The sequence below is a fragment of the Neovison vison genome, chromosome 3, assembly GCF_020171115.1.
Source record: "Neovison vison isolate M4711 chromosome 3, ASM_NN_V1, whole genome shotgun sequence".
NCBI classification, from domain to species: Eukaryota; Metazoa; Chordata; class Mammalia; order Carnivora; family Mustelidae; genus Neogale; species Neogale vison.
In genome coordinates, this window is record NC_058093.1 from 234,381,475 (window position 1) to 234,499,988 (window position 118,514).

The window sequence follows — 118,514 nt, forward strand, 5'->3', positions numbered from 1 at the left end:
GGGAGGAGGTCACCCCTTTCTGGTGGAGCCAATGCAATCTGCGGGGGTGGCTGGTTCTCGCCAGCCTACTGACGAGGTCACTCCCTCCTCACGGGTCCCACACCCCCCGGGAAAGCCTCTCGTACCCGAGGGGAACGTCGCCTCCGCCGGGCCCCCGCCCCGAGACTCAGCGCCGCCTCCTTCCGGGCCCTCCCACACGAGTAGCGGCGTCGCGGGCCGCCGGCCGCCTGGGCGGAGCTCCCGGGCGCGCGTAGCAGGCGGCGGGCCGGGCCGCCGGGCGCAGAGCGCGGGGCCGGCCGGCACGGCGGCAGCGGGCCATGGCGGGCTGGTGCGTGGGGCTGGCCTCTTTCCTGTTCGAGTACGACACGCCGCGCATCGTGCTCATCCGCAGCCGTAAAGTGGGGCTCATGAACAGGGCCGTGCAGCTGCTCATCTTGGCCTACGTCATCGGGTGAGCGCGGCCGCGGGCGCGGTCCCCGAGGGGTTCGGGGGTCCGGACTAGTCGCGACGGCCAGGAACTCCCCTTCTGGGTCCCGGCCGTGCACATGCTGCTCTTGGCCTAGGTCACCGGGCGAGCCCCGCAGGCGGCCTCCAGGCGCTGTCCGGGGGGCGGCCACCAGAGGCGGATGACTACGCCTCCCCGGATCTTGGTCCCGGGAGGGCCGGGCGGGCCGGGCGGTGGGCCGAGCTCCCGCAAAGCGGACTGCTTTGAGACTGTGCATTTTCAGAGCAAAGCCTGCCTAGACCTTCATCCTCACCCTTCTTGCTTCTTGTTCCCTGAGTTGCTCCACGCTGTCCTTTGGCTTTACCCTTAACGTTTCAGTCTTTGCTCTTCACTTCCCATTCTGATGATCTACACACAGAAACCAAGGCTTGGACTTTCCGTTTGGGTCCTTTTGGGCCAGTGGCTTCCGGCCCTTTCCTTTAAGTATCGCGTGGTAACCCAAGATGATGAAGAGGTCACACTCTAAAAAACACATAAAGTTAGTTCACTTCGTTTTGTGGCGTTCTTAGGGTTTTTTGTTTAGGTACCTTCCTTCCCTTCATCGTTCCCTATGCTGCCCTCTTATATTTTCATATATCCTGCCACCTTCTGTCCCCTCACCAAATTCTTAATTTTAATTGAGTGCACCCGTTACAATTTAATGAAACTCGAGAGGAGGTAGAAATTAACTGGGCCCACTTTCAAGATCCACCTGGGGTGTTAATGGTGTCTAGAGCTGCTGAGCTGACAGATGTTACTTGCTCTGGCATTCCTTTTCTTAAAAGGCTTAATGCTGTGGTCCCCAGCTGCGCATTAGAAACTTGGGGAATCTTTTAAAAGTACTGATTGCTGACTCCCATCCCCAGACCTTCTCATTTAATTGGCTATGGAGTATGACTGACTCCCCAAGCGATTCTGATGGGGAGCAGTTTGAGAACCAATGTCCTAGTGTTTCCTAAACCTTCCTGATCACAAAAGACTCACCTGAGGAACTGTATGAAGTAACAGGTCCTCCACCCTGGGGCAGGGCTTGGAATGTTAACACTGTCCACGGAATTCACATCATCAGGCCGGTATGGCTTCTAACACCATCAGCCCAGCAGTGGTTGAGTTCAAGAGGATTCAGTGAAATGGCTTCCCACACCTATGCGCTGTACACCAGAACCACCTTGCCTACTCCCAGGTTTGGATTTAGTGAGTCTCGTTAAGTACCACCACCAACAACTTCTTGCCCCCCAGTGATTGTGATGCCCCCTTAAATTTTGAGACCTGCAACTAACTAACTGGTTAACTAAACTCGCATTGCTGGGTCAGATTGGAAGTATTTAGAATGAAAGGCTCCCAGCTATTTCCTCTTGGCTTTTGATACTAGGGGGAGGATTAGTTTAACTCTATCTCAGGGTATCTTTAAAGTTCTAGACTACAGGAAGTGTCTGGCTGCACTGTATGATACAGTAGCCCCTAGTCATCTGCAGCTGTTGAGGTCTTGAAATGTACCTACTCCAAATCAAGATGCTCTATCACCGTAACATACACACCAGATTTCAAAAACATAGTGTAAGACAACCAAAAAATTAAAATATTGCATTAATACATCTTACATCGACAACATGTTAAAATGTTTTGGATATACTGGATAACATAAAATCTATCACTAAAATTAATTTTATCTATTTTTCTTTTTAACATGGCCACTAGAAAGTACACTATGTATGTGGCTTGTGTTCTGTTTCTGCTGGGTAGCACAGCTTTCTAGGGGTCCTGGAGTGTTTGCTACTTTGATCATGAGGATCTATAAAGCAGTAAATGCTTTGCATTTATCCATCTTCCTGTGATCAAAACCGACTCAGGATCAGAACCTGAGGGATTCTTTCTTTCTTTCTTTCTTTCTTTAACTCATCTCAAATCTTCCTAATCCAATTCATCTTAGACTAAACATGCATTTCTCCATTATCTAATTCTGTTATCTGTCATATGAGTAAATAGGTAATAACATAATGATTCCCGTAAAACCATGTGTCTCTGCTGTAGCAACTCACTGCACACTATGGTAAAATAATAGAAACCTTCCTGCCCTAAGTTTCTGTGTGCCTGAATAGACTTAAGTGAAATCTTATATTGAGGCTAAACTCCTGGAACCCCTGAAGAAAAGGCCTTAAAGGCTGTCTCTAGGATGGACAATATAGAGACTGCTCAGACCAGACTAACTTATAAGTAACCAAAACCAGTGATTTTTTTGAAATCTCAGCAGCTAGGGCTTATAAGGAGAGGAGAAGGATGCTTGTTTCTTTTTTCTAGAAATAATAGCAACAGTAATAGTTGCTGATAGGTGTTTAATAACAGCTGGCAGGAAGGAGTTCTGATTTATAGCATTGGCCAATTTCCATGTTGTAAATACTCCAGTCATGGCCAATTTCAGTCTACAATGGCAACATAAACATTGTTCTAAACATCTGATATGCAAAACTCATTTAACCTCACAACTACCCTGTGAAATCCTATTATCATTTCCATCTTATTGATGGGAAAAACTGAGGCATAGAGAAATTAAACAGCTTGGCCAAAGTTATGCCTGATTAATGGTGCAGTTGAGAAATGAACCGTAATCGCTGGCTTCCGTTTGTGTTCCAGTGTCCTAACCACTATGCGCTAATGCCTTTAGATTTTTTAATTATTCAGACTGGTTGTAATGCCTCCCAATTCTTCCCAGAGAAGAGAAGCATACATGTGACCTGAATTCTTGGAGAAAAAGTAAAAAACAAGTTTAAAATCACTTGAGCAGGGAGATTTTCTTTTTCTAGAGGGAGTATAACATACAAGGCAAGAAAAGAGGCTTCAGAGGTAAAAGACATGAGTTTATATGCTGACTTTGTCATTCACTAGCTGTGTGACCTTGGGTGAGTGACTTAACTCTGTGTCTGTTTCCTCCTCTGTAAAACTAGAGAATAATAACGATATCTACCTTATAAAGTAGTCAGGATTAAGTTAGTTAATGCATATATAGAGCTTGGATCAGTACTTGGCACCTGAAAACACTCAAATGGTAACTATTACCATAATTTTTATCATCTCTGGGTAATTCTGCAGGTCATAGTGTGTTGAAAGTGCTCAGATGTCTAATAAAGACAGCATGAGTACTTTCTTTGTGCTGGTCACTGTGCCAAGTGCTTTACCTGTGTCATCTCATTTATCTCCAACAAACCACCCTATGGTTTGAGTTTTACACCCATTTTGCAGAAGTAGAAATGGAGTCTCCCAAGTTCAAGCAGTTTTGCAAAGTCATGTGATAAGTGAATGTTATACTGTCAGCCTTTGGCTATCAGAGGCTCCCTAGCATCAGTTCAAATTTCCAGAATTCTAATGGCAATTTAAGGGGCCTGTTCTATTTTGTAGGTGGGTGTTTGTGTGGGAAAAAGGCTACCAGGAAACAGATTCTGTGGTCAGCTCAGTTACTACCAAAGCCAAAGGCGTGACTGTAACCAACACTTCTACACTTGGATTCCGGGTCTGGGATGTGGCAGATTATGTGATTCCAGCTCAGGTATGACTCTCACCGTGGCTTCTGTCTAATAACACCAAAACTTCTGATTAGCTCCGTTCCCTTTATAGACTTTGCACTCTTGATTAATAATTGGCAGAGTTCTAATATCACCAGGGCCCAGACTAATTGTCTTAGTCCGAGAAAGCAGTGCAGAAGAATCTCATTCTGCCTTAAGGTCTAATAAGCAATATTCACCCAGCCTTGTTTTTTTTGCTTTAAATCATGGCTGGCTTAGACGCAGACATCTCAGTCTGTCTCAAGCCCCAAAGATGGAAAAGCAAATATTTTAAATCCTGGGAAGAATTCAGGTGGAAATATTGCCTTTTCACATTCGTATGTGCTTTATTGTTGTTAGCCCACAAGATAAATCAGACAGTGTAGAAAGTTAGTTAGTAATTGGGAGACCAAAGCCAAACCAGAAGGGAACAGACATACCCACATAGGATTTCATCAGAAACAAAGGAGAAGGGAAGAAAGCATTTGATACAGCATCATAGTATCCAGTCTGTTAACCCACAAAGCTTCAAGTAATATTGACTCTCTTTAGCTATAGTAATGATTGTGGTCCACAGCAGACCCTGCCATTTCCCTCCAGATGGCCCCCGGGCTAGGGTGACTGGGGTGGCCAGATCTCTCTTGGTTCAGAGCTTGGCTGGAGAAAACAAGGACTTCAGAAACTCTTTCTTCAACTGTGTCTTGCCCCTGCCTTCTCAAGAGAAGGGTTTTGCGGGCTTCCCAGAGGGAAGACTGAGCGAATGAGCAATGAAGGTCAAATGGAAGAGGGGATTTGTAGTTTGCTGGAGGTGGGTGGTCCTATTGGCACGCACCTGTGTCAACAGGGAGATCACTGCTTCCTATGAAGCCATGGCCTTGGCCTGCCGAGCTCTGGGGTCATCACCCTCAGTCTGTTCACTGGGACCAAGGCAGAGTGTGGGCCCACAGCTTCTGCCCCTCAGGGGGAAAGGAACGGGCAGCAGCCCCGCCTCCCAGCTCAGCTCTGGCCCAGTGCTCCTTGAGCGCCCCAGAGCTCCCTTCATGAGCTTTCACAACAGCCTCCTGCTTCTCCGGAGATGGAACATCTGTTTGCCCCCCTTCTACTTGGCTCATCTCCCGACTGAAGTTTCCCTAAGCTTAAAATAGAGAAGAAATAGGAAAAAACAGTAAAGCCTACTGAATCGTTCACATCTATCTCGGGAGTCACAGGAACAGCCTTCTGTAACACCAGGTGAAGAGCGTGTGTCTGCGGAAACACCAAGGACCCTGACGGGGCTGCCAGGAGAGAGACTCAGGCATCGTGCCACATCCTCAAGCTTCCTTTTGGGGTCATTTCCTTGTCTTCCAGCATGGCTTGTTCTAGGCCTCTCTTTGGAAAATGCCAGCCATTTCCAGAGCTTCTACCTCATCAAACCTGGGAAGATGTCTACAGACGCTTTGATCCTTGAGTTACCCTGATCCCCCAGATGGCTCACGGGGCTAACTCCACTCTTCCCGGAGTCTGAGATGCTGAGAGAAAGCTTCTGGCATTTCATTTTAGAATGTCATGGCTCAGTGAGGGGGAGGTCCACCTAGAATTTTGGGGCGTCTTTGTCTTGTACTCCTGGAGTTGGAAGGTCCTTAGCGACCAACTCTTTAGTCTCATCCCCAGTGAACTTGCGCTCCAGAAACTTTAAATCAACCATTTGGCACCTTCCTGGGAGGAGAAAACAGAACCTTCTCAAAGAGAGAAGTGCCAGTTACTGACCCTGACTGGGTCTTCTCTAGAATGTTTTATTAACTTAATTTCAGTTAGGAAAGAAAACCAGCCAAATTTGCGACTTTGGTGGTCTTGTATTTTTTTTTTTTTAAGATTTTATTTATTTATTTGACAGAGAGAGAGATCACAAGTAGGCAGAGAGGCAGGCAGAGAGAGAGAGAGGAGGAAGCAGGCCCCCCGCTGAGCAGAGAGCCCGACGCGGGACTCGGTCCCAGGACCCTGAGATCATGACCCGAGCCGAAGGCAGCGGCTCAACCCACTGAGCCACCCAGGCGCCCGGTGGTCTTGTATTTTTATCCCTCGGAGGTGACCTGCTTGGCGGAGGCTGTTTTGCGTACCTGTTGGCTCTTTTCCCTCAACAAACCAATTTTGATTAAGGAACCACCTCAGGTGATCGACATCTCCATTTCCACGGAGGTGAAATTCATATGTCATAATATTAACTATTTCAGATTGGAAAATCCCGCGGCACTTAGTACATTCACGATGCAACTATCCCCTCCTTCCAGTTCCAGGGTCACCACTCGTCTACTTTGTGTCTCTATGGAAACCTCATAACAATCAAATCATGCAATGTGTCCGCCTTACCGTGTCCAGCTTCTTTGACTTAGCGTCGTAGCTTCAACGTTCCTCCACGTTACAACGTGTGTCAGGGCTCCATTCCTATTTATGGCTGGGTCATGTTCCATTATAGGTACACGCACAGGTATAGATAAACACAGACTGTTTACCCATTCATCTGTCACCAGACATTTGGGTTGGTTCCACCTTTGGGTCACTATGAATAATGCCACCGTGAACATATGTGAGCAGTAGGCCGCACCCCCACGGGTTCAGTTGCCTATAGACAACTGCAGGCCAGAAATACTTGCTCCTCTCCTGACCTGTCCTCAGGTCAGTAGTGGCCCACGCTGCCTCCTCGCCTCCCTTCCCCTCACCACGCAGCCATTTTCTCATCACACGAAGAAGGATGAGTACAGCACAATAGGTCTTTTGAGAGAGAGGGGCTCTATTTCATGTAACTGTTATAGCAGATTACTCTAATTGTTCTATTCTAGCATCAGTCATTGTTGTTAACCTCTTACTGTGTCTAATGTATAATTTAACTTTATCACCGGGTATGTGCGTCTCAGGAAAGAGGGAGCGTATGTAGGGTCGGGTTCTATCCGCAGTTTCAGGCATCCTCTGGAGATCAGGGGGAACTGGGTACAAGTATTTATTTGAATCCTGTCTTTAGTTGGATTATAAGCTCTCAGAGAACAAGAGATCAAAAATCATTTTTTAAATTGTTCTCGACATGGCATGTGGGAGAAGTGAGAAGTGCTGTTCTATGAAATGAATGACTGGCATTCTTCGTGGCTCGGCTGGTTTCCTCTGAAGGTAACGGAATGATGCTGTCTCCCCTCTACAGGAGGAAAACTCCCTCTTCGTCATGACCAACATGATCATCACCAAGAACCAGAGCCAGGGCTTCTGTCCTGAGGTAGGCAGCTTCTCAGGGATGAGCCTCAGGCCTCAGGCCCCTGTCCTCACACCTGACTGACCACAAGGAATTTGTTGTCCTGCTTTCTTCTTTTTCCAGCTTCCGGATAAGACCACTATTTGTAATTCAGATGCCAACTGTGTTGCTGGCTCTTCGGGCACCCACAGCAGCGGTATGAGCACGTAGCTGTGACCCCACAGCAGACACTTAGCCTGGGACAGGCAGCCCCTGACCAGATGGCCTCCCCTGTGGGGCTTCTCTCAGGACAGAGAAATCTCCCACATTCCCCAATTCCTCCACAAGACCCTAAGGAAGCCTGGTGTTCAGATTAGGGACCCAGGATCTTCTCGACCTTCACCTGTCACCTATGCCCCAGAAGCCATCATCCCAGATCTTGCCCTGTGCTGTGGCTTGGCACTGCCCTTACCCTGCTCCTAGACTCAGGCAACAATTTTCCTCTCATTTCTGGAAACTGTATAAACCCCAGAGTTGGAATAGCTCAGGATTGATTGCACAGAACGCTGGGGTGGTGCTCCCACTCTGTACCTTGCGAAGTAGGAAACAGGAGACCCCTGCGGACCTGGGTCCCCCTTGCCCCTGCAGGAATCGCAACAGGAAGATGTGTGCCGTTCAATGAGACTATGAAGACATGCGAGGTGGCAGCCTGGTGCCCAGTGGAGAATGACACACACGTGCCCGAGTGAGTCCTACCCGAGGGAAGATGGCTGGGGAGTTAAGCTTTGTGTGTTGTGCTCTTGGTGTCTGTGCGGAGTCAGGCTTCCCCAGGGCGGGGACCACAGACAACCGCTAGAGTTGTCTAGCGTAGCGTGGTGGGCCACGGTGTTTGTCACTTGTCATAGGAGTGCAGATGATTGATTCCTATGTCTGGACTCTGTTGGTTTCGAGTAACTCCAGGAAACAGTTCTCAGTGCCTTACCCATGACACACACATAGCAGGGCCAGTTTATGGTTTAACGAACTAGGAAGATCCCAGCACGACTAGACCTGAGGCTCAAAGGACAGATTGAGTCTCCAGATTTTGACTCTGCTTCGCCTCGTATTGGCTTCCTTCGCAGGACTCATGGTGTAGTCCCCAGAGCTGCCTTTGGACTGACATTCCCCCAAGCCTCCCAGTCCAGCTGTCCATTGAGGTTCTAGATCTGTCCATCATCACGTCTTCAAACACATCCCACAGCCCGTCACTGTGGCTGGAATGTGGATTTTTTTTTCCTTTTTTTTTTTTAAGATTTTATTTATTTATTTGACAGACAGAGATCACAAGTAGGCAGAGAGGCAGGCAGAGAGAGAGGAGGAAGCAGGCTCCCTGCTGAGCAAAGAGCCCGATGTGGGGCTCGATCCCAGAACCTTGGGATCATGACCTGAGCCGAAGGCAGAGGCCTTAACCCACTGAGCCACCCAGGCGCCCCAAGGAATGTGGATTTTGCTAATCATCTCAGGCCAAGTCACCTGCCCCTCCCTGGAGCTAAGGCGGACTCAGTCCCACCCAACGAACACCCCCTGAGAGTAGTGAGATGGGGCTTCCAAAGGAAATTGGGGGTTCTGTTACCAGAAAAGAAGGAAGCAGAGGCTGGGCCAGAAAATAATTCATGTCCACTGAAGTGTGTTCTATTAAGTAGAGGAGGTTCAGGGGTGCCCTAAAATAAAACATTCTGCCCAGTAGTAATTGGCTCTGCTTTGACTGGGGTAGGGGGTTAGAGGTTGCGCTCCCAGAACCGCTTGCAACTTCAGCATTCCTTACCCAGAGTTCAGACTGAGGCCTGGATGAGGCCAGGGGCGTAGGGAGCCCCATGAACCCTCTCCTGGCTGTGCTGCAAGAGAAGAAATGGATGAGAGCCTCTGGTTGCAAGACTGCTGAGGGCAGCAGCTCAGACTGGGGAAGGAAACACAAAAAGAAAAGGAATCTAGGATTTTTGAGGTGGAAAGGATCTTTCCTTTTAAGGAGGATATTTTAGATCCTCCTTTTAGAAAGGATCTTTTCATTTTAGAGAGCTGTGCTCCCTAACATCAGTGCCACTGGCCATGGATGGCTTTTGAGCACTCAGAATGTGTCTGGATCCAAGAAAAATGCTCTGTGTGAAATGTACTCCAGAGTCCAAAGACATTATGGGGAATGGATATATAGATATAGATATATAAATAAATCTTTATTAAAAAATGAAGTGTTACATGCTACAATATGGATGAACCTGGAAAATGGAGTACTAAGTGAAAGAAGCCAGACACAAAAGGCCACATACTGTATGATTCCATTTATCAGAAAGATCCAGAGTAGACGAATCTAGAGAAAGTCGATGAGTGGTTCCCAAAGGCAGGGGGGAAGGGAGAATAGATAGCCGCTGTTAAATGGGTACAGAGTTTCCTTTGGGGGTGATGGAAATGTTCTAGAACCAGATGGTGGAGATGGTTGCACATCCTGAATGTGTTTAATGCCAACGAATTAAACACTTTAAGATGGTTAATCTTACATTATGTGAATTTCACCTTTTTTTTTTTTTTTTTTTTTAAACAGTGAATCAGCCTTAGAAGTATTGCATATGAGGGGCACCTGCCTGGCTCAGGGGTAGAGTGGGCAGCTCTTGATCTCGGGGTTATGAGTTTGAACCCCCACATTGGGTGTGGAGATTACTTAAAAATAAAAATCTTTAAAAAAAAAAAAAAAGTTTTGGGCGCCTGGGTGGCTCAGTGGGTTAGGCCGCTGCCTTCGGCTCAGGTCATGATCTCAGGGTCCTGGGATCGAGTCCCACATCGGGCTCTCTGCTCGGCAGGGAGCCTGCTTCCCTCTCTCTCTCTCTCTCTGCCTTCCTCTCCATCTACTTGTGATCTCTCTCTCTGTCAAATAAACAAATAAAATCTTTAAAAAAAAAAAGTTTTGCACATGAGGTAGACAGATGTGGGGGAAAGTTATAGTATAGGGAATGATAGTGGTTGGAAAAACTAGCAGTAGTTAACATCCCTCTGGATACAGGAATGAGGGGATTTGAAGCCCTGGGAAAAGTGCCTTGGTCAGGGCCTTTCTTGGCATCAGCACTGACAAGTTGGGCTCTCTTTGCTGTGTGGCCTTGCTTCTGTCTCAGGGTTGAGAAGACTGTTGGTTCTGTTTATAACTCCAAGATTCCACCTGGATCAGGGGTGCCCCCCCCAAGACACACACAGAGGGGTCTGCGTACAGCACCAGATTCTCCTATAGAAGCCAACCAGAGAAGTGGGGTCCCCTTGGAGACAGAAGCAGCTTGTACTGTCAGCCCGGAGCTGACGTGGCCCTTCAGAGTCAAGGCCGTGCACCAACAGACATGTGATTTTTATGTACTTTGGAGATGAGGTCAGGATCCACCCTGTGGTTGAATTTATCGTTGCTTTGACTTGAAAAACCCGATCTGTGGAGCATTGCCGAGAACACCTAAGGAAGGTGAGCTCTGAAACTCCCTCCAGCTGCAGGCCGAATAATTTCCCTGGGAGGCCACTGGGCACCACCCCTGCTTAGCTCTTCCTCCGGCTCTTCAACTCCCACTGCCTTCAGGAAGAGGCACGAGGGGAAGAAATGGAAAGGCTTGGTTTAGTCTCCCCTGCTGACCTGGTGGTTATGCAGAAGAGAGTAGAAAATGCTCAAGATGTTTCACTTTTTTCCTTGAGAAGATGACATTGTAAGACACACGTGCATGTGCTTTTTAAAAATATTATCCAAGGAAGTGAGTATACCTATATGTGTGTTTTATTAACAATACACTATAATTTTTTTTTTCAGACCAGCTTTTTTAAAGGCTGCGGAAAACTTCACCCTTTTGGTTAAGAACAACATCTGGTACCCGAAATTTAATTTCAGCAAGTAAGTGGTGGCCGGCCGCGTGAGTACCCCCAATGTTTTAGAGTGACTTCTGGCTTTTCTTTGAGGTTTTCCTCACTTCATTTCTGCTTCTTCCTGACTTTAGGAGGAATATTCTTCCCAACATCACCACTACCTACCTCAAATCGTGTATTTACGACGCTGTAACAGATCCCTTCTGCCCCATATTCCGTCTTGGCAAAATAGTGGAGAGCGCAGGGCACAGCTTCCAGGACATGGCCATCGAGGTAGGCACAGGCCCCTGGCTTCTCTGACGCAGTCTTCAACCCACGTCATTCTAGAACAGGCCCCAAGGAAAGCTTGCTCGCTCTCTCTGCTCACAACCCACAGGGAGGCATCATGGGTATCCAGATCAAGTGGAACTGTAACCTGGACAGAACCTCCTCCCTCTGCTTGCCCAGGTACTCCTTCCGTCGCCTGGACACCCGGGATGTGGACCACAATGTGTCCCCTGGCTACAATTTCAGGTAGGCATGAGCTTGGGCCCCAGTTCTCCTGTGTAGGGGCAGGAGTGACGGCAGCTGGATCACTCCCCAGTGGGCCGTCCCTGCCCTTCGAAGACCAGCACTCGCTCAGCCGCCCAAGGGCAGGTGGGAAGGCTAGGTGCCAGGGAGAGTGTTCAAGCAGAGCCTCGTACCTGTGCTTTCCTGGCCCCCGAAAGCCTCCTGTGCCCCTTACTTCAGAAATCATGTTGAGACAATTGGCACAACAGCCGAGAGAGCCTGGCTGCTGGAGCTTCCTGGAGCCAGCCTCAACTAGGACCTCTGCTCACTGATTTTGAGGAGTGGGTGAGCTTGTGATCCTCTGGTCCAAAGACCCAGGAATTAGTTTCTCAAAGACCAGGTCTGCCCCTGGAATCTCCAGGGTATGGAAGATACAGGTCTAAGCCTCAGGAAAGGCCTTCACTGGTATTTCCCTGCTGAAAGTACCATATACGTGTCCTGGAGCTGCCTTAACAGACTTACACAAAGTGGGTGGCTTAAAACAACAGGAAGTTACTCTCTCACAGATCTGGAGGTCAGAGGCCCAAAATCAAGGTGGTTTTTTTTTTTTTTTGCCTCTTCAGATTCTGGTGTTGCCCTGTGATTCTTGGTGTTTCTTGGCTCATAGACCCATCACTCCCATCTCCACCACCCTTGTCACATGGCCTTCTTCTCTCTGGGCACATCTCTGTGGGTCCCCTCCTCATAGGACACCAGTCATATGGAATCAGAGTCCATGCTAATCCAGTACAAACTCAACTTAACTCCTTCTACCTGCAAAGACCCTGTTTCCCTACTTGCATTTCACGTTTACAAGTTCCTGATGAGTACAAACCCTGGGTGACAGTGTTCAACCCAGAAGAGCCCATCATTTGATGGAAGGACCAAGGGGCCAGGGTCAGGTCTACCACTTCCTTGAAGCAGCAAAAACGTTAGCCATGAACATTTTTGTGGGTGCTCTACGATCTCTTCCATGCATTTTGCCACTCTTAAACAAAGCAGCCCTGCCAGGGGCCACCCAAGGAGGTCTGAGGGGCTTTTGTATTGCGCGTGTCTCCCTCTAGTGGTAACATGTAACAATCAAAGACACCTGTGATCTTAGAACCGCCTGGAACTGCAGTCAGCTATCACTTTGGCTCACTGATACTAGGGGAGCTATTTGAATTTTTGCCCCGAAGAGAAAAATTAGATTTGTGTTGCTCTATCTCTACTGTTACACAGTTCTAGAAACCACTGTGGAAAACCTCAAGCTTGGGTCAGAACCTCAGGCAGAGAGAAGCTGACGAGAGACCTCACCAGAATGATCACCAGATGCCCCCACCCCCCGACCTCCACTAGCATCAGGCCCCACCCGAATCCCAACCAGGACGTGGATGCCCTGAGCCGGAGCGATCATAGACCATGAGTTCAGGCTTCTCTGAACCAATGTCCTGTATAACACCAGGCAGCAAACGGCCTCATGGCTCAACAGTGCCCCCCGCCCCCCACCACCATTCCATTCCCCCTGGTCAGGTTTTGCTTTTTTTAATGGCTTTATTGAGAATAGTTCCCATACGTAGTTCATCCCCTTAAAGTGTGGGACTGAATCGTGTTTAGTCATGAAGTTTTAAGACTATCGCCACAATTTTAGAACATTTTCATCACCTCAGTGAGAAACCCTGTATCCTTCGGCCATCACCTCTGTCCTCCCTCCTACCTGTCCCTGCCACCACTGTCTACTTCCTGTCTCTCTGGACTTGCCTATAAGTGGAATCACAGTGTCGCCTTCTGTGACCGGCTTCTTTCACTCAGTATTGTGTTTTGTTGTTTTGAGGTTCATCCGTGTTATAGTATGTATCATTACTTTCTCTTTATGGCCAAATAGTATTCTGTTGTGTGGATATGCCACACAATATGGATAAAATTCATTTATCCATCAGTGGGTCAGTGGTTCTTTAAAAAAGATGTCCAGTGAAGATTTTGTGAGGCTTGTGAAGTTTCATGGCCGGCCCCATGCCCCCCACCCACAGGGCAGTCCTGGGGTTTGGGGCTCACAGGCCACATTCTGTCAGTGGCCAGATCTCCTTGGCTCAGCTGTGATATGGGGGCTACTCAGAGTCAGAGGTTCCAGCTCGTAGGAGGCGACAGTGATGCTAAAGAGTTCTTCTGGTGCCCCGTGGACCCTGGCACACCCCTGCCAACAGCCCAGCCCTCACTCGTGACCTACAATGGCCGGGAGAGGCCTCAAGATGCTCAGGCGTCATCCGTTAAGAGTGCCTTGGGAAGTTCTGCTCTGACATTCCCCATCCAGGACCTAGAGGGTGAATCCAGCCACTTGTCTGTCCCTACCCCGTGCCCATCTGCTTCTCACCTGTCCTCCTCCTCTAGGTTTGCCAAGTACTACAGTGACCCGACTGGGGCCGAACACCGCACACTCATCAAGGCCTATGGCATCCGCTTTGACATCATAGTGTTTGGAAAGGTAGCCTGGCCGCCCCCTCCTCTTGGGGCGCTGGCTGAGACCCAGGCTTCTGGGTTGGCCAGAAAGGGGGCCCTCTCCCCACCTTTTATCTGCTCATGCCCTCTATCACGACTGTTTCTTTTTCTCCTGTCTTTTGCAGGCTGGGAAATTTGACATCATCCCCACCATGATCAACATTGGCTCCGGTTTGGCGCTCCTAGGGGTGGTGAGTGACTTAGACTGCTCCTTCACCCCCCAGGGCTGGGGGCCTCCGCAGCAGTAGTTAGCACAGCAAGGCGAGACCCTCCATTGCATCTTGGGGCTTCCCCTTGACCCTAAACTCGTTTCTAGAATAGACCATCTAGGCTTGTTGCCCTTGCCCCCAGCCCTACCTCACCTTCCCTTCTCCAAGACCACAGCCCTTGGGGCCTTGCCTTTCCTTGGAAAATTCCGGGCTTTGCTGGGAAGGGACAAGCACAGAATAACCGGCTGAAGCATCCTGCCCGGCTCATTCTCTCACTCTCTGCCACACTCAGGCAACGGTGCTCTGTGACGTCATTGTCCTCTACTGCATGAAGAAGAGAAACTACTACCGGGAGAAGAAATACAAGTATGTGGAGGATTATGAGCAGGTAGGTCCCCTCCTAAAGGTCCCAGCACCTTGCCTCTCTCCCGCCAGTGGTGAGCACCCAGAGTACTGGGCGAGGCCCTAGCACAGCGGTGCTACCGGGCATGTGGTCAACCCAGGTGGCCACACAGTGCTCCTTCTTCTAGACTTCTAGACCATCACTCTTTAAAATCTAGTTTTGGGGCACCCGCGTGGCTCAGGTCATGATCTCAGGGTGCTGGGATGGAGCCCCACATTGGGCTCTCAGCTGGGGGGGGTCCTGCTTCTCCCTCTCCACCTCTCCCCCCGTTTGTGCATGCTCTCACTCACACGCACTCTCTAATAAATAAAATCCTTAAAAAAAAAAATCTAGCCTCATCTTAATTAGTGATGTCTCAGGTTAGTCGTGATAATGAATATTATGACAAAACCCCACACTACTTAAACTTGCCTCGCATAGCAAGAGAGGTCGGCACCATGCTTTGAGACCCCCTGCTCAAGGACTAATCTGAGTATGTTCAGTTGTGAAGGGGTGCCCGAAAGGCCTCTCACCCGCCCCGAATTCTCCAGACTCACCTGCGTGCAGCACGTGCTGGGGGTACATTTATCCATAAGCGTATCCGTCAACAATAAGCGTTATCATTCTTTGCAGGGTCTTGGCAGTGAGATGGACCAGTGATGCTCCTCCACACTAGGGCTCCCCATGGCCCTCATCAGAGCACAGCCAAGAGAGAGAAAAGGCTGCCGTGTCACCTCAGAGAAAGTTCAGATTCTGAATCCATCTCCACTGCACGAGAACGACATGGTCACCCAGCTGTTTTGTGTTTAGGATGTGCAGAGCAAAGCACCCTGCAACCTGGGGGTGTTGGGGTGACCTCTGGCCCAAGGGCAGTGGTGCTCCTGCCACTGGAGCCTCGTCCGGCTCCCAGCTGAGCCCCAGCGGCTCTGGTCAAGCACTTTATGAGGGAAGGACGGACTGCTGGGTGTGGCTGCTGGATGCGGGCTGTGCCTGGGCTGTGGTTCCTCTTCCGGTCCGTGCTGTCACAAGACAGTGTGTGTTCTTTGAGAAAAGGCACGCTGCGGTGGTCAAGGACCAAACATTAAAACACTTTTCTCAATCTTTGTGTGGTTTCATAGCACGAACTAGAACTTTCCTCCCTTCCCTTTTACCTCAACAAGCAAACCCATCTGTTGTCCCAGCTCACTGTGCTCAGGAAAAAACTTCCCGAAGCAGTCTGCGTTTGGCGCTTAGGCGTACTCCCCGCTTCGACATTCTCTTGAAGGCCTGAGATTTTTGATCTTGGTCAGGTTGGGTTCCTACAGAACTTGCAAGATCTAGTCCTGTACTGACTACTCATCTTACCCGTACGTGTGTTTGGGGTTTTTTGTTTTGTTTTGTTTTGTTGGTTTTTTGTTTGTTTTACCTAAAATTGTGGTACTACACTATGGAGGACACAATTTTAAAAGGCAACAAGTACATGGCTATCCTTCTCCCCCTCCCCTTTTGCTTTCCAGAAGTCTCCAGCCACAAGCAGCACCACCTACACCTACTTTGTTTGAAATGTTAATGAAGTTATTTAGAGCTGCGCCTTCACACAGATTTAATTCTGCAATAAGTCTTCAGGATCTCCTTAAAGCAAGCTGCTTGCCCGCCCCCCCCCATCACGAATTCATTTCCAAGTACTGAAGGGAACGTTTATTTTAGAAGTGCCTGCTTCTGCTGGATGAAACCTGGGCTTTTCTTGCTTTGGGGGCCGGGAAATGTTTACTGAACCCCTTTGAAAAAGCTCTGGTTCGTGTTACCTTTTTTGGGGGGCGGGGAAAGCTTGCTTGAACACATGGATCAAGCGGAGCTGGAATTTTTTAGGGCCGGCCTTCATTTTGCAGCCAAAGACGCGACAGTTGCTGGAATGGGGAGACCTCTTTTGGCCTCCCTTTTTCTCAGATGGAATGCTAAGGCCAGCTCCGGTGAATGATGGGGAAGGGACTGCTCACTTTACTCACCGCATTCACCTGTGGCCCCCCCCCCTTGCTGGCCCTCCCTGGTGCTGCTGCTTATGTAGGGGTCCTTCACCTTTGCACCTATGGAGCAGCTTCCGGGCGTCTCTGGAACTCCTAAAATTCTGCAAAGGGACACACCTGTGTGCATTTTTTAGCTTTCATTAGATTCTCAGTGGGGTCTTTGAATAGGAACACCTGCTCTTGGAGTCTTAAAGGCCAGTATCCCAATGTTCTATTCCTGCAACGACAGAATAAGGAGCTTTCAAACTTCATCTGCTGTCCCTTCATAACAGAAAACCAAGGTCCAAGGCCAGGAGAGCAAAGCCGTAGGCTAGATTCACATCTGGAGTGCAGAGAACCCCCAGCCCCTACCCTGGAGGAAGCATCCGTTCTAAAAGTCTCCAAACGCCATGAAAACCGGTAGTCCAGAGCTCTGTAGAACCACAGTCCAAGCTCTGTAGAACCCCGCGTTTGCTGAAAGTTGGAGCCCTCAGGACAACTGAACCTGAGTTTAGGGAGGACGATCCATAAAATGGGACAAATACATACCCTGTAGAGCAATGTGTCCTACAACACACCTGCTGCGGAGCGGCTCACCTAGTTGGTCTCCCAACAGAACCTAGCAATTACCTGCCTGCCAAAGCAGTGCTTTTCAGACTTCCGTGGACATGAGTCACCTGGGGATCTTGTTGAAATGGGGCCCGGGAATTTGCATTTCCAACCCCCTCCCAGTCCAGAGACCACGCTTTCAGTAGCAGGATACTAGGACATAGCGACACTGACATGAATAATGTAATGCTGACATCATTAGCCCTGACTTGGGCCACTGATCTCACAGTCAGCCTAAGGAAGAAAAACACACATAAGGACGGATGTCCTACAGACATCTGTAAATAATGACCAACAAAAATACCTCCAAAAGGCCCAGGCTTTGCACCATTTTGCTGTCTGTTTATTTCAAGTTTACAGAGAAGCTTAAACATCTGTGGAAAAACACCAAAGGCTTATTTTTCTCTTAAATTCATGTACTTTTAAGTGATAAATACACAGTATTTAACTTTGTACACCTGATAAAAGGAAAATGCATAGTAGAAAGGATCAGGAATAAAACAGAAGCATCGGGCATTAAATCAGACACAGAATAGAAAAGTCAGCAGTCCCACGAAACTCAGCCCATAAAGCTGCAAAGAGAATGGGAACCGACGACCTTGAAACCCTCTCTAGCACCTTGGAAGCAAGTGGAGGTCATGGTTCCTCCCCCACAGCAATGCAAAGCTCCCCTTTGGAAGATGAGTGAGAGCAACAGTTTGAGCCCATGCATCTAAATGCTCAGGTATTTGCCTCCTCGGTCCAGAATTGCTTTGAGGATGGGAGCCCTAACTCAGGAAAGGGCAGACCCCTAGGGAGACAGCCTCTCCAGCCCCCAGAGCCAACAAGGGGCTAGCTACCGCTTTCTGGAAGCCCCCGGTAAGCCTGTGAAAGAGACGGGGGAAGTGGAACAGGGCAGAGGAAGATGGGGCAAGACCTTGTGCAGGCCCCAAGTTGCTTACACTGAATTGGTCCCACAGATGAGCCAACAATGGAAGAAACTGATAGGGAATCCTTTTTGCTAACCAGGAGAAGCTGCCCATGATGGCTTCTCCCCTTTCCAGACAGAGCCAGCTTCCAAAAAACCAAAGTTTGTGCTCCAAGAGAATGGTAATCCTACCGCTGTGTGGTACAGCGCTCTGCTTATACTTTCTGGGGGGAGCAATTTCTTTGCACAGCTTTCTTTGGTGTTTCTTTGGAAAGGAGAAAAAAAAAAGTTATGAGCCCACCCACCTAAAGAGCTGGCATTCTGCATGCAGAATCTTATGTGGGGAGTTCTGCGGTGGAAGAAATGGTCTTGCCCGATGCAGCTGTGTAAACAGGAGTTCTGCAGAGAGCTCACTGCCCGCCCGCCCCGGGCGAGCCGCTCAACCAGGCCAGAGTCCACACAGACAGGCTGCAACTAAGGACAGGTTGACTTGAACTACTGCAAGGTGCTGACTGCAAACCAACCGGACCGCATCTGCTCCCAGAAGGGGTGGTGCCCGCAACACAAACACGTGCAGGAACGCAAAAGGAAGGACCAGGTTACAAAAAGCAAGCAAGCAGGACAGACAACCCTTCCTCCGACGGTCGTCTCTGCTCTTGGAAACCAGCATTCCCTAATTCTGTACTGTCTGTACGACAGCAAGAAAAGTCTGGCTAAATGACAGTCAAGAGCTTACGAAAGTCTGTGGAAGCCAAGAACACCCAGGTTCCGCAAGTGCGCTGGGCAGCGGGGGCACGAGGCCTCGCTCCTCTGTCTCTCTGTTAAGAAGTCGTCCTACTAGCAATGATCAGACAGAGACTACAGGAAAGCATGTCCTCTGAGTCCAGTTACCGACACCATTTCCCCCAAGCCAGAGACCAACAAAACACAGGGAATCTCCCAGGCCAAAGGCCTTCCTGTTTTCCTCCCCCTTGAACTTCCCACTCAGCCATGTGTGGCTCTGGAAGAAGTCACACTTGAACTGCAGTGAGAATTCCCAGTATGAGTCGGAAACCAAAAAGGTGAGCCTTTTCTGTCCGGGCTTTTGGCTTACAAAACAGAACTCCCTGTGCCAAGCCCTGGTTCTCTTGGACCCTGAGGACTGCTCTGCGTTTCCAGTCTTCTCTACAGGGTGCCCCAGAGTTCTTGTGTGGATCCTCACAGAGCTTTGCCAGTAAGGACGATCATTTGTGTTTCCGTTGAAGCAGAGTATTTCCTCATTGGCCCTCCAGAAACTAAGTGTTTCACTGACAGCAACAATCAGCTAGTAATTGAGAAAACAAAACTTCAGCGGTCTCTAGGATACACAGGTTACGAACAGGCCAAGCTGCATGTTAATATACAGGCACAGATTTCATTGGCTCTAACTCTCATCACAAGCCTGAAGCCGTGGAAAGAATCCTGGAAGCTCTAAATGATCTCTGAACTGCTCTAGAGTTCAGTCTAGTTAGAGAATTGAAAATATTTTGTTTACTCATAAGCCATGTAATGTACATGGAAGTGTAGGATTTCACCCTGAAGGTTTTGTCCTTTAACGAGAGACTGACCAGAGCTCAGTTAATATTTCAGAAACCCGCTGTGAGTGGCTATCAGCCCTTTAGGTGAACCCCCCCCCGCCCCCCAGCTACCATGGAACGCCCTTCGAGGGGTGGAAAATCCCCTTTTGCGAAGCAACCAAGCTTCAAGCCCTTTCCCTTTTCCAGACTACAACTCTACCCATAAAAAAAATCTAAAGTCCTTCTTACAAATAAGGTGCATCGAAGCTCCCAGCAGCTCCTAAGGCCAGCCCGGCCCTGACCCTGTGAGCCCCCAGTCCTGGAAGGGGCCACGGGCTTGGAGTCTGGGGCTTTCGGGGTTTGCAGGAGGAGTCACACCCCCTCTTCCTCTCCCTCTCAAACACAGCAACTAACTCTGTGGTCTCAGCCCACACCACCAGAGTTCCCTGCCAGTTTTTTTATGATTTTCAAACCCCACACACATTCACTTGGTATTATCTGACATGGTTCTGAGTTCACAATGAAGGATTTTTGGCATAAAAACGTTTTAAAAAGCAATTGTCCCAAAATGCATGTGGCTTTGGGTCTGCAACTCCTCACACCTGCCCGTTCAGCCAGCCAGCGGCCAAGGTCGATGTCATGGAGTCAAGTCTTTTTTTTTTTTGTCCCCTTTAAAACAACAAAGGAAGAAAAACAAAACAAAACAAAAACACCAGAGATGACGGTCAAGGCTCTACACACGTGCTGGGTTTCCGTAGGACATGCTGCTATGGAAACGCAGGGTGCAGCCTGCATGCGAGGTCGCGAGTCCGGGCAGCTACTCCATCGCCTGGTCGGGCCGCAGAGGATGCATGCGAGCGCAGGGGCCGGGGGCCGGGGCCCCCCAACTCTCGGCGCGGGGACCGCCTTTCACAAGAGCACTTCCTCCTCCCCCACGGGGGGCGGGTCGGGGCCCCGGAGGCTGTCTTCGCTGCCTTGCTTCCTGCTCACCGAACAGAAAACCCACGTTAAGGCAAGGCTGCCCCAGCCTGAACCTGCGTCTCCCACCTTCCCACACCACCTGCAACGTCACTGACTTGGCTTTTCCTTTTAGAGTCTCTCCCCTTTTCTTGCCTATATGAGGGTTTCAGAGGAGACTTTGTATCCCCCTCTGTAAATGGCAAAGCAGCAGCATTTGCCAAAAATAGAAAGGAACTATAAAAATAGATGAGAACCTATCTGTGTAACACCCCAAATCATCCCACGTGTGTAGGGCGCAGCCAGCGAGGGGGTCTGTTCCTGGAGGTTTTTAGGTATCTTGATGTGTCTCCCCACCAGCCCCCACCCCAAGCTTCCTTCTTCAGGCTAAGGTTGAAGGCTCTTCAGTCACCTGTAGGTGAACTTCCTGGGGGGGGCACCTGGGTTTGGCCTGGCACAGAGCCAGCCTTTTGGAAACTGGTTAAGAGGACATCTGCCTGCACACAGGCTCATGAGACACCTTGGATGGAGAGAAGGGCCCTCCTCTTGGTGATGTGAGGGGGTCAGAGCAGAAGAGACCGAGGGGGTAGGAGGAGAGGTGTCGCCATGTCCCTGAGAGGTCACATCCTGAAATGCCCCCAGCCAGACGTGCCTGGGAGTACAGACACAGGCTGAACTAAGGAGCTGAAAAGGAAAATTCTTGAGAAGCCCAAATCACTTGGACCGCCACCAACAGGAGCCCCTTCTAAGGGAAGCCAGACTCCTGTCTGCTGTGTGTCCCTGGCCAGAAGGGAAACTCTGTCCTGGCACAACGGAAGAGAGAGGGTGACGTCTGTACACTCCAGGAAGAAACCCCTCTCTGTTTCAAGAGCAGGCTCACTGGCATTTAGGTTTCTGCCGAAGAAGAGGGGGTCCAATCTCCCAGGAGAGCTGTAACTAGATGTCCAATCCTGTCCTCAATTTCTGCCCTAGAAGTGCCTGCTTGGACCAGTGGGTGTAGTTGCAGGCGGCCAGCCGGCAGGCCTCGAACCCAAGGCCTCCAACAACTGAGTAAGCCCTGGGAACTCCAGGTGCTGGGTCACTCAGACAAGCCGAGCACCCCACCAGCAGCCTGAGGGCAACAGAAGTAATCCGCAGGCCTTGCTGGGAATCCGGATAAGGGAATAAAGGAGTCGTCAAGCCATCTGGGCTAATCTCTGGCACCTTGCGATTTTGAGCTCATTGAAGATAAAAAACATAAGACCAACTAGCACACAGGCAGAAGGCAAACCCTACAACCTGAGACTGAGAAGAAAAAGTCTAGCCCATTAGGCTCCATCACCCTGGGAGGCTCAAAGAGTAGCAGGCAGCAGATAAGTGGGGATCCACCTGGCAGGAATGATGGCTAACTGCCACTTTCCCTGATCCTAAACTGTCCCCCACAGGCCCCTGATCCTGCACTGCAGCTGGCCAGTAATCTTTATCTCATGCATCAACTCCCACCACACAGAATGGCCGCTTGTATGTGAACGCTTGTAGCGACAGGCATTTATGACAGCCAAAGTGGAGACAATGTCCATCACCTAACGATCGGAGGAGTACAAGGTGGTCTACCCGCACAACGAAATATCATCTGGCCAGAAACAGGAAGGAGGCGCCGAATGCCTGCTACACCACGGATGAACCCTGGAGCACGATGCCGAGTGCGAGACGCCAGACACAAAAGCTCACACTCTGTACAGTTCCACTGACATGAAGTGTCTAGAACAGGGCATCTGTACAGACATGGAGAGCAGCTTAGTGGCTCCTGGGAATGGGGAGTTGATGGTGACGGCTGGGAGACAGGATTTCTTCTAGGGCTAATAAAAATGTTCTAAAACTGGGGCGCCTGGGTGGCTCGGTGGGTTAGAGCCTCTGCCTTCGGCTCGGGTCGTGGTCCTGGGGTCCTGGGATCGAGCCCCGCGTCGGGCTCTCTGCTCCATGGGGAGTCTGCTTCCTCCTCTCTCTCTCTGCCTGCCTCTCTGCCTACTTGTGATTTCTCTCTCTGTGTCAAATAAATAAAATCTTAAAAGAAAATTTTAAAAAAAGTTCTAAAACTGACTGTGGTCTTAGTTGTACAAGTCAAAACCACTGAATTGTGCCCTTCCGATGGGTGAAACTTGCATATTATGTAAGTTACATGTCATATGTAAGTTATATGTCAATAAAACTGCTCTTAGAACATAGAAATGGTTTCCCAATTATAAAATTTTAAATGTCAAAAAAATTAATAAAAAATACTATAGAAATGACTGTCTGAAGTTCCCAGTTGAGGATGAGGTAGTGAGTAGAGCTCAACAGAAGGAATCCTAGAATTTCCATCTTGCCACAGGCACTAGGGGGAAGAGAGGCAGCAGGGGTGCTAAATGTTTATCATTAGTCCACAGGGACAAAAACTCCCATCTGTCCTGGGAGATGCTGGTAATGCTGACAAGGCTTCGTATTGAGAAGACAAATGGCCCAAGGGAAAAGATTCAGATGCACCCTGGGGACACAGGACTCTTACACTAATTTGCAGCAGGCGGGAAGGGAAGTTATTTTCTAGGTCTTCACCCATCAGAGAAGAAAGGGGTGGATACTGGAGAGTCCCAGAACACTGCATGCCTGATCTACACTCTGACCACGTGGCCCCAGGGCAGGAGCAGCCACGGGACCCCGTGACATAGCTTCAACGCCACTGATGTGCCCGGAGCATATGTGGGTACCAGACTGAGTCATGAGACCTGGGTGAATTCACAGGCATTCCGGGTGGAGCGCCATGCACCCGCAGCCCCAGCCCACATGCATGACCCGCCATTGGGTCCAAGCCCCTGGATGACCCTTGTTTTTGTCCTAGGTCCAGAGGCCCCAGGGGAGCCTGGGCACAGCAGCCCAAGCTGGAAGGACCCTCCGCCTGGGTGGGGAGGCCCCGTGCTCTGCAGCTGCCCCCGCCCCCAGGCTCCGGCAGAGGCTACAGCGCAGGCAGGCAAGCATTACCTTGGGCTCAGACAAGGGCTCACACTCCCTGGTTGGTTTTTTGCTGGAATGGCCGGAGGGGAGGGAAAAGGAAGTGAGAAGGGACACTTGGGATCTATGAGATGCCTTTCCCCCACCCCAGAGACACACAGACCCCCAACACCAGCTTCCCAGAGCTGTTGCCAGGGGGACTTTGAGCAGGGTGCCCCTGCTGTGACACCCAGGGTCACGTGGGCGAGAAAGCCCTTGCTCATCCATCGCCGGGCTGATAATCCCACCATGGGACATGCATGCTTCTGGGCCACAAAAATTCTGACTCTCAAGAGGTCTCTCAGTTAAAGTGCAAGTCTCCCGGAGAAAGGCTGCCGCATGGGTTAGGCATCCACAAAAGGTGGGCTGAGCCCAGGTGGGGCGGGGTGGTGGTGGTGGTGGCGGTGGTAAAACCAAAGGCAGCTGCTCTGATTTCCCCGTGTGAGCCTGGGAGACCTGGTCTAAGTCGTTCCAGACGCTTCAGCTCCAGGGATGGGCCCTGGGCAGGGCTGCCCTGTGTTAGCCTTTAGCTCCCCATCCCAGAGGAAGGCAGGGGGCCACTCACGTGAGCAGGTTTCCAGGCGCCGACAAAGAGCGCTCCTCCCGCCGGCTGCCCTCAAACGGGTTCCCGAAGGAGCGTTTCCGTATCATGGTCTTCACCAGGATCTGAAGGACAGAAGAGGAAGCTGGGCCACGGGGGAGACTCCAGGCAACCACCTCCCCTGCGCCACTCTACGAGAGCGATCTCCCTCTTCCTTTCTCTACCAGCCTCCCTGCCGCTCCCACGGCGACAGGCCTTTGAGAGCATCCCTCCCACTGAGGACACAACAAAGCCATCACCACATCTGACTAGTCCATGTCCAAAACCGTTCATTCTGACATTCTGCTGTCTTAATCTTGTCTCAGTCTACTGAAGCCCCGGGCGGGTGCGGGGAGAGGAGGTGGCTCTTTGCTCCAGGAGAGGCCAACACTGTTCCTCCAGTAACTTGGAAATGTTGCACACAAGCCATCACCACACCTGCCTCGTCGCCCATCAACCCTGTCTCATCTTCAAACCTGGGCCTTTATTTTCAGTGAAAACTATCTGACCACTCCAACAAGAAAGCAACTGGTCTTTTCCAGGCCAAATTCAGGGGCTGCCACTTCTCTTGAAGCTGAAATAAGTGTCCCACAGTAGAACACTCACCATTTTAAAGTGTACACTTCAGTGATTTCTAATATATTCACATCACCACCATCTAACTTCAGAACATTTCCATCACCCCAAAAAGACACCCAGTATACGCACACCCCATTTCCCCTCCCCCCAGGCCCTGGCAACCACCGATCTGTGTTCTTTCTGTGGATTCGTCTATTCTGCGCATTTCATGTAAACGGAAGCACACGGTGTCCGGCCTTTTGTGTCTGGCTTCCCGCACTGAGCCCCATGTTCTCAAGGCTCCGACGGCTGCAGCAGGTGTCGGTGCCTCCTTCCTCTTTGGGGCCAAATGATGTCCCTTTGTACGGATACACCTCCACTGGGGGACATGTGGGCCGTTTCCACTTTTTGGCTCTTGTGGATAATGCTGCTCTGGATGTTCGTGCACATGTTTTTGTGTGTGGACCTTTTTCCCACACAGTTTTCATTTCTCTTGGGTCTGTACCCGAGTGGAATTCCTGGATCATGGGATAACCATGTTTAACATTCTGAGGAACGGCCAGACGGCTACAGTGGTCACACCACACGAGGCTGCCTACTTCTCAGGGGGCTGCATTTGAGTAGAGGATAGGAGACACCTGACGGGGTGTAAGGAGCTGAGGAAACACCCCAGGACGCTGAAGGCGGCCAGCCCACAGGCTGCTGTGGTGTGAAGGAGAAGGGCCTGAGAAGTCCCAAAGGTCCATCCAAGTATGAAAGGCACTGGGGGCAGGCTGGTCCATTGTCAGTAGTGGGAACTTGCTCGTGGGCCCCCTCACCCATTCTAACATAGATGGGGTCCCCAGCTTGGTTGGCAGATACCTGCCTGATCCCTTGGGGAAAGGTACATTCCCTCATCCTGTCCCATGGTCCCTACTCAGCTTCCCTCCTCTGCCTCCCAATCAGGTCCTCTCCAAAGCCCAGACCTGATTCCCTGCCTCTCAGACAAAACCTTTCACCCACAGGACTCTGGAACTCATCCTGCCGCTGGCCAGAGGGCCAAGGACGATTCTGGAACAAGGGAGTGAATGAGATGTTTTTGGTGATGCTTTTGGCTGCTGCATCCTCTGAAGGAATAAGGAAAAGACCTCAGCCTAGGAGGAGCCGGCCCCCACCCCCTCCAGCAGAACATGGTGCCTCTTCAAGCTATTTTCCACGTTGACAGAGCTTCTGAATTGTTTTATGTGTCTGCTACTAAGAAGAAATCTAAGTATTTAGAAAAACATGGACAGCGGTGCCTCGGTGGCTCAGTCGGTTAAGTGTACCTTCAGCTCAGGTCATGATCTTGGGGTCCTGGGATCAAGCCCAGAGGTGAGTCTGCTTCTCCCTCTGCTCCCTCCCCCCGCTTGTGTGCACTCTCTCTCTCTAATACATACATAAAATCTTTAAAAAAAAAACAAAAACAAAAACAGTGATGTTCCAAAAGGTGGAAACACCCATTCTCTCAAAAACGGATAAACGAAATGTGGCCTAGCCATACAATGGTATGTTATTCAGCCAGGAAAAGGAACAGCACACTCCAACACAGATGAACCTCAGAAACACCGCGCTGAGTAAAAGAGATCAGACACAGGAGACCACATACTGCGTGATTCCACTGACATGAAATGCCCAGGAGTGGCAAATCCAGAGAAAGAAAACCAACCGGGGGTTGCCAGGGGCTGGGGCGAAGGAGAACAGAGTGACTGTTAATGGGTACAGGGTTTCTTGGGGTGGGGGGGATGAAAATGTTTCAGAAGCACAGAGGTGATGGTTGCCCAATATTGTAAATGTAATAAATGCCACTGTATTGCTCGCTTTAAAACGGTTTGTTTTACGACACACAAGTTCTATGTCATTAAAAAAGAAAAAAAGAAAACCACTGACTTAGACCCCCCCACGCAAAGTACTCCCCGTCCCTCCCTGGCCAAGGCTTGTGGTCTGTGGTTCCAGGAGCATACCATTTCCTCCTCCATGCCTCTGAAGGTGTCGCTCCCCACCCCACTCCCTGTCCCCAGACAAGACCACCTGTCCTGCCCCTCCCTGTGGCCTTGTCAGCTATCCCAGCCCTCAGGACCCAGCAGAAGAGGCTCTTTCTCTGCCCACCTCTGCACAAGCCTGTCACCGTGTGACAGCAAAGGAGGGTGATTTTTTTCCCCCTCCATCTTTCTTACAAGGCCAGGAGCCTCACAAGGGCTTGGGCTGTACCTTGAGCATCTCTGTGACCTTGTGCCTAGCACACACTGGGTGTGTGGACCTGGACCTCCCCACTTTAGCCCCTCAGATGGCTGCAACAGCCCCCATTTCCTCCCTGGTGCCCACATTCCATTTTCCACATGGGGTCTTTCCAAGGCCAACTGTGATGGGGCTACTCCCCCGATTTAAACCCTGCAGGTGCTCCCCACCCCTCTTGGGACCAAGATCTAAATCTCTGCTGTGGCCTCAGTTCTTGGGTGGTCTGGCCCCACCTCCTGCCCAGATTCATGTCACCATCCCTCCACCTTCCTTGCCCTGCCTCCGTGGCCCTGGCTTTCTTGAAGCTTCTTGTGGGCCAAGCTTCCTTCCAGCAGAGGATCACCGCATTTGCTCTCCCCCTGCCAGAAACACCCTTTACGCAATATCACCTCAGCCAGTAACACCCGGCCATCCCCTCAGTATCTAGTCACTCCTTCCAGGAGGACTTCTCCAACCCCTCACCTTGGCCACATCCCCCTCTTAGGGCTCCGTGGCCCCCCTTAGGGATACACCTTGCAGCCCCTGTGTTTTGTTGGTTGTTTGCCCAGCATCCGCCTCTCCAAGACGGCAGGCACACCATGTTGGTTTTGCTCATCCCTGGAACCCCTGCTCCCAGACCTCTAGGATCAGAGACCACCTAAGAACACCCCGAGCCTAGAACAGAATAACCTGTGGTGGGTACCTGGGTCGGACACCAGCTGCCTCCCCCACTGTGGGTGCAGGACATGGATGAGAAAGACTGAGTGAGTGTGGGTGAGTTTTAACGTGAAGGTCATGCAGAGGCCCCAGGTGGGGCGCGAGGAGGGAGATGTGAATGGATGCCCCACCACGGGGGCTCAGGTTTTGGAAGAAGGAGAGAGAAAAGTGTGTGGGGAAGCAGGAAGGAGAAGTGCGAAGCTGGGAGAGAAGGAGCCAACACTTGGGCTCCTACAGGGGCAGTCACCTGAGGCCAGACACTGTGTCTTTGTGGAAAGTCTCACCAGCTCCTCCCAGAGCCTAGGGCCCTGCCTGCCTGCTGGAGCCAGCGGTAGCCAAACACACCCCAGGGCTTTCAAGGTGGCCTTAGAGGGACGGCCAACTGGACTCTGCCGCCTGGACCCCAGGACCTCGAGAACCCTAGTCTCCTTCCTGGAGCCAGATGCCCTCCTGGGTAGGGGACTGGCAAGTGAGGGATTCCCGAGTCTCCAAGGTTAAGCTTGAGGACTCCACGTTCTGGTCCTTTTTCCTAGGTCAGGACCCAAACACAAGGCCATAAAAGCACATGAATTGGGAGCCCCTGCCCCTAGCCCTGGGAGCTGCCCACAGGGCAGATGTGAGGCAGGCTAAGCCATCCACTCAGGAGACCGAAGATCCAGCCAGGTGGGAATTCCATCTTAGAGACCTTGGCTCCAGCTCCCACCCCTGGCACCTGCCCTGGTCCTTCTCCTCGCCCTGTCATACTATGAAAGCAGGAATTCCAGAAAGAGCAGAAGGAGTTACCCCTCCCTATGTCACAAAGAATCTGCCTGTAGACAGAACTAAAACTACAAGATACAGGGGCCTCCTGGCCTGCTGTGTGACTAAGGCCCAGAGCCTGGAGGCTTTGAGTCAGGGACAGACCCAGCCATCCCCTGACTCTCAGGCCCAGCGTCTGCTTCTTGGCTGCCCGCCTGTGTCCCGGCCCGTCCTTGCCGGCCCACCTCACGCTGTCCCTGTTCTCGGTCAGTGGTTTGGCCCGCCTTACCACGGTTGCCAGGCTGGGAATGTGTTTGACCGAATTCTCGACCTCCTCTTCGGTCACTTCGACCAGCGTGCAGTTCTCGTCCTCCGATGGCAACGGCTCCGCCCCATGCCTCGTGACCCAGGGGTGCAGCTTCAACGAATGACAGGAGGGGTGAGGGGCAGGCAACTGGCTCCCAGAGGCCAGAGGGCGACGCCAAGGCCCTGCCAGTGAGCGGAGCCAGGGAGGGAATGCGCAAGGGCAGAGGTGGCGGCCTGTGGTCAGGCATGCAAGAGAGCTGGCAAGCCAGGCAGAGGGTGGGGGTGAGCGAGATGCAAGGAAACGTGGAAGAGACGGAAACAGAGAATGGGAGGGAGCCACCAGGCCGGAATGTGCACCAGACCGCACTCTCCATCTGGCCTAGGTCTTAGCAGAAGTGACCAGAATTTGACATCTGCCTTGTATGGTTGCCCAAGGAGCACCCATCACCCCTCAGCAACTTTCCCTGATGCCCCTGAAAGGCTCTGCTGAGAGCAAGCAGACCATCCCCATTTCACAGAAGGGGAAAGAGAGGCTTAGGGAGGCACAGTGAGACCAGTTAGAAGGACACAGTCAGGAGAGGACCCGGGCGGGGATCTTCCCCACCCCACCATCACCCCTGGGGTCCAAGTCCTTATCTGTAGCCATTTGGCCTCCTCCTCCTCAAATCCTAGTTAACTAGATGCCTAGGAGCTCCTGAAGCAAACCTTTGGATTTCTGCAAGAGTCAGATGTGTGCATGTGGCACTGGTCAGGGTGTAGGGGATGCACAGGGCTCTCTCCTAACAGTGCTTTCTGCAAAAGGATGGAATTCAGCAGGCCAGGGACACGGTGTCAACCTGCTCACTAATTTCCTCCCATCCCCACTGAGATTTCTCAAAGGGATGGGCAGGGCCAAGGAAAGGATCTAGGACCTTGGCAGCCAGGGTGTGGAGCACACAGGGACCCCAGTCTGGTCTGGTCCAGGGAGGGTGAATGCCATCAGCCCAAGCCAGTTGGAGCGAGCACCAGCTGCCCCACTGGCAGCAGATCCCATTGCCACAATCACAGTTAACACAAGTCCAAATGCCCCTCCCCAACTCCCACCACCACCAGCCCTCAGCAGCCCAGAGGCCCAGGGCATGGGAGGATTAACAGTACCAAGAAGGGCGCAGTGCTGTGGACAGAGAGGCGTGGGGCCTGGCCGAGGCAGGGTTGAGCCAAACAATTCCAAGCAGAGGACACAGGCCTGGCCCCTGGTGCACACCCCATGGGAGAGTGGTGGCCCTCAGGTACCTTGATTTCTGGCACCACGATCCTTGATTCCGGGTTCTTGTCCAACATGCGGGTGATTAGGTCCTTCAAGTCCTCAGCTATATCAGGCCTTGGGGGGGGGGGGAGACACATTAAGGGTGGGACACACACAAAGGACCACCAAGGTTTGGAGAGGAAGGTGAGTTGGGACAGAAAAGCAATACTCACTGATCTGGAAACTCCAAGGCCTGACTCTTGATCTTACTGTGTAAACACATGATCCGCTCGTCCATGAACGGGCACTACAAAGAGAGGTCAGGACAGAGTGGCCACTGATGGCTGCCACATCAGTACTGCATAGGCTGGTATCACTCCACGTGGGTTACAGCAGAGGAATAAATGCCCAGGAGCCCACTCTAGTGAGGGAGCAGTTCCCATGCCATAAGGCTAGAAGAACCAGGGATGTCCTTCTAGAAGGGCTAGAGCCCCTCCCAACCACACTGTGGCTTTCCTTAGCAGCTGTGCTTTACTTTACCTACTTACACAAAAAGCAAAGACTCCTCCACCCAGAGGTAGCCCCACCTGCTGGGTGAACAGTAATAATACTAAGAACAATACCTAAGATGTAGGGGCGACAGCAGTGATTCGTGGGGCCTTAACCTGGGCCAGGCCCTGGACTGAGGTTTCTCAGGACCAATCTTCACTGGCTGTTCCCTCTACCTGTAATGTTCTTCCCACCAACAACTGCATGGCTCGTTTTCTCCCATCACTCAGGTATCTGATCAAAGCTCACCTTCTCAGGGAGGCCTTCCTGAGAAGCCCCTTTCTAAAGCAGAACACCCCCACCTGCTGCCATGTGATTTCTCCTCAGAGCACCGATCTGGATGTTATGTTACATTTGTATTAGTTTACTGTTTAGCTCCTTGCTTCCTGCCGTTTCTCCAGTGCCCAGGAATACCCCGGTGCAAAGCAGGGGTTTGATAAATACTTGTTGAATTAATGAATGCTTGAATTATATCTGCTGATCCTCTCAGAGCCTTAAGAAATCATAAATATTCTTCTCATTTTACAGAAAAGATAAAAACAGAGGCTCAGAGAAGTCACATGTCCTGGGAAGCATAAAGCTGGGATTTTGACTCTGAAGCCCATTCACATGCCACTTCCCAGGTGACAAATCAGTGCTTCTCGGTGGTGGAACAGACCTGGGAGGAACTCAGGTACGGTGCCAGAAGAGGAACTTTTATGTGGGGTGCTCAGAATGTGGGATAAAGTCACAGAATGTGACCTGGTCCTCTCCCGTCCAAGGAAAATTCTTTGATTAAAAGCAGTAACTTGGGGGGCATCTGGGTGTCTCAGTGGGTTAAAAAGCCTTTGCCTTCGGCTCAGGTCATGATCCTGGGGTCCTGGGATCGAGCCCCGCATCGGGTTCTCTGCTCAGCAGGGAACCTGCTTCCCTTCCTCTCTCTCTGCCTGCCTCTCTGCCTATTTGTGATCTCTGACTGTCAAATAAATAAATGAAATCTTACAAAAAAAAAAAAAAGAGCAGTAACTTGAATTAAGAGTTAGGATTACACAGGTGTACCCATCTGACAGAACTCATTAACCAGTACACTTCAGATCTGTATATTTCATTATATGTCAATTTTACCCCAAAAAGGAGAAAAAAAAAAAAAAAGAACAACAAACAAATACTGAACTCTAGCTAATGACTACATTCTGAAGCAGCGTCTGGAAGGAAGTGTAGAGATGTTAGCAACTTACTCTGGAATGTGTAAAAAAAAATAAAGACAGGTTGAAGATGGACAGACTTGTGATAAAACCAATACAGTGAAATGCTTATGGCAGAAACAGCTGGTGGCTGTGTGGGTGTTTCCTGCAGTCATTTCAACTTTGCTATAAGATTGAAAATTTCATCAAATATTGGTGGGGAGGACATTATAAACCATGAGACCGGTTTCTTAAGCTTTCCTCCATAAAAGCACAAGTTCATGAAAATGAAAAATCTGTGCTTCTACTGTTCACATAACTTAATGTGAACTTCAGAATTAAAAACCAAAGTTCCTAAACATAATAAGAGACGACAACAAAAGAACAACGACAAAGAGATGAGACCGCATTCCCTCAGTCAATAACGCCAAATGGATTTTCACGCCTATTCCAGTTCTGTCCCCCCAACAGCTGCTTCTGGGAACACACTCTGCTGAGAGGAACATCAAAGCAGCCCTGGGCTCAGGAAGAAAGGGCGCCAGCGGCTACTGACTTGTGACGTCTGTCTGGGGAGTCGGAGTGGGGAGAGAGGTAGCGCATCTGTCATCCTTGCACCAAACCCGTCAACTATATACAACCTCTGGAGCTTCTGTCAATCCTTCGTGTTAACAGATCATTTCCCACAGACAGGACTATTCTATACAGGTATGCACAGTTGGACAAGCATCTTTTTTTCACATTCAGGTCTAACTGTGGTAAACTCAATGACTAAGTACTGTCCCCCCGTAAGGGTAACTATTAACCCACCGGGGCTGTCCAGCGACACTCAGCAGACAGCACACCCCACCCCGTTACCTGGCCGAACACAAAGCAGTACAGCGTCACGCCCATGGCCCAAACATCCAAAGCCTGCAAGAGAAAGAGCTTCGTGTAAGGGGCCAAGAAGCAGCGAGAGTTGTCTACGGCTCCCGCGCAGCCAAAAACGAAATCAAATCCTTCAGCTTTTTTCTGAAAAACCACCCAGTTCTGATTCCGGATCCTGCTCCTGGCCTCTGGGTGAGCACATGACCCAAGCCCGGCCAATAAGAGCTTCATTCCCACCAGCCATAGTGATTGGCTTAAAGATAGACGCATGTCCCAGGCCTGACCAATGAGAGCACCACTCCCCGCCGCCCGCCACAATGGTTGGCTCAAGGACAGGCACATGACCCGGGCTGAGCCAATCACAGCCAATCCCGAGATTTTTCCTAAGGCTCCTCAGAAAGAATGCTCTTTCTACTGAGGTAGGTAAGCTGATAGGGAGGAGTCTGGAACTGGGGGTACCCATCCACCTGGACAGGAAACCAATTCAAGAAAACAGCTGAAAGATGGAGAGAGAGATTCTTGTGGGAATCCCATTATCTAGCCAAACCGGAAGCCACTCTTCATCTACAAGATCCAGTGGATTCGTTGTCTAGGCCAGTTTGGGTGGGATTTTTGCCATTTAAAGGGAAAGGACCCGATCACAAGCAGAACTCATCATCTCAGGTCCACACCTACCTTCCCAGAGAAGATCTTCCGGGTCTCCGAGAGTGACTCCGGCGCCATGAAGGCGGGTGTGCCCACGGTGTTCGAAAGGAGCGCATCGCTGCCCTTGAACTCGTTGCTCACACCAAAGTCGGCAATCTTGATGTGGCCATCTTCTCCCACGAGCAGGTTGGAAGGTTTGATGTCCCGGTGGATGATCTTCTGGTAGTGTACTGGGTGTGGGGTGGACACCAGATGGGAGAGAGGGGGCAGGAGAACCATGTGAGAAGCTCTGCGCAGCCCCCAGAGCCCAGAAACACAGACATTGACCTGGCCCCCAAGCCCTTCCCAGCCTTATCCTCCCAAACCTACATACCCTCAGCTTTGAGAAATAAGGGGGGGGGTTGTTTAAAGAAGTTACCCCATCTTCAAAAATAAGGAGTGAAACATCAACTGACAATAACAGTTAGTAACCACCTGCTCTACTCTAAGTCATGGGGGATGACGGTCCCTGGAGCGTTTTTGTTGAGACTGGCTGGCTTCCAGCTAGAAGCCTCATGACTTGTGACAAACATATTTTCGTTTACTAATGCCAACACTCAACCTGTTCACCACACCAGGACTGGAGCGGGTCCAGTGGAAGTGTGGACCACAAGGTAGGACTGGGGACTTCGTAACTCCTTCCTGCCTGGATGTCAACCTATGGGAGAGGACATGGTCTCTCTTCCTATGATCTGGAAGGCCCAACTGCATTTCTTTGCTGGTGGTGGTGACAACGATGATACCAGTAACAGGGGCACCAGCTCCATTTGTTGAGTGCCCCACCTGGGGCCTAGCCATGTGTTAAGTGGTTCCCATTTTCCCCATTTAAATCTCCCAATGATGGGCAAGGGGAAGAGACAAAATGTTTTACAACCAGAAGCAGAAAGGACACCTGTCAGAATTACAGATATGTACTGGCTGATTTCCACCCTGGTGAGAGACGCTTTATTCCCATTTTACAGATGAGAAAACTAAGGTAACAGGAGATTAACAGGATCCCCATCCCAGGGTTGCTGGGTATAAGAGACAATGCACAGCCCCTAACAGCGCCTGGTATACAAAGAAAGTCCTGGGGCAAACAATCATTATCAATATGACTCTTAATTTTTGTGGCAGAAAGAAGTGTTTCTGTTCATCGGGAGCATAGCTTTCTACAGCTGTCCAAGACTGCATTTCAGACAATTCTGTTTCCCACCCACCTGCTGCTTGCACTCCAGGAGGGAAATTCCACTTTCCCACTTGCCATCCGCTAGCTGGAATGCTAACCACCCCCGGGTGAGAATCCTCCCACAGGCCCCCGCTTACGGTACTCTATGCCTTTGATCAGGTCCTGGAAGTAGAAACGGGCCTGGTCTTCGGAGAGTGGTTTGAGGGTGGGCACTTCCATCACAGGCCTGGAGGGTCAAAAAGCAAAAGCAGACATACTGGCCTTCACCCTCTCTCACCAGCAGAACCAAGCACCGCCTCCCTTGAGAAGCTCTGCAGCTTGAGAAGTTTCAGGCATCATACCTGCCAGGAAAATGGGATACTCACCCTTGGTTGACCAGTTCAAACACTGCAGGGAAGAGAAGGGGGTCAACTGTTACATTGGGAAATTGGAAATCCATCTTCCTCCTCCTCCCCAATCGCCCATAGAACACCAAGAAGCACAGAAACTAGTACTGGGGCTGGAGAAAGGAACAATCCACTGAGCCAAAGCTGGTCAAGGTCCTGCAACGTCCTCCCCGGTCTGGCTGTATTTTTAGTCCTCAAAACAGCCAAGGACCCCCTGGCCACGGAAAACAAAGCAGGAAGACAGGAGACAGGTGGGGATGGCTCATGGGATCCTTTCTTCTCTCCACTCATACCTTGGAGGTTCCAGGGTTACAACTGATCCTAAACTATGTTCTCTTAGTCACACCCAGGTTCCAGCCACCTGATGCCATAGAACAGGTCTATGGGGACACGACCCAACATCTGTTTACTTAGGCACAAAGAGGGAGCCCCAGAGGTCTTCAGGACCCTAGCAAAGTTTTGATTCAAGAAACAAGAACATGTTTCAACAATCCCTCCCATATCCTCTACATTGCCAGGCTGTGTCAGGCCACAGACGGAGAATGCTTATAGATTCTTCCAACTCCTCAATGCTCTGCGGTCAGCTGGGCCTCAGACTGTTTCCTGTGACTCCCAATCCAAAACAAGACTTGAAGGGGGGTGGGGAGGGGGTGGAGATTTCTTCAGCACCTCAAAGGCCAACTCATCCCACGATTCCTAAACAGGGCCTTTTCTTGACACATTCATGCACGACATGCAAATGCCTCCCACCCTGCCAGCTCCTTCCCAGTGCTGTATGTGCGGGGAACCCCTGCTCCGAACCACCAAGTATTAGATAAGCTATGTCCAGGGAACTGCACAGGCTTTTGTTGTTGGTTTGGTTTTGTTCTTCCCATTTTAAAAAACTAAGGTGAGGGGCGTCTCGGTGGCTCAGTGGGTTAAAGCCTCTGCTTCGGCTCAGGTCATGATCCCAGGGTCCTGGGATCAAGCCCCATGTCGGGCTCTCTGCTCAGTGGGGAGACTACTCCCCCCCACCCCCGCCTGCCTCTCTGCCTACTTGTGATCTCTGTCAAATAAATAAATAAAAATCTTTTAAAAAAAAAAAAAAAGGCAATGGCACTGAAGGGAAGGTTTCCATGGACAGGATCGCTGGTCCTTTCAGCTCTGGCCTATCCCACCTTGGTTATGGAAGACTTAACTTTCCAGAGGTGCTTCATGAATTTCTGTGCTTCCTCTGGAGCACGGTCACTTGGCTGGCATTGGAGGAAGCTAGCCTACTGAAATAGGTCTGTTTTCAGGCGCTCTCTCACGTAATTTTTTTTAAAATTAACCGATCTAGGAGCGCCTGGGTGGCTCAGTCAGTTAAGCATCTGCCTTCGGCTCAGGTTATGATCCTAGGGTCCTGGGATGGAGGCCACATCGGGCTCCATGCTCAGCAGGGCGTCTGTTTCTCCCTCTTCCTCTGCCACTCACCCTGCTCATGCTCGCTCGCTCTCAAAAAATAAATCTTTTAAAAAAATAGATAAATTTAACATATGTGATGTTATTTGCTGTGTAGCTTCTAAATTGTTTCCATAGCAAGATTTTATAAGTTCTAAAATTTACAAACTAACTGGGAAAAAAAAAAAGAGTTTCTAAAATTTTTTTTTTTTGAGTTTCTAAAATTTGAACATAGAATGTACATTAGATCTCTTAGGGAACTGGTGTTAACTTTCTCAGATGTAATCATGGTATTGTGATCACACAGGAGAACGTCCCTATGTGCGACACACACTGAAGTACTCAGGGGCTGAAGTATCAAGATGTCTGTCTGCTACTTTACATTTTGGATAGTTCATCAAAAGTAATATAGAAATGGATCGGTGGGTGGCTAGGCAAATAAAGCAAATCCGACAAACATTATTAACTGTAGAATCTGGGTGGTAGATATACAGGGACTCATTGTACTATTCTTCCAACTTTTCTACAGAGGCTTAACATCTGTCAGAATAAAAACCTGAGGGGCGGGGCACCTGGGTGGCTCAGTGGGTTCAAGCCTCTGCCTTCGGCTCAGGTCATGATCTCAGGGTCCTGGGAGCAAGCCCCACATCGGGCTTCTGCTCAGCAGGGAGCCTGCTTCCTCCCTCTCTCTCTGCCTGCCTCTCTGCCTACTTGTGATCTCTGTCTGTCAAATAAATAAATAAAATCTTCAAAAAAAAAAAAGTCATCACTTTAAAAAAACAAAACAAAACAAAAACCTGAGGGGCGCTTGGGTGGCTCAGTGGGTTAAAGCCTCTGCTTTCAGCTCAGGTCATGATTCCAGGGTCCTGGGATCGAGCCCTGCATCAGGCTTTCTGCTCAGCAGGGAGTCTGCCTCCCCCCACCCCCGCCTGCCTCTCTGCCTACTTGTGATCTCTCTCTGTCTAATAAATAAATAAAATCTTTAGAAAAAAAAAGAAAAAAGAATAAAAACCCGAGGCAGGGAAGAGGAATGGGGAATGAAAAATAACATGTTCTAAGCTACAACACGTCCTTGGAACTGAACCATAGCAACTACCTGAGGAGAAAGTGAGCTCTGAACTGTTTTCAAACCAGACCCTACATAATCACTCCTTGTACAACAAAGGATCATCCCCGCGCACATCCAGCAGACTTCTGGATTCCAGGCTGGCTTGTGCCCACTCCCCTCACCTCCTTGATACCCCTCCCACTGTTCATCTGTACCTACTCAAAATGTATAGACTCATTTGAACACCCATCCATGTCATATTGCAAGGACACGTGACCTATCATGCATTCCTGGGCCCAGTCTGCTATCTAGTTTTGAATCCTAATTCAAAATCCTAATGTCCTGTTTGGAAGTCCTGCCCTTCCTTCCTTCATCAGTATCTACGCTCTGAGCTGACAGAAGGCTATCCCATGTCCTCACCAATTTTTAAAAAATCAAGTCTCTGAGGGAACACCTACGCCCTTTCATTTCTTTGTGCAGTGCCCTCCAAGGCTGCATGTGCCCCACCATGGCCTCAGGCTCTTCATCCTCATCCCCATCCCCTCTCCCTGGTTTCCTCTGTCAAGGCCACATTTTCCTCAAACACTAAGCTCTCACCAGCTTCAGGGCCTTTACACCTGCACCTTTGCCAGGAATGCTCTTCCCCACATGTAATAGGACGGTGTCTTTGACATTCAGGTGCCAAATCATCACCTCATATGTGAAGTGGCCCTCAATCCCTCTCTCTAAGGTTCCTATTTAACCTTCTTCAGAGGATCAATCTGAGGTTAATTAGTTTATTCCTGGACTAGAATTATCAGCTTCACAAGAGTAGGAGCCTCATCATTCTCATCCACCACTGCATCCTTAGTGCCTAGAACATAGCCAGCATTAGCATGCGCTCTGTAAGTATTTGCAAGTGAATGAATAGGACCTCCAGAGAAAGTCCCAGCAAGCACTCCCTTCCCCCTTCTGCTTCAAACCAGAGCTGCAGCCTCTGGTGGGGCTCACTGTGGGGCCCAGCTCTGGCGGGAGATGCCAGGAACAGGGAATGCTGGCAAGGACCCCTGGGCTTTTGCAGGTTCAGCTGCCTGAGCCAGGACACCGGACGGTAAAGGCTCTCTTACCCATGTACAGATGGTCCTCATTGGGGTCATCCAGGACCTATTGGCACAGCCACACGGAACAGTCCGGAGATGAGGAGCAGGGGAGAGGAAGAGAGAGAAATGATATGAGCAGGGAGGAAGCATCCACATGACTGCACTTGCCAACAGGAGGGCGGTTCTTTCCACTGGTTTTCCTGGTCAAGATGAAGGGCACAGGAAAAAACCCAGTGTGCACGATCCAAATGACCATCTGGAAAATAGGCACCTTCTAACCCAATCCTCAAGGTCCAAGACATCTAGAAAAGAGGTTATAAAAGGGAAGGGCAAATTCCTCCCCTGGGAAATGCGGGTGCCCTGCTGGCTCAGTCCGTCGAGCAAGCAACTCTTGATCTCAGGGTCATGAGTTTGAGCCCACACGGAGAGGAGAAATTACTCAAAAACAAAACAAAACAGGGTGTGGAGAGTTTCGTTCTTGGTGGTCGGTTGTTGCCGTTGGTGGGTATTAACTGAGCCAAGATGCTGCAGAATCTGCTGGCTCTTCGTCAGATTGCGCAGAGGACCATAAGTACTGCTTCACGCAGGCAGTTTGAAAATAAAGTTCCAGAGAAACAAAAGCTGTTTCAGGAGGATAATGGAATTCCAGTGCATCTGAAGGGTGGAGTAGCTGATGCGCTCCTGTATAGAGCTACTATGGTGCTTACAGTTGGTGGAACAGCATATGCCATATATCAGCTAGCTATGGCTTCATTTCCCAAGAAGCAGGATTAACTCCAGTTTATCATCTCAGCAGGCAGTTGGGTCAGTTTTGTTCAGCTCTCTATGGACCATTAACTGATAAATAAGTTATTTGGGGATCAATATTTATTGACTTATACTAACTGCCACCAATAAAGCAGTCTTTACCATGAAAAAAAAAAAAAAAAAAACAAATAAAAAATAACTTTAAAAAAAAAAATCCCTCCCCTGGGAAATGTCTCAGCTTCAGTAAGAATCCCCAAAAAACAGCGGACTGATCCTCAGGGTAAAAATTCAAGTCCTGTCTGGGCTCTTCCAACTCCTCCGTGAAGTGCCCCCCAACCTCCTGACCCCTTAAGAAAGGACGTTCCCCTGCCTGGAACCACCATGGCATGTCCTCGTTCTCCTCTCACAGCCACCCTGCTTTCAGCTTGTCACTTAGGTCTATCTTGTCCCTCTCTACAAACGGCTGTATCCACCGGGGTTGCCTCCGTGGTGCCCTGTACAAGACAAGGCCCATAGTCCGTGCTCAGGAAATGCCTGAATGTCCACGTCCATCTGAGGAATGTCTGAGGTCTGTCCAAGAGGCAGGCTGGCAACCAGTCTTGTTGGGTGGACAGGTCAGAAGCCACAGGGCAGTGGGGGCCAGGGAGATCCCACCAGGACCCAGAGCCACTTGCTAACCAAGTGTCCTTGAGTTTCCTCCAAGATGGCTGACTTCAGCATCAGCGACCTGAGACTGAAACTCAGTGTCACAGGTGGAGGCAGCCAGCAGCCACCATCCTTCTCCTTCTCTCCTGCCTCTTCCCACATCATCTTCACCTTCCCCAGTCAACCAAGATCCACAGGATGAGAGCTCTAAGAACGAGATGCACCCTAGGCAGAGGCCCAGGGCAGCCCACCTAGAGCCCCTAAGCCTTACCCTGTCGAGAGAGTCAGACGCAGGGCATGGCATACCTAGAGCCCACACTGGACAAGACCCAGGAGAGCATGGCTGCTAACCCTCACACCCACCAAAGGGCAGGCGAGTACCTTCAGATGACACCGGCCCTTTGCACATGCTGTTCCATCCTCTGTGATGTTCTTCCCTGTCCTTTCCCTATTATCTCCATCCAGGAAACAACCAGGGTCATCTCAAACATCCCTTCCCATGAGAAGCCTTCCTCAGCTGCTTGGGCTGGTAGGCTGCTTGCAAGCCATGCTCCAGCACTACCTCCAACACCCATCCAATTACATACTTGATCACACGCCATTTACAAATCCTGTCATCTAGGCCAGAGGTGCTCCAAATGTAATCTGGGAACTTCTAGGGATCCCCAAGATGCTTTTAGGGAGTTTATGAGGTCAAAACGATTTTCACACTAAAACTAAGGTAAGTAGCACCTGAGTGGCTCAATTGGTTAAGCATCTGCCTTTGGCTCAGGTCATGATCTCAGGGTCCTGGGATCGAGCACTGCATCAGGCTTCCTGCTCAGTGGGAAGCCTGCTTCCCCCTCTCTCTCTGCCCATGCTCTCTCTTCTCTCTCTCTCTCTCAAATAAATAAAAACAAAATCTTATTAAAAAAAATAGGGATGCCTGGTGGCTCAGCCATTAAACGTCTGCCTTCAGGGGCGCCTGGGTGGCTCAGCAGGTTAAAAGCCTCTGCCTTCGGCTCAGGTCATGATCCCAGGGTCCTGGGATCAAGCCCTGCATTGGGCTCCTTGCTCAGCAGGAAGCCTGGGCTCCCTCTCCACTCCTCCTGCTTGTGTTACCTTTCTCACTGTTCACTGTGTCTCTCTGTCAAGTAAAATCTTTAAAATAATAATAATAGTAGTAAAATAAATAAAACTAAGGTAATAGTTGCCCTTTCTACTCTCACCCTTTCCTAGTAGAAAAACAAGAAACCACATGGCAAGCAAAGTCACCATAGGCTAAAAGCAAGATCAGATACAAGGATCCAGCCATCTTCTATTAAGCCAGATGTTAACAACAACAAAAATTTACAAAAATGTAAAATGCTTGGGTGGCGCAGTCCATTAAGCATCCGACTCCTGGTTTCAGCTCAGGTCCTGATCTCAGGATCCTAGGATTGAGCGCTGAGTCGGGCCCCGCGCTCAGTGCAGAGTCTGCTTGGGACTATCTCTCCCTCACCCTCTGCTCCTCCCCACCATGCTTGCTCTCTCCCTCTCTCTCTCAAATAAACAAATAAATATTAAAAAAAAAAAAAAAATGTAGGGGCGCCTGGGTGGCTCAGTGGGTTAAAGCCTCTGCCTTCGGCTCAGGGCATGATCTCAGGGTCCTGGGATCAAGCCCAGCATTGGGCTCTCTGCTCAATGGGGAGCCTGCTTCCCCCTCTCTCTCTGCCTGCCTCTCTGCCTACTAGTAATCTCTGTCTGTCAAATAAATAAGTAAATATCTTTTAAAAAAAAAAATAAATAAGGGACGCCTGGGTGGCTCAGTTGGTTGGACGACTGCCTTCGGCTCAGGTCATGATCCTGGAGTCCCGGGATCGAGTCCCGCATCGGGCTCCCAGCTCCACGGGGAGCCTGCTTCTCTCTCTGACCTACTCCTCGTTCATGCTCTCTCTGTCTCTCTCTCAAATAAATAAATAAAATCTTTTAATAAATAAATAAATAAAAATAAATAAACAAAATGTAAATTTTTTCAGGAAATATGCTTATTTTTCATAAAAATATATAATGGAACTTCTGTTGTTTTTAAATGAATTAATAAATAATTTTTAAGCTTCTTAGTTTTAAATCTTAATGTGGCAAATAATAATAAATACAACCCACATAAGCAAAACTTTTTCGGGGTCTTCAATAATTCTGAAGCACATAAAGGAATCCTGAGACCAAAAACTGTGAGAACTGCTGATCTAGAACAGCGGATGGAAAATACAACACACACGCCAAATCTGGCCCTCTGCTTATTTTTTGTAAATAAAGTTTTATTAGAACACAGCCACACCCATTTGTTTACATGCATATGGTTGCCTTTGTGCTAAAAGCACATATAACACGGAGAAACGGAACCAGATCCAAAGACAAAAATGGATAAAGGACAAGTCTTAGTAGCCCTCTGACCTTCAATGTTATTTGTAAATTGGGACTAATAGTCTTAGGGAAGGGTGAGGATAACATGAAATAACAGTGGTGAAAGAACCTGGAGCAATACTACTACTCGGTCCTCCAACAGCTGCTTAACCTGGCCTGGCTCTCCCTAGAAACCAGCGGCGCAGCGTTTGGGTAGTAACAGAGCTGGGCCTAGACAACCACCCTTCTCGCCTCCCTCCTCCCTGGCCCCCCCAGCTCACCTCCACCAGCTTCACCACATTGGGGTGGTCTAGCTTCTTGAGGATGGCGATTTCCTGGTATACCTGCTCAATGGGGCCCCTAGGCTGGATGCAGCCGCCGGGGGCTGGCCGGGTGCCTCGGGGTGGAGGGCGACCTGGAAGAGACACAGACCATCCCAGGGTCAGGGCAAAGAGCTTGTCCTCTGCACATGGGGGGAAACACAAGGGAGGGGGTCTTGGCAGGGCTGGAGTGGCTGACGCCACCAGGGGCCGTAAGTAGCCTGCTCCTCTCACCTGTCTCCTCTGCTGTTGACACTCAGTGAGGCTGGAGACCCAGCCCCCTTGCTCAGCTTTCTGTCCCCTCCTTCCCATGCCATACCCCAGGTCACAGTGACAGGAGTCTTTGAGGCCTCTACCCGGGTACTCTACAGGGGACACCATTCAACGAGATCTTCTCTGTCATGCCCCAACCCTGCACCAAAGAGCAAAGGTGCGGCCCACCAAACTCACGTGGAAAGCCCGCCTGTCGGATCAGCTTCTTTTTGGACAGCACCTTCATCGCCTGTGGGAGAAAAGACCCCGCATCTCGGTTAAAATGGAGGAAGGGAGAGGGAGAGTTCTCTCTACTGCTAGGCCTGCCAAAGCTCTTGGCACCCGGGTGGCCTCGGGACAGTGTAGTGAGCACTTCGTCATCACAGTGGCTTGACCAGCTGCGAGTGGCCTGGAGGCTGGACTGCCAGGATTCCCCCCACCCTGAGGGTGCTTCTGAGGTTCCAGGTCTACTCTCCTGGCTGGGACTCAATGCAACTGTGTGTCCTTGCCCAAGAACACATAGGAAGGACACACAGGTGGCAGATGGGAGAGCCAGAATTTGAACCCACACTAGACTGACCCCAAAGCCTCAGCTACAAGGGCAATTTGTCTCACTACAACCTGATTCTTGGTGCTATGGAGGAGGTAGAAATGGGAGCCCAGAGTGAAGGTATGAGACATTTCCTGAATGTATCCACTTTCTTTCTGAGCCAATCACTTTGCCTCCCCATTTCCACATCTCTATAATGGGAACATCACTTCCTTCCTAACGCCCAAAATGAAACAACCTAAGAATAAAATGAGACAAGAGCAAAGAAAATCTTCCAGGAAATCAAGTTCTGGAAAAGAGGCTTTTACTTTGGTCAATGGTGGGGCAGGGAGGGGGCTGTGGATACTCACGTAATAGGTATTGTCATTTTCATTGTAGGCCAACTTGACCACGCCATAGGAGCCCTGAATAAAGGGAGATGCCCATGACATACTATCCAGAAGTTACAATCTGAAAAATGAGGACCCTAATATAGGGACTGCAAACCAGCAACCAAATGGCCAAATCTGCTCTCCAATTACATTGTGTTGCATCGGCAGCTTTTAGAAAGTTTTAATTAGTTGCCAACATTTAAAAACAGAAAGATGCAGATATAAAGATCTACATTCTCAGCTTCTTATGAAAAAACATGAGAAGATCTAGCCATATGGGCCTATAATCATTTCTACATGTTAACAGTTTGCCACAGGCCTCACCACTCCCTACTGCCTTAGCCCTAGCAAGATTTGCTCATTTATATTACTCACTTGCTTTCTATTGGCATTTGAGTTTCTGACCTCTGCAAAGATATTGCCTATTGGCTGAAATAAAAGCAAAAATAGATGTGACAGTATCTAAGAGGGGGGAAAAAAAAACACTAATGTTGGTGATATGGAATTCCCTCGAAGTTGTCTGAGCTTTTGTGGAAACACATTAATATTATGATGTAGAAAGAAAATAAGCCAGATGGACCGCTGATGACAAAACCCTCCCACAATCTCGCCTCGAAGGACTTCTTCCCACTCCCAGCTCTAGTGCATTCCCTCCATTCTATCTGAGACATTTTTGGTAGATGAAGAAAACTAGCCTGGCTCCTGGGATATTTACCTTTCCAATTTCATCCTTCAGCGTGTACTGATTCAGCTGTACACAATCCTGGAAAGTTAAGAAGAAACACACAGAATATGAATTTTAAGTCTGCAGCTCTCCTGGTATGTTTTTCACAAAACAACATATACACCAGGACCCAAATCAGGAAAGAGAATTCCCCCAGCCACCCAGAGGCGTCTCCCAGGGTGACCACTACCCTGACTCCTAAAAGCCTAGTTCCTGTACATTGTAAAAAGGTGATCATACAGTATGTACTCTTTTAATACCCATTTTTGTTTGTTTTTTTATACCCATTTTTAAGATGTGTTTTCAAAATGTTGATTTTCAATTAAACAGATAATCCTATCTAAGGACTATGCTGTCCTACAAAAACATAAAGTGACATAGTGGAGAAAATCTGAGTGACTGTGAGGCAGACAATGGTTTCTTAATGGTTTCTGAAAAGTTCTTTCTGTACAAAAAGTACAAGATATAAAAGGAAATAAGTGATAAACGGAATTTCATAAAAACTAAAACCTTTGCTCTTTGGGAAAAAAAACAAAAACAAAAAAACTTTTGCTCTTTGAGATACTCACTATTAAGGAAAGAAAAGGCAAGCCACAGCCTGAGAGAAACTATTTGCAACACATCAGACTGGCATCCAGTTAGATAAAGAATTCTTGTTAACTGGGGTGCCTGGGTGGCTCAGCGGGTTAAGCCTCTGTCTTCGGCTCAGGCCATGATTCCAGGGTCCTGGGATTGAGCCCCACATTGGGCTCTCTGCTCAGCATGGAGCTTGATTCCCCCTCTCTCTCTGCCTACTTGTGATCTCTCTCTCTATATCAAATAAATAAATAAAATCTTAAAAAAAGAACTCTTATAACTTATTAATAACAACACCCTCATTTAAAAAAGGAAGATATACAAATGATCAGTAAGCACATGAAAAGAGGCTCCAGGGGCACCTGGGTGGCTCAGTGGGTTAAAGCCTCTGCCTTCAGCTCAGGTCATGATCCCAGTGTCCTGGGATCGAGCCCCACATCGGGCTCTCTGCTCTGAGGAGAGCCTGCTTCCTCCTCTCTCTGTCTGTCTCCCTGCCTGCTTGTGATCTCTCTCTCTGTCAAATAAATAAATAAAATCTTTTTAAAAAAAAGAAAGAAAAGAGGCTCCAAAAAAAAAAAGGCTCAACATCATGACTCATAGGGGAAATGTAAATTAAAACCACACCCATTAGCCTGGCTAAAACTCAAAAATGACCATATCAAGTGTTGTCAGAATAATGCAGGCCATGGAGAATCTTCGCACACTACCGGCAGGAATTTAAAATGGTGCAGCCTCTTTGGAAAACAGTTGGGCGGTTTGTTAACAAACACCTCCTCTAGGACATAGCCATTCTGCTCCTACCCGTTCATCTAAGAAGTGTGAAAACCTGTGTTCATGCAAAGACTTGCTGTTTGAAACAGCTTCAAGTTTAATAGTCGAACACTGGAAATGACTCAAACGCCCACTGACAGGTAAACGAATAAACAGTGGCCTACTGCACATAATGAAATGCTAGTTAGCCATGAAAAGGAAGCATGGAACAACACGGACAAGTCTCGAAATCATCATGCCATCAAAGAAGCTAAGCCCAAAAAAGAGTACATACTAGATGATTCCACTCACAGAAAGTTCTTGAACTTGCAAACTAATCTATAATGCTAAAAAAGCAGGTCAGCGGGTACCTGGGAAAGGGGAAGAAGGGGGAGGGATGTGTCATCAGGTGTGCGGGGAAGGTCTGTGACCTTGACTGGGGCAATGATTTCACAGACGTATGTGTCTATCAGCAATGACTGTATTGTACACTTGAAATATGTGCACTTTGGTTTACTTCAATTATACCTCAACATAGTTAGGGAGAAAATGTTAGGTGATGTAAGAAGTAAAACAGGGAAAAGAAACATGATAGAAAATAACACTTCCAGGGCTACAGATAGGCCCAGCACTTCCCTTGAACCCCCCCACCCCAATTCTAACCCTTTCCCCGAACCTTGACATCAGTTTGGTGCATAAACTTCCAGGCCTTTCTCTATGTAAATGCACGCATACATGCACCTGTTGAAAATACAGAGCATTGTTTTGGGATGGGGTTTGGGGAAACAAAAATGATGTCACACTAGATCATCTGTCCCTCAACAACGTCACTGGAGATCGTTCCATGTCCGAGTGTACACACAGACCCGCATCTTTTGACTTGCTGTAAAGCCCTCCTTGGCTCACAGAGCCCTCCCTTCACCAGGGAACATTTTAGGTTGCTTCCACTGTTTCTTCCCAGTGTCGCTTTCATTCCCTTGAGTCCTAGAGGGATGTGACAGGCAGAAGTGGGGCCCTGCAGAGCTGTCCTAACGGGTCTCGCTGCCCCTAATCCAAGCCCCAAACGCTGCTGAGTTCATCTTCCAGATTCCACTCAGATCAGGCCCTGATGCTTCCAGGGTCAAGTTCTGACTCCACTCTGACCTTGCAGAGTCGCCTAGATGCCAACCAAATACCAGGCTCCCCTTTCTTCCTTATAAATGGATAGCTCGGTGGCAATGTCTCAGGCTGCAAAACTGCATTTCCCAGCCTCTCTTACAGCTAGGGGTGGCCACACTTTGATCTGGATAGCAGGAGAAGCCAGAAGTGGTTGGGTAGAGTTTCCAGGAAAAAGGACTGACTTAAGAGAGCAGAGGACTTTTTGCTCTTCTTCCCTGTTCCATCTTCCTGCCTGGAATGAAGCTGTGAGGGCTATAGTCACAGCAGCCATCTTGAGACCATGAGGTTTTAAGGACAACAGGACCAACACACAGGTGCCAAATGCCTACCTCCAGATTTATTTTACATGATAAATAAGCCCTATTATGTTAAAGTCACTGCTATGGGGAAGCCGGTATATCTTTCTCTCTCTAGGCTGATTCAAATCTAACCAAAATAAACCCAAACTCCCCTGTTGCCACAGTTCTCCTCACATGGGCCCTATTCTTCATCTAGCTGAAGCCCTGAGTACCTTTCCCCCACATCCTGCCTTCTACCCCTGGGCTTTTGCTCACACTGTGCATTCCCCTGCAGTGAACTATCTGTGTATACCCATCTCCAATTATGCGAGTCCTACCCGGCCCGCAAAATATAGTTAAATACTGGCCCCTTTAAAAGGCCATTCTCGATATCCATGCTTCTCCAAATTAAATTCATTCATTCCTTCAACAAATATTTTTATGTTCCTACTGTGTGCAAGGTACCGTGCCAGGCACTGGGAACATGACAGTGGACAGGACTATTCCTTCTGAGCTTACATTCTAGCTGGGGAGACAGGCCAAAAACAACTCAACAGACACACAGATAATCAGATGGCGATGAGTGTCGCTTACAGGGTGACAGGGGAGATGGGCTGGGGGCTGAGGGGGCTTGCAAGGGGTGGTCAGAGAGGTCCTTCAGAGGAGGAGACATTTGATTTGAAACTTGGCTGTCAAGGGGAGACAGCCCTGCAAAGACAGGGGGTGGGGAGCTCAAGCACAGAGGACAGCAGGGGTAAAAGCCTAATGGAGGGAACGAGCATGGATATCCGAGGAATACAAAGAAGGCAATGTGGACAGAGCCCTGTGAGCTGGCAGCAGAGAGGCAGGAGATGGGGTGGGAGAGGGGGCAGGGGTAGAGCACTCAGGGCCTGGTGAGCCCTAGTGGGGCTCTAAGTTCTAACCTACCTCCCAGAAGTTTCCATTAAGGATCAAATGAGAAATTTACACACAGTGCAGAGAGAGAGCTGTGCCTGGCCCCTGCTGCTGGACCGGAGGCTTCTTACTGACCGCCATCCCCAGCCAAACTCCAACCAGCAGCACCTGCATCTCCCTGTGGCCCCCGAGCTGCTGTGCCCACTCTCAAGGCAGGTCACCTGCCCCCAGCAGCCCTCACCAGGAACCGTCAGGAGTCAGTATGAAAAGCCCAGCTCCCTTGGCCCTCAGGCAGGATAACTCTGAGGTACAGAACTTTGGACAGGTCAAACAGGGCTCCCCAGAGATGGAGCCCCAGTTGTATATGGCCACACCAATTCCCTCAGGCACCCTTTGCTGACGTCCTTCTCTTCTACCCGCATTTCCCACCCCCACCTGGGCTTCCTGGGGTCACCTCCCAAATGAATGTTCTGGAATAGCGCCGCCTACCAGAGGACCCCGCAGCCCGGCCAGCTCACACACCTGCATGCCCGTGATGGAGACGTGGTGGGACTCCACCGTGGGCCGCCGGGGCAGCCGCGGCGACGACTGCGGGGAGCCCACGGGCGAGTGGGGCAGGGCCGCGTAGACGCAGCGTCCGTTCGCGTCCAGCTGGGACCGCTCCTGCAGAGAGAGCTTGCGACTGCACAGCTGAGGCCGGGCCTCGGGCCCGGAGCCAGAGGCGTGGAGGGGCCCATCTCGGCCGTGGGCCTCCAGGGGCCGGTCCCGGGCCAGGCCACCGTCCGCCACGCAGCCCGGCTCACACTCGGTGACCACGATGAAGGACTCCATGCCCAGGCGGATGCTCAGGGACGAGAGGCCCTGCAGGGCTTCACAGGGCTTCTGGCCTTCGCTGTCGCCGCCGCCCCCCAGCTCATCCTGGAGGGCGGCCGGGTCGCTGCTGGGCTGGCTAGAGACGCATGATGACATGGTGCGCGTGCCCAGGCACTCCCATCCGGCAGCTGCGCCACCTGCGGAGAGAGGAAGGGTCAGTGGCCGGAGGCGGGCAGGGCAGGGCAGGGCAGGGGAGAGCAGGGGAAGTCGGTCGCTCCTGGCGCAGTGGGGACCTCACTCCTCTCTCCAGTTGACATCCTTAAAAAGTCTTGCACAACATGATGTGATCTTAAGTCTATACAGAAGAGCCTACTCCACATTTCCTTATTTGAAAAGCCCCTCCTCACACACAGATGAATTCCAAACTCCATCTCTGCAGGAACCCCAAAATAGAGTAAGCCTGCCCCCTACAGAGGCGGCAGCTACTTCCAGCTCAAGCTGATTGTTGCTAAACTGGGATGTGGGCCTAGAACTGTCTGTTCCCCCAACACCACCACTTTTTTTTTTTTAAACATATTTATTATTTAATGTTTTCCTAGTCCCTAGTCCAGTACCCTAGTTGGTGCCTGCCAGGCATAAGGCAAAGAGGAAGTGAAAAGGCTGACATCGGAGCACCTGGCTGGCTTGGTTGGCAGAGCATGCAACTTTTGATCTCAGGTTGTGAGTTCAAGCCCCACAACAGGAGTTAAAAAAAAAAAAAAATGGGTTGACATCAAATAGTTTTTTGAGGTGGTTCCTCAAAAATCCTAAATGGAGGGCGCCTGGGTGGCTCAGTGGGTTAAGCCGCTGCCTTCGGCTCAGGTCATGATCTCAGGATCCTGGGATCGAGTCCCGCATCGGGCTCTCTGCTCAGCAGGGATCCTGCTTCCTCCTCTCTCTCTCTGCCTGCCTCTCTGCCTACTTGCGATCTCTCTCTGTCAAATAAATAAATAAAATCTTAAAAAAAAAAAAAATCCTAAATGGAGAATGACCACATGACCCAGCAATTCTGTTTCTAGGTACACACCCCAAGAGTACTATTCACCATAACCAAAAGGGAAGACAATGTACACGTCCAACTGTTGAATGGATAAGCAGAATGTGGTCTAACCACAATGAAATATTATTCAGACATTAAAGGAATGAAGTCCTGACACCTGCTACAATCCAGGCATGCCTCAAAAATATGCTAAGTGAAGGAAGCCAGACCCCAAAGATCACGTATGTATAATTCTCTTTATTTGCAATTTCTAGAATGACAAATCCATAGAAACAGAAAGCAGATTATTGGTTGTCTAGGACTGAGAAGGTGCTGGGGAGAATGGGAGTGACTGCTGATGGGTACAGGGTCTCCTGGGGTGGCGACCATGTTCTGGAATTAAACACACATAGTGAGGACATAAAATTCTCAATGTACTAAGTGCCGCTGAAGTGTTCATTTTTAAGTGGTGAAGTTCATGTTATGTGAATTAAAAGAAAAAAATAAGATGACCCTTCCTTAGACTGTCAATTCCTTCCGTTTCTGGGACAGACTATTAACCTTTGGTTCATGTGTTTGACAAACCCTGCTGGACAAATGTCACAGGTGCCGCTAGGATTCAGGGAGTACATCCACGGATGCTAACAGTGGCAGCCCCGGACTGATCACCCACATCACAAAGGTGCCAGGCAAACAGTGGTGCTGAGTAGAGAGATTTTATGAATGAATCAAAAAAGGACATCTCTTTATGACACTGTGTGGCAGTGAGAGGACAGAGAGGAATATGGGAGCAGAAAGTCGGTGCTTTCTGAAGAGCTGGGTGAGGGACAGAGAAATGCCACTTGCCTTCTTGGGATCGTCCTGTAAGAAGTATTTATGGCGCAGCTCCTGTGTCCGGCAATTTGGACAGTAACGTAGGTGGATGGGGTCCGTGCTCTTGCGGAGGAGGGAAAGACCAATGGGAAAAGCATTAACAAAATCACTGCAGCATCCTAGGTACAATTTATGAAGAAGGACTTGAAGATAAAGAGCAACAAAGAAACCCATCAAGATACTCAGCCTTAGCTACAGTAAGAGAAGGGCAAGTTCAAATTACAATGAAATGGTCTGGTGGGTCCTCCAAAAACTAACTGCAGTGAATGACCATAGGATCCAGCATGTGCTCTCCCAGGTATGTACCCAAAAGAATGAGGTTAGGATCCAAACGGATACATATACACCCTTGTTCCTCACAGCACCATTCACAGTCAGAAGGTGGAAACAACTCAAGTGTCCATCAACTGTGAATGCGAAAAGAATGTGTTCCATCCATATAATGGATTATTAATAAGCCATAAAAAGGAATAAAGTTTCAACACATGCTACACCATGGATGAACTCTGAAAACGTGCTAAGTGAAACAAGCCAAATGTTAAAGGACAAATACTGGATACTGCAATGGTACGAGTCAGGACCTAGAACAGATAACATCATACAGATGGAAGAGAGGCTGACCAGGGACTGGGGAAGGGGGGACCAAGGAATCACTGTTTAAGGGGCACAGAGTTCAGTCTAGAGTGATGAAAAAGTCCCCCAAAACAGATAATGGTGACAGGTGAACAGCACTGTGAACGTCATTAATGCCACTAAATGGTGAAAGTGGTAAATTTTGTGTTATGTATATTTTACCGAAATTAACATAATAATAATAAAACTATTAGGAATTAACTACTTTTTCAACTATCAGACTGGCAGCGACAAAAAGTATAATTGTAGCACTATTTTGGTGAGGCTATGGGGAGTCTGAATTGGTTCCATCCTCATGAAAGAAAGTCACCGATATCTAACGAAATTCCAAAGCACATACCCTTGACTTAGCAATTCCACACCTGAGTCTTCATCCTACAGACAACCTCCCACATGTGAAAAATGATGTATTCTGGTAGTATGGTTTGAAATGACCATCCACAGGGGACTGAGTAAATAAGATTATGCAAGTATCCCAGGAGAAAACCAAGCATTCAGTTGACCTCACACAATCTGGGATGAATTCGCTCTAAGACATGCTGTCATATGGAAAAAACCAAAGCATTAGTATGTTGCTGTTTTGGCGTAGGGGGAAATAGGCCCTATATGTGAAAGAAACTGTACATGCAACAGCGTATTTCCAAAAAGGTATTCAAGAAAATGGTTAACAGGGGCCTCCAGAGAAAACAAGTGGTTTGCAGAAGTAGGCAGACAGGGTGGGAAGAACTGACATTCTACTGGGTACCATGCGCAAATAGTAATTCTTCAGAAATGAACTATTTAAAAAAAAAAAAAAGATTTTATCTATTTATTTGAGAGAGAGAATGAGAGCGCAAGAGCATGAAAGTGGGGCGGGTCCAAGGGAGCAGCAGACTCCCCCGGAGCAGGGAGCTGGATGTGGGACTCATTAATCCTGGAACTCCTGGATCATGACCTGAACCAAAGGCAGTTGCTTAACCAACTGAGCCACCCAGGGGCCCCATGAACTCTTTTTTTTTTTTTTAGTATTTTATTTTTGGGGTATCGCGCCCCCTGTCAGGCTCCCTGCTCAGTGGGGAGTCTTCACCTCCATCTGTTTTCCTGCGTGTGTGTGCACTCCCCCCTTTTGTCAAATAGATAAAATCTTTTTTTTTTTTTTTAAGATTTTATCTATTTGACAAAGATCACAAGTAGGCAGAGAGGCAGGCAGAGAAAGGGGAAGCAGGCTCACCGATGAACGGAAAGCCCAATGCGGGGCTCCACTGAGCCAAAGGCTTTAACCCACTAAGCCACCCAGGTTCCCCTAAAAAATTTATTTTAAAGTCATCTCTAGGGGCGCCTGGGTGGTTCAGTAGCTTAAAGCCTCTGCCTTCAGCTCAGGTCATGATCCCAGGGTGCTGGAATCGAGCCCTGCATTGGGCTCTCTGCTTAGCAGGGAGTCTGCTTCCTCCTCTCTCTCTGCCTACTTCTCTGCCTACTTGTGATCTCTATCTGTCAAATAAATAAATAAAATCTTTTTTAAAAAAGTCATCTCTACACTCAATGTGGGGCTCGAACTTACAACCCTGACATCAAGGACCATACCCTTTACCAAATGAGCTGACCAGGTGCCCCCAGAAATGAATTCTTTAAAGAAAGAAGGTAAGTGTAACCCTGGTGGGAGTTAGGATAATAAACCTACAGAGCTGAGGCAGGAGGAGGAGGAGAAGGAGGAGGAGGCAGCTGGTCCCACTCCTATTCCTCTATCCCACCCTTACTGTGTCTGAGAAAGAAATCATTAACTGTGATCCTGGCTGCCTGGCCGTATCACTGAAAGAATACAACCCAAGTTCAAGGTTTTCTGTGGCCCAGCTTGTTATGTTATGCATCCTCCAGGAATGGAAAAGCAGGGCCCTTGAAGCTCCATTGCTTGCACTGGCCACATACAAATGACTTAGCTTTCCTCAGCCTCAGTTTTTTTTAATCTATAAAATGGGCAGTCACCCAACAGCCATGAGGATTAAATAACCTAAGCACACAGACATGGTCATATGCTCAAAAAGCAGTTTTTTCAATAATTACCTATCGAATGCCTACTACGTGCCAGGCTGTGTTCCAGAATGTTCCTATGAGGTACTGATCTCCAAGCCAGCCAACCTACTCTCCTGTGGGTTCCATCACTCTGGCTACAGGGGCCTGCCACCCCCAGGGCAAGAGGGGGCAGCTCCAGTGGCCTGTCCTCCTCCCACAGTCACCTCTGACAGGGCTGCAGAGTTCCTGAAAAGAAAACTAGTCTGGCAGCACCTGAGAAAGTTAATGGAGAATTTTTTTCTTGCCAAGAAAAAAACAATTGCTTATCGATCTTAACTCCAGGCCAAGGACACCAAGCCATCTGCCCCCAGCAAAGCTGCTTTTAATCAGTCTCCTTGACAAGCTGGCGTCTGGCCAGGGCCTTGAGGAGGCAGGGCGGAGATGACAGCCTCTATGCTAGAGGGGCAAATGTGTCCCAGTCTCAGAAAAGAGGGCCCAGACCTCAGTGTCCCGGGTCTCCAGCGAGGCCTGAGGGCCAAGCCAGCCATTCTGCCAGGCGTGAGGGTCGGGGGTCGGGGTGGAGGGGGAAGTCTTCCACGTCTAACCCCTACAGAGTCCAAGCCAGGGTTCCAATGGATCTGGGGCCACAGACCCTACAAGGTCACAGGCTCCATGATGATCTGATGAAACCCATCAACACTCTGCCCAGGAGAAAAAAATCCTACAAAGACAATGGTTTGCGTAACAACAGCAGTTAGCTGAGCACTTATCCCACACCAAGTATGGCTAAACATTCTGCCTGGCATTTGGTCCCCACCAGCCCTCTGCAAGGGAGGAACAGCCAAAGGCGCCATTGCGGGGTCGGGTAGTGAGGGGCCCTTTCTGCAAAACTGCTTGGGTTTCACAAACTGCAAAGAGTCCTCTCCCTAGAGCTTCCTGCCTGAAATCTGTGTCCTCTCCCTGCCCCTGAAGCCTTCCCCATCCCCCCAGGGCTGGCAGCCCCAAGCTCCCCCACCTCTCACAGGCAGCTCAACAGAGCAACCAGACCCTTCCTGAAGCAGATGGACCAGGCTCCATGCCAGGATGAAGGGAACGCTCCTTCCTCTGCCAGGAAGCCAAGTGGCACAGACCTCTAGGAAGCGCGCTCCCATTTCCTGGGGGCTGTTTCCAACCTGCGCCTGTTCATCAAACACAGAGGCACCACAGAACCAGCAAGCAAGCAGCCAGCAAGCATGGCAGGGACATCCCCAACTCCAGACTCAGCCTGGAAGGGGTTCCCTGAGCTCCTGGGTACCACGGACTAACAAAGGGGCCCCAGACAATGTCCTCCCTGGGATAACAGGCTTGGCCAGACACATCCTCTAACGTGGGGAAACTGAGGCCCAGGGAGGTCCTAAAGGAAATTCACTCACCCATTTGTTCTTTAAGGTAATTACTAAGGACCTACTATGTGGCAGATTAAAAAAAAAAAGATGTGATTTCTTAAAAGTAGGTACATGGGGGGGTGGGCGGCCCCTGGGCGGCTCAGTTGGGCATCTGCCTTCAGTTCAGGTCATGATCCCCGGGTCCTGGGATAGAGCCCTACATTGGGCTCCCTGCTCCCCGGGGAAGCCTGCCTCTCCCTCTCCCACTCCCCCTGCTTGTGTGTTCCTGCTCTTGCTGTCTCTGTGTCAAATTAAAAAAAAAAAAAAAAAAAAAAAAGTAGGTACATGGGGTGCCTGGGTGGCGCTGTCATTTGAGTATCTGACTCTTGGTTTCAGCTCAGGTCATGATCTCGGGATCCTAAGATTAAGCCCCTCAACTGGATTTGTGCTCAGTATGGAGTCCCCTTGAAATCTTCTCTCTCTCCTTCTGCCCCTCCCCCTGCACGTGCTCTCTTTCTCCCTCCCCCCCCGTAAAATAAAAAAACAAAATCTTAAAAAAAAAAAAAAGTAGGTACACAAATGACTCTAAGTTTGTACGTACAAACGAGGAGAAACCAAGACCAGATAAAACAGCAGATAGAGGAGACACCTGGATGGCTGAGTCGGTTAAACAGCCGAGTCTTGATTTCGGCTCAAGTCATGATCTCAGGGTCCTGGGATGGAGCCCCATATCGGGCTCCGCGCTCATGGGGAGTCTGCTTGAGGATTTTCTCTCTCTCCCTGCTCGTACTCTCAATCTCTCAAAAATAAATCAATCAGTCTTAAACACAGAGAGAGAGAGAACAGAGATCAGAATGGAGGGGGCAGGTCAAGGAAGGCCGCGGTTCAGGAAATTGTATTTCAGCTGAGACCTACAGGGTAGGTAGGTGCTGAGGGGGCAGGGCCTTGTTCCAGGAGGAGTGAGCTTCTGAGAAGGTCCTGAGCCAGAAAAGACAGTGGGAGAGTGGAGGGAACAGAAAGAAGCACCACCCCCTCCTCCCCAGACTGGAGGCATGGGAGTGTGAGCTGAGTGTGAGTGCCAGCGCGTGGAGGGTGCGTGTAAAGGAAGCTGGAAGGGCTGGAGGACAAGAGCTTTGTAGGCAAAGTTGATGGAGAACACAAAGGGCCACCCAGGGCAGAGTCCCAGGGACCCCACTAGGCACCTGTTACAGATTGAACTGCCCACCCCCCAAAAAGATATGCTGGAGTCATAAACCCAGGACCTCAGAATGGAATTTTATTTGGAAGAGAGGGTCTTTACAGAGGTAATCAAGTTGCAATGAGGTCACTAAGGGTGGGTCCGAATCGAATTTGAGTGGTGTCTCTATAAAAAGGGGAAAATCTGGACCCAGAGAGAGATCCACATAGCAAAGAACACAGGGGAATGTGGGAGCAGAGATCTGGTGCTGCCCTGTCCAGCCAAGGAATGCCAAAGATGGCCAGCAAGTCAGGAGAAGCCCGGAGAGGGGCGGAACAGATTCTCCCTCCCGGTGCTTGACCTAGGGTTTCTGGCCTCCACAACGGTGAGCCTCTCCAGTTCTGCCGTTGAAGCCTCCCGTCTGCGGACCGTCCTCCCAGCAGCCCTAGCAAGGGAACACAGCTCCCACCCACCCACAGAAACCAGCTGCCTCAAGGCCAGCGATGACAGGTGTTTCCCAAAGGAGGAGCGGGAGACCTGGGGGGCTCGGCGGGACTGGCCGACACAGCACTAAGGTTTGATGCCAGCGGGAACACTCCAGATTCCAGCCCTGGCCCAGCCAAACTCTTACCCCTTTCGTCACACCAACCCTTACAAATGTCTCTCCTCGAGCACTCTATTTGGAGGCACGGAACCACTGTCTCCCCAGAGACAAAGGCCCTCACTTGGCAGAGGGCAGGAGGGATAATGCCGGTTTCAGCTTAGCCTGCCCAGACCCCGTCCCTGTCACAGTCCCGAGAGCAATAAGGTGGCAAGTGGGGACTCAGGGGTCAACTGGCCAGGCTTACCCTGTGTCTGAAACTATTTGAATGAGATGTCAACATCTCAAAGCCAGGACATTTCTGAATAAAGGCAAAATTTCCAGTCTCTTGAGGTCCTGGGCACTCCAACAGCACTGGGCCTGTATTCTCTCCCAGCAATAATTCATTGCAGTTTTGGACAGGAAATACAGTTGCCTGCGTACCACAGTCCTTGACGCCACTACCACCACCCTCACCTTCCCCCCCCCACCTCCCTCGCCTCCCCAACACCAAGGATAGGCTGAGTGCACGCGTCACACGCCTGCCTCCTTTTCCCACAGCTCCCGCCCTATCTCACCCCTCCAAGCCCTGCTTGGAGATGCATCAGATGTCTGTGCTAAACAGGGCACACATCAGGGGTCACCTGCTCCAACCACTTCAATTCACCAATGAGAAAAATGAACCTTCAGGAAGATTTACTGATTTGCCCCAAGTTAAACAGTGGTTCCAGGAAAAGCTAAAACCGGTCTGAGTTTTTCAAGAAGGGGCTAAAAATTACAACCAAAGCCTTGCAAGGTCCATGTACTGGATCCTAGATCAAGTCCGGGCTAGGCAAAATCCCTAACAAAGGGGAGCATACGGCCCATTCCTTGGACTTCCTAAGACCTCAACCTGCTTGAGAGGGGAGCACGAAGACATGATATCTTAGGAGGATCAGAAAAGAAATGCATAGGATTTGGAGATATCAGCCTGATTTAACATGTGAGAGCCATGGCTTTGCCTTTCTTGTTTACGGATCAACTCCAGGACCTAGAACTTTCCAGAACACTGCTGACACTCAGTAAATACTGGCTAGAGCTGTTTGTTTCTATCACTCATCCCAAGGCTGCTCAGAAGTTTTCTTTAGTTGGCTCAGAATCTATGTTCCTTTAGGCCAATAACAGCAGACTGATTTACATCTGGGAAACCATTCTTTCTTGTGGAAAGGTGACTCCACGAAACTTGTCTGTACCATCAACTTCAGGGATTCCCATATGACTTGAGCCTCATTAATGAGGCATGAATTGCTCTGGTCAAGAGATCTGATACAAGAGTAGACGTGTGACTCAGGTCGGTCCATCTCTTTCTAGGACTTGGCTTAAGGATTGAGAATGTCTCTTTCTGTGAAACTTGGAGCAATAAGGATGTATTTCTAGAGTTATTGGGGGCTGGGAAGAACCCTGCCCTAGAACGAAGTCAACAGAGAAGAGAAGCAACAGACAGAGAAGAACTGAGGCCCAGAGATACTGTCCAAGTACAGGATCCAGCCATGCCTGAAGCCCATATATACCAGAAGCTTTTAACTACATGATCCCATTTTTGCTTAAGTTAGTTTGTGATTGGTTTTCTGTCATTTACAACCCAGGGTCCTGACTGACAGAAGACACAGAGCAGATTGACAGAAAAGCCTCTCCACTCAACTCCCTACCAGATCAACACTTCCCTGCACCATAAGGCTCTCAACCAGACCAAAGTGCCAGGCAGCCGCAGGTCCCCCGGTGACCCACACAGCCTTCACCTTGACATTGAAGCAAAAACAGAACTTCCAAAGACTTTCTTTTTCTTTTTTCTCCTCTTTAATCTTAAAGAAAAAAAAAAAAAAAATCAAGGCTGGGGAAAGGAAGGGCCAATGAACAGGACAGAGTAAAGATAGTGACCCGACCTTTGATACAAGAAATGTATCAGGGCAGCAGTGGCCATGTCAGCGTTAGATAGCAGCCAGGCCCCTGCAGCTCTTGCCAAGTGCCAGGCTCTGTTCTGAGCACTTTGCATGTATCATCTCATTTAACTGTCAGAACAACTTTATGAGTCAGGTACGCTTAACATGCTTATTTCACTGATGAGAAACTGAGGCAGAGTCGGAGTCACTTGCCCACAATCACACAGCGCTTTGGGAAAGCACAGGTGTAAACCAAAGGCCCCTGGATTTGGGGGGACATGGTGAGGAAGTGCATGTCCCTTCTCCTGCACACAGCAAATGCTCCCTGAACGGACACTGTTGCCAGGAAAGCAATTCCATGGCTAGCAAGTTCAAGTCCCCCATCTGGCTTGAATTTATATTAAAACAAAATCTTTATCTCTAATCTCACCATGCTAACTTTACTCTTTCCATCTTCCGCTCTAACTCTTGTCCACGTGCATCACTTTTCATAAGACTTAAATAAAGCAAAGCGTGCACAGAATTTCACATCCTTGCTTACATGTACCCAAAGAATGTGTGCACACTCCCGAGGCTTTCATCACCAGCACAGGGCTGCCCATGGAGTTGCTCAGACCCAGAGACGTGAGGTGGCCTCCACAAGGGAGCCCAGCAGGTCCCGGACTAGGCCAGGGTGAGAACCAGAGGTTCTGACTCCTGCAGCCTCATGTCCCCTGGGGGACAGGACACTTACAAGAGCAAGGAGCTCCAGTGTCTTCCTTGGAGGTTATTGTTTGGTTAATAAGGAAGTACGGAGTGGGGGAAGCCCCCCGCATTCATGCAGTCAAGCATCTAAAAGCCAGGTGCACCCCAGTGGCCCCCCATCTTGAAGAGAAGGAAGCGTGAGTGGGTGGGTGGGTGTGAAGCAGGTGGGGGGGGGGGGGCTACCTGGAAAGGGAGGCAGGGACCATCTTCCTTCTTCCCCGCCTCACACACTCAATCTTTCAGGGAACCAAAGGAAGAGGCAGAGAAACAACTGGAATTTGAGTTTGTAATGAAAAGAAGTAACAATCTGAAACAAACGAAGAAGTAACTCAGACTCCAACATTCTGCAGCCTGGCAGGTAGGAGACAGAGGGGGACAGGCACCCCAGCTCTTCCCTCCCTCTGCAGCCTCCCCACACAAAGCACCCCAGCCAGGGGCCAGGAGGGGCTGGGAACCGGCTCTGTCTCTGAGGAACCAATCCCGTCCCCTACACCTGGACACAGAACCTGGTAGAATTGTCTGAAATGAATCTAAATAAAATCCCTTTCCATCAGGAGCCTCAAAGGCAAAAATCCTAATGCACTTATAAAAACCCCCGGATAGAGGTGTTCTTTCTTCCAGGCCCTACCCCCACCCAAACCACCGGGTTCCCCATTTAAACTTCCCCAGCAGAGGCTTATCTCAGACACCACCCTCGATGCCCCTCCCCCCACCTACCCATTCACCGCCTACCTCAAGCCCCTGCGGGCAGGGGGCCAGACCTTGGCCTGGGGAGGGGTGAGGGGGGCATCTCTTCCTGGGACCATCCTCTCTCCTCTCCAGGTTGAGATTAGCATTTTTATCTCTGCAATTGCCATCTCTCAACTATTTACAGAAGCCAACGGGATAAAAAGAGACAACATAAAAATAGTTGCTCAGCAGCCTTCAGGATGGGGTGGGGGTGGGGGTACAACAGGCTTTTAGAATTTTCTTTCTCTCCTTTTCAAAGGGGAAGATGCTAGAATTGTTTATTTTTCCCAAAGCACTCCCGGAAGAGTTCACAGACTACTCATTTGGGAGCTCTCAGGGCCCAGGGACCATGTGCCAGTGTCCCTCAGCTCCCAGGACAGGGCTTGTCACTAGCCCCCCCAAAAAGTGTGGGCTCAGTTCAGTGACATATCATCAGGGTTCCAGAGCCAGTGCTAAGTGAAACACGCCTTGCTCTACCCTGTTTCCATCCGGCCTTCCAAAAAACATGAGCCAGTCAAAAAAACAAAACAAAACTTGGCTTTTCTCTATGCTTAAAATGTTTCATAATCGAAGAAAAAAGTTCAGCAGCACCACTACCAAAACGGCAGAAACAGAAAACACGGGCAGCTGAAATCACTCCTTCCCCATTTTGGTCATGAACGTCCCCTGGTAGGGAATGCTAGGGCATTCCCCACAAGCGACAGCGCCCACCTCCTCTGAAATATGCCCAATTTTTCGCTGTGTTGAGGAAGGGATCCAATCAGAGAAGAAAGGAATCTTAAAATCTTATTTTTCAGAGAGTAAAAAACCATACCCTCCTGAAGAGGGATTCTATTCTATGAGAAAATGGGCATCATCTGCCATCATATGAAGGTCAAGGTAAACTCGAGAGCTCCGGATTAGAAGGTATGCCAGGAAACTAGACAAATCCCAGAGGCCTGGACTTTGATTTTCTCATCTGTAAAATGGAGCTGCTGCAGCCCGGCCAGGGGGTGACTCTGGAGTCCATCCTGTATATGAACGTTGGCTCACAGACAGTGCTCCCAAAGACCCTGTTCTCCCCTCCTCTCTGTGTTCCACCTACTCAACTGTCAAAGAGAAGGGGCTAAGGGACTGTTCTTTTCTGGGCTTCCTCCCAGCTCCGGGTTCACTAGGCTTCCGATTTCCTCCATGGCAGGCATTTCTGGCCAAGCTGTCAGGAGACGGCGCTGACTCCACGCCTGGCCACAGGGTTAGGGCTCCATCTGTCTGGGGAGGCTTTCTCTACTTTGTGGATTTACTTACCTGGAAAAAGTCTCACAAAAATACATGCCAAAAGATGACATGTGGGCCTGCGTCTAACAAATCACCGTGATTGAAGAAATGGAAGCGAATGAAATTCACACTCTCCCTGAAAAATCACACGGCACCCCTGTGCATTGAGCTTGGAGGCACCGGGCTTTGGAAGGAAGCACGATTCTTGTGGCGGAGCTAGAGGGGGCCCGAGATGGAGGGAGTCCTGAAAACCCTGTTCCTGGTAACTGTTCGCCAACTGAATTCCAAGACCCTTCCCTCTACCACCTTCTGTCTGCCAACAGAGTGACAAAGTAACATCCTGGGCCCAGAGGTTCCTTAACTGGGCTCTGAGGAAGCAGAGGTATGCACGAAGTGGCCTTAAGAAACCCTCATAGTGGAAACCACCCAGGGTCCACCAACTGATGAATGGATAAACAAGATGGAGTCTATCCATACAAGGGAATACTACTCAGCCACAGAGGAGAAGCACCCATATACTTTACAGCATGGGTGAACCTCGGAAACATTTCGCTCCAAGAAAGACAAGCCAGACACGAAAGGTCACATATTAACAGGTCCAGAAGGGAACCAGCACAGCTGAAAGAAGAAAAGGCCATTCCAGGAGAGTAATGCGATTTCCTTAACTTCCAAGAAAGAAGGCGCAGAAATGAGGGAGAAGGCCAAGGCGGCACCCTGGAGCCAGGCGTGCCTTAACCCCACCCTCTCCACCCACCAGGATCCTGTAGCTCAAAGGGGAGGAGCTGACTGGGAGAGCAAAACATCCAGGGAAAAATAGCAATGCAAGGCCCTCGGACCCAAAGGACAATCTGAAACAGCATTTGCCCCAAATCTCCAGGATCAGGAAAGGAAGTAAAAACTCAAGGCTTCCCAGTTACCAGAAGGTGGGATGAAGAAAGGAGGGTTGCAATTGACCCACACTAAGTTCAAGTGCTCTGCCTGTCTGAGCCCTTCCGTTAAATGACTTCATGATGGGATGAGGACGACTCTGCAACCCACATTAAAATCTGAGCCAAACGCCTTGAAAATAGGCTTGGCTGCCCCACCCAGCAGCCCATCTTGGATGCAGGTTGAGGTTCTCAAGGAGGAAACGCCTGGGTGACTGCAGAAAGTCCCCACTGCTAGGTCAGACCCTTCCCCTCCCACTCCCATGCAATCTCTCTCTCTCTCTTTTTTTTTTTTTGAAGATTTTATTTATTTATTTGACAGAGATCACCAAGTAGGCAGAGAGGCAGGCAGAGAAAGAGAGAGGAGGAAGCAGGCTCCCTGCTGAGCAGAGAGCCTGATGTGGGGCTCCTGGGATCATGACCTGAGCCGAAAGCAGAGGCTTTAAACCACTGAGCCACCCAGGTGCCCCCCTCTCTCTCTCTCTCTTTTTTTTTTTAGTCCATCCCTTAAGACTTAGCACAAACACCACCTCTTTCTGGGAGCCTCCTGGATTCATACCAGCAAGAAGAGATTTCTCCAGAAACTCCATCACCCTCTGCTTCCTTCATTCCCAGCACACTTACTCCTGGTGTGTTTCAACACGGACACTCCTGGCATTCAGGGCAGGGCAATTCTTCATGCCTGGCATGGATCTGGCCTGCTTGCCGGACATTTGGCATCCTTGGCTCCTGCCTACCAAAGCCAGAAGTGCTCAGCATCACTTCGACAACCAAAAGTCACCAGGCACTTTTCCAAATGCTTGCCAAGAAGGTGCAACTGCCCCTGGTGAGAGCTATTGCAGAGTTATTGGTGAATATATTTGGCCGCTAGCCCACTAACAACCTGGGAGCAAAGACAAGACAATATGCATCAGTACCATGCCCTCTTAGCTCTGTGTCCTCCTAAGCTGGCTTAGTAAACAATTCTGGGTCCCTCAAAAAGCTGAGGACAGCCTTGCAAGGGACCCTGCTATAAAAGAGGTTACGTAAAGTGCAAAAGGCTCAAGGGACTGACAGGCTTGGGTTGGCTGTGTGACCCTGGGCAAGCTGCTTAACCTCTCTGATCCCTCTATAGAATGCGGCTAACTCCAAGAAACACTGCAGAGAAAAAAAAAAAAAAAGAAAGAAACACTGCAGGATTGTTTCCACCCCTGACCTCCTCATCTCTACAATGGGAGTAAACATTTCTGCCTCTGGGATTTTGGTAGGCATTAAATGAGATAATAAATGCAACACATAGCACAGTGTTTGGAGGCTCATCAAATGATGGCTATTACTTTTTATGACAAAAATACACTGTGCTCTCACTAGGAATAGCTGCTTTCTACATAGGAAGGGCTTAAATTGAGCAATCTGGAAGGAGGTGCCAGAGCTCATCACAGAGCTGCATCTGCATAGCACGAACACTGTTTATTCTTAAATTGCATGTTTTTGTGGGGTGGTTTCGGAGGCGGGGGGCTCACTCCCCCAAAACCCTCCCCTTGTTGCTGCCCCTACCTCCCCGAGAACATGGCAGCCTATGGGGACAGAGAGCTATCTTCTTCTCTCCCCACTGGGGGCAGGGCTAGGAGAGGGGGTGTGGTAAATGACGGTACCACTCTAGGGGACATGAAGTTTCTATCTCTAGGACTGTAGGGACTTCCAGATTAAAGTTACCTTTAAGGAAGTGGACACTACATGTCCCACCTCAAGCTAGCGAGCCCCCCCCCTCTTACTGAGGGCACTGAGTTCCCAGCCCCCTCCCCAAACGGTATCCCTCCACCCCAAAGTTCTGATGGAGACAGGAGAGGCTAAGGTGCAACCTTGCTAAGGCCAAGTGAGAGCAGCAGAGCAGCTCGCAGAGCTGTGAAAACACCCCGCTTCCCAAACTGGGCAGCGCAGAGGTGGGGGGAGCCAGGAGGAGTCGAGGCTGGACAGGGTGGCATTCCAGGCATCAAGACCCAATGCTTACGGGGCTGGGCCCAGACTCCCCGCGTCCCCAACATTCAAGCAGAGGGTGCCGGTGAAGGCACCTCTCCGCACTGAGTGCTGGGGACCGGAGGTAAATTTAGGTCAAAAGGACCAGCCAGCGAGGTTCCGGAGGGCGGAGGCAGAGGGCCAACTAAGAGAGGCAAAGGTCCCCAGGCCCCGCAACTGCTGATCCAGGGTCCTGCCCCCTGCTGTCGGTCCCACCCACCAGGGCCTGGGTTTGCCCCCAAGACAAGAGGGGTGCGGGGGTGGGGTGCTCAGAGGCCGGCGGCCCTCTCTTTCCCTGCACTCTGTAGCTTTCCCCACCTGTCAAACGCGAGAGGGTGGGCCTAGGCCGCCTCCAAGATCCTTGACTGCCCCGGCCCCGGTGACATCGGTTCCAAACTCCGGGACCGCCCCTGCCACCCCCAGCCGGGCGCGGCCCGGCCAAGGAGGCCACTCCAAGGCCCCAGGCGCTTTGAGGACGCGGGGGAAGGGGCGCCCGGGGGCCGAGTGCCCCCACGTGGCGGGGCGTGGGGCGCCGCACGTGGGGTCCTCTCCGCGGAGGGAACCTGGGGCCGGCCTCAGGGCTTTGTCTGCAGCCCCAGCAGCTGTCCCCCGCCCCGACAGGGCGAGGGCGCCCAGGGCTGCAGCGCTGTGTCCCCGGCCCGCGGCCCCGCTCCCGTCAGCTCACCTGGGCTCCGCGCCTCCGCCGCCGCCGCCGCCGCCGCCTCCCGCGCTCAGCGCCCCCGGCTCGGCTCTGCCCGGCTCAGCGCGGCCGCGCGCTCCTCTCCGCGGCCCCGGCCGGCGCGCAGGGGGTGGGGCGGGGGCGGGAGGAGCCGCCGGGTCCCGGCTGGGGCGCGACGACGCCGCGGGCTGCGCGGGGATTGGCCGCGGCCGCTGGAAACCCGGGCGCGGAGCCGCCCTCGGCGCGCCCCCGCCGGCTCGGCCCCGCGCCGGGGAGGGAGGGGAGGCGGGTGCCGGCGGAGACGAAAGTAGCGGCGAGGCTGCGGGGTGGAGAAAGGAAAAGAAAGGGGAGGAGGCGAAGGCTAGGGGAAGTGATGTGGGGCCGGGAGCAGCCGCCGGAGGCCGCCGAGCCGGGAGGACGGGAGAGACCCGGCGCGCGCCGGGGCGCGGGCTGCTGCGCGGCAACTTTGCCTCTGCCCGCGGCGCGCACCTGCCTCGGTTCTCCGCGCAGCGGCTGCGGCACCCTCGGGCAGGCCGGACGCGCCGGCAGCGCTCGCTTTGTTTGGCCAAACGCGGGGACTGCAGGGCGGCGGCTGAGTCGCGGAAAGTTGCCCAAGCCTGCGGGACAGCCGGGGTCCCGCCTAGTGGCCGGGCTTCCGTCCCAGGGCTGCTGTCTCTGCACCAGGCGCCGGGCGGGGGATGCGGCCTAGATTTCGGGTCTCCACCCATTCGGGGAAACCCCTTTCCTCACCCACCTCCCTACTGACCACTACTCAGGGCCCGCCCTAAAGGCTGGGGAACGGTGTTCCTTTCCCACCCCCCCACTCCACCCGGATGTACCAAACTACACGAACCCCAGTGAAGTTCTGGCTTGTCCCCAGGACTACTTAGATGCTCTTTGCGGAATACGTCTTCTTTTTAACAAGCATTCTACCCCTTTGGGGCGCCCTCCTTTGCTGGCGCCTTAAGAATGTGTTTAGTCCCCCAGCTGGGTAACGGTATTGCAGGGGGAGGGAGAGAGGAGACCTCAAAGGCTGCCTGACTCGCCGACCTTAGATGGTTTCAAAACCCAGTCCTGACCCTAAAGGTACCCAGTCGGTGTATCGCTGACCCTACCAAGGAGCCAAAAGGGATTCGAGTCCAGAGGGGAATCAGGGGCCAAAGCAATGAAAATTTCAGAGTCCTCTTGTACTGGGTGGATTTCCAGTCCCCTTCAGTTGATTTAGTATTTCCATGCTGCAGGGGTGCTCACCGACAATTCGGAGCTTTCAACCAGATGACCACAATTTCTGATGTGACTCATCACGCATGCCTTTTTTTTTTTTTTTTTGGTAATAGTAAAAGCCCGAAAACAACCTTCCTAAATGTTCATGGGGGGGGGGGGTAAACAAAAGGTATATTGGCCATTTCATGGAATACTATGCAATAGTTCGAAGGAGTACGTACATTCGCTCTGTTTGTACACACACGTGGGAAGATCCCCAAACCAGAATGCTGAGTAAAGGAGCAAGTTGAAGTATACAATATGATGTATAATTAGTGTTTTAAAACCCCCACATAGGGGTTCCCTGGGTGGCTCAGTGGGTTGAGGGTCCTGGGATCAAGCCCCACATCCAGCTTTCTGCTCAACAGGGAGCCTGCTTCCTCCTCTTGCTCTGCCTGCCTCTCTGCCTACTTGTGATCTCTCTCTCTGTCAAATAAATAAATAAAATACTTTAATAAATAAATAAATAGGCTATCTCATTCATGGACACATGCTTAGCCTTTTTTAAAAAGGTCAGTGGGGATTGAGTGTAAATTAAATTCATGACAGTCTGCCACAAAGACAGAAGTAGGGCCAGAGAACAAGGACAGGGAGCATAAGGAATGTTGGACAGTTTTGTGCCTTTTACTTATAAATGAATTCAGCAAATGCAGAAATTTTAAGTCAGTTCTGAATGGTGGATGCATAGTTCTGTGTTTTTCCATATTTTGCTATTTTCTCCCCCCAAATTATGTATTGGGACTGATGGGGAACATTTTGAACATTTCTGACTCTATGTCAAGGGTCAGCAAACTTTTTCTGCAAACGTCCAGGTAGTAATTATTTTAGACTTTGAAGCCATAAGCCGTGTGGTTGCAATTTCTCAGCTCTGCCTTCCTAGCAGGCACCGACAAATGAATGGGTGTGGCTGTGTTCCAATAAAAGTCTTATTTGCAGACACTGAAAGTTAAATTTCATATAATTTTCACATGCCACAAAATATTATTGTTTTGATTTCTCTTCAACTATTTAAAAATGCATAAACCATTCTTAGTTAGCAGGACATATAAAAAACAGGTGGCATGCCAGATTCAACCCGTGTGAGCAACGATTTGGCAACCCCTGCTTTACTAAAGAAACCAAAATAGATATTGGTTGATGTCTCTTCCTGTTACTTGTTAAAATATACTATTCTGTATGTTACTAAACTGTCTGTGTTTTATTATTTTTTAAGGTTTTATTTATTTGAGAAAGAGAGTGAGAGAGCATGAGAACAGAGAGGGTCAGAGGGTAAAGCATACTCTCTGCTGAGCAGGAGCCCGATGTGGGGCTCGATGTGGGGCTTGATCCTGGGATTCCGGGATCATGACCTGAGCAGAAGGCAGATGCTTAAATGACTGGGCCACCTATGTGCCCCAGTCTATGTTTTATTAAAATGCTATCGTTAGCAGGCAGAAATTTAGGTATACACACACACACTACTGTGTAAAGGTAGAGGCCAATTATGTGAGAAGGGCAAGAAAGTGCCCATTCACATTAAACTCTGGCCTAAGATACACTTCTTTCTGGAAGAATTTCCTGAAATGTTATGATCCAGGCCCTCCTTGGCCTCTGCCCTTTCTGACCTCCTATAGCAAGGGAGTGTTACCACGGATTTCAGTCTCCAGGCTGTCTCTATCCTTTCCTTTTCACTAATGGGTTCTGATTTGCCAGTAGAGCTATTAATTCCTGGAGTATAGATAGCACTGCATCTGAAACATCTGTTTACCTTCAGCATTGGGGTTGAAAGCACTGACTTTGGAGTCAAGAAAGACCTAGTGCAGATCCCAGCTTTGCTAGTGAAGAGGTCTCTCTCTGGCCTTGGCCTTGGACAGGGACTCTGGTTTCATCAGGGTTTCAAATGAAGATAACCAGCTTTGTTCACAGGTTCATTGAGATTTAAATACAACAATGTGTGTAAAGGGGGCACCTGGGTGACTTAGTAGGTTAAAGCCTCTACCTTTGGCTCAGGTCATGATCTCAGGGTCCTGGGATCAAACCCCATATAGGGCTCTCTGCTCAGCGGGGAGCCTGCTTCCTCCTCTCTCTCTGCCTGCCTCTCTGCCTGCTTGTGATCTCTGTCAAATAAATAAATAAAATCTTTAAAAAAAAATAAAAATTTTAGCGGTGCCTGGGTGGCTCAGTGGGTTAAGCCTCTGCCTTCAGCTCAGGTCATGATCTCAGGGTCCTGGGATTGAGGCTCTCTGCTCAGTCGGGAGCCTGCTTCCTCTCTCTCTCTCTCTCTCTCTCTCTGCCTCTCGCTCTGCCTACTTGTGATCTCTGTCAAATAAATAAATAAAATCTTTAAAAAAATTAAAATAAAAATAAAAAATTTTTAAAAACTCTCCCTTAAAAAATAACGTATGTAAAGTTAATAGCTCAGTATGGGACACATAAGTGCTCAGAAGTACTATTAATATACTTAGTACAGCTGGGGCACCTGGATGGCTCAGTTGTTAAGCATCTGCATTCGGCTCAGGTCATGATCCCAGGACCCTGGGACCCAGGGCCCTGGGATCAAGCCTCGCATCGGGCTCCCTGCTTAGTAGGAAGCCTGCTTCTCCCTCTCCCACTTCCCCTGCTTGTATTCCCTCTCTCTAGCTGTGTCTCTGTCAAATAAATTTTAAAAATCTTTAAAAATATATATGTATACATACTTAGTACAAGGCTAAAAATCCCATTGATTATGTGCCTTTCTTATTAAAGTGAATTAACCAAAGCAGAGGACATTGTAACTGCCTTTCTTTAACATTTGGCCTTCCTTATGATAGGAATCATCCCACTGAAGAAAACCATTTTCTTCTTAGAGATATGAAAATAAAAATTGGCTTTGCTTTTTGGGTTTTCTCCTCTAAGAACACTAGAAAAACCTGTTCTAGGCAAACCGATCTTGTTGTCTTGACAACCCAGATTGCCAAGAAAATAAGTAAACAAAGCATCTGAATCTTATTTTTAAGAAAACTTGGGACAGTACAAGGGAGGGGCTGAAAACTAAGACTAAAGAATTAATTACCCCCTAGGACAGCACCACAAACTCCTGCCAAGGCTTTGTCTTTTCCTCTGGGAACTGTTCTGTGTCCTACTCATGGTGTTCACTGGAATATTCCACCTCCCAAACCTCAAACATCCAGGTAGAGATAGAAGGATTAATTACACTGATATACTGTATTAACTGAATTCCTCCCCATTCAATAGTAAAGTAGAGAAACACTGGTCCAAAAAAAAAAAAAAAAAAAAAAAAAAAAGGAGAAAGAGAGAGAGCCTGAGAAGTTTCCCTTCAATGGGCATTGAGATTAAAATGTTTGTTAGTCCTAAACATAAACAACAGCATAAAAGGAGAAGTCAGTGGGGACAGAGATGAAGCAGCTCTTCATTTGTCTTAGATGTACTATGAGAAAGAAAAAATAAGTGTAAGCATCCAAAAATATTGGGACGAAATACAAAACACTCTCAACAAGTAGGAGTGTTCAAGCCATGTAGGTCAACACGAAGATGCTCCAGTGACAAGACTGAGAAGCCTGTCACCCCGGGATGGAATCCCCACAGATCCTTCCTAGTGAGGGGTCTGGGTCAGGCCAAATCTCTGAGGCTGTTCCCTCAACTGTAAAATAGTATTTGGCTTACAAGCATTAGAGATGGTACAGGTGGAAGTACCTACCACAGTGGCCTGTACTGGGCACTAGATAAATGTGCCTGGTATTACCAGTTATCAAATCTAAACTCTGAAAAGAATGTTCACAAAATATTACAGTACTTCTCAAAACTCTGGAAACATGGAGCCCTGGGGGTAATGTAGAAACTGGACTGGAATCCCATCTCTGCAACCTACCAGCTGTGTGACCTTGGGTAATTGAATTAACCTCTTTATGCCTCGGTTTCTACATCTGTTAAATGGGATGAATACTATTGCCTACTGGGGCGCCTGGGTAGCTCAGTCGGTTAAGTGTCTGCCTTCAGCTCAGGCCATGATCACAGGGTCCTGGGATTGAGCCCTGCACAGGGCTCCCTCTTCAGTGGAGAACCTGCTTCTCCCTCTCCCTCTGCCCCTCTCCCCCCATCCCTGCTCATGTGCTGTCTCTCAAATAAATAAAATCTTGTACAAAAATGCAATTGCCTACGTTTTAGGATTGTTGTAAAGATTAAATGCATCAATATACATGAATTACAACATGGCACTCTGTGTTAAAATATTTGTACCCACCTGTTTCAGGGCTGGAAACACTCATTACTAAATCTGCTAGTCGAGCTCCCACCATGCTGAATCACTGGCTTGGGTCACCAAACCTTTCTTCTCTGTAAGGTCTCTGATAGAGACCCACTGGCAATACAGCCTCAATTCCTTCCTCACCAAACCCTTTCCCCACTTACCCAAAGCATCATTTAGTTACACTTCCATGTTAAACCATCCATAATTACACCATTCTGAATCTTCCCTCCCCAGATGCTCCACCAGGAAAAAAGCCAATTAGCTATAACCCAGATAGTTCGGGGTGGGGTGTGGGGAGTGGTGGTTCATTGTGACATTTCCAACTTCCCATTTAACCCTTATTCCTTCCTGGAGGAGAGGGGCCCCAGCCAACAAATCTAAGTCACAGATGGCAGGAGGCCACGGACTATATTTGCTTTGGATTCAGTTCTGCAAGGGTGAGTGTACAGGCTGGGAGCAAGACAGGCAGGCTAGCTTCACGGGTGTGTAAATTGTGCCCCTTCCTTGGTTTAATGTTCTATTTAATAAAGGGTTTGTATTTTTACTTGGCGCTGGCCCTACACATTATATAGATGGTTCCAATCAGGTCTGATTTCTGGTTTTCAGTGTTGATACGTGAGGGGTGGGCTGAGCAACCTTGCCCCATCTCTTTGACCTTCTTCTGCTGAGGCAGAGTGATTAGGATCACTTCTTAGACTAATTATATGGACAAAAATGTATCAGTTGAGAGAATACATTTGGAAGAATTAAAAACAAACTGATAGGGGCACCTGGGTGGCTCAGTGGGTTAAAGCCTCTGCCTTTGGCTCGGGTCGTGATCCCAGGGTTCTGGAATCGAGTCCCGCATCGGGCTCTCTGCTCGGCGGGGAGACTGCTTCCCTTCCTCTCTCTCTTTGCCTGCCTCTCTGCCTACTTGTTTCTCTGCCTGTCAAAAAAACCCCAAAAAACAAAAAAGTGAACCAAAACCTGATAATAGTGGTTACTTTCTAGGAGGAAATTACTTTTTACTCTATAGCCCTTAAGAATATTTAATTTTGGGTGTGCCTGGGTGGCTCAGTGGATTAAGCCTCTGCTTTCAGCTCAGGTCATGATCTCAGGGTCCTGGGATCGAGACCCATGTCTGGCTCTCTGCTCAGCAGGGAGCCTGCTTCCCCCTCTCTCTCTGCCTCTCTGCCTCCTTGTGATCTGTCAAATAAATAAATAAAATCCAGAAAAAAAATATTTAATTTTTGCCATCTACATATATAACCTTTCAAATTTAAGATTTTTCAACATCAACACACCAATTACTGTCTCAGTCTCTACACTGAGCCTCTTGTTTCCAGAGCAGCTGTCTTTAGCCAACAAATGCACCCCATGAGTGGGAGTTGTTTTACACTGTTTCAAAGAGCTCTAGAGATAAATTATTTCCCATAAGAAGGTTTAAATTTAACGGAGAAAGAGCCAATGATAGAAACCGTAAAATTTGGTTGGTTCCTTGTTGCTGTTTTGGACTTGAAACACGGTGACTTTCCTGTGAACGAACACTGAGGGATAAGATAAATTCATAGACAAAGCAGTAACTGGTTCTGCTTAATTGCAGGTTTGAGACGTAAATTAGATACATTCTATATTTGAGTGATAGCACCCACACACCTCTGAGCTTCAGACCTTTTTTTTTTTCAGACCTTTTTTTTTTTAATTTAAAAGATTTTATTTATTTATTTGAGAGACAGAGGTCACAAGTAGGCAGAGAAGCAGGCAGAGAGAGAGGAGGAAGCAGGCTCCCCAATGAGCAGAAAGCCCAGGGGCTCAATCCCAGGACCCTGAGATCATGACCTGAGCCAAAGGCAGAGGCTTTAGCCCACTGAGCCACCCAGGCACCCCTTCAGACCCTTTCTTAATTTATAATCACCTTATTTATGATGAATTCCTAGACTTATCATCACCTCCCATTTATATAAAGAGAGAAGAAATATACTCATGCAGAAGATACAAAAAACCAAATACCCAGAAAGTGACTGAAACAGGTTTCTTGTCATTGGCCCCAAAACCATAAAAAGATCTTTTCCTTTTAGGGTGCCTGGGTGGGTCAGTCAGTTAAGTGTCTGCCTTCGGCTCAGGGAAGGATCCCAGGGTTCCAGGATCGAGCCCTGCATCTCCCTGCTTCTCCGTCTTTCTTTCCCCCTGCTTGTGCTCTCTGCCAAATAAACAAATATATGTATATATATTTGTTTGTACTGACCCACTAGAGAGATCTACCAATACCCAAAAGAGCTTATGTCTGAGCACCGATGCTAAATGAATTCATGTGATGGAGAGTACGCACAGATTCTAATAAGACACTGGCAGCTTGGGGCGCCTGGGTGGCTCAGTGGGTTAAGCCGCTGCCTTCGGCTCAGGTCATGATCTCAGGGTCCTGGGATCGAGTCCCGCATCGGGCTCTCTGCTCAGCAGGGAGCCTGCTTCCCTCTCTCTCTCTCTGCCTGCCTCTCCATCTACTTGTGATTTCTCTCTGTCAAACAAATAAATAAAATCTTTATTAAAAAAAAAAAAAAAAAGAACTGGCAGCTTTGCTCAGAGAGAACATCATCCTTAACATTTGCACTAACTTAATAATGAAACAGCTGTTTATCAGAAACAATTGGTATCTTTTGCTCTCAAAAAGAGAAGGGTGGGGCTGCTGGGGTGCTCAGGTGGTTAAGCGTCTGCCTTTGGCTTGCATCATGATCCCAAAATCCTGGGATGGAGCCCCATGTCGGGCTCTCTGCTCAGTGGGGAGTCTTCCTCTCCCCTCCCCACTTGTGTTGTCTCTCTCTTGCTCACTCTCTCTATGTCAAGATTTTATTTATTTATTTGACAGAGAGAGTGTGCGAGAGAGAATGCACAAGCAAGGGGAGAGGAAGAGGGAGAAGCCGGGAGTCCAATGTGGGGCTCTATCCTAGGACTCTGGGATCATGACCTGACTCAAAGGCAGACGCTTAACCAACTGAGCCATCCAGGTGTCCCTAAATAAAAACCTGAAAAAAAAAAAAAAGGAGGGAAAAAACAAATACGTATACTCTAGCAACAAAGTAAGACTAAACAGAATGCAGTTTATTGATCAGACAGACATCAAGTACATCATCTACATGGAGGGAGGGGATGTAAACAAGTCCAAAATCTTCTAGCCTTTATGGCGGCACGGCAGGGCCGCTCTCACTAGAGATGATTTATCAAGGGCACCCCGTGAGAAGGCAGCTCCTGATGCAGCTGCCGGAAGAGCATCGCACACCGGTTCCTCTCCTGGGTCTTCCCCAGTGTGTGGTAGAGTCTGGCCTGGAAGTAAACAACATCTCTGATTTGCTCTTTGCAGTCGACCTTTGCAAAATAGTTCTTGGCTTCATTGAGATTCTCGATGGCTGCCTCCAGAGCTGAGGGAAAGTAGGAAAACACCACACATGTTTAACTCAACAGTCTACACATCATTTTCTTTTTCTTTTCTTTTTTTTTTTTTTTAAAGATTTTATTTATTTATTTGACAGAGAGAGATCACAAGTAGGCAGAGAGAGAAGGGGAAGCAGGCTCCCCGCTGAGCAGAGAGCCCAATACAGGGCTTGATCCCAGGACCCTGAGATCATGACCTGAGCCGAAGGCAGCAGCTTAATCCACTGAGCCACCCAGGCGCCCCATACACATCATTTTCAAAACATAACATCTGGGCACCTGGGTGGCTCAGTGGGTTAAAGCCTCTGCCTTCAGCTCAGGTCATGATCTCAGGGTCCTGGGATCAAGCCCTGTATTGGGCTCTCTGCTCAGCGGGGAGCCTGCTTCCTCCTCTCTCTCTCTGCCTGCCTCTCTGCCTGTTTGCGATCTCTGTCTGTCAAATAAATAAATAAAATCTTAAAAAACAAAACAAAATAAAACTTAACATCTACTTTTATTGATTTAACATGTACCAAATAGTTTTGTAATTCTACTCTTCAAGAAGAAAAAAAATACACTAGGGTGAGGTTTTTAAAAAGGTCTTTGGTTAAAATAATGATTTCACTTGCCCTTAAATTTCATGCCAAGCAAACAAGGCAAAGTACTTTAAATACAACATGAAATTTTAACATATATTTGAGAACTTAAATACTGTCCCAAATTTAATGTCTTTTTTCTTCTGGGTCCTAAATTTTATTTTTTTTCCACATTGGTATTGCCTAGCAATCTCTGAGTGGCTCCCTACCTTCTGCTTTCTTCGGTGGATCATAAGAAGCTGCTGAAGCCACCTGGCACTTGGCCACCAAGAACATGGCACGGCCTTTGTCCAGCACTGCCCCGTCAGCCAGGATGGGCTCAATGGCCATGTGGAGAAGACTTAAGGCCTGTTCTGGGATTCCAAGAATGAGCTGAAAAAGAAACACTGTGGTACTGTACAAATCCACATCCACTGCCCATGACAGAAAAGGCTTCATTTTTGGCTCTTCTCTCCCGAAGGGCCATGTCTGGCTTATGCTCTCCTTGACATGTACTACATTTAATATGTACCACATTCCTAGAAAACAATGTGAGTCAATCTGATTTGATATTATGATGGCTAGAGTAGGTAGTAGTTATTCACACTATAGAAAGGTTTTTGCCTTTACAAAAAAGATTCAGAATCAATATCCTTTAGATTGGTGATTCCAAAGGGTCAGAACATCATTCTTGCTGTGTAAGAATCATTCAAAGAAGGTGAACCATTAAGAAAATAACTCAAAAGTATATAGTAAAATAAAACAAGAAACATCCATTTAATACAAAAGAAACAGTAATGGAGGAACTGATGAACAAAAAAGATGTAAGACGTATAGAAAAAAAGAACAAAACAGAAGTCTTTCAAATCCATAATTACATTAACTATAAATGAATTATTCAATTACAAGGCAGAGATCAGCACAATAGATTTGAAAAAAACATGATCCAACTATATGCTATCTACAAGGATACTCTGGTTAAAGACACAAATAGGCTGAAAGTAAAAAGACAAAGAAAAGATATTCCATGCAAACAGTAACCAAAAGAGAGCTGGAATGACTATTCTTATATCAGATAAAATAGACTTTAAATCAAAAACTGTTACAAAAGGGGCACCTGGGTGGCTCAACTGGTTAAGCATCTGACTTTTGGTTTTGGCTCAGGTCATGATCTCACAGTTGCAGGATCAAGCCCCACATTGGGCTCCACGCTCAGTGCAGAGTCTGTTTCAGATTCTTTCTCCATCCCCCTCTACCCATCCCTGCTTATGCCCCTGCACTCTCTCTAAAATAAATAAATAAAATCTTAAAAAAAAAAAAAAAACTGTTACAAAGCTAAAAGACATTACACACTGATAATGAGTCAATTTATCAAGAAGATACAATTATAACCACATATATGCCAAACAGTAAAACCCCAAAATATATAAAGCAAAAAATGATAGAACTGAAGGAAACATTAGTTTAACAATAATAGTTCCAGTACTCCACTTTCACTAAGGGAGAGAACAACCAGACAGAAGATCAGCAAGGAAACAGACCTAAACAACACTATGAACTGACAAGCTGTAACAGTCACTGGTTAGGGAGCACACTTTATAGCTGTAAAGGCATAAATTAAAAAAAAAAAAAAAAAAAAAAAAAAAGATCTCAAATCAGTAAGTTGAACTTCCATGTTAAGAAACTAAAAAAAAAAAAGGGTACCTGGGTGGCTCAGTCAGTTAAGTGTCTGCCTTCAGCTCAGGTCATGATCCCAGGGTCCTGGGATGGAGCCCCGCAATGGAGAGTCTGCCTCTCCCTCTCCCCCTCCCTTCTCTGCCCTCCTCGTGCACTCTCTCTTCTCTCTCTCAAATAAATAAAATCTTTAAAAAAGAAAGAAAGAAAGAAACTTAAAAAAGACCAAACTACATCCAAAGCTAACAGAGCCAGAGAAATAATAAAGATTAAAGTGAAAATGAACAAAACAGGGGGTGAGGCAGCTGGATGATGGACATTAAGGAGGGTATACGATATAATGACTACTGGATATTATATTAGACTGATGAATCACTGACCTCTACCTCTGAAACTAATAATATATTATATGTTAATTAATTATATGTTAATTATATGTTAATTAATATGTTAATAATATATTATATGTTAATTAATTATATGTTAATATTATATGTTAATTAATTAATTATATGTTAATTAATTAATTTTAAAATTTAAAAAAGAAAAAAGATGACATATTAAAAAAGAAAGAATGAACAAAACAGAGAAAAGAAATACAACACGAACAATAAACCAAAAGCTGGTTCTTGAAAAAGATCAAGAAAATTAACAAACTGTTAGTTAGACTAACTAAAAAAATAAGAGAGAAGACTCAAAGGACAAAAATCAAGAATGAAAGCAGGGAGTTAGCTAACAACCTTACAGAAATAAAGAGGACTATAGGAGAATACTATGAACAATTGTATGCCAACAAATTAGATAAATTAGATATAATAAACAAATTTCCAGAAAGATACAAATTACCAAAATTGACTCAACAAGAAATAGAAAATCTGAATGGGAAGCACCTGGGTGGCTCAACTGGTTGAATGGCTGACTCTTGGTCTCAATGCAGTTCTTGATCTCAGGGTCCTGAGTTCAAGCGCTGCGTTGGGTGCCTACTTAAAAAAAAATCTGAATGGACCCCATAACAAGTAAAGAAAATGAATCGATAACCAAAAAAAACTTTCAAAAAAGAAGAGACAAGGACCACATGGCTTCAAACGGCAAATTCCATCAAACATTTAAGGAAAAATTAACACCAATCCTCATTCTTCTCAAAAACAGAAGAGGAGGAAACATTTCTTAACTCACTTTATGAGGCCACTATTACCCTAATATCAAAGCAAGATGAAGATATCACAAGAAAAGAAAACTACAAAACAATATCCCTTATGAATACAGATGCAAAATGCTAGCAAACCAAATCCAACAGCTTATTAAAAGGATCATACAGCATAATCAAGTGTGACTTATCCCAAGAATGCAACAGTAGGTCAATATGCAAAAATCAATGTAAAACACTATATTAATAGAATAAAGGGGAGGGGCACCTGGGTGGCTCAGTCGTTAAGCATCTGCCTTTGGCTCAGGTCATGATCCCAGGGTCCTAGGATCAAGCATCAGGTTCCCTGACTCAGTGGGAAGCCTGCGGCTCCCTCTCCCACTCCCCCTGCTTGTGCTCCCTCTCTCGCTGTGTCTCCCTCTGTCAAACAAATAAATAAAATCTTTTTAAAAGAATAGAATAAAGGTGGGTAGAAAACACAATCTACTCAATTGAAAAAGAAAAAACAGGGACACCTGGGTGACTCAGTTGGTTAAATCTGCCTTTGGTTCAGGTCATAATCCCGGGAAACCTGCTTCTCCCTCTGCATGCCTTTCCCCGTTTGTGCGCACGCGCTCTCTCTCTCTCTCTCTCTGACAAAGAAATAAATAAAATCTTTAAAAAAAAAAAAAGAGAGAGACAAAAAACATTTCACAAAAACCCAACACCCTTCAGGAGAAGGGAACTTCCTCAACCTAATTCTGATGCACCAGTGAAAAACCCACAGCTAACACCATGTTTAACAATGAAAGACTGAAATCATCCCCCTAAGATCAGCAAAAACAGGATATAAACCCTTGCCACTTCTATTCAGCACTGATCTGGAAGTTCTGCACAGGGCAATTAGGCAAGAACAAGAAATGAAATTGGAATGAAAGTAACACTCTGTATTTGCAGATGAGCTGCTCTTAGAGAAAACTCTAAGGAATTCAAAAACCTATAACAGGTATTAAACAAGTTCAGCAAAGTTGCAGGATATAAGATCAATATACATTAGCAATAAAAAATCCAAACATGAAATTAAATTTTTAAAAGTTTAAAAATTAAAAATAAAGTTTAAATAAAAAAATTTAAAAATTAAATAAATAACTTAATTAAAAATAATTTTAAAAGTTCCAAAAAAATAAAGTTTAAAAATAAAAAATACTTTATTTATTCAAGACAAGAAAGGAGCAAAGGGAGAGGAACAAGCAGACTCCGCGCTGAGAACAGAGCCCAACAAAGGGCCCAATCATTACCTGGGCCGAAACCAAGAGTCAAACGCTTAACCAGCTGAGACACCCAGGCCCTATGAAATTAGTTTTCTAAATTCCATTTATGATAGCATCAAAAAGAATAAAATACTTAGGAGTAAGTTTAACTAAGAAATTCTAAGAATTGTGCACTGAAAATTAGAGGACACTGTTAAAGAAATTATAGAAGATCTAAATAAAAGATATCCTGTTAATGGACTGGAAGACTTAATATTGTGAAGATGGCAACACTCTCCAAATGAATCTACAGATTTAACGCAATCTTTATCAAAATTCCAAATGCCGTTTTTTTTTTTTTTAAAGATTTTATTTATTTATTTGATAGAGAGAAATCACAAGCAGATGGAGAGGCAGGCAGAGAGAGAGAAGGAAGCAGGCTCCCTGCTGAGCAGAGAGCCCGATGCGGGACTCGATCCCAGGACCCTGAGATCATGACCTGAGCCGAAGGCAGCGGCTTAACCCACTGAGCCACCCAGGCGCCCCCAAATGCCGTTTTTGCTGAAATGGACAAGTTATTCTAAAATTCATAGGGAATTGCAAAGGAACAACAATAGCTAAAATAATTTTGAAAAAGAACAAAGTTGGAGGCCTCTTACTTCTTGATTTGATTGATTGATTAACTTTAAAGAGAGAGAGAGAAAGCATGAGAGGGAGGTGGGGAGGGAAGGGAAAGTTTCAATGCAGGGCTCTATCTCACAACTCTAAGATCACCCCCTGAACAGAAACCAACTGCACCATCCACAAGCCCCTCTTACTTTCTGATTTTAAATTTAATACAAAAGTCAGTAATCAAAACAGTACAGGCATAAAGACAGAATATAGAACAATGGAATTGAATTGCGAATGCAGAAATAAACTCAATGTCCATGATCAATATTTTTGACAAGGTACCAAGACCATTCAATGGGAAAAGAACAGCCTTTTCAACAAGTGGTGCTAGGACATGGGGATATCCGTATGTGAAAGAATAAAGTTGGACTCCTCCTCATACCATATATAAAAATTAACTCAAAATGGATCAAAGACCTAAATGTAAGACCTAAGACTATTAAGATCCTTAGAAGGAAATACAGGTATAAATCTTCATGAATTTGGATTAAGCAACAGTTTCTTAAGTAGAATACCAAAAGCATAAGCTACAAAAGAAAAAAAGGATGAAATGGATTTCATAGAAATTAAAAACTTTAGTGCATCAAAGGTCATGATCAAGAAAGGGAAAAGATGGGGCGCCTGGGTGGCTCAGCGGGTTAAGGCCTCTGCCTTCGGCTCAGGTCATGATCCCAGAGTCCTGGGATCCCTGCTCAGCACCGAGCCTGCTTCTCCCTATCCCACTCCCCTTGCTTGTCCTCAATCTCTGTCAAATAAATAAATAAATAAAATCTTTAAAAAAAGAAAAAAGAAAAAAATCACTAGAGAAGCTGGAAAGGAAAACATTAGATTTCTGTGCTCCTTCCATATAGATACTGACTGCATGCGTCTGCGGCAAGGCCAAATGCGTAGATATTTTTAAAATCTTCCCAATTGATTTTAATGCATAGTTTGGGGAATCTCTGCTTTAGTATATGTGCTACCGAAGCGAGCATGGTAATCTGTGCTTTAGTAAATGCCTCTAGTGCCAGCCAGTGAGTTCAAAATGCATTCACTCACTAAGTATTTATTAAAAACCTGGGCGCCTGGGTGGCTCAGTGGGTTTAAGCCTCTGCCTTCAGTTCAGGTCATGGTCTCAGGGTCCTGGGATTGAGCCCAGCACTGGGCTCTCTGCTCAGCGCGAGCCCGCTTCCTCCTCTCTGTCTGCCTCTCTGCCTACTTGTGATCTCTGTCAGATAAATAAAATCTTTAAAAACAAAACAAAACAAAAAAACCTACTATGTGTATGTTTTACTATGTACCGGAAGACACAGCAGGGAGAAAACAAAAGCCCTTTTCTCACAGCCTTTACATTCCTCAGGGGGAGATAAAAAAGAAACATAAAATATAATTTGATTTCCAAAAGCTTTCAATGAACACACAACTTCCTCATTTCTTTATCCCCTTATTAACCAAGCATAGCTCTGGGCCAGCTAAATCATTAATATGATACAAGTGTCCTCAAAGAAGAGGTGCACTCCCTTTCTTAAATACACAGCTCGGCACCGCCAGTGCGGCTGGGAGGGGTCAGCTTGCCATGGAGTTCGCAGCTTCAGACTGCCCAGGAGGGCTTGACAATGAGACTACATTCCCAGACTTCAATATTAAGAAGAAGGTCAAAGCTCATTACTATCCTTTCCAAAACGAAAAAGTAGTAACAGACTCACCAGTTCTTGAGCACAAATATGTGCTATAAAAACAGAGATCAGCTTACCTGAGCAAAAGCCAAGTTCAGCACCGTTTCTGAGGCCAAGTACTGTAACCGGTACTCCTTGGAGAGGGCCAGAGCCTGCAGGAGCACGGGCAGCGCAATGGTGGGGGAGGAAGATCGCCAGTACAGCTCTGCCACAGACAGCAGGACGCTGCCCGCAAAGAGGAAGACACGAGATGAGAACGGCGACACAAAGGACCACCTACAGCAGAGGCTTAAGAGATCTCCCTTACCTGATCACCATTTCCGTGTTCCTGATTTTCTGACAATGAATCAACAATTTTTGTAAAAGCTTGTGCGCCTCTGACATTTGGTTCTGAGCTTGTAGTACAATTGCTTTCCTGACACAGAGACAAAATAAACACAAATGTTCACGCTGATGTTTTGTAAGTCGAGCCCCCTTCAGGGTTGGAGTCTATTTCCTCAATAGACCTGCGAACCTCCCAGGGGGAAGAACTGTGCCTGATACAATTTTTGTGAAAAAAGGAAAAAAAGTGTTTGTGTGTAAGCACATGTGTATACACCTACCCCCCCCCACACATACAAGAACACAAAAGTCTGAAATTGTCTGTATCAGCATGCTAGTGATTATCTTGGGGTGAAACTTATTTTGTTCATTTTACTCATCTGTATTTTCTAATTTCCCAGAACAAACTGGTAATAAATACGTAAGAAGTCTTTTCCTAAACTAAAGTTAATAAATTAATTTTAATTAAAAAAAAATAAAAAAATAAATTAATTTTAATTAAACAAATAAGAATAAAGGCATTTGAGAATTACTTCATCGTGGGGTTGGAGTTTTCAAAGTCTCTTACCTGTATACGCCCTCTATGCTATTAAGAGCTGTGATTCCTGTAACAAGTGAATCAGCCAAATGGTATTTGCCATCATTCATTGCTCTGTCAAATTGTATTTTTTGATCACACAGCATCCATAACTAATAAGAAAAAAAAAATTAAGAACAAAATGCAAGTGTTCACCTCATTATTCAACAAAAATATAAAAATATTTCAGCTTATTAGCAAATACCCTTACAATTCATATACATTTTTTGAGACTTAAAAAATTTTTATAAATATTTCAAGGGTGTGAAAAAACATGAATAATAAAAACCATGTCTGCCAATCACCAACTTTATCAAATCACAATAATTTTGCTTTATTTGCCTCAGAAAGTATCATGCACTCCTGAATTCTTTGCAAATTCCATTCCCCTCTTTCTTTGTCCAAAGTAACTGATTTAATGTTTACAACTCCCGTTCATGTTTTTATACTTTTACAGCATATATTCTTACCCTTAATATATAGTATGATCCTGTATGATTTTTTCCAATTAAAAATTAGAAGGATTTGGGGCTCTTGGGTGGCTCAGTGGGTTAAAGCCTCTCCCTTCAGCTCAGGTCATGATCCCAGGGTCCTGGGATCAAGCCCCGCATTGGGCTCTCTGCTCCACGGGGTGCCTGGTTCCTCCTCTCTCTGCCTGCCTCTCTGCCTACTTGTGATCTTTGTCTGTCAAATAAATAAATAAAATCTTTAAAAAAAAAAATTAGAAGGATTTGTGATTTCCAAGCTTTTGAGAAAGATAAGTCAATGCAACGCAACAGACTGTTAATGAATTTACAACAAGGAGCGCCTGGGTGGCTCAGATGGTTAAGCGACTGCCTTTGGCTCAAGTCATCATCCCGGGGTTCTGGGATCAAGTCCCACATCGGGCTCCCCCTGCTCTGTGGGGAGCCTGCTTCTCCCACTCCCTCTGCTTGCTGCTCCCCTTGCTTATGCTTTCTTTCTCTCTGTCAAATAAATAAATAAAATCTTCAAAAAATTAATTAATTTACAAGAAGCCAAAGTAATTTTGTTACATAAATGAACCATATATTATAGGCTAGCAGTGTTTTAAATGGTAGAGCTTCTACCCAGTTTCACTTTCAATTCCTTCAGAAGTGGTGCTGTAGGTCCAGGCCACCGCCCCCCGCCCCACCCCTGGCTGTGGTTTTCATGTAGGAACCTCAGTGTCAGATCCCCACAGCTCAGTCTTTTCATCTTGATTTTGCCACCGAAGGAGCAAGTGTACTTGGGGTGCTGGCTTATTTCAGTCCTGTTCACCATTTTCCTGAAGGAGGCAACCTAATGGGTCTGGTATTTACGGGTGGTTCCAGCTTTCTTGGTGCATTTAGCCCTGTCACCACAAATAGGTCTAAGCCCAGAGAGCAATCTTATACATTTTAAATTCTGTATAAAGTAAATACTGTCCTACCGCATGTATCCTTTGACAACGTGCTTTTAAGCTCAACATTTTTCTGGGACTTACACGTGTTTATACAAGTAGCTCTAGTTTACCCTTTGCACTGATGAATAGTTTCCAGTTACACGAATAAGCGACAACTTATCTATTCTCTGTTGTTGAGTATTTAGGTAGGAGCAACTTTTCACGTTTCTGAACAAGGCTGCAACCAACATTTTCATACATCTCCCCTGGGGAAAGAGTTGATCTCAGGTCTACAGTAAGCAGTGGGAACGTGGTCGTAGGACATACGTCCCTTCATTGTGATATCCTGCCCATTCGTTCTCCCCTCCCAGAAGCACGTGGCTCCTTGTAACACTTGGTGCTGTCAGGTGTTTTACCTTTGGCCAATCTGATGGGTATGCAATATCTCATTATTGTTTTCACTTGTATTTCCCTGATTGCCAGTTGGGAAGAGCATCTTGTTATGTATCTATCGGCCATATGTTTTTTCTGTGAACTGTGAATTAATTTGTCATTAAAAACAAAAACAAAAACAAAAAAACCAGCTAGGACTATAACCAAAACTGTTCCGTTGCATTAGCACTGCCACAGAACCACACTTCTTTCTTCCCACATCACCCGCTTTCCCCTATCTTCTCTTTTGTTTGTGTGCCCCCTTTGCAGCTGGGTACTCGGAGTTCAGATCACAGCCTGCTGAAAGCAGCAATGAGACCCCAGCACATTTCACACGCAGATGGGCACCCAGAGCCTATCCAACAGCCCCTGGGAGTGGCAGCCTCAGGGAGCAGCAGTAGGAGACTCCCAGGCCATGGTCTCTTACAGTTTCAAATTCTCGAATCCATTGCTGACTAAACTTCGGAAAGAAGAAAGGACTGGTTTAACAGCTTTCTCAGCCCCATTAGAGACAGGTATCAGTGCACTAAGGAACAGGGGGCCTGGGAGTGCTTTAAAAAATTAAATCCCCTCTGGGGACAACATTTTTCCAAAAGGCCATTTAATCCTGGGAGGAAAAGATTAGAGTTGCCAAGTAAGGGACACAACACCAAACTGAGACTTAATTCTTCATCTGTCCATGGACATGGGCAATCTATACAGTTAGAGATATCAGGAATACTAGCTAAAACCATAAAGACAGGGGAAAAAAAGCTCCCTAAATAAATCTTTAAACTTTTTATCACAGTTTATTTCTCTCCCTCTTAAACAGAGCTTAGAGAGTCTGGTATGTGCCTACATTCCCCTCAGTGCACAGAGGACACAAGAAAGGAACCAAGACACAAGAAATTGAGTGGAGACCCTAAAATATTCTGCTTTGACAACAATACAGTAAAAAATACAGTCTCTTCGGAAATAAATCCAACGCCATGCGAAAGGCAGATTACCTGGGCATGCTGACTATTAGGCGGGAATCGTTCCTTCAAGTGCTTTAACACTTCCGAAGCTGCAGCGAAACAGCCCTAAGCAGAAACACATGATTTGGTGAGCACACCTGTGTAGAAACCACACCTGCTACACCACTCACAGGCTGTCACTATGATTCACCTGTTCGTGGTGCTGCACCCGGGAAGGTGCGAGCCACAGACTCCCATACATCGAGGGGTCTTTTTTTTAGGTTCTAGCATATTTTATTTGTTCATTAAATTTTTTTTTGAATTACACATGTAATGCATGTTCACTCTAGGAAAAAAAACTTCAAAATAAATATAAACAATAAGAAAAATAACCTCCTAGTGTGGGATAGTTTGGTTGTTTCTAATTTCATCCATTTCAAGAATGCAACATTGAATATCTCGGTGCATATAGCTTTACACTTTCCACCTGTCCTGTCATTTCCTCAGGATAAGACCTCTGAAGTAAAACTGGCTGGTCAAATGCTGGCATTCCAAAGCCCTCTGATATAAATTATTAAATTATCCTCCAGAAACATGCTAAGAACATTCACACCAGCTCTCCATGCCTTTCTCCCACCACAAACTTAAGGATTGCCTATGTGACAGGTGAAACTAGTATCTGACTGTATTAATTTGAATTTCTTTAATGACTAGATTGAAAATTTTTTCATGTATTTGGGTCATTTGTGTTTTTTATGTGAATACATGTTTTGCCTTTTTTTTAGGTTTTTATTTATTTATTTGACAGAGAGAGATCACACGTAGGCAGAGAGGCAGGCAGAGAGAGAGGAGGAAGCAGGCTCCCTGCTGAGCAGAGAGCCTGATGCGGGGCTCGATCCCAGGACCCTGAGATCACGACCCGCGCCGAAGGCAGCGGCTTAACCCACTGAGCCACCCAGGCGCCCCTGTTTTGCCTTTTTTTATACCCTTATGTCATTAGAATGTTTCTTGACTCCAAAAGCTTTTCAATTTGTCCCAGTCCTTTGATTAGGTGAAATGTCTTCCATCTATATGGAAGTTCAATTAGACTGCAAGTGAACTTTTATTTGAAGTGAAGTGGAAATTACAATGAATTGTAATAAAAGGTCAATAATCTTTTTATTCTTACGATTTTTAAATGACCAATCTTGCCAATTATTTTCATGACTGCATTGGTGAGTTGGGCATGTGGATGGAGATGGGTCGTCAAACCTTTTAGGCCAAGGAAAGAGATACACACTGCATCCCCCCATTCCTACTGTGACCTGCGCCTCCTGAGGCTGAGAGAGGAATGATACCAGATGGTCTAGAATTACACAAAAAGAATAAGGGGGCTGGCTGTCTTAGTGCTCCCTCTGGGTTTCAGGAGGAAGGTCAGAAACAGCAAATCAGAACTTAAAACTTCTTTGTAGGTTCACTCATGTTCCAGTCACTGCACATCAAAACGCAGCACCCAGTTTATTTGGAGATCAATTTCAGAACACAAACCGAAGCACTCACAAAGGAAATAAAGGAGCAAATGGAGATACATGATAAAGCTGCCTTCTCCACCACGGGTCAAGCTTCATTTTCCAGGGATCTATCTAACCTGCACAATTAAAAATGTGACAATCATCAGCCATGTGGTATAGCTACTCGTTGATGTTCTAGCACTAGAAAGGTCTTACGAAGGCAGGTTGAGGAAAGGGGGGAAGGGACTAAATTGAAACAGAGAGGCTACTGCCTATCTCTTAGCAGTGCAGTTCTTTTTTTTTTCTTTTTTTAAAAGATTTTATTTATTTATTTGACAGACAGAGGTCGCAAGTAGGCAGAGTGGCAGGCAGAGAGAGAGGGGGAAGCAGGCTCCCCACAGAGCAGAGAGCCCGATGCGGGGCTCGATCCCAGAACCCCGAGATCATGACCCGAGCCGAAGGCAGAGGACCAACCCACTGAGCCACCCAGGTGCCCCAGCAGTACAATTCTTAAGGGTTCCCAACATATCCTGGCCACTGGAGCCAGGCAATGATGGGGTCAGCAGCTTCTTCACATAAGCCAGGGATATAAGGGAGATGAAGACGGAAATACTAATCCAAATCCAAACAGCAGGAAAAATCTCCCAGGAAACATCACAGAACTCTAATAACTGGCCTCAGAGAAAGTTTCAAGGCTTGAGCATTGAGCCACGGCCGAGATTTTTGTAAAGCAGTTTTTCAGTCCAGCAGGAAAAAAAAATATTTCTACCCTACATAACTCAAACAGAGCTTGAAAGGAAGTTATCCGGTTTAAGGATGGAGTCAGTGGGGAGAATTTCACTTCAAAAAAAAACGTATGGGGGTGGGCGCCTGGGTGGCTCAGTGGGTTAAGCCGCTGCCTTTGGCTTGGGTCATGATCTCAGGGTCCTGGGATCGAGTTCCACATCGGGCTCTCTGCTCAGCGGAGAGCCTGCTTCCTCCTCTCTCTCTCTCTGCTTGCCTCTCTGCCTACTTGTGATCTCTCTCTGTCAAATAAATAAATTAAAAAAAAATCTTAAAAAAAAAAAAGTATGGGGAAATTTAAATTGGGTGAATTGTATCGCATGTGAATTTTATCTCAATGAAGTTGTTGGGGAGAAAGAAGTCACACAAGGCTCACACCAAATAACTAACTGAAGGTTCACTGACTCATCCATTACCAAATGCTCCACTTAAGCTTGGTAACAGGAAAGCAGAAGAGGAGATGTCAGAGGTTCCATTAAGAGGGGGAAAAAAAAACCAAGAAAGTGATGAACGTGCAGATTCCTCAGGGAAAGCAAACAGCAAGTGCCGCTGGCTGCTGCTCTGACGTCAGGAAGCATGGGCAATGCCTCCCAGGTGCAGAAAGAGGGCAGCTGATGAAGATGCATGTGGGACCCAGCCAGACCCCATCCATCCTCTTTGTCTCTACAGATGCCTAAAGGATTGTCAAATGCTAAAATACATTTAGTGGAAGGAAGTCTTTAGAGACTTCTGGAAGGGGTCGACACCATCCAACAACCTTTGGGCTGCAGATTAGGGAATACTGACTGCCGGCGCCTGGGTGGCTCGTTCTGTTGAATGTCTGCCTTTGGTTCGGGTCATGGTCTCAGGGTCCTGGGATTGAGTCCCACATCGGGCTCCCTGCTCATCAGAGATCCTGCTTCTCCCTCTCCCTCTGCCTGCCTCTCCCCCTGCTTCTGCCCTCTCTCTCACTTTCTGGCAAATAAATAAATAAAATCTTAAAAAAAAATGATACAACCTAACAATAATCTAACAGTAGGGGAGAGCACTGAGAGAAGTGAAGAAAAGATATATGATCAGGAAATGCACTTATAGCCAAGGCAGTGTTTAGTGAGACAGAGGGTAAGCTTGGGTAAGAGGCTTCCCTGACTTCTCTTCCGTGAAAGAAGACATTTTAGAGCAAAGGAGAGAGAAAGCCTAGAGTAGCATGAGAGGCCCTTTAATCAATCCCCTACAAAGAGAATCATGTAAAATGACTTGGGCTATAAGTCAAGGTTACATCCAATTCCCACTGCCCCTTTCTGGAGTCAATCAGACTTGTGCTGTAGACTTAACATTAACTAGTGTGGCCTTCCCGTCTCCTATAAACATACCTACTAGCTCCACTACCTGAAATTTCAAAGACTCTTTTATATTCCATGTGCTACATGGAAATAGCTGATATCTTATTTCCTTTGCCAATGCAAAGAGATGCAAAGTTCAACAACTGTGTAGACTCCACACCCCATTCATTTTCACCGAAGGGATCTCACCCTTTCAGCGCCCCCTGCATCCAACCAGGCCTGACCCAGACATATCCAGTGCTTTTCTCAAGGAACAGAGGGGAGAGGTGGGGGGAGCCTCCATCACTCCCGGAGCGCGCAGGCCCAGCTACCCGCCTACCTGCTCTGCGTGCAACTCTGCAAGATGGCAGAGGGCGACAGCAAATGACTCCGTGTTGTTCTGCTGCACACCTGCATTCACAGACTCCAGGCTGTTCATGCTCAGCAACATCTGGGCCTGCTGCAGGGCCATGGTGCTGGGTGGGGAGACAGACAGGAACTCTCTTCAGTCAAGAGACCCAGGCACCCCCCAGCCACACCCCACAACTCTGTTGAGTGGAAAGGGAAGGACAGGAAGTCCGTCTGCAGGCTCTGGCTTAGCGGGAGTGGCGGCCTCCCACTGCTGGCTCGCCCACCCTCAGCACCAGGAAAACAGAAACACACCCTGCATGTGTAGCCCCAAAGGAAACATGGGGTGGTTATGGCACAACTGGGAGTTCCAAGCTCCAGACCCCCTGACTGCCTCTAATTCTCCTGTGGTCACAAGTGTGTTAATCGTTTTTCACGGATAAACTCAGACCTGATGCCATCCTGGCACCAGCTGCTCTGGCAATGTAGCAGCGGCCAGTGTCTGCAGCTGTCTCAGAGCGCATCCTGCCAAAAAATGATCTCGAGTATACACAAACAAGACTGGTCAAGTAGGCACTTCCTTTCATTATTGAGTTCCTAGAAATAGACTGTCTAGGTAGAAGGCGGGGTAGGGACAGGCTCCAGGATTAAAAACCTAGTTGAGAAAGGTACTTCCAAGCTAAAGGAGGCCAAATGGAAAATTAAACTTGAGGCCGGAGATGCTCCAGAAAACATACCTCGGCTAACAGGGAAGCGAAACCCGAGTGACTGTGGCCCTGCCTGCCGGGGATAGGAAGAGAGAGTCTGGTCTCAGATCATAGGGGCAGAGCACTTGGAGTCAAAGGACCTGAGTGTGAGTCTTGGCCCTGTCACTTGCTACTGACGTCTGTGATCTTGGGCAGATCAGATGTGTGAACCTTGGTTTTCACATCCTGGAATGAAGCCCACCCACCAGTTACCTCACAGGGCAGCTGGGAGGCACAAATAAGAATGAGCACAGTAAAGAACTTTACAAAGTCTTTGCAAAGTACAAAAATGTTTTAAAACTATAAGAATTTTCTTTAATCCCCTGCACGAACAACTTTCATCAAAGGGGAAAATGACTTGTCCGTTTGGCCTTTCATAGAATCAGTTTGCTAGCTTCTGCTCACCTCTGGAAGGATTCCTGCCCCTATGGCCTTGAAAGTTGGCTTGAAGACCCACCTGCGGCCATAGAGTCTCCAGATGGCTGTTTTCTGTGCAATGCTGATATCGATGAGCTCTGACAGGCTGTGTTTCCAGTGTAGGAGGTCAGAGTCCTTTAGGGCATCCATCAATTTGTTTGCAGTCTTCCCAGCAAAAGCCCTCTGCTGAACTAGGGACTGTATTCCCAGGGAGGCGAGGTACTAAGGTGACAGACATACCCCATGACTCCTCAAGGTACAAATTACATGACACAATTGTTCACTTTTCTGAAATCTGGCATATTTCACATTTCAGCACATGCAAACCGACAGCATTATTTAAAAAGAAATTACTATATCCTGACCTTAACCCATATGAAATGTATTCCTGAAAACCTGGGGCTGGAATAGAGGCAGGCGGTATGCTAAGAGCCAGGGCTTTGACATAAAATGGGCCTGGACTTAAACACACTCTCTGCCACTTACATTGTGAGTCAAGGCCGGTTAGCTTCCTAACCAAGCCTCAGCTTCTTCATCTGTAAAATGGGCGGAAACTCTATCATCAAAGAATTATTGTAAGAATTAAAATAAAACAGTATTTGGGGCACCTCTGTGGCTCCGTGTGTTAAGCATCGGTCTTCAGCTCAGGTCATGATCTCGAGAGTTCTGAAATGGAGCCCCGTGTGGGGCTCTGCTCGGTGAGGAGCCTGCTTCTCCCTCTCCCTCTGTCCCTCCCCCAGCTCATCCAAGTGAGCCCTCTCAAATAAATAAATAAAGTCTTAAATAAATAAATAAATACAAAACAAAACAGTATGTGTCAAACAGTGTTGGACACATTATGGAGTAGGAGTTGGGTTTTTTTTGAGATTTTATTTATTTATTTGTCAGAGAGAGAGAGAGAGAGAGAGCACAAGCAAAGGAAGCAGTAGGCAGAGGGAGGCGAGAAGCAGGCTCCCTGCTGAGCAAGGAGCCCAACTTGGGGCTGGATCCCAGGACCCGGGGATGATGACCTGAGCCGAAAGCAGACGTTTAATGGACTGAGCCATCCACTCGCCCCCAGAGTAGAATATTTTTTATTTCCCTTTTTAATTTTCTTTTTTATTTATTATGTTTTTTCCCCCCCAAAGATTTTAATTTATTTATTTGACAGACAGAGATCACAAGTAGACAGAGAGGCAGGCAGAGAGAGAGGAGGAAGCAGGCTCCCTGCTGAGCAGACAGCCCGATGCAGGGCTCGATCCAGGGCCCTGGGATCATGACCTGAGCCAAAGGCAGAGGCTTAACCCACTGAGCCACCCAGGCGCCCCTCCCTTTTTAATTTTTTTAAGATTTTATTTATTTGACAGAGAGAAAGAACACAAACAGGGGGAGCAGCAGGCAGTGAGACAGGGAGAAGCAGGCTCCTTGCTGAGCAGAGAGCCCCACACAGGGCTCGATCCCAGGACCCTGGGATCATCACCTGAACCGAAGGCAGATGCTTAACCAACTGAGGAACCCAGGTGCCCCCTAAGCTGAGTCTTTAAAATTATGCTTTCACCTTTGAAAACTGTATCAGAAGTTAATGAAAAAGTAAGTATGCTCATAATAGTCATCCTTTAAAAATCTTCCTACTTCAGGGGCGCCTGGTTGGCTCAGTTGGTACATGTGACTCTTGATCCCGGGGTTGTAAAGTTAGACCCCTACATTGGGTGTAGAGATTACTTAAAAATAAAATCATGGGGCACCTGGGTGAGAGAGAGAGAGTGAGGGAGTGCACAAGCAGATCACAGTCAAATCAAGATCCCTGCTCAGCGGGAGCCTGCTTTCCCCTCTCCCTCTGCTTGTGTACTCACTCTCACGCTCTCAAACACATAGACAAAATCTTAAAAAAAAAAAAAAAGAGTCCGCTTAGGGGCATCTGGGTGACTCAGTCCATTAAGTGTCTGATTCTTGGTTTCAGCTCAGGATGTGATCTCAGGGTCATGAGATCTGAGCCCTGTATCAGGATCTACACTCAGCAGGGAGTCTGCTGGAAGATTCTCTCTCCCTCTCTCTCTGCCCCTCCCCCTAGTAAAATAAATAAATAAATCATTAAAAAAAATAGCTTAAATCCAAAACAAAAATTGTACTTAAAAAGACTATCATTTATTTTAAGGGGCAACTTACTTTGGTCCTTATAATCAATTCTGTACATGTAAGTTTCCTTTCTCAAAAATGAATCAAATGGACAGTTTACAGATTTAAAAAGCATATAAAATGTGCCAACTGTACCTCAATTTTTTTTTAAGTAGGCGCCTCACCCAGCATGGAGCCCAACATGGGGCTTGAACTCACAACCCTGAGAGATCAAGACCTGAGCCGAGATCAAGAGTCAGATGCTAAACCGACTGAGCCACCAGGCTTCCATTTTTTTTTTTTTTAAACTTTATTTATTCACATTTGACAGAGAGAGAGAGATCACAAGTACACAGAGAGGCAGGCAGAGAGAGGGGGGAAGCAGGCTCCCCGCTGAGCAGAGAGCCTGATGTGGGGCTCGATCCCAGGACCCTGGGATCATGACCTGAGCCGAAGGCAGAGGCTTAACCCACTGAGCCACCCAGGCACCCCCAGGCTTCCATTTTTAAAAAGCAAATACAATAGGTTATTATACATAGTACTTTCAGTTTTCTGGACCTTGCTGCAAACTTTATGAGGCAGAATGCTTAAGGAGTCCCACTGCCTATGGTACAGTTTTTTAGAAGATGTTTTTGAGACAGAATACAGTTCTGACAGCAACAGTAATCTACACTCTGACAGTCATTACTACATATGTGACTACTGAGCCCCTTCACTGCCCCTCAGTATTTGTCACCAAGGACTATAATGCAGGTCCTTCTCTGTCACTTAAATTAAGAAAAGACAAATGTACCTGTGAGGTTTACTGGTTCCTGGCTTTGTTCACTTTTAAAACCAGATTAGCAAACTGGTTCTGAAAAGGGCCAGGTAGTAAATAATTTAGGTTTTGAAGGCCACATTTGGTCTCTGTCACATTTTCTTCTTTGTTGGTTTTTTCCCCCAACTATTTAAAAATGTAAAACCCATTCATAGCTTGAGGGCCATATATAAGCAGGCAGCAAGCCAGATTTGGCCCATGGGCTTTGAAGTCTGCCAATCCCTGGTTTAAAAATAATCTTTTCCTGGGGCGCCCAGGTGGCTCATTCATTAAATGTCTCCCTTGGGTTCAGGTCATGATCCCAGGGTCTTGGGATCGAGCCCCACATCAGGGTCCCTGCTGGGTGGGAAGCTTGCTTCTCCCTCTCCCGCTCCCCCTGCTTGTGTTCCCTCTCTCACTGTCTGTCTAATAAATAGATAAAATCTTTGGGAAAAAAAAAAAAGCCTTTCTTGAAATTTTTCTAAGTAAATATGTGGAAGTCAATGTTGATCAATAAACTAAACAAGGATCTCATAGAATTGGTCAATGGAATAGATGTTAAGATAAAGAAAGCAGGAGTGCCTGGGTGGCTCAGCGGGTTCAAGTCTCTGCCTTCGGCTCAGGTCATGATCCCAGGGTCCTGGGATCGAGCCCTGCATCAGGCTCTCTGCTCAGCAGGGAGCCTGCTTCCTCCTCTCTCCCTGCCTGCCTCTCTGCCTACTTGTGATCTCTCTGTCAAATAAATTAATTAATTAAAAAAAAAAAAGATAAAGGGAGCAGCGAGAAACCTATTAGACAGAATTTAGTGGTTTGACTAACAGTTAAGGTCATATGAAACTACCAAGAATGAAACCACACCATTTATTTAAATAATCTCACAGGAAGATGAGCCTTACCGGTAACCCAAAATGTACTGCCTTCTTCACAGAGTGTTCTAGCAGGACATAGCTATCAGATCTCTTCTGCCCCAGCACATAAAGCCAGCTCTGGTAAAAGAAATCATCAAAATATATTCTAACAATGATAACGGTTAACATTCTATTGAAATATCAGCATGGCTATAAGAACGATTTAACAAGGGACAAGATAAATCCTCTAAACTACTCTTTCGCAAAGTATGAACCTAAACGAAAACCACTAAACACATTAAAACAGACTGAGCTACACCGTCATTTATTTTCACCTCTGACAGCAATGAGTGGCAAGTGTTCGGTAAAAAAACCATGAAGCTCCCATATGGCCTCGAGATTCTCAGGGAATGTTCAATGAATTCCGTGTTCTCCTTGTGCTTGGTGTTCATGCTTTCACAGGACAATGTCTCCTCCAGCTACCAGGTGTTGCATACACCTTTTTGTTAATACCAATGTTTAATGTAGTAGCTTTGGATAAAAATTTTAGATAAGAAATGCCTCCCAAAGCAAAACAGAGATCATGGATTAAGAAAGATAATAACGATAGGTTGCCTTTTCTGAATTCTGCTAACTAGTTTCCCTTCACTGCTAAGGGCCTTCCAACTGCAAAACAACCCAATTCAAATGACGCCATTCGAAGGCCAACTCAATCCACAGGCAGAACTCCCGAGACAGGAGGGGGCGGCTCACCAAGCAATGCTGGAGACACACATGATCATTGGACTCCTGGGCAATCCTAATGGCCTCCTGCAGGGCGAGCTCTGCCTGCTGACTAGAGAAAGACCGAACGTTAACAACTCATTAACAATCACAAACATGTCCAAGCAATGTAACAGCAAGGCATCTGTACAGTAATTCATCCGAATAGAAGCCTCTGGGTTGGAAGTTGTAACACCGAGCTTATTCTGTCAGAGGCACTTCCCTCCCCCAGCAGCAAGAAACATTCATAGTAGAGACACAGAACAGGTCCTTTCTAAGGTAGATTTCTACTACAAAGGGCAAGAAGGAATGGCTTTTCCTTTTTTTTTTTTTTTTTTTTTTAGATTTTATTTATTTATTTGAGAGAGAGAGAGCATGAGAGGGGAGAGGTCAGAGGGAGAAGCAGACTCCCCGCTGAGCAGGGAGTCCAATGTGAGACTCCATCCCAGGACTCTGAGATCATGACCTAAGCCGAAGGCAGTTGCCCAACCAACTGAGCCACCCAGGTGCCCAGGAATGGCTTTTTAAATTTTTTTTAAGATTTTATTTATTTATTTGACAGAGAGATAGATCACAAGCAGCCAGAGAGGCAGGCAGAGAGAGAGAGGGAAGCAGGCTCCCTGCTGAGCAGAGAGCCTGATGTGGGGCTCAATCCCAGGCCCCTGAGATCATGATCTGAGCCAAAGGCAGAGGCTTAACCCACTGAGCCACCCAGGTACCCCGAGGAATGGCTTTTCTTGATCTCTAAGAGTATTTTAATTGTCTACCCCTAGGAGGAGGGCAAGGACAGGATACAACATTTCACTTTTCACTCCACTCCCTTCCCCATTATGTGAATTTTTTCTTTCTTACTTTGGTAATTTTTCAAAACCAGTTTTAAAAAGTATTTTGAGGATATTCACTTCTGAGATTCTTTTTCTGTTGACATGGCTCCACTCCATCCAAGATGTCTCCCTTAATCTCAGATTCTGTGGAAATTTAGCCAACTATCCTTGGCCCCACTGAGCTCTCACCTCTGAAAACACCCACAGAAATACTATCTGTAACCCACATTGCAGTTCTTAATTAAATACTACTGTGTATCACTTTCTATTTATTTAATCTGTGTTAATTTTATTTCTTCAGATAGCTTATAAGCCCAGAGAGAGCGAGCTCTTAAATTTTGGGTTTCCTAGTGGCAAGTCACAGAAAAGAAGTTCTATAAATGCAGGGTTATGGAAGATCTCAAAATCAAATCAGAAATTCTATGGGTATTAACTTATTTTGGAAAAATTTACATAAGGAATTTTCTTTAAAATGAGCATTAGCCTCACACAACCCATTTTAACTGGGGAGAACTAGATTGTTCCTTAATAACCAATGATTTGAATAGAGGTCAGAAACAGGGGCACCTGGGTGGTTCAGTCATTAAGACTCTGTCTTCCCGCCTTTGGCTCAAGTCACGATCCCAGGGTCCTGGGATCAAGCCCCACATGGGGCACCCTGCTCAGCAGGAGGCCTTCTTCTCCCTCTCCCACTCCCCCTGCTTGTGTGCCCTCCCTGTCTCTCTGTCAAATAAATAAATAAAATCTTTTTAAAAATTAAAAAAAAATAAACAGGTCAGATACATCTTTACCTATTTTACATTTCTTTTAAATTCCTTTCATTGCTGAGATGCAATAGGACATAATCTACTTGAGGACATGAAGCATATCACCACACATAGGCCCTCAATAAATATCAGTTGATTTAATTTGGGTGGCTCAGTGAGTTAAGGCCTCTGCCTTAGGCTCAGGTCATGGTCCCAGGGTCCTGGGATCGAGCCCCGCGCATCAGGCTCTCAGCTCGGCGGGAAGCCTGCTTCCCTCTCTCTGCCTGTCTCTCTGCCTACTTGCGATCTCTGCCTGTCAAATAAATAAATAAACTCTTTAATGGGGTGCCTGGGTGGCTCAGTGGGTTAAAGCCTCTGCCTTCGGCTCAGGTCATGATCCCAGGGTCCTGGGATCAAGCCCCACATCGGGCTCTCTGCTCAGCAGGGAGCCTGATTCCTCCTCCCTCTCTGCCTGCTTCTCTGCCTTCTTGTGATCTCTGTCAAATAAAAATAAATTAAAAATAATAATAATAATAATAATAATAAATAAATAAACTCTTTAAAAAATATATATATATAGCTTCAGCTTTAAAAAAAAAAAAGAAAGAAAGTCTTTTGAGAGAACTGTATAGACAGTATGCTAAAACTAAAGAGGGATTACTAAGGGATTACTTTTCCCAGGGAGGAAGAAAAGTTAGATCTACCAAATGGTAGATTCCCAGGTAGATTAAGACTGCTTTAAATCTCTATTCAAATATGAAGTTAGTAGAGGTTAGGGAGGGCTGACCTGCTACCTTATCATGGACGGAGTGATCTGTGCATATATTTGGAGGAGTATCCCTTATGAAAACAACAGCACTCCCCAACCCTATTCTCATCTATCACCTTTGTGTATTATGTTTAGTGTTTTTTTTATCATCTACCTCCCCACCATAAATTCCATGACAACAGAGGGTTTTTCCTTTTTTTTTTCCTCCTGTACCCTCAGCGCCTAACACTCTAACACAATGCCCAGTACATAGCAGATGCTCAGTAAACAACTATAATGACTTCCAAGAAATCTTCACAAGCCTAAAAGCTAAGTGACAAAGTTTTACACAGGCCACAGCTCCAGGACTAGAATCAAAGAAGTTAATGGAGTACATTAATTAGCAATTAACTTGATGCAGTCAGTTGTCTCTCCTATTGTAAATATATAAATTCTGTACACCAACAGACTATTTGTATCTAGAAGGCTGAATACAAATTTCCAAACCCTAGCAGAAGCTGTTTTGAACACAAATCAGTTAACGGTAAGTCCTATAAATGATATTGCTGTTTATTATGAGAACATAAAAAAGCAGAAGTTTCCGATTAAGAGGCTGTTATAGCTGGGCAGACAAAAAGAAGTTGATCAAAAGATAACATGGAATCTCATAAAACCATGTACTTTAGAGTAGACTCGAACCTTTCTGAGTCCAACTATCAATCTGATGCTTGAATTCCCTTTCTGACATCTGGTCTAGGCTTGAGCACCTCGCCGACCCTTCCTTACAGGTTCCGTGTGGGACCAACTTCCTTACCACGGGCAAAGCACTTGTACTCCCTTCCCTTGTACTCCCCGCTTTTCTTCTTCTTGAGGAATTACACCCTTGGTCATCTAAGTTTTCTTCACAGAACCTTTTATGACATAAACATGCTGAACACGTGCTTGGCTAAATCCTGTTCTCTCTAGGTTCACCATTCTCATATCCTTCCCAAACAGTTTTCCATGACAATGTCTTGGAATGCCTACAAGGAGACTGTCCCCCACACCAGCTCCAGCCTATGTCCCTTTGAAAATGTGATGATCAGAAATAGAATTTCTGGCCTAAAAAGCAATGGGTAGAAGTCGCAATTCTTTTTTTTTTTTTTTAAAGATTTTATTTATTTATTTGACAGAGAGAGATCACAAGTAGGCAGAGAGGCAGGCAGAGAGAGAGAGAGGAGGAAGCAGGCTCCCTGCCGAGCAGAGAGCCCGATGCGGGACTCGATCCCAGGACCCTGAGAGATCATGACCCGAGCCGAAGGCAGCGGCCTAACCCACTCACCCACCCAGGCGCCCAGAAGTCTTAATTCTTGAACTTTGGACATTATTATTTCCATTAACACACCCTACAATCTCTATTCAAAAATGCCTATAGCAGAGGGACGCCTGGGTGGCTCAGTTGGTTAAGCAGCTGCCTTCGGCTCAGGTCATGATCCCAGCGTCCTGGGATCGAGTCCCACATCGGGCTCCTTGCTCGGCAGGGAGCCTGGTTCTCCCTCTGCCTCTGCCTGCCTCTCTGCCTGCCTCTCTGTCTGCCTGTGCTCGCTCTCTCTCCCTCTCTCTCTGACAAATAAATAAATAAAATCTTAAAAAAAAAAATGCCTGTAGCAGAGACCACACTTCTCTCAAAGGAGAAAAAGCCGTGGGGACAGGGGAGAACCCTTTTAATTAATAATTCACTACCTTTTCACCCTTATTCACACTATTTCATTGTTTCCAAAATACCCTCCATGTTTGTATCCACATAACTCTATTTACTAATTAATAACTGGGAAATCTTATTTTTATTCATTAAAATCATAAGCATATCTTAGCAATGGGTAAGCCAGCATCACCCCACTGAACTGCCTGAATTCTATCCAAAAGCACAAACATGTGGCTTTTAGCAAGCTGTATAGAGTTTTAGCCAGTAAAAGTATTACTTCCTTTTGGCTTTTTGAAAAACTGAAAATAGCTTTTGTACCTCAATATTACCTCCGAAAAATCCTTTTGGGAATCTCTGGCCTAATGACCCAATTTCCTTTTAACTCAATGGCTGTTCTTAGAAGTAAGGAAGAGGCCGTGCACTAAGACAGTAATGCTCAACAGTGACACTAGGGGGCAGACTGCTTAAGCAGAAGATTTTTGTCAACTTCTGTCCAGGGAAAGCGTTTCCCTCTTTGGAAGTTAACGTTTGAGAATCTCTTGGGTCTCTGCGGGGACTAAAACCTGCGGACTCACTAGTGACCGAATCGGCAGTGCAGGGCGGCCAGGTTCAGTGCAGCGTATCTCAGGCTCCGGCCGTAGCCCTCCTCCCCGTTACTTTTGCTTTCGGCCCCAGTGAGAATCAGGCGATCGAAATAATGAAGGAGGCTGTGTGTGGAACTGAACACGTCTTGGACCCGGAGGTTGTTCAAGTAGCTGAGATAGTGCTGAAACAAGAAACAATGCACATATTTTAAACGTTCGGCTTCCTCCCGCATGAGGCTAATTCAGAGCGTCCCACTGGCTGCAAACACTGGTGTACCCCCAGCCCTCCTAGCAAGACGGCTTAGCCTAACCTTGCCCCACAGGCAGGATAAAACAAGTTCAAGATAGAGTGGTTTGTTTCCTCCTTAGGGAGCCCCCAAATGAAAAATGGGCACCCCATTAGGACTCGCATCAGAGTTTTATCGTAAATATATGTCCACTATGCCACCACTTATATTAGGTGATGGGGTTGGGGGACTCACTGAGCTCAGGCATTGAGAAATACTGTGAACTCAAATTAAAAAGATTTTAATTCCTGAGTTCACATAAAAATTACAAAATTAATTTCTGTAAATGTCCAAGTCCTAACACAGTGAGTCTTTAACTAGTATACTAAGTTAATTATCTTACAATTATTTTGACACTATGTTCATTTTGTTTGATTCATTGAATTAAACCTCCCTCCAACAGGCAGATCCAAATCAGATATATTTCTGCATGTGAATAAAGATATCAAATCCAGGTACTACTACTAAGAAAGTTTGAAAGAAAAAAGGAAGAAAAGAAAGTGTTCAGGGTAAAAAATCCAGTAAGTAATGGAATTATTTGGGGGAGGAAAAAAAAACTAATAAAAGAGAAAAGAAAAGAATTTTTAGCCCCCAAACTTGAAAAAAATAAATCAATCTACTCTATCATCTGTCCATTATTCGGAGCCTCAAAGAGACAAAGCACAAACAAGAACAGTAATAGACTGAAGAAACTCCTAATGGCCCAGAGGTGAGTTTTGGGAGGAAAAGCTTTGTGACCTAGGCTTGTTGACTTGCCAACACTTCCTTCAACGAAATGGGGCCAACAGGCCAGTCCTCATTTGCACGGCTCCTCAACCCCTCAATATAGAGTAGCCTCACTGGGGCTTTCCAACTCAAAAGACTCACCGCTTCAGCAAAATCAGGATTAAATTTCAACAAGTTGTTCAGTTCTTTCTGCAAAGATGCTGGAGTGAGGGCTTTCGTCTCATCATTCTTTAACAAAGAAGCCTGAAATTTAAAAATGACAGCTCAGTGGAAAGACATATATACGAGCCAGCATGCCCTATCTCCTTTTTCGTAGCCACGGTCTCCTCTTGACCACACAAAACACTGTCTCTTCTTTCTAAAACTCAAAGCCTTCCAACTACCTCTGCCCAGTCGCATGCTCCTCGCATGCCCTACAAACTCCTGCTCCTTTTTCGGGCCCCAGTTGAGACTTCTTCCACTTGCTTGTATCATTTTCTTGACTATGTAAGGTCCTGTAAGTCCCTACACATGCCCATAAGACCCCTGCACTAACCCTTCCTGCAGTACTTTTCAAACTACATGAAAAGTACCAGTATGATCCAACCCAGCCCGTGACCACCCTCACGACTGGTAGTATATACCTCCATCCAGCACTGCCAGGGGCCTCATAGCACTCAGGTGCCTGACTCCTGGTTAACTGTGTCATGTAGATGGTACCAGCAATGATTATACAAAATATGTAGAAAACGAATTCTAAATTAAATATTAGTACTTAACCTTGTTACAGACACTTCAACTTTACCTAGACAAATTTGTATTTATAAATAATAATTTCTTAATTCCATTTCAATGTGTTATATGTTATAGAAGATTCCAGAAACATGGAAAGGCATACAGAGGAAACAAAAATCATCTGTGACACCTCCACCCAGAAATAACACTATTAATATGTCAGTGTCTTATTTCAGTTTTCTTTCTATGTGTGTGGGATATATATGTGATACATACATTTATACACTATACCATATATTTTTTTAAAGATTTTATTTATTTATTTGACAGACAGAGACCACAAGTAGGCAGAGAAGGCAGGCAGAGAGAGAGGGTGAAGCAGGCTCCCCTCTGAGCAGAGAGCCCGATGCGGTACTCGATCCCAGGACCCTGGCAGAGGCTTTTACCCTATAGGTGTAGGCAACCCTACACCTATACCATATTTTTAACAAAATTAGAACATGGTATATCACTTTACTTCCTGCTCTTTTCATTAATATTATAAAGTTTGTCTCATCATCAGTCTCTGAAAATATGATTTTTAAAGCAAAAGTATTAACCCTGTGACCATCATATTTATTGCAAATACTTTTTCCCATTTTATTGTTTGCCTTTTAGTTTTGTTAGAATGTGTTCTGACATGCAGACTTTTAATTTTTATGTTGAAAAATCAAATGATCTTCTCCCACATGTTTTCTTCCATTGCTTTTATGTTTAGAAAGTCTTCCCCCACTTAGAGATCACTTAAAAGTTAATATGTCGTTCCTCCCAGTTTAATTACAGCTTTACATATTCACATTTACCCTTTAATCCATCTGTAAAGTACTGAAGTGTGAGGATGAGGTTAAGATCTAGCTATATTTTCACTTCCACACTTAACCAATTGTCTAGATGGGTTTTTCTAATCTGTTTGAAATTCATCTGCAGGGTGATCCTTTCACTTTTCATCTAGACCTAAACATTACACCTTTCTGCAGAAAGAAAAATTACTAACAAAATTAAGGAAAATTAGGAAAGTAGAACAAAAAAAATCAAAATCCTATACTTGAAAACAACATGGGAGAAAAATATTCAGCTTCTGTTCCCAAGCAAATGAAAAAGTACAACTCAAAAGCACCAGCAAGAAATGTCTGTGGTAAAATGTACTGAAATGCATCAAAGATGAAATGGTGTCTGGATAAGCGATGTGCAGGTGTATGATAAGGAGAGCATAGAACAGTAATTGTGGTATCTAGGTGACAGGTATGTGGGTAGTCACTGTGCAATGCTTTTCAACTTTTCTTTCTGTTTGAAAATGTCCATAATAAAATGTTAGGGAAAGAGAAGTCAGTCTTCCAAATCAGGTTTTTGGGCTGTGTTAGTCACACACTATTATAAAATGAACATCTATTATAACTTTAAGAAAAATAAAATCATGGGGCACTTGACTGGTTCAGTCAGTAGAGCACTCAACTCTTGATCTTGGGGTTTTAAGTTCAAGCCCCATGTTGCGTGTAGAGATTACTTAAAAAATGATATCGTGAAAAAAAATAATGAATAATGTTTTTCTGAAAATAAATAAATTGGAAAAAAAATATAAAAAATAAAAAAAAATGATATCGTTTTAAAAAAGACTGAAAAAGAGGGGTGCCTGGGTGGCTCAGTCGGTTAAGCCTCTGCCTTCGGCTCAGGTCATGATCTCAGGGTCCTGGGATTGAGTCCTGCAGCCAGCTCTCTGCTCAACAGGGAGCCTGCTTCCCTTTCTCTCTCTGCCTGCCTCTCTGCCTACTTGTGATTTCTCTCTCTCCCCCTGCCAAATGAATAAACAAAATCTTTAAAAAAGAGAGAGAGAGAGAAAATCACACACAAAATCATAAAGAACACATAATCACACTGTATTGTTAGTGAAGAAAAGAAGACAGAGGACAAAGGAATAATGCAGATTCACTAATAAACCTACTAACAAGATAGGCACATGTGATGACACATAATGCCACAGTACGTGTTTTTACTTATTAAAAATTTTATTTATTTATTTGAAAGAGGGAGAGAGCAGGGGGAGAGGTAAGGGGAGAGGGAGAGAGAGAGACTCTCCTGCAAACTCCCTGCTGAGTATGGAGCCTGCTGTAGGGCTTGATCCCACAACCCGAAGATCATGACCAAAGCCAAAAATCAAGAGTTGTATGCTTAACCAAGAGTCACCCAGACATCCCTCCACAGAATATTAAAAGTTTGGGGTGTATGGGTGGCTCAGTTGTTAAGCATCTGCTTTTGGCTCAGGTCATGATCCCAGGATTGTGGGATCGAGCCCCACATCAGGCTCCTTGCTCCGCAGAAAGCTTGCTTCTCCCTCTCCGACTCCCCCTGCCTGTGTTCCCTCTCTCACTGTCTGTCAAATAAGTAAATAAAATCTTTAAAATAAATAACTAAATAAATAATAAAAGTTTATGATAGAAGCACCTGGGTGGCTCAGTTAGTTAAGCATCTGCCTTCAGCTCAGGTATGATCCCAGGGTCCTGGGATCGAGTCCGTGTCAGGCCCCCTGCTCAGCGGGGAACCTGATTCTCCCTCTGCCTGCTCCTCCCCCTGCTTGAGCCCCCCCATAAATAAATAAAATCTTTTTAAAAATTAAAAACAAATAAAAGTTTGGGATAAATAACAGAATTAACATACCTGTTGAGAAAGAAAAAACTCTGCTTGTTTTTGGGAGAGAGGCCCACTGCAAGATACCTCCTCTTCTCTGGAAGAAAATAAAACAAAACTATTAAGGAATTACACCACGGGATGGAAGAACCAGGTGATGAAGAGTGCTTGTGTTGTGAGCCCTGGGTTTCATATGAAGTGCTGAATCCACTGTATCATACACCTGAAACTAGTATGACACTGTACGGTATCCCAATGGGAATCAAAATAAAAACTTAAAAAGTCAAACAAAAAAGAATTACACAACAGCAAGAATGGTGAGGCTGACGAAGTCAATAACTTCATTAGAAGCGCTCAAAAATCTTTACAATTAATTCTCTCCTCTCAGAAATAGAAAAAATCATCCACAAACAGTGATGGGGATGTGGAATGACCCGCCACAGTTTGCACAATATAATTATGGAGAGTTACAGACCTAAGTTCTACATAGTGGGATCTTTCCATAGCACACATCTCTCATGGTATGCCTGATTTAAAGCCCTTGAGTGGTACCCCCCAGCTTCCAGAATCAAGCCCACGCTACTTAGCAGGGCAGGCGCAAGGCTCCATGAGTGGTCCAAGCCACAACTCAATCCTTCGCCTTTTCTTTCTCACGCATACCCCCAGCCTGACTTCATAGATCTCCTATGCGCCAAGATGCCCCCACTGCTTCCTCAGCCTGCAGGGCCCACTGTCCCACCCTCTGTTGGACTGCAGTACCCCACCCATCATTTGAGACTGACTCAAGTGTCATGTCCTCCAAGAATCTCTGCTGACGCCTCCCACCGAGCTCCCACTGTCTCCTAGAGAGGCTGAGCATGCACAGATGCATCGCCACACCCGCCTGCTCTTACTTGCAGCTGGACGCCAATACTGAGCACCATGTCTAGGAACAAAACGGGCACTCAGAGTTTGCGGAATGAATGAATGAATGAAGAGTTTCTATCTCCTTGTTACAGATACAAGATGTGGTGTACTCAAGAGCAGGAAAAAAGTGGCTTCTGCTAAGAAATATCTCCCTAGAAATTTACATTATGCAGAATTAACAGACAAGGATATAGGGATATAAACCTGGGCTTGAGAAATCTACACATGCACAAGAGTGAAGCCTTATTTTGACACCAAAATATGAGTAATAACACCCTTTTGCCCCGAGACTCTGAAGAAATGGACTCCTGTATAGGATGATGGGAAGTATAAAAATCAATATTTACTCATAAAGAATGTTTTCATTAGATGCACTCTGCATCTAATACAGCAGTTCTTCAACTTTTGTGTAAATGATATGTGAATGGGTATTCTGAAAGAAAATGCTTCTGAGGTTACAAAAATTTGGGGAACGTTGCACACTCTATCTTGCTTGGAGATTCATGACGCAGGTGAGAGAAATCCAACAGAAAGAAAGTTTATTTACTTTTGTTTAATGTACCACTGAGCAAACTCATTGAACAAAGAATCCTTTCCTCAAAACTTTCAAGAAGCATGAGTGTTTCACAGAAAACACTTTCGGGAGGTACTGCTCTAATATTCTCCTGGCTTCATTTCTGATAAATATTACCTAACAATCCCTAAGGCTGTGTATCAGATTCTGCAATCATTGCAGCTGCCAAGAGAAAGCCCCAACCCAGGTCTAACAAAGATCAGTGACACAACAGTGACCTGAAGGGAAATGGAAAACAAATTCTCAGGCCAAGTTCTCAAACGGAAAACAGTTACTGGGCAGTAAGGAGCCCTTTTCTCTTAACATATCTCGTAACCAAGGTAAACCCAAGGCTTGGAAGAAACATGGCTGCACATAGAAAGGCTAGTGATAGGGCATCTGGGTGGCTCGTTTGGTTAAGTGTCTGCCTTCGGCTCATGATCCCAGGGTCCTGGGATCAAGTCCCGCCTCGGGCTCCCCACATAGTGGGGCATCTGCTTCTCCCTCTGACCCTCCCCTCTCTCGTGTTTTCTCTAACAAATAAACTCTTAAAAAAAAAGGGGGGGGGCGCCTGGGTGGCTCAGTGGGTTAAGCCGCTGCCTTCGGCTCAGGTCATGATCTCAGGGTCCTGGGATCGAGTCCCGCATCGGGCTCTCTGCTCAGCAGGGAGCCTGCCTCCTCCTCTCTCTCTGCCTGCCTCTCTGCCTACTTGTGATCTCTCTCTGTCAAATAAATAAATAAAATCTTTAAAAAAAAAAAAAAAGGCTGGAGAGAGGTTTGATTGAATGAATGAATGAATTCATCTGAATGAAACTGGACACACAATACTGGTCCCATCAGCCTCTAAAGTCCACAATGAATCAGGATACCTGGCCGGCTCAGTCAGTAGAGCACAGAGAAAATCAGCATCATGCAAACTGATTCTTTTTTTTTTTTTAAAAAGATTTCTTTTTTTTTTTTTTTTTAAAGATTTTAAAGATTTTATTTATTTATTTGACATAGAGAGAGAGTACAAGCAGGGGGAGCAACAGGGGGAGGGAGAAGGAGAAGCAGGTTCCCCACCAAACAGGGAGCCTGACACAGGGCTCGATCCCAGGACCCTGGGACCACGATCTGAGCCAAAAGCAGCCACCTAACTGACTGAGCCACCCAGGTGCCCCTGCAAACTGATTCTGTAAAGAAGGAAGTACAGTCCCCACAAATGAAGATCGAATTCGGTTCTGGCCTCCACAGTGGTAACCATAGGTGACATGAACCAGCTTGGGGAGAGCAAGTAAAAAACACCATGGCCCAAACCATCCTTCAATGACTCCTCCAGATTCCTCAGGGCCCCACACATACGTGCAGAAGAAAGTAACTTGTTAGAAGCCCCAGAGGTATTCAGTTTAGGAAAAAGGCTACCTATTTGGGAAAAGGGCTCAAGTGTACCTTGCTTATAAACCCAATTATTAGCTGAGACAGAATTTTAGACTTACTAGTGCTAGAAATCAAGGGCACTTAAGCTGGGTCCGTGGATGGGCTTTATTTAAGTCCACGAACCTTATAAAACTGCACTCAAAAGCTGGAAAGATGTACGTTTCTAATATGAACATAGCATATGGCATTTGTGAGACTCTCAGGAGTCTGGAAATTCTCTAAAAGTCTTAAATCTACCACTGCATTGAAATTTTGAAAATATGAGATTAATCAATCAACAAAGATTTTATTTTTTGTTTTTGAATATTTGCAGTGCAGAAAACGCCGGTCTAGGTGCAGGAGGCCACACAATGTGTTAACAGGCTTACAGTCCTGGGGAAGGCTGAGACTCACCCAGGTGAGAAGACAGTGGTAAGCGATAAATGCCAAATGTGACTATGAACTCTGTACTGAGAAATGGGGAGAACCACTTGCAAGCTGGGAAGGAGCAGAGAAAATGATGACGAAGAAGGTGTTCCAGGAAAGGGAAACAAAGGGCAAGACCAGGACCAGGATAAAGGATCCAAGTTGAGAAACTGCAAGTAATGGCAGAAAGGTCAACTGTGGAAGGCCTTGAACACCAGCTGGGGAGACTGTGATATCCTTCAAGGTTTCTGAGCAGGATATTGACAGAAGCAGGGGCAGTGAGGGACCGGGACAGAAACAGTTATTAAACATTCAAGGAGGAAGCGAGGACCTCATCCTTCTGAGGTGAACAGAGGGCATGAGGTAGCCCCTCTCCCCGAGCCACACTGTCCTCCATCTGTGCCTCCAACATGCAGGTTGTCCTGTCTTGGAAGCAGGGTGTATGCCATGTGTTCTGGCAATTTCTCCTGGCTCCTTCATCACCCAGCTCTGGGTCTGAGGGGCCCCTCCTCAGCCGGACCCCAGTTACTCTCTCTCTACCCTCTACCTGAGGGTTCCATTTCCTCTCAACGGCAAAGCCTTGCTCTGAAACTACATTACTGATCAGGTGCCTCTCTATTATCTGACCCTCCGCGCAGGACTCCATGAAGACAGGGCCCTCTCCCCTTGGTGACAACACAGCCTCTTACATGGTATCTGGTACACAGGAAGCACTCAGGAAGTATTTGTTGAATAAATTAATGAGTCTGGGAGATTTATATTAAATCACTGGCAAGGGAAGAATTACCAGAGAATTTCTACTTCTGTTAGGTCCTTTTAGGAGCACAGGGAGGCTGTAATTACAGCAGCCTGCAGACCCGTAGCCTCCGTGGCAGACTCATGCGGGCTAATCCTATCAGCCGGCTCCTGACTGCTGGCACTTGGCAACTGCCAGCAAATGAAACACAGGCTCAATTTCAGCGTGCCCTCTCCTCTGTGATGGGATTTTTTTGATAAATGATAAACATCCGTGGACTAAATAATTCTTCCCTCTCTTCTAAACTAACAGTGAGGGAAAAATCAATTAATTAGCAGTTGGATTTCTCCATCCAGAGAAGAGTAATTTCACTGTGGGATGGGAGATTTGCAAGCTATGCAATATTGCTTTCTTTCCCCTTTCTAATCTGTGTTTTTTTTTTTTTTTAAAGATTTTATTATTTGACAGGCAGAGATCACAAGTAGGCGGAGAGGCAGGCAGAGAGAGAGGAGGAAGCAGGCCCCCTGCTGAGCGGAGAGCCCAATGCGGGGCTCGATTTCAGGACCCTGGGATCATGATCTGAGCTGAAGGCAGAGGCTTTAACCTGCTGAGCCAGCCAGGCGCCCCTCTAATTTGTTTTATTATTTATTTATTTATTTCATATAGGCTCCACGCCACACAGCATGGAGCCCAATGTGGGGCTGAACTCACGACTCTAAGATTAAAACCTGAGCTGAGATCAAGTCGGACGTTTGACGGAATGAGCCACTCAGGCGCCCCACTCCTTTCTAATTTTAATACAAATATCCAGGGCAAGAAAAATAACTTTCCTGAAGAAAAGAGACCTGAAAACATTTCAATAATGAAAAAAAAAAAAGAAAGAAAGCAAACAGAAAGAAAAGAGCAAAATTAAGAAGCTTTTCATAATGCAATAAAACATTAGAAAAGATCACAAAAAAACAAAATTTTCTTCTTTAAAAGAACAAGAAATGAATGTAAATATTTTTAATGTAAATATATTCTATAAAATAAAATCTTATTACAAGTAAAACCATTTCTTTGTTGACAAAAAATTGTGATAATTGAGAAAAATATTTATTTATTTATTTATTTATTTATTTATTTTTAAGTTGTTTTTTTTTTTTAAATTTATTTGACAGAGAGATCACAAGTAGGCAGAGAGGCAGGCAGAGAGTGAGAGGGAAACAGGCTCCCTGCTGAGCAGAGAGCCCGATGCAGGGCTCCATCCCAGGACACTGAGATCATGACCAGAGCCGAAGACAGAGGCTTTAACCCACTGAGCCACCCAGGTGCCCCAAGAAAAATATTTAAATAGTGTATCTCTTTAATTTCAGTGACAAAATTCAGTTACTATATATATACTATCATCTGGAACTATACATATACCATTTTTTTTTGCTCCAGAAATGTCACTTACTGGAAAATTATGGAAATTTACATTGGTATACATTTTTTAACCATTACAGAGCATTCTGCATATTGTATATTTTAAGTGAAAAAAAATTCCTGTTTTATCGCTGGGTAGACATAAAATAGTAATATATATGCAATTTGATTCTCAGTTCTTATGGTTTAAAATTCTTCACCCCTATTTTTTAAAAAAAGTTTTTTTGGGGGGCGCCTGGGTGGCTCAGTCAGTTAAAGCCTCTGCCTTCGGTTCAGGTCATGATCCCAGGGTCCTGGGATCCAGCCCCACATCGGACTCTCTGCTCACCCTCTCTACCTGCCTCTCTGTCTGTCAAATAAATAAGTAAATAAAAATCTTTAAAAAATTTATTTAAAAAATTTTTTTTAAGATTTTATTTATTTGACAGCAATCACAAGTAGTTGAGAGGCAGGCAGAGAGAGAGGAAGGGAAGCAGGCTCCCCGCTGAGCAGAGAGTCCGATGCAGGGCTCGATCCCAGGACCCTGAGATCATGACCTGAGCCGAAGGCAGAGGCTTTAACCCACTAAGCCACCCAGGCACCCCTAAAAAAAGTTTTTTTTTTTTTTTAAAGATTTTATTTATTTATTTGACAGAGAGAAATCACAAGTAGGCGGAGAGGCAGGCAGAGAGAGAGAGAGGGAAGCAGGCTCCCTGCTGAGCAGAGAGCCCGATGCGGGACTCGATCCCAGGACTCTGAGATCATGACCTGAGCCGAAGGCAGCGGCCCAACCCACTGAGCCACCCAGGAGCCCTAAAAAAAGTTTTTATACATTGTACTTCACTGTAGACTTTTTTCTCCTTTTTTTCTTTTTCTTTGTTTCTTTTGCGTATTGTGTGTACAATGTGACATTAGTTTCAGGTGTACAACATCATGATTTGACATGAAACGATACACCTTCATAGTAAATACACTGGGTCACACAAAGATGAGTTCTTAGAATAGGATAAAAGCAAAACGATGCAGTTAGACCTAATTACATAGGATTGATTTAGGAGACAGGCAAACCAAAATAAGTCTGAACTTTAACATTTCGCAGGAAGTGACATTCTGCAACCTGAAGTAGATAAAGTAACCAGAATAAGGACGACCCTGCAGCCTGAATGCACTCCTGAGGCAGCTGAGTTAAAAGAGAAACTAGAGAAAAAGAGTGCCAGTACTCACTGGCCGTTTACTACGTGCCAGGCATAGTTCCAAACACTTACATGGATCTGACATTTAATGCTCGCAACACCCCTCTGAGGAGGGGACAGCATGCACCGTTTTGCAGATGAGGACGCTGAGGCACAGAGAGAGAGAGGGTGAGTAACTGGCCCAGAATCACACAGAGGATAAGTGGAGGAGCCGAAACCCTAAGCCAGCAGTCTGCCCCAGAGCCAGACTCAAGCCTACACTGTTCGGCCTCCACTACCTGAGAGGCATTTGTTAGCAGCTCTAAGTGAGTGAGGTTTTGGAAGTATTTAATGGTATATAAGCTCTTGCGCCCAGTATGTGCTCAACAAATCATGAAATCAAACAAAGGCCACTCTCAGGAACCACCCATTCCCCAACGGTGGTTAGCCGGCCTCCTCAGGGCAGGCGAGGCTTACTTAAATCAGAGCTCTGAGCATGCTGCAGTGTGATGATCTGTGATGCCAGTCGTCCTCACCACAGTGTGGGCTCCTCAAAATCAGATATGGCATATACTGTACACGTATATACGCATGCATATACACTTATATGGCATATACTGTACACACATATATGTACACGTATACACGTATATGGCATATACTGTACACGTATATATGCACATGTGTATCCTTCTCTCCCAGCGGCACTAGTTTACTTGGGAGGTGATCCCAGGTAACAGGTGGGGGGAGGGGAAGTGAGGGAGTGAAGTGAAGGAAGTCAGTAAAAAGCGCTTTAGGGACCACTGGGCAGTGCGGGCGACAGGCTGTGTGTGTTGATTTTCTGCAGTCACTCACGCAGCACATATCCACTGACACATTCTGTGAGGCAGGCACTACACTGGGAAAGATGCCCCGAAGCAAGACAGACAGGGGTCTTAGATCTGAAGGGGTGCCAAGGCAGAAGACAGATATAACGGAGTAAGCAAATAAATGTGAAAAGTTGCTCCGTGAGGAGAGCCTTGATGGAACTAAAGAAGTATTTGGGATGGAGATTACTCCAGAGGTGTGTTCAGGGAAGGTTTGTGTGATGACGCCGGAGCTGGAGCCGAAGTCAGCATGGAGTATTAGCAGAGCTGAAAGCAGGCCGAGCTGCTGAACCGTGAAGAGCGGGGCGGAGAGTGAGGAGAAAGAGGCGGGGAGGGTGACGGTAGTAGAACACACAGCCTCTAAGGCCGTGATAGGCTGGAATTCTGGTCTGAACACCAACAGTCGCTGCGCGTTTGGGACAGAAGGGTACGGTTTACATGCACAGGGGCTCCCTTGGATGCTGCATGAAAAACATTGCAGGGAGACAAGAGCGGAGGCAAGGAGGCCAGTGGGAGGCCAGAGAAGTCTAGCCTTAGTGGAGATGCGGTGCTGGGGCTGCAGGGGCAGCAGTGGCGATAGAGACAAGTGAACTAAGTCCAAACTGTCGTGGAGGAACAAGTACCTGGGCTGAGGGACTGGCTGTCGGGGTGACAGAGAGGGGGAACCAAGGACACTCTGAGGTTCTGAGCTTCAACAACTAGGTGAGCAGTGGCACGCCATCTCCTGTGCTTAAACTTTAATAGGCATGCCATACATTTTCACTGAATTAATCAACTCTTAACTCACTCTGACATAAGGAACACTATGGGTCCGGGAGGGTCCCAGCAGAAACAAATGGCACATTCAGATGGGGTGATGTATAATAAAGAGTTTAATAAAGGACCACTTATAAAACTCCGGGCAGGAGACAGAGAAGCCGTAAGGGACAATACAGTTCCCAGGGCTGGTGAGTGGGGAACCTGACACCCCAGGCCTGGGAACCTCTTCCTAGTTCCCAGATCCCACAAGAACGCAGAGAGAACCACCCGATAGAAGCTGTGACCCCACAGACCCTGAGGGAAGGGAGGGAAGGGAGCCAGCGGATCAACAACCTGACCCCACTCTCCTCGGCCCACTACTGCCTCCCAGTCAGAAATCAGAAGGCAAGAAGTCCACTGATACAACCCATATGGGTCAACTTCTTGGATCTAAAGGGGCAAAAAGACAGCGGGCAGCATGTGAGCTCTGAATGAATGAGGATTTACTATGCCTGTAATTACACTATTTCACAGGAAAGGGATGCCTACCCGAAAAACCCAAATTACCGTATAGACACATCAAGTTCTTCTTTCTCCATTTTTCTTTCGCCCTCCTCTCTGTTGGTCAGTTCCATGTCAGTATCCTCCACTGTCTTTTTCTCGCCATTCTGGAAGTACTGTTGAAGGGCGGTGTACAGTTTAAACACTTGACTGAAAGAAAGCTTACTGTAGGCCAAGATCATATGGCGCAGAAATAAACCTAGAAAATATGACATACACAGGAGAAGGCATTAACGAAAATCCAGGCTACACAATGTTGATACTGATTCTTGCAACTCTGCCTGCAAAAGAATCAAAAAGAGACACTTGCAATTGCTATTCCCTCCTCCCAGAATGTTCTTTCCTCATCTTTCACAAAACTGGTTTCCTCGTCTTATACAGGGTTCAGTCCCCAGCTCACCCCACTGCCCCCATATCCTATCATCTTTAGCCATCCAAAATGTTTTCTCGTGGCTACTGGAACTATCTGAAATTATGTTATTTACTTGTTTACTTGTCACCATCTAGCCTCACCCTACCAGCATGCGATCTCCACAAGAGGAGGGTCCCTATCTATCCTGTAAGTCCAGATCCTGGCACACGGAAGATCATGGAATAACTGATGTTGAATAACATAAAAACTATCCCACAAAAAAGCCGAATGAAGTATGGATATAAGCCTAATAGAAAAGCCTCAAGGAATTTCATGTATGCACCTTATTAACTATAGCAATGATAAAGACTTACTTCACCTCTGTTCATAAAAGTTTAAATAGTGACCCTGACTTAAGAGTCGTACGGTGCAGACAAGGAATCCAGAGAACTATGAGAAACGGCTCTGAAACCCTAAAAGGCCCCAGGACCAGGCTAATAGTTGGGACTATTACAGACAAAACAGAAGATGCTTTTCCACAAGACAGTTACATAAACATAGGATACAATGGCAAGGCAAGAAATACCAACTAAGGGGCACCTGGGCGGCTCAGTGGGTTAAAGCCTCTACTTTCAGCTCGGGTCATGATCCCAGGGTCCTGGGATCGAGCCCTGCATCGGGCTCTCTGCTCAGCAGGGAGCCTGCTTCCTCCTCTCTCTCTGCCTGCCTCTCTGCCTACTTGTGATCTCTGTCAAATAAATAAATAAAATCTTAAAAAAAAAAAAAAGAAATACCAACTAAAACATGTCCAACACCCCACTGTGTTTGTTCAGAAATGGCAGTCATGATAGATGTGATTCAGAAAGCTGCTCACTTCAATGAAAACATTCTCTGCTCTCCTCAAAAAGCGTCATACCTACTACACTCGTTTTGTGAACCTCTGGTTCAGTTCCAGAAAAAGAATCTGTAAGGTCATCAAAAAATTGTTCCATATCCTTCAATTCGCCTTCAGCCATCAGTTTGATTCTGAATGAGAAAATTGAGGTGCGTATTTTAGTAAGTCCCTCTGAACATTCTCTCATGTTTCACATTCCACAGTTATACCCAATGAATCTATTTTAAAAGCAAATTAGATATTCATATAAAATGGTGGCACATAAAACAAACTTGACAATCCAAAATGTCACTCTCATTATTCTAAAAAGCATCACTGCTCATGTTTTCTTGATCATAAAATGTGTCAAAATAACAGATCAGCCAGCAAAAATGTAATTCTCTGCAACGACTAAGAAGAACAAGGTAGATCTGTACAGAAAAATAAGTTTTGAAACAGTATGTTTAATGTTAACCATTTTTCAAAAAGAGAAGTAAAGTACTTAGGAAAACTGAGAGTAACAAAGATATATTTTTAGAGAATTCATTATCTTGTGCATTTTTCTAATTTTCATCTACATAAACATATTTTCACATATACAGAAGGAAAGAAAGCTCACCTGATCTGTACTGAATTTGCCAGCTGCGGACAAGATTCTTCAATTAACTTGTACAGTTTAGACAATGTAATATCTGGGCCCTGGATAAAGATGACAGGGAGGTTACAGATAAATTTTAAGAGCTTGAAAATGGTAAAGAGTAAACATGAATTCATTTATCAACCCCTCTGCTTTAACAGGTATTCCAAATGCGAAATTTCAAATCACAAAAATAACCAATCTGTAAAATGCTAAAGGAATACATCACATTTGCAAAGCACTCTCGGTTCATTGGAGGAAAGGTTTAAAATGGAAACAAAGCATAGACTCTATAGTCCAAGGACCTGCCCTTCCTTCCTTTCTATTTTGTAATCATGGCAAAGCTAGTTTCCTTCATCAGTAAAATGTAGATAATCGTAACCATCTCCCTTGTTCTTGACAGAGAAAGAGTAAGAAAAGGAAAAGTGCTTTGTAAACTGGAAAACATTATTCAAACACAGGTGTCCTATTTTTCACAAACAATTTCATTTGATCCTTCCCAAAACCTTGTGAAGTAGGCAGACACTATGTGCCCAAGTCCGTTAAAGGTAACAGTAGAGACAAAGAGTATGCATCCTTGGCTGTCAAGAAGATTAAGATCTAACTGAGGTTTTAAACCAAACACTGAATCTTTTTTGGAGAGTAAGTTGACACTATATATGCCAGTTTTAGACGTGGAAAGCAATTCCACTTCTGGGGAAGGTATGTTTGGCATGCGTTGTTTGAAACAAGGAAAAACTGAAAAGAACCTGTAAGTCTATCAATAGTTAATCCATAACTTATAATAAGTTATAAACTTTTTAAAAAGATTTTATTTATTTATTTGACAGAGAGAGAGAGATCACAAGAAGACAGAAAGACAGGCAGAGAGAGAGGAGGGATGCAGGCTCCCCGCTGAGCAGAGAGCCTAAAGTGGGGCTCAATCCCAGGACCCTGACATCATGACCCTAGCTGAAGGCAGAGGCTTAACCCACTGAGCCACCCAGGCGCCCCTATAAACTTATTTTAACATTAAAATTAGGAGTTATATTTCTTTCCTTATTGGGGAATACAATGTAGCTTTTAAAAATAATTAGGTGGCTCTATTCAAATGTGCTGACATGGAAAGCTCTCCAAGACTGGTTACATGAAAGGAGTAAGCTATAGAATAAAATTTTATTTTTGTAAAAAATTTTTTTTAATTCAAGCAAAATTAAATTAAAAGGATACAAATATATCCTTACAATCATATGCTTCTACCTATTTATATACACATGGATTTAAAAAAATGTCTAGAAAGCTCTATTCTGACGTGTGACTCCATAGTTGAATGAGCGAACATTAACAGTGATAATCTCTGAAAGGCAAAAGGACCAGATGACATGAAGAACCATAACCTTTCACTCCATTAATTTTAGTATCAGCTTAAGTTTTTACAATAAATTTTTGTATGTTAGTTGAGTAATTAAAAATTAACTGGTTTTTAAAAATTAACTAATGCTTAAAGCCAAACATTAAGCAAAGGAATTGGGAGTCTGATTGGAACGTTAGAACCACAAGAACCAAAGAACCACAAAGGATCATTTAAGACAGAAAAAAACAGCATGAACAAAGGCAGAGCGATGTGAGCTAAAACATAAGTACTGTTTTGTTTCTTTCTTCTATTACTGAATCTTACAATATAATGACTTTTATTTCAATAATGGGGAAAATACACTTGTAATAACAGTAATGTAGCTAGGACTGGGAGCTACAAGTAATGAAGACCCCATTCTTGTATTCAACCAACTGGGTAAGCCACTTAATCTGTGTCCGCAGTACCCTCCCCCAACTAATACGGATGATATATATATATACACATATATATGTGGCTAAATATGTATATAAAATTTTTATGTATAAAATATATACATATATATTTTTTAAGATTTTATTTATTCATTTGAGAGAAAGATGGAGAGAACACAAGCAGGGGGAGAGGTAGAGGGAGAGGGAGAAGGAGACTCCCCCATGAGCAGGGAGCCCAATGTGGGGCTCGAGGACCTGGAGATCATGACCTGAGCAGAAGGCAGACGATTAACCAACTGAGCCACCCAGGCGCCCCTGGGTGATGTATTTTTTAAAAAAAGCCATTTAGGGGTGCCTGGGTGGCTCAGTCAGTTAAGTGGCGGACCTGGTCTCAGCTCAGGTCATGATCTCAGTGTCCTGAGATGGAACCCTTCATTAGACTCCAAGCTCAGCTGGGAGTCTACTTGAGACTCTTTCCTTCTCCCTCTCCTTCTACCCCTTCCCCTGCATGTACACATGCTCTCTATCTCAAATAAATAAATCTAAAACAAAACAAAAACCCAAACCCTTTATCAAGCATATTGCTGTTGTGGGGGCCCAGGACTCCAGATCTTTGTTTCTGCCACCACTGTTCAATAGACAACTACTCACCCTTCAAGTTCCAGCTTAACACTCCACTTCCTAAGTCCTCCCGGTTCCCGGGAGTCCACCCATCTGCCACGAGAGGGTATATCCTATTTCACTTATCCCACACTTTTACTTAGGTGCTCTACTAAGCTCTGGGGATAACAAGAGTGAACCCAAGGAGCACGGAACACGGCCCTTATAGCAGTCTAACAGGGCAGAGTCAATCAGAAAATCACACAAACAAATGAGAAAAACCATAACTGATCTAAAAGGTGCATGGCCCATGAAAACACACTAAAATGGAAAACAGCTAACACTCAGCATTTTACTATATGCCACACACGGTGAAGCAGAGTCCAACTTAATACAACCCTCCCCAGAGTCTCTCTTACTGTCCCCATTCTACAGAGAGAAACCAGAGACCCAACTAGGTTACGGGACTTGCTATCCCCCGAGTCTGCGAAATGAAAGAAAACGTGGAAAGGGCTTAACCACCAGTTCAGTGCTCAAGGTCGGCTGCTCGTTTTAGGGAATTGCGGTCCTCGGAGAGCCTGTTCGATTCGCCCGTCTCCAACGCTCAGGACTACGTGCAGCCTCTCGCCCTAGAAGACGAGGATCTGGGAAAAGCATTCCTCCCCCTGTCGCTCAGCTAAGAAATGCTGGAAACAAATATGAACCCCCAAAAAATGCATGTAGAGCGCCTGGTCGATGGAGTAATAAGGACTCGTCATTAGCAGGTGGTATTAACTCCTTTTTTTGAGGTCCTCCGGGGCTTCAAGAGTGCCGGCTGAACACTCGTGCCCCCAGGCCCAGGGCGGTGTCCGGCACGGAGCAGGTGCTCAGTAGAGGTTTGCTGAATGAGCGGGAGCCGGCGGGGCCCGCTCACCTGCAGCAGCGGCAGGAGCAGCTGGTTGAGCCTCCGCCGCTCCATGAGGCTGACGGCGCCCTCGCCCGTGCGGCCCATCTCGTTCAGCAGCACCAGCACCGCGATCTTATACGGCGTCACCCAGTCCTTGATGCCGAACACGTTGGCGTGCACCACCCCATTGGTCATCATGGGGTTGAAATAGAGGCTCTCGTGGACGCTGGCCATCGTGCCCCGGGACTAAATCCGGGAGCCCGGCCACTCCACAGCGCGGCAGCCACTCCCGGGTTCCGGCTTGAAGCAGCGCACCACCCTCCTCAGGCCCCCACAGGACCCCGCTGTAGCCCAGGAAACGGGTATCCTCGCTCGCGGCAAGCCATTGGCCAATCAGAGAAGGTAAACCAGAGCACATGGGAGGGCTACAGCCAATTAGAATATCCAGCGGTGCTGTGCGGGATGTGGCAAAGACGGTGCACCTCAAAACTGAGTCCCTACAGAAACTCGAGCGGAAGAAGTAAGTTCCCGAGTGCCTTGGGGTGGGACAGTGAAAAGAAAAGGATGCCTTGGGGGCGGCAGCTGAACGTCTCTGGTTGGGGTGGTTGGGGGACCTGCCAATTTGTTTGATTTGAAAACAGTTAAAATTGAATTTTGAAACAATCCTGCTTAAAAGCAACGAAATTAAAAAAACACAAAAATTCGTATGTGTTTCATGATGTTAATTTCTAAACTCAGTGTTTGGAAGTTTCGTTTAGCTCTTTTAAGACGTGATGAAACATTTTTTCTCACTATTTCACAAATGTCATTTAGAGACAGCCGAGTCATAGAGGGTGATACCACTTTGGGTTCCTACCCAATAAACTACAAGATCCCTAGTCTGGCATTCGTAGCCTGGCAAAATCAATCCCTAGGCGATGTTGTCAAACAATTTTTTACGATTCCCCTTCCATTCATCAGTATCTCTCCCAAGAAGCTTCTCTATAGCCTGAATTACTATTTTTTTTTCTGAATTACTATTAATAATGACTTGCCTTCCGTACTAATCTCAATGACCCTTGAAAGAAAAACCAGGTACTATTCATCTTTGGCTACATACAGACACACACACACACACACACATATAGACACACACAAACACTGCCTAGTACCTTGTTTTTGTCTCAATCACTGGATGTTTAATAGAATAATGAATGAATATGTGGCCTTAGTTCACAATACTAAGAGTATTATGAGGCAGAAATGTATAGAGTAAATTCCTGTGCCCAAAAGCAAGTTATTGGTAACTTGGAATAGAAAACCTTAATTCCCTATCTTGAGAGCTCTGTACACTTTAGACATACAATTACATGTATTTTGAACATACAACTCTGTACATTTTAACATATACAATATCTATGTAACTGTCTCTTATTTGTAAAAGAGGAAATTGACATTTTGCAGGAAATTAAATACATAAATAACTTCTTTTTTAAGATTTTATTTATTTGGGAGAGATAGAGAGCACAAACAGGGGCAGAGGGAGAGGGAAAAGCAGACTCCCTGCTGATCAGGGAGCCCCACTTGGGGCTGGGTCCCAGGACCCCAAGATCATGACCTGAGATGAAGCCAGACGCCCAACTGACTGAGCCAACCAGCCACCTCAACATAAATAACTTCTTTCTTTGCCTCAGTTTATTTTTGTAAACCTCGCCCCTTTTTATTTATTTACTTTTGATATTTTTAAAAAGATTTATTTATTTGACAGAGATCACAAGCATGCAGAGAGGCAGGCAGAGAGAGAGGAAGGGAAGCAGGCTCCCTGCTGAGCAGAGAGCCCGATGCGGAACTCGATCCCAGGACCCTGAGATCATATTATATAATCATTTTCAAAGCACTTTGTTCAAGCCTCATTTATTACACTTACTATTGGTTTTGTTTCATTTTTT

The 118,514-nt window shown here is 46.8% G+C and overlaps 4 protein-coding genes across 8 annotated transcripts; 2 read left to right on the forward strand and 2 right to left on the reverse strand.

Annotated features, from left to right (window-relative positions):
- The first annotated feature begins 282 nt into the window (after positions 1-282).
- On the forward strand, positions 283-15,770 carry P2RX4 (purinergic receptor P2X 4). The gene is made up of 12 exons (XM_044244304.1): positions 283-451; positions 3,878-4,025; positions 7,190-7,261; positions 7,361-7,433; positions 7,865-7,961; positions 11,025-11,105; positions 11,209-11,350; positions 11,454-11,590; positions 13,973-14,066; positions 14,206-14,271; positions 14,582-14,677; positions 15,305-15,770. The coding sequence occupies exons 1-12, from the start codon at positions 318-320 to the stop codon at positions 15,329-15,331; spliced, it is 1,167 nt and encodes a 388-aa protein (XP_044100239.1). The 5' UTR covers positions 283-317; the 3' UTR covers positions 15,332-15,770.
- A 1,813-nt stretch (positions 15,771-17,583) lies between these two features.
- CAMKK2 (calcium/calmodulin dependent protein kinase kinase 2) lies at positions 17,584-64,751 on the reverse strand. Of its 5 annotated transcripts, XM_044244305.1 has the most exons (18): positions 64,709-64,747; positions 50,687-50,776; positions 48,532-49,019; positions 44,345-44,392; positions 43,609-43,662; positions 42,907-42,958; positions 42,418-42,551; positions 38,408-38,444; positions 34,814-34,835; positions 34,586-34,674; positions 33,272-33,471; positions 32,588-32,641; positions 30,254-30,327; positions 30,068-30,155; positions 28,779-28,907; positions 24,230-24,330; positions 23,656-23,698; positions 17,584-20,686 (listed from the first exon to the last, which is right to left on the reverse strand). In XM_044244305.1, exons 3-18 carry the CDS (start codon positions 48,976-48,978, stop codon positions 20,522-20,524), a joined length of 1,737 nt encoding a protein of 578 aa, XP_044100240.1. In that variant the 5' UTR covers positions 48,979-49,019; positions 50,687-50,776; positions 64,709-64,747; the 3' UTR covers positions 17,584-20,521. The 5 variants fall into 5 exon arrangements, with proteins under 5 accessions (XP_044100240.1, XP_044100242.1, XP_044100241.1 ...); XM_044244307.1 differs by lacking the exon at positions 28,779-28,907 and having other exon boundaries at positions 64,709-64,751; XM_044244306.1 differs by lacking the exon at positions 64,709-64,747 and having other exon boundaries at positions 50,687-50,914.
- Positions 38,884-39,164, forward strand: LOC122903450 (cytochrome c oxidase subunit 7A2, mitochondrial-like). The gene has a single exon (XM_044244310.1). The coding sequence runs from the start codon at positions 38,903-38,905 to the stop codon at positions 39,152-39,154; it is 252 nt and encodes an 83-aa protein (XP_044100245.1). The 5' UTR covers positions 38,884-38,902; the 3' UTR covers positions 39,155-39,164.
- Positions 64,752-73,244: 8,493 nt separating the features above from the next.
- On the reverse strand, positions 73,245-116,915 carry ANAPC5 (anaphase promoting complex subunit 5). The gene is made up of 17 exons (XM_044244311.1): positions 116,614-116,915; positions 113,316-113,395; positions 112,739-112,848; positions 111,477-111,669; positions 102,762-102,828; positions 99,498-99,599; positions 98,335-98,525; positions 93,749-93,830; positions 93,044-93,133; positions 89,298-89,479; positions 88,087-88,222; positions 84,224-84,298; positions 81,416-81,537; positions 80,834-80,941; positions 80,604-80,751; positions 74,380-74,542; positions 73,245-73,582 (listed from the first exon to the last, which is right to left on the reverse strand). The coding sequence occupies exons 1-17, from the start codon at positions 116,818-116,820 to the stop codon at positions 73,371-73,373; spliced, it is 2,268 nt and encodes a 755-aa protein (XP_044100246.1). The 5' UTR covers positions 116,821-116,915; the 3' UTR covers positions 73,245-73,370.
- Positions 116,916-118,514: the final 1,599 nt, after the last annotated feature.

Excerpts from the sequence above, each read along its gene's own strand:
- P2RX4 (XM_044244304.1), top strand. The coding sequence starts at position 318 with ATGGCGGGCTGGTGCGTGGGGCTGGCCTCTTTCCTGTTCGAGTACGAC. Across the intron at positions 14,272-14,581 it reads GTTTGGCGCTCCTAGGGGTG|GCAACGGTGCTCTGTGACGT; the intron begins GTGAGTGACTTA and ends TGCCACACTCAG. Across the intron at positions 14,678-15,304 it reads ATGTGGAGGATTATGAGCAG|GGTCTTGGCAGTGAGATGGA; the intron begins GTAGGTCCCCTC and ends CATTCTTTGCAG.
- CAMKK2 (XM_044244305.1), bottom strand. The coding sequence starts at position 48,978 with ATGTCATCATGCGTCTCTAGCCAGCCCAGCAGCGACCCGGCCGCCCTC. Across the intron at positions 33,472-34,585 it reads GATCAAAGGCATAGAGTACC|TACACTACCAGAAGATCATC; the intron begins GTAAGCGGGGGC and ends CCCCACACCCAG. Across the intron at positions 23,699-24,229 it reads GCGCCTGGAAACCTGCTCAC|CAAAAAACCAACCAGGGAGT; the intron begins GTGAGTGGCCCC and ends CGGCCATTCCAG.
- ANAPC5 (XM_044244311.1), bottom strand. The coding sequence starts at position 116,820 with ATGGCCAGCGTCCACGAGAGCCTCTATTTCAACCCCATGATGACCAAT. Across the intron at positions 99,600-102,761 it reads AGTTTTTTCTTTCTCAACAG|GCTTCTTTGTTAAAGAATGA; the intron begins GTATGTTAATTC and ends TTTAAATTTCAG. Across the intron at positions 84,299-88,086 it reads CAGAGTTGCACGCAGAGCAG|GGCTGTTTCGCTGCAGCTTC; the intron begins GTAGGCGGGTAG and ends GTTTCTGCTTAG.
- LOC122903450 (XM_044244310.1), top strand. The coding sequence starts at position 38,903 with ATGCTGCAGAATCTGCTGGCTCTTCGTCAGATTGCGCAGAGGACCATA.